Consider the following 123,031-nt stretch of genomic DNA (forward strand, 5'->3'; position numbering starts at 1 on the left):
GCTCTTCTCTAAAACAGCAATAATGATAATTATTAAGCCATATGTAAATAACAAAATAGCTTTACAACTTAAAGCAAAATTGGGAAACGTAAAGTTCGAAACAAGTCTCTATATTAAGGGCCATCAGTCAAACAATATTTTTTGGTCTGGATCTAAACAGAGCACGTTGTGTGTGACGTGCTGCTTTAAGAGTTCACACTAGAGTGCGTTTGCTGTCACATTTTATTTGTAGTGTGAACAAGCAGACAAAAAAATTGGATTTGATCAAAAAATTGGAATTGAGCATTAAGACCTGCAGTGTGAACGTAGCCTTTCTTGTGTTTTTGAGAATATCGACTGAGAACATGCCATTTTCACGCTGCCAAAAAGTGATTGTGGCCTATAACTTGTCACTGAAACAATTTTTATGCTTCAGACTTGCTAGATTTCATTCAGAAGGGTTATATGTGACACATTATACTGCAAACTTCAAGCTAGCCTTCATTGGACAGTGCATAGAAACTCAAATGTCCAAAACCTTGTAGTTCAGAAAATAATCAAAAAAGGAGTAATGGCCTGATGTAAACAGGTGGTAAGAAGCTAGACTTTCTGCTGAAAAGTTCTCTTATGATCCTCTATAGCCTTGGTGGTGGGACCTTCCGTGTGCTGCGATTATTTATGCACCCATGGTTTGAGCTGCACCATAGTATGAGTAAATGGGTGACGGTGAGCTGCACATATCAGTTGATATCAGTGATTTTCTGGGCCTGGACTTAGTACATCCATACAATTCCTGTGAAATGGTCAGAATCTGTTCTGGATTGTCTTTTCCACTTAAGGCTGATACTCAGTGGCAACTAGTAGTGATATATATGAGTGAGAGAAAGTGAGACATTTCACAATTTTGTCAGATAAATGCTTCAAATCTACAATCCATTGTTAGGTCCAAGCTGCGTCTCCTCCAAAAAGCAGACATTGGAAACAGTAAAGGGAATGCCTACTTACACTTGCCATTAGCCAGTCCTTTCATGAAAACACGCAACACAAAATTTACGATTCAGTCATTTTTCCCCCACTGTGCTATTTGAACATCATTTGTTCAAATAAGGATGGGTAGGGCTTAGCCAATTTCATACCAGCCACCTCTGCTGATACTTATTCTCTTCCCTAGGCTCCCTGTCTAGATGGTCATAAATAAAAAGCGCTTGTTCAGCTGGCGAAAGATGTCGTGCCCTTAACAAGTCTGAACCCTTATCCACCCACTCAACAATACTTACAGCAGTCTTACCCGTGAACTGCCTGCATTTCACCTTGCATGCTCTCCTGTCACACCAGCCCTCTACATGTCCTCGTTCACTACCTTTATCCTCATAATAGATCACCCAGTTGAAAAGGTCTCTTATGTTCTTTGATTTTGAGCATTTCAAAAACTTTTCCAGCCTTCTTGATGCATCTGTAGACACTTTAGAAACTTGATAGCATTAAATTCAATCTTGTCATTTTTTTTAATTTCAACATTTGATTAGTTGTTTTGTACTATTTTACATCCAAAAACAACTTGTCCTTCCATATGCTGCTCCCATCTTGTTCTCAGGTTAGCCAGTCTTCTCAGTCTCAATATTTTACTAGTCGCCAGGGTTGGCCCACTGCTCACTTTAACAGTTATAGTATCGGATGGAAATTTGTTGATACAGTTGGCCTAGCATACAAGTAGCCATACTAGTAAGGATTGTAACACTGAATGTATGAGATAATAAAAATACAAATGTCTAACATCTAACATTTGGCAGTTTTAATACACAATACAAACAACTGAAAAGAGGCAGCAGAATTGTATTTACAAGATATCCGAGGTAACAGATGCAGACTTTTTAATACGAAAACACTACTGTGTCTGGAAAAAAAAGAGTGTGTATGTGATTTACATCTCATATGAGATTATTTTTCATAACAGAATGCAGAGTCAGGATTTTTAAAACTCATTTACTCAGGTAACTCCGTCGCCACTTAATCTGTGCTATTTTACAATAAATCAAAAAAAATGACACAATAATTATGTACATGTTGACTTGCAAGTACCCACAAGCATTCACAAAATTTACAAATTCAGCCCTTTAAGTGCATGTTTGCATTAATGTGGTGCACTGAATCTGATTGACACTGTAGATTTATTTGATTTCCAAGTTGAGATATATTAAATCCAGTTACTGTCAAAAACAAAAAGTATTCAAAATTTTTCTGTTCTCTTCTGAATTCACAGGACATTTGTGAAAAAACAAAACAAAAACTATATATCAACTGCCAGTGTGTGCAGACACTGTTTACTTGTTTGTTTTCACCAAATGGATCAAATCAGAAAGCTTCGAGGATCAGTGGAAACTGGAATTTGAGGGTTTTTTTCTTTTGTTTTCAACATTTTTTCTTTTACTTTTCAGTAAAAAGAAAGAAAGAAAGAAAGAAAGAAAGACGAACAAAACAACCTGTGCAGATCGTACAATCTGCTGAAGTAAACAGAATTCCCTTGTTGACTCACACTACGGACGTCTCTGTCAATGGCAACACAGAAGACAAACAAGTAATAATTTAATTGAGGATAAACAGTGTGCTGCAGACGACGTCAGAACTAATCGTGAATATTTAGTAAAACTGAAAACAAAAACTGAATCCCGTCAAAAAGGGGAAAATGCATAACTTCAACTGCACAAGTACAGCTGACACATTGTGCAACATATAAACGTTGCCCCATTAAAGACACTTGCATTATTGCCTATTCAAGCCACATGAACACATTTTCTGAATGTGTAAACAGCACAGGTTTTAACAGCAATGACCAAATCAAGTGGGCTTTCTCAAAATTATGACTAAACCTTAAGAGTCCTCCTCCCTCCTGCTCTCCATAGGAGTGCAACATCACAAAGGGTCACTCTGAATGAGCTCATATATCCACGTCATCTGAATCATAGGAGCTGGATGACTTTGACTCCTCCTGGGAATCTCCCCAAACAAATCTGTAGTTGTTCTCCAACTCCTGCTGCCTTTTCTCCTCTTTATAAACCTCTTCAGTGCCTCCAGTCTGGTGGTGGTGGGAGGGGGGGGGGGAGTAAAAACAGGAATGGGTTAAAAACTAAAACAACAAATCTAATCCACTTTGCTGCTAGAAGATTCATCAAATCTTGTGCTAACACTCAGCTGCCAATCAAAATTCAGCAAGGTGATTCCTACAGAGCAGGATGAAAAATATAAAAGTCCTCTACTGTCTAATTTACCATGAAGATAATAAGAATAAGACCAAAAAAATGAAATTGCACATTTGAGAGTGTAGGATCTTCTGTTACATAAAGATGACATAGAAATCTGTACCATGAAGTTCAAACATGTAACCACAGTGCTCGTGGAAGCTTATAAGAGCACCTTTCCTGAGCCCTCAGTCACACAGGTCTAGAGACCAGTTGGCAACTACTGTATCTGGCAATAACTGGTCGCAAAGGAAACTGTACCTACCAACGAATTGAGTAACTAGCCAGCAGCTCTTAATAGTGATGGAAATAGTTGCTTTTGGGTAGTGTGGCAGGAAATTGCACACACTATATTGCAAAGACAGAGGGGGGACGGGAATTCACTTAACATAAACAAATCTGTACTTAGAGTGCAGCCAGTAAAAGAAGCAGAAGTGAAAGCTGGCTCCACTTCAACATACACCAGGAAAAAGAGACGATGTAGCAGTCATGAGGGTCTGCTGTGAAAGTGACATTGACCTTTTCACCTGGTGACAAGGACATTTTGTTCCTTCTTTTCTTTAATACTGCGTCCACAAATTCTGTTGAATTGTGCTTACTGACATCTCAACTGATGCCCCCAGCCTGAATAAACTTTAAATGTGTCATAACTACAATCCAATGAGCTTTTGGTTTCTGTAATTAATTTCTGTGAAAGCAGACAAACACACAAGAACAGCAGGCCACTCTGTTCTTTCTTGCAGACAGGAAAACACTCAGCAAACTGTACAGCGCTTCCGTCAGACACAGTCCAAGCCTGCAAGCAACAGCTAGAAGCATTCAAAGGAACCCAATAGAAGTACTACTTCAGTTACCAGGAGATTAATGAGTAGCTCCCTGAAGGACTTTGTATCTTCCTCAGTCAGCCACTGATCACCTGCCTCTTCTGCGTTTTTTCGTGTCAAGATCTTCACTTCGATTTTTCCTAACAACAAAGAAAAACAGACGGAAGACAAAAAAGGTTCAGCAGTTACGCCTAACACATCCAAATGGCGTAAGAAAACTGCTGAACAAGTCAACAATGACAACGGGATGATTGACATGAATGACACAAACATATGAGTGGAAAAACACAGCACACCTGGCTGAGATATGTTCTTTGATTAAGGTGAGCTTTAAGCTTGCTATTATTTTTTTCCTTACATGAAAACAGATTTTTCAAAATCTTCTCTTTTTAACTCATTAGACAGGTTTTTATTTTACATAGGATACGAAGAGAAATACAGTGCTGTACACTGAAGATAACAGATGGAAGAGAGAAAAGGCCGTGAGTGTTTCGGGCACTCTCCCTTCATACCTTCGGCCTTCAGTCCTGCCTTCTCTAGCTGTTCTTTAACCACGTCCTTTATGTGCTGCCACTGCGGGTCTCCTTCGCCCACCTCCTGAACTTTCACCTCCCCATCAGGGTTGATACCCGTCTTATACTTAGTTATTTTGATCTTAACATGGTCGTCAGCTGCTTGGTCTAGGGTGACGAGACAAAAGAGGGACAAACAAGACAGTTCACCTCAAAACCCACCAGTAGGGCCACGAGATGAAGGAGGCAAGAGCCTCGCATAGCATTGTGTTATGAACATAGATTAAAATACTGTGTCTGATTTCAGAAATTTTAATTTAGATTTAGGTTAATGCAATCAAAAGTCACCCACGGTGACATTAATGGCTGGAGAAGAAAGACTGCAACTGACCGAAAGTGATCTGATAACATAAATTCTCTGAATTCTTCAAATTCCATGTGTGGATCTTTCCTGAGATGGAGGATGTCATAACACACATCTACTGCACAGACTGATGAATTATGAAGATGATTATACACAGAGGGTGTGGACATGCACATGACTACAAAAGGGTCAAGCCCCCTGGTTACCTGGGTGCTTCGGAGCCAGGCTGGGGCTCCCCCGGGCTGGGTCGCTGGCTCTTTGGCCTCCGGACGTTTTCTGCTCTGGGTCCTGAACGTCTTTCTCCTCCAAATGATCGAGTATCTTATCCAGCGTCGTCTCCAGTGTCTGTGTTGCCTGAGTGCGGTCAAACTCCCCTTTCAGACCCTCTGTCTCGAGTTCCTGTTGAGCCTACAACACAGATAGAGCCAAGCAACGCCTAAAGTTAGTATTTAGTTTGGTCTTTTCCTTGTTACGTATCTGTCTAATCAAATTTTAGGTATTTTAGGTATCAACTTATATATATATAGTCTTAAACCTCGTTTATGATGTTGTCAAACTCCTTCTGCATTTCCTCCTTTATCTCTTCGATTTTATCCGAAGGCACAGAGAGGTCAGCCATCTCATCCTCAAACTCCTGTAGCACGGGGTCCTCTTCATCTTTCTCCTCCTCGTCAAGTTTCTCCGTTACTCTGTTGTGTCGTGCTGTCTCTTCTCTACTTTTGGCTTGATCTTGTGCTTTCTAAAAATAAAAACAAAACAGAAAAGGATTGGAAAGCCTATGCACTGCCAAGAGAAAAAAGGCAGTCATTTGCTGTCACTAACAACAGCAAATACTGACCTTCCTGTTACTCTCCTTAAGGTGCTGGACAAATTTCATCAGGTCTGCTGGGTCAGTGATGATTTTAAAGTTGAATTTTTCTACTAAAAAAGAAGAATATCAGAGAAGAAAAAGCTCCAGCTTGTATTTGCTTTGTTTTCTTTCTTTTTTTTTTTTAAATAAGCTGTGCACTAAAACAGCACTATCTTTCTCAGTACCTTCATCACCATCATCTATGATTTCATTGTCTGCATGTGAGGTATGGCCACCATCTGCTGCCTGTCAGAAAGAGGAAAAATCAGGTTAGAGGGAGGAAATGGTGACAGAAAGCATCTGACTGCCCCCTCTAGTGGTTAAAAAAGCCAGATCGCACTGTCAAAAATACCTGGAAATTCAGTATTATACGATATACACAGTACTACATTTAATAATAATCAAAAGTGTAAGTAACAGTAGAATGATAATCAGAAGATGTCAAAACTGTACCAAAATGAACATGTCATTGGACCTTGCAGAGCCAATTACAAATGTATTTTTATGGCTACATTTCAATTTGAGTTACTCACTGTTGTGTGTTTCTACCAAGAAGACAGACTGTTGCATCCAGAATTGAATTCAAAATCCTGCTCCTCACATACAAGGTCTTAAATAATCAGGCCCCATCTTATCTTAATGACCTTGTAGTACCATATCACCCTATTAGAGCACTTCGCTCTCGCTCTGCAGGCCTACTTGTTGTTCCTAGAGTATTTAAAAGTAGAATGGGAGGGAGAGCCTTCAGGCCCCTCTTCTGTGGAACCAGCTTCCAGTTTGGATTCGGGAGACAGACACTATCTCTACTTTAAAGATTAGGCTTAAAACTTTCCTTTTTGGTAAAGCATATAGTTAAGGCTGGACCAGGTGACCCTGAATCCTCCCTTAGTTATGCTGCAATAGACGTAGGCTGCCGGGGATTCCCATGATGCATTGAGTTTTTCCTTTCCAGTCACCTTTCTCACTCACTATGTATTAACAGACCTCTCTGCATTGAATCATATCTGTTATTAACCTCTGTCTCTCTTCCACAGCATGTCTTTTATCCTGTCTTCCTTCTCTCATCCCAACCGGTCGCAGCAGATGGCCGCTCCTCCCTGAGCCTGGTTCTGCCGGAGGTTTCTTCCTGTTAAAAAGGAGTTTTTCCTTCCCACTGTTGCCAAAGTGCTTGCTCATGGGGGGTCATATGATTGTTGGGCTTTTCTCTGTATCTACTGTACAATGTAAAGCGCCTTGAGGCGACTTTTGTTGTGATTTGGCGCTATTCAAATAAAATTGAATTGAATTGCACTTGCTATACCTGATTCTCCTGTTGGAAAGTAGATGTTCTTGAACTTGCTGGCTTTGTCACTCCCTCCCAGAAGTCAGAGTCTTCTGCCTCATCTGACTCTCCATCTTTTGATACATCAGCAGGACCTGTTTCAAAACCAGAAATAGACACTCGTGTTAGAATCAGAATTAATACACAAACGCCCATTATGGATGGATCGGCACTTTATTATTAGGTGCACTGACAAGTTACTACTGCGGGGTCGTTTGCCTCATAAGCATCAAAAAAACTCACCTTTTCTACGACTGCTAGGCGATGTCTCCTCTGCTGTTACCTTTACTGCACCATCTCCTCCTTCATTACCAGCTAACATCTCATCAAGACTCCTCAATTCCTCCGAGATCTGCTCCACTTTACGTTTTGTGTCCGCTGGGAACGGAAACAGGATGATTGGCAGAGGAATCAACCACAAGACAAAGGAGAGAGCAAGCTTGAAGTTTGAAAGCCAAGTTAGCTTCTTAGCTGGTATTTTTATTAAAAAGACCACAATCTGTTTTAAAATGCGAAAAATAAAAAAAAATCAAGAGGCCTCCAAGATGCATTGCTTTGCCCTTCAATGTTTTTTTATTCACTCACAGACTTGTGCCTTGACGTAATCCATGTACTGTTGGGCACTTAGTGCTGGCTGGCACACAATGCCCTGAGGCTTGGCAGTGGATGGTGGCCGCAGGAATGGGTGCTGGCAGGTGCGACTGGTGTGAATTGTCAGCACATATCGACATGACTGAGGTTCATCTACTCGCGCAATGTAGTCACCTGAGCCTTCTTCACATACAAACTGGAAACAAAACAGAGCAAAAGTATGCAAACTACTTTGAGCTGAATTAAATGCCCAACTGTTTGGGCGCTGCTGGGTTGCAACATATTTGGTTCTTTTTTCTTTTCTTTTTTTTAGGTGAAAATGTTTAAATACAGTAAATAAACAGGGAATTCATCAACTGTTACAAATGCCAAAACACAGACAGATCAGTATAACCAACAGTGGCCAATCTCTGCTTTATTCATGTCTTAACAAGTGCTTACGACTGCCAATACCTTGGTGACTGAGAATTTACAGAGAACCTTTTTCCTGTTTGTGAAATGTTTCCTGTGTGACTAACACACACAACTGACAACTCAAATACTTTGACTCTACTCTCTTAAGGTTTCCTTCTGATCACTCTTCCACAGACCCCGATCATTTTCAGATCTTTAGTGAGTTCCTAAGAGGATTCCAGAGTTATTAAGTTTCACTACAACATCTGTGTAATCAGAGAATCATCATCTTCTGATAAACTTAATCTCCTGTAGAAGGGCTAAAGAGTCGACTAACGCCGTATCTCTAAACAAACAGCTGTATATGAATATCTGGGGACCGGGAAGCTTTCTGGATTTTATTTCTTCTCCTCTTTTAGTTCTTGTTCTAATAATCAGTCTCATCTGAGTGTGCAGTTAAGTCCCCATGTGAACAAAGCACTTGCCTAAATTAATCTCAAAACCATTAGTTTTCAGATGGCAATTTGTCTTAATTAGTTTGGGGGTTTAGGGTTGTTTAGCACTAAAAAACTGGCTGCTCCATGAGATTAAGACAGCTGACTAGATGACGGGTTCCTTCATTTAATAAGGTCAAACAGGTTTAGTTTTTGGACCCAATAAAGTATCAGGATGAGCAAAATACTTCACATGCCAAACTTTGCGTTTGGCATGTGAAGTATTTTTAGCTCTTTTAAGTACACAAAAAAGCATGCTGTCATAATCTGAACTAATGTCTAAGTCACAGTTTTAATTTTTCCAGAAAAACTAGCCAGCGTCTCCCACCTGACCTCCCTCAAAACTATTCATAAATATTTCTACACAGAAGGAATCGCAAAGATGACTCTGGCATTAAAGTGGAGGTAAAAATGGAGACAGTTAAGATGCTATAACTTGTTTTGACTAGACTACACTACAACAAAGAACAATAATAATTTCTTTAAAAATTAAAACTCAGCTGAGTCTTTTAAGCAAAGCAAACATAAAACATATTCATGTTCAAAATGTCTGCTGCTTGGGATATATTTAAAAGTGAAAGGCTTATAAACCTGCACAGGCATTTTGCATATGAGTGTTTGGATAAGCAAGGAGACAGTCAAAAATCAAAAAGAAAAAAAAAGTGAAACACACAAATCATCTCAAGCAGGATGTGTTCCAAATGTAAATATCTCACCCGGACTTCAGTCTCTCTGGGATTTCCATTTAGGTCACACTTAGAGCCATTTACATAGGTCTGGCTGTGGTACCGCTTTAGCCTGTGCTGTTTGGAGGCCTGAGAGAAAAAACACAATGGATGCACCCACGATTGTTTGGTTCATATTGTACAGTCATGCAAATCAGCCACAACATAGAGGCAACTTTACCTTTGCTGTTTCATTGCTCCAATCAAATTCTGACTCATAATAACCCAGGAAGAGAATGTCTCCTTTGATCTCTGTGTCTAAGGACAAAAGAACAAAATTTGTCAAAAACAATAACTGAAAGCCTCTTGTAGGTTAAAAAAAACAAAAACAAAAAAACAGAGAAGTGGCCTCTCACCTTCAAGGTGGTATTGTCTGATATGCTGGCCATGGCAGAACTCGTACGTCCACCAGTCCTTCGTCTGCAGGACAGGTATTTCTGTTAGACTTTGACACAGTGCCTAAGCCTGAAACGGTCCCACGCATATATTTGTAAATAGGGCTGCCACAAACTATTATTTTTGCGATTAGTCGACTAATCAGATCATGCATCCATTGGACATACAGCGTACAGCTTATTGCACCAGCATGCATCTGCTCTTATATAACTATCATTAGCTTAAAGCTTTAAGTGTTTAAGGTATGTGCTAACTAAAAATTAAGACAAGATGATAGTTTATTAAATTTTAATGAAATTTGCAGGTTGTTTCGGTGAAGGTTAATAAACTCCTTGCTATCTAAAATATAACAGGACACCGGAGTATATTCTCGAGCATCTCACACTTCTGATAATCAGCTGTCTGCTTGACGTTTATTCAGCTGTGTAAAAACTATAACTTTAATCTCAGCCAAACCGATTTACTCAGGAAAAAATAAAATACTAAAAAAAAGCCAAACAATAACATTTTTAAGTTATCTAAGTGACTTATGTATGTTTAATCTGAGTAGCGAAAGACCGCGGTGGGTTTGAAAATGATTTGCCGGGAGTCCAGTGTTCTCACAGGCTCTAGTGAGCCTTGCCCCCGGCTAGCTATCGAGCTAGTGGGTAACAGACGTCTCCGAAAACGCCGGAGCGCTTTTGAAAATATGTGGTGTCTTGATAAACTGAGCAGATATTTGAGGTTTACACAGCTACATTCTCGCCTAAAAATATGTTAAACGTTTATTTTGTGACCCAGAAAGAATAATAAGAGTAATATTAAAACTAACTAGCTGCCGCTATTGTTGGAAACTGAGCTGGGCTGCGCTATGAATTCTGGGAGAGAGCTACTTCTTCGGGGTTTAACGGCAGCTGGCATCCTTGTACATGCAGTGCTGCCATCTTCTGTTTCAGTCCGTTATTACACTCTTAAATACTACTACTTATTCCTGCGTCTTTTGGGATCTTACAAAGCTTCAAACAACGCGTAATCGTGACTAGTCGACTAATCCTGGCAGCCCTATAAATGAGGACTATTTTTCAGGAAGTCTTGTGGTTTAATCAGATGTAACTTTGAAAATCTAAGTCAGACTCCCATGTTGTTTTTAGAGAATATGCTCTTTTCTTCTGGCAGCCCTTCCAAACAAGTCATACTTGTTCAGTCTTTTTCTAACTGTACTGTTGTAAACTTTGGGGTGGCTGTAGCTCAGGTGGCAGAGCAGGTCAGCCACTAATCAGAAGATTGGTGGTTTGATCCCAGGCTGCCTCCTGGCTGCATGCCAAATATCCTTGGGCAAGATACTAACCCCATGTTTGCCTACTGGTGGTGGTCAGAGGGCCCGGTGGCGCCAGTGTCCGGCAGCCTCGCCTCTGTCAGTGCGCCCCAGGGCAGCTGTGGCTACAACGTAGCTTACCATTGCCAGTGTGTGAATGTGTGTGTGAATGGGTGAATGACTGAATGTAGTGTAAAGCGCTTTGGGGTCCTTAGAGACTGAGTAAAGTGCTATACAAATGCAGGCCATTTACCATTTTAACATTTAACATTCTAACTGCGGCCTGTGGAGTTTGAGCTAGTCTCTTGGGTATTTTCCCAGTTTCTCTGAGGACTGCACAGGCTGACCTTGGGTTTTACTGGGACATCAACTCCTGGGAATATTGGCGGCTGTCTCAAATGTTGGGAAAAATTCTTACTGTAGAATGATGGAGTTCATTTTGAAGGCAATAGCTTTATAACTCATCAAGACTGATGGGCAGAAACAACTGATTCTTTGAGATCTTTGGTATTGTTTTTCCTCGTTGGTACTGTGCTAACACACCTGAATGCTCCAGAGCACATGATCAATTAATCAAGCACATTTGATTAACAGCACCAGGCTGTGACTTAACCTCTTTATGCCTATGGAAGCGGAAAGTGTGACAAACTTTCTTTGTCTCATGACTATACAAAAAACACATTGTAAGGAGCAGTGTTGGGGAGTAACGGAATACATGTACCGCCGTTACGTATTTAAAATACAAAATATGAGTAACTGTATTCAGTTACAGTTACCGTTTAAAAAGGTGGTATTCAGAATACAGTTACTTTGTTGAAATAAATGGAATACACTGGGGTACTTTCCTGTTTCATTTTGTCGCGGGTCAGGACTGTTTGGGTTTTGTTTGACAGCTACGTTCTTTTGTTCCAGGCGGCAGCGTTACGGTTGCCATGGTTACAGGGCGACGCTCTCTCTCTCTGCGACTGTGTGTTTCCTGGGTGAGAGAGCGCCTTTTCGTTGTTGTTGTTGTGCTAAGCTAACAGGCAGAATGCTACAAGCATAGCTCTAAAGAATGTAGCATCATGTTCAGTGTAGTCCGTGTTGCAGGGAGAATGGACTGCCATACACGTTATGGGTCTGTGAGCGCGAGGAGGGAGAAAAAGGGGAGTGGAAAGGTACGAGTTGTCATCGAGGAAAAACGGGAGCTGGAAGCATGTAAATATAATAATAACCACTGCAGCCAAGAAGAGTGCCTGACGAGCCCAGTTGTAAGTAAGCTATTAAGACTCGACTGTACACTGTGTTCGTGTTTTCCTCCGAAAACAATAAGTTCCGTTGGAGCAGACTTTCAACGCCTCTCTCTGTCTCTCGCAAGAAAAGTTGACCCACACAACAAAGTAAAGCTATTTTTCGGCTACGAGCCCGCCAGGGACCCCGCCGTATTAGTCAGAGGTCCCTTTACTACAGTTCGGAGTCGCGGACCTTCAGTAATAGTAATAAATCACACAGCAATAGTACATTCACGTTGTTGTAAAAAGCACGATAATATATTAAGTAATCCAAAGTATTCAGAATACGTTACTGTCATTGAGTAACGTAACGGAATACGTTACAGAATACATTTTGGGGCATGTATTCTGTAATCTGTAATGGAATACATTTTAAAAGTAACCTTCCCAACACTGGTAAGGAGATACATGGATAAGATGCACTGTGAGCAAGAAGATAGTGATAAAGTACTTGTGAGCTTTTGGGTAAACCTTAACACATAAGCTGAACAATTGAAAACACAGGTACATTAACAGATGTGTGTCTCTTAGATATACTGCTTTTGTACCCAGTCACTGATGCAGACGAGCAACCTTTAATCCAATGAATACTGAATCAAGAGCCTCCCAGTGTTGTTTTTGGCAAGCTTCTGGGGCATCCATGTGCGTTTTAAAAATGGTTTACTTAAGCTGGCAAATATACACACGCTTTCGGTGTGTTTTGCTCTTGTGTTCTTATTGTTGTATTATTATTGTAGTCACACCACTGTGTAAACAGCTTAAGCATTTCTCTGTTGGATTACACAGATAAGTAGTTAAGGACCAACCTTGAGTAGACATGGGGCATTGTGCATGGGCTTGAGCAGGTCTGGGATATCTGGCCCAGTGTAACCCTCCGAGTCAGGCTCAGTGGCGGGATCCTGATGAAAACGCACAGCCTGGGCTGGAAGTCGACACTCATAGAGCTGTTTGTACTTACTGGACACCATCATAACCTCCTCTGTCTTAGTCTACAAACGTAAGACAGACATGGAAAAGGGGGTGAATTTAATGTTGACACACATGTTCACACATTACCAACGCATCAGGTGAATGCAAACAGATAAAAACATGGTTTGCGGCTTTACTTTTAGCTAGTTATAGACATGTGGCAATGAACATAACAGCTGTCACAGCATGCTGTGACGTACTTCACCTGAGAATTACTCGTCTTCATGTAACTCTATAAGATTTATTTTAACATGTTTTGTGCTTTTATGACATCAGGTCTCACGCTTTGTGAATTATTTGACACTATTAATAGTAAATAAATACCGCTAGCTCATATTTAAGCTAACAAGCTATATCCGTTAGCATTTTCTGACTCACCTGCCCCAGGATGACAGGATCGGGAAGAATCTGAATCCCATATTTCATGTCATTAAGCTCCTCCAAATTCAAGAAGCCCGGGACACAGAGGGGACATGTCAACAAGAAAACGTACAGTCTCTTTAACAACCAAACCAAGGAAGCAGCCATCATTGACTATCGCCTCTTACCCCTGTCTGACAGCAACAACACACAATGCCTGACATGGTAGCAGCGGATTGGTCGAGCTGAAAAGCCCTGCTTTGTCATTGGCCAATTTCCAAGTCAATCAAAGTTTTTCCCGAGTTCTGAGGTGCGTTTGGTTTTTATACCAGCGGAGAGTCAATGAACGGCGTGTTTGTGCTATATTTAGCACGCTAATGAATAACAGCACATCTCCGCTGTCACCGCCTGTCTTGCGATGAAATAGGCTCACACATAAGCACGAAGACAAGGCGGGCTGTCGCATGGTAAAATGTTTGGTGGGGGGTGTCTTCGTTTGTTTCATTTTGTTTTGATGCAAAGCAGTTCCAAGTAACTGATTTTAAAGGTTTACAATAACAATTAGGTAAAATAATGACAAAACAATAAAACGATTCATATGATACCCAAAAAGTACACACCGAGCTGAGCGAAAAGTGCAGTCAAACTACTGGGTTTAAATATCTGGTGAGGAAAAAATCAAAAGTTCCTTGAAGAAAAAAAGCATTCCTTAACAGAATACCAGAGAGGAGGGGAAGTACAGAGGGTGAGATACTATAAAAGCTGAAAAAGCAGTACACATATATATCGACTGTGTGCACAGACGCCCACACACACACCAATCTAAACATGTATGTAGACATAAATCTTATTGTTTGATCATAATTCTCCTTTTTTTTTTTTTTGAGAAATCGTGCAGTCAGTTCAGTGTTATCCTCTCCTCTATGTCTGTGTGTGTGCGTGCTCAGCTGACTGACCGCTGATGAGTCTGGTGTAGCGGCGATATCGGTGCGCTCACCGCTGCGCTGCAGCCGCTGTTGCTGCAGGGGGAGCATCCGTCCAACAGCCTGCAGTGCTGCGATGCGCGGCAGCTCCTCTCTGCGCCTCTTCCCCCCGCATAATCGTTTTCAAGACCTCCGAGGAACAGATTCGTGAGAGAGGGGCGAGCTCCGTGCAGCAGGGAGGTGAAAGAGTCTGTAGTGTGTGCGTCTTAACTGAGGTGAGCTTTGGGGTTATTTGATTTTTTTCTACAGTGGGGTGCTGCTTTAAAGGCCCGTGTCCCCGTCTTCGGCAGGGGATTTTTTTCTGGGGTTGTTGTTTTTCAGCTCTGACTGAACGTTTGACAGCTTCTTTGATAGACAAAGAGGGGATAGGCGTGAGATTTTTTTTTAAATTTTTGACATTAACATGGTGGTAAAATAACTAAATGCACAGTATGTCTTTATTCTGGAGATGTTTTTCAGCATATTAGAAGTGCTGTTTAAAGATAATTTCGGATGCATGGGTTTTCTTGCGCTCTCACTCAGAATAAGGAGGGCTAATAGGCCTGTGTTTAGCCGGGTATTTATATTCGTGGCTCAAGAGTTGGGAGGTCGCCTTGTAATCGGAAGGTTGCCGGTTCGAGCCCCGGCTTGGACAGTCTCGGTCGTTGTGTCCTTGGGCAAGACACTTCACCCGTTGCCTACTGGTGGTGGTCAGAGGGCCCGGTGGCGCCAGTGTCCGGCAGCCTCGCCTCTGTCAGTGCGCCCCAGGGTGGCTGTGGCTACAATGTAGCTTGCCATCACCAGTGTGTGAATGTGTGCGTGAATGGGTGGATGACTGGATATGTAAAGCGCTTTGGGGTCCTTAGGGACTAGTAAAGCGCTATATAAATACAGGCCATTTACCATTTTACCATTTATATTCGCTACCTCGGATTTGTGTACACACATTCGCATTATTTTTTTCCATATTTTCCTCATGTTTCACAGTACGAAGGAAGGTGTGCTAATTTTGTGCTAATTATCCCAAATAGTCCGAAACATGCGAGCAAATCTTTGGTAGGAACCCACGGACTATATGCATGCCCATAGCATGTTCACCGCGGCACTCCCTACCATAGGCTCGTTTTTAGGTTAATGACAACAGCGTGCAGCACACAGCTATGCTATGTTCTGATTGGCTTAGATTATCTGTTATGTCTTAGGGCTGTTCCACTATCGCTGCTAATTATCATTCAGACGGGGAGATCAAATCTGGGAGGCCTGCAGTAATGCAAAGCAATGTTTTGCATTACTGCAGGCATATCTTCACAGATATGCATCATGTCATGTTGTCTTACCTTACAATCTCTGTTGAAATACAGTACTATGCAAAAAGTCGAGACCAACCCCTCATTTTTTATATTTTGATTCCAGGAAGCCAGATTTGTAATTATTTAAAAAGTAGACATCCTGAAGGTCTTAAACATTTTTCTTTCAAAGTCGTTGGCTGCTTATTGACCTAGTTTCAGTCTGGTCCTTGTACCTGAGCAATCTCACAGGAATGTTTTTGTTATTGCTGTTTTGTAAGCCACTGATCTATAAACAGTTCAAACATAATCAGGGGATGACCTGTGTGGTGTCCACATTTAGTTAATAACTTGGCAAAGAACCAATTCTAAATTGTATTTTTTTTTTTAACATAATGAAAACTGCAAGAAAACTCTGAGGTATAGCAGATTACCGATTATTCAAGAACTAGACTGAAAGGTACGACAGTGAGTGGCCAAAGCCATCTGTAAGCCATCTGCTGATTTAGAGGAACATTGCTAGTTCTGATCCTATTAATCTTTCCCCTGTATTGATTTAGTTTTTCCCCTCCAGCCCTTTGTAAAATGTGGAGATACAGAAATTCTTTTATTTCTGCCATATAACCTGCATCATTATAATTGCATTAATAACATTCTACAGCATTATTCCATTTAATAATATTTCTCACAGTATTGATATTGCATTAAAGTTGTTTATTGAAGATGTTAATTTAAGGATCCTTTCATTATGTTAACTTTTATTACAGATACAGCCAGGAGTATTTCATACACATTGCATAATATTTGTGCTCATTTAGAGTTATTGCATTAGTCTACAAGAAGGTCTTAAGCTTTATGAAGCGCGAGTCTTCACAATCTATTGTGAAAAGGACTAAAGCATAGAAGGATAATTGCATGCATGCTTACAATAGTCAAAGGAGCTTGCAAAGAAAAGCGTCTGGACTTCTTTAAGTTGCTTAAAGACGTTTCACCTCTCATCCGAGAAGCTTCTTCAGTTCTAAGGTCAAATGGTGGAGAGTCCCAGATATAAACCTAGTGGGAGTAACCCCCCACAGAGGGACAAAAGGACCCCCTGATGATCCTCTAATCGCCTGAGCCAAGGTGTGAAACTGGGTGTGGGTCCCAATCAGCCAGAGTTTCGGGTGAGTTCATTGTGAAAACTGGATGAGAGTTGAAACGTCTTCAAGCAACTTAAAGAAGTCCAGACGCTTTTCTTTGCAAGCTCCTTTGACTACGATGACCTGGATGACTGAGAACCTTCACAGACATGCTTACAATACATATAATCTAGGAATGTGTCAGGCCTGAGGCCTTAACTCATTTAGCTTCCAACTGCATTTTAGCCTACTTGGTAACAGATGACCGGAGTCGACAACCAGCCCTCAGAGACCTCGAAGGCTTGAAGTTATTACCTTGTTTGGAAGATGTTATAGGAATGAGAAGTTCTATGTCTGTTTATAGCCATCTAAAATGTACCATTTACTGTAACTGACGTCTTTAACCTATTTTTACGCCATGGGGGGGCGGATACCTCACTGCTTTAAAAGTGTTCTCAACATGTATTTTTGTCAGAAGACATATGCTGATGTTTTCTCCTGGGTGTTAATAAACTCACCGTTTGATTGCACTTTCCTGGGGCCTCCGTGGTTTGTGACACTGCTCTACATTGATTGATTTCGTGACAAAAACTAATTTCCCCCGGCAGCTGTGGTACCATGCAGTCACTTAATGACACTACATGGTCACTTACCTCATGATAATATAAGTTTATATGCACTTCAGGTTTCTTAAGAGTACATTCTGTTATATTATTATTAGTTGTTATCCACTTTTTCAGTCTGTACTCTTTGAGTTGTTTTTTTGTTCTTTCCAGATGGAGAAGGCGCTTGCTCATTTCCACGAATGTTTACATGGTTTCTGGAGATGCAGGTGTCAACAGAGGTTTTCCTTTCAATGACTGGATAGAGGCAGTGAGGTATATATTCCTATAAATACTTTTTAAACTGCTAGAAATGAAAGTCTGTCTGCTAAATGGTTACAGAATGTTTAATTTAATGTCTTATCTCCTCCATTTGTGGCAGTGAATTTTGTCATTGTAAGCAAGCCTACACACACACACACACACACACACACACACACACACACACACACACACACACACACACACACACATACAAGAGACAGAGTCTTGATTCCATCACTTCAAAGGTTTTCTACATTATTTCTAACACTAGACTTTTCCTACTCTGGACATAAACAAAGTCGTCATCATTAGATGTAAGCATTTATGTCTTTAACAAGAAGGCTGGATTCCTACTTTGTAGCTGTGTATAATATTTACGTTCCCACAATATGAGCAATCCATTTACAAGAATACCATCTCGCCCACACCCAAGTGCATGCAGAATCAGAAATGGAGTTTTTGTTTCTCACAGCTGGAGGAGAAAGAAGTAATTGTGTGCTGGCAAGTTTCTAGAAGAATTTTCTAGAAGAATCGAGGAGAAAAAATATGGGAGGGGAATGAGGGATCGGAAGGCATTCATGATTTCATTATGCTGATCCTTTCAGCAGATATATAGATCTCTTTTAATGGCTCCACTGTGAGTGCAACCACAAAAATGCGAATAATTTTCCATCGATCTGTAGCTGTGGTGACGACTTAGAAAATCTTCTGAGACTATAATTAAACAACTGCGATTAAACAACTTCCTGTGGGCTGTTTTTGGGGTTGAGCTGAAGTGGAAGGGGTGGTGCAGGGGGATGACATAACCTTTTAACTTTAGCAAAACCTCACAAAGTTGTCACACAAAACAGAGACTGTTGATTTTGTTCCCGTCACTTAAATCGCATTCCTGTTCGGAAATATCGTCAGAGTATAATTATAGAAACCAGAGCGTCATCCAGCATTCTAATCTCTGACAGGTTCCAGGATGCGGTCCATGAGGAAGACGGTGTTGCTAGTCATCTTGGTGTCTGTGGTGCTAGTACTGGCTCTCCTCCATTCGTGGCCCACTCGGGGTTATACCACAGTGGATGTTTGGCAGCGACCAGCGTTTATAGTAGAGAGGCATCTGGAAGAGAGGGTCCCTGAGTCAGACCATCGATTGAGCAATATTCCCTTCCATGTAAGGGATAATGTGGCGAGGTAAGTAATGCTATTTTGAACCAAAGCGGACGGACCTGAGCTTAAATCTGATCACACGTGTCTTATAATCTGTCCAGTTTGCTGGCACGTAATGGATGCATATGTGAGGGCGAAAGTGGGGGGGTAAACCTACCGTTCGCACAACTCTTGTTCCCGCGGGTGTCAGCTCACCCGCTGCACACTGCCTTCGAGGCTTCAGAGCTGGAGGAGATGAAGAGGAGACGGGCTAAAGAGTACAGCAGCTTTCAGACGAGGTAAGGAGTACTTAAGAGATGTTTCACATTTTTTTATCTGTGTGGCTAAAATATTATTATGTGGCCTGATGTGTTGTTTTATTTAAATTAAATAATGATGTAACAAAATGTGTTACTTGAAATAATCCATCTGTCTCAGTGCACGCTACAGGAAATTGTTTTTTAGACTTATCTATCTCTAACATGGAAAATCATCCATGATCTCACATCACTATCTGCTGATCTGCTTCGCTTTGTGGTTTGTTACTACGCGGTTTGAATATACATGCATTAGAACATATATAAACACAGACCTTGCTTTTTGCTTGCTTCCTGTACACAACTGGCAGCCTTAAAACCTCCCCGCATCTCTGTGGATCGTGCAGGAGTTGTGCATTAGTAAGGCTACATAGACGGGTATTTTTGAAAATGCAGCTTTTTCTATTTGTTCGGGCCTTTCGTCCACACGTAAAAGCGTTTTGGATCACTGAAAATAGAGGTTTTTTAAAAACTCAAGTTTTGCGTTTACGTCTGTACAAAGAAAACAGAGATTTAGCCACGCAACGTCAAAGGTGAGCGCCTTTTTTTGACGTCAAGCTGTGCGTCACGTTATTGTTTACATGAGATGAATTTTGTACAATGGCAAGTATAGATAAAATACTGTTGCTTTTAATCTTACTATCTGCAGTTTTTACACGCTTACATACACACACACAGTTACTGTCCCTCCATTTAGAAACACAGAGGCATCATAGTGAACATCGACGCGGCTTCTACATGCAACACAGACGCTGTCACAATCCAAATCCCGACGCCATTATTATGAATCACTCAGACTAAATTTTCAGTTTCTTTATTGAATAAACTCTGGCTGAGAGAGCCAGTGAGACAAAATCCACTGAATACTGACTCTAGTTATTAACATTTGAAATGATGAAGGCAATTAAAAAGTAACACAAAATTAGCCACCTTTCCAGAAAAATTTAAACTTTTCAGAAGTACTGAAATTAATTCCTAATACGACAAAACTTGTTTTTATCAAAAGCTTTGCTCTCCAGTAAGAAACGTGAGGTCATTTTAATGATGATATCCGCGGATAATAGTAATTGTGACTGTTATTTGCGAAGAGCTTCCTGCTTTCTGCTTGCTGTGCTTGTTGATGGAAAAAAAAATCTCATTTCAGGTCAAAGACCCCTGCAGATCTACTCATTATTGCTGAGGCTAACAGCCCCTTGCAGTATCCAACACAGGGGGTGGAAGTACGACCCCTGAAAACAAGCATCATCCCAGGTACGACTTCAGCGAGTGAGCAACTCAGATATTTTTGAAAGTCTCATGGTTTTATCATTTGAAAGTAGTTAAACTGGCCCCTAAACATTAAAAATTAACCTGAACTAGAGGTGGTTTATATACTGGATATTCTTTGTACCTACATATATTGTAAGGTCACCCCTCTGAAAGGCCTTATTTATCCAGCTGGTGCATACAGGAAATGGACTGAAAATCAATCAGTGTTTGTTTCTCCTTTTCCAGGCTTGGCCTTACATGACCTTCCCAGAGATAATTACTCAGTGAGTGCTCAAAAGTGTCTGTCTTTAAATATTTTAGATGCCTGCAGTCCTCTGACCTTGACCGCTATTCTTTCCATCATATGCAGATAAACATCACTGCCACGCTGGGAACTCTAAATGTGGCCGCGGAGGTAGACGAGGTGAAAATCAAAGGTGATGGCGAGATGCACATGACTCTTTCCAGCCGCCTGCTGCCGAACATGAACCGACAGCTGCAGTTCGTCACCTACACGAACACGCTGTTTCATCCCAGCACGGCAGACACAGGTGAGCCCTCGGAAACAATCCACCGTCTTATCAGCTCTGGACTTTGTTCTTCTGTATTTTTCAGCAAATTCCACAAAGGAGAAAGTAAAGATACAGAAAAAGAATCATCTCACACCCTAATTTGAATCTGTGTTTAAATTTAAAGCAATATGTGGATTTTTTTTCACTCTCGGTCATTAGATGAAAACTCTGATACTTTGATCATGCATATACAGTATATACGAAGGTACAGCAGGAGGTGACTGACATGCATGCTTCCATCTCCCGTTTCTGATAGGTGGCAACTCATACTTTTAGACTCTCCTTTTTCTCCCTCCCTCGTGCTCACAGACACATAACGGGTACAGCAGTCCATTCTCCCTGCTGCACGGACTACACTGCCCATGAGGCTACATTCTTTAGGGCTATGCCTGTAACACTCTGCCTATTGCCTTGATATTAAATCATTTTTGGAGTAAAAATTCAAAAAAATATTTCTTCACGTCATTATGCGGCCCGCAAGTAGGGCCGCGAGATTGAGACACAGGCATTAGAGCCTCTTCATGCGCGTTTTGTTTGGGTTTTCACCGGCGTGGAATTACCAAATATAGAGAGGGCATAGCCTAACATATGAAACAGGAAAATACCGCAGTGTAATCCATTTTTTTCAACAAAGTAACTGTAATAGAATACAGTTACTCATATTTTGTATTTTAAATATGCAACGGCGGTACATGTATTCCGTTACTCCCCAGCACTGTCTGTACAACACCAGGATTGTTTTGTTTGTTTGCCATCATCGCATTATCAGACGTGGCTAACCTTCCCGAGTGTCTCCAGCCTTTATACTAAGCTACTCTGTGTACCTTGCTTTTTTTTCCCTTTTCAGTGGCCTCACACCTGCTCTTGTATGGTATTCCTGGCAGAGAAAATTATTTGCAGAGCTGTTTCTCTTGAGCTAGAATTGGGCAACCAAGCAGGATTCAGTCTGATATCAGAGCCTCTTTGTTTCGCACAAAATTAACAATAGTAAGCATGCACAAAACCTGAATGGCTGAAGGCATGTTTGCCCTTGTCTTTTGACTTTCTGCCTGTATAGTATAACCCAGTTTCAAAACAGCTGGGGCACTTTTTAAAATGTAAATAAAAACTGAGTGCAATCGATTTTATTCACAGCAAAACTTAGAAAATACATTGAGTCTTTATAATGAGAGTATGGACCTTTTACAAAAAGGCAGATCAGCATTTTGTCTTCATGACAGAATCATGTCTGTCTTTAATGCACGCGCATCTGAGTGATGTAGGACATTAAATCGAATTTGCCTAACCACAAGTAGGAAAGGCTTTCACAATCTTTCCGCTGAGGATGACAATGTATCTGAACACTTGAACATGACCATAGCTGGACTGGTGCATCAAACCCCGTGTTCCTGTCTCACAAGAAAAAGTAAAACCCACAGTGAAAAACTGTCTTTAAAGCTCTTTTAACAACTTTTTGCCATTTCAACCAACAGAAACAAGACATTGCCTTGTCTTGTCCCTTGCAAAAAGAGATTTATCAAGGTTCTCTGAATCTTTCGATGATATTTTTTTACTGCAGATGACGAGATATTTAAAGTCTTCACAGTTTTACAGTGAGGAACACAATTCTTTCACAATCGGTAGACACTGTTTTATGCAGATTGGTGAACCTCTCCCCTTCTTTACTTCTGAGAAAACTTTTTAAGATGCTTCTTTTTTCCTTAAATGGTCCTCTAGCTATTTCTTTTCTATTTTTAGTAACACTTACTTTTCCAGCATTTCCTGTCTCAATTGGGGACATGTTGCTTCCATCAAATTTAAACTGAACTAATATTTTCCTTAAACTGGCCGTTTAAACACTGGATATGCTTTAATACAGTGATCCCCAACCTCCAGTGTCAAACAATATTTTCACGAACTGGCCTTTAAGGTGTCGCGGATAAATACAACAAAATAAAATGATATGACCAAGACAAAAACCGTGGTAATTTGTAAATATGATAATAAATGCGAATTCACTTTGTAATTGTGTAACTTTATTAGCATTTTCCTCCTGAAAATGTGCCAACAACATTGCGAGTGACATCCTCCTCTCTGCCCCTTAATGCTCTCTGGTCACTATGGTAACATTTAAATATTTCTTTCAAAATAAGACACACAACTACAAAGACCCAGGGAAACCGAGTTGACAATAAAAATGCTGAAAACCATAAATTTCACACCTGAGCTTCAACTCTCGCGTCCCAGTACCGAACGACTCGGCCTGGGGGTTAATATCTGTTAATAACATCTGTCTTTACTTGTCATCCCAACCCTGTAGAGTTTTTATGAAAGGTAAATTAGCCGTAGGAGCTAAAAGTGCTTTGTGTTTTGTTTTTTTGTGTTGTTTTTTTTTACTGGAATTGTCTATAAAATGCTGTAGAGTTTAGCATTTTAACCTGAGGGTCTGAAAAATTGGTTTTGTACAAAGACATGACATTGTTATGTCTACATGCTTTACGAGAACCAGATGAGAGTGAGGCATTCATAGTTTTATCTTAATGATACTCGTGTTTTTTTTGTGTCGGGGGTCTTTTAGTGCAGCTTGAGACAGAGGGACATCAAGCTGTCTTCAGCATCAAGATCCGACACGGAACAACACCTAAACTGTACAACACTGGATCCAAAGGAGGTACAGCACCGGCATGTTGACGGTGTTTGTAACTAAAGTCAGACGTCCTTTCTGAGTCAAACAGCACTTTCTAAAGTCAGTTTTCCTCCATCAACTCTCTGCAGAGTACAACATCAGCGCCCTCGTGACAATAGCCACAAAAACGTTCCTGCGTTACGATAAGCTTAGAGATCTTATCGACAGCATCAGAAGATACTACCCTACTGTTACCATAGTTATAGCTGATGACAGTGAAAATCCCCAAACCATCTCTGGGCCTTACATCGAACATTACATCATGCCCTTTGGAAAGGTAAGGACACACTGAAGTCTTCTCCCTGCTGTCACTGGTGATGCGATCTCAATCTAAACCTCAGCGTTGCGTCTCTTAGGGTTGGTTTGCCGGCCGAAACCTGGCCGTGTCCCAGGTGACCACGAAGTACGTACTGTGGGTGGATGATGACTTCATCTTCACAGCCAACACCAAGCTGGAGAAGCTTGTAGATGTTTTAGAAAGGACCACTCTGGATCTAGTGAGTAGCAGAAGAATATTTTTTTTCTTTTTCTCAGTTAATATTAAAGTTTTGGGGCTCTTGTAGAGACAGTGTATCTATGTGTGTGAACTAGGTGGGTGGTGCAGTGCGGGAGGCCACGGGGTACACCGCCACCTACCGTCAAACCATCTCCATTGAGCCAGGAGAGGAAGATGGTGACTGTTTACACATGAGGAGAGGATTTCATCACGTCATTGAAGGCTTCCCCAACTGCGTTGTGACTGATGGGGTCATCAACTTCTTTTTAGCTCGCACAGACAAAGTCCAGCAGGTCGGCTTTGACCCACGCCTCACCAGGGTCGCTCATCTGGGTGAGTACAGGGCTTCCTTTCATATCAAAGGAGCAAATTTAGCATCATGCCATCTGTTATTTATTCAGTGTTTTGACTGCCGGATGCAAAAATATGCCAAAATTGAAAAGAAAAAAAAATGTTATCATTATTATTATTTACGCATTTATACACAAGTCTTGAGCCACCATTCTTTTTTTTGTAATTGTCTTGGGAAATATTTCTTCAGGCATTCAGAAGCTCTTTGAAAGTTTTTCTTTCTTTGAGTGTCCAGAACCCAGGCCTCAACATTGTTGAAGCAGTGTGGGATCAGAAAACAGAACAAAAGGCAGCAAACACTCAGCTTTGAATGTCCTTTGAGAAGCCTGAAGAACTATTCCTGAAGGCTGCTTCAAGAAATTATAGGAAAGCTAAAGCTCAGGCTGTGTTTAAGGAGAAAGGTGGTAAAACCAAATATTTACTTTCAAGCTTGTTAGAATTGTACAAACACTGTTTTTGATCACCTATTTCCCATTTGTTCTAGAAAAATATATAGAAATGAGGTGTAACTCAAGACTTTTGCACTTTATCGTATATTCATATTCATTGTTTTTCTATCCTCCTGCAGCACTGAGTCAATTTGTGTGCCATATCAAGTTAATTTAATGTTTCCTTAATCATTTAAGAATAAAAGAGAGATGAATATCTCAGATTAAGGTATTGATAGCAACAATATCTTAGCAATTTAAGAAAAAAGATTCATATCTTATTTTACTTACTGAGACGATAACGTGTGCAAGATAATTTTTGCTAGCAAATTATGCTGTGACATTTTCTTATCAGCACACACCACCATGGAGGAGTCGCAGCTCGGCTTTAATTTACCTACATTAAACTGAATGAAATCTGATTTAAATGGAACATTTAGCTCACGCCACCTTCTCCTCACTTTCATACCTGAAATATTTCATCAATTAAAAGTGTTCCTGACCCACTGAGGGATGTTTACCCCTCTCCCTTTTTTTTCTAGAGTTTTTCATCGATGGCCTCGGCTCTCTCCATGTGGGCTCTTGCGATGATGTCATTGTCAATCACGCGACCAAAATCAAACTACCCTGGGTAAGCCAGTCAGAGAGCGACAAGACCTACGCCAAGTTCCGTTACCCATCAGCCTCCTCTGATGCCACGCACACCAAAAACGGCCTCCTGTACTTCAAGAATCGGTTTCAGTGCTTGACTCATAATTAGCTTCCCCTCTCCTCTTTTTCTCGAAGGTTCCTCCGCTCTCCCCGAGTTGCCAAAGAAGTTCTCCTCCCCCACGCCCTGTCAGATAAAATTTTGGTTTGCCTTCTCTTGAGAACCTTGAAATTATTTTTCCAGCTTCAGCCTTTAGAGCAGTTTTAGCATGTTTTATCTGTCAGTGCACAGCTCTGCAGTGAGCTAAAAAGTCCTCTAGCATCTAGAAGCCCAACAGAAAAATTTAGGCTTCCTTTTTGGTGTGAAGACAGGAGAAAATGAGCTGCAGTGCCCAGTAACATCTCGAGTCATAAAGGAATCTTGCTCATACCCTGCACAAAGACCAGGCTTTGGGAGAACCGAACAGGTAGCAGCCAGTGTAACTTCATTGTCATGCTGTTTTGGGTAGATGTGCATGCATTCTCCTTCGATTTGCACTAGCCGAATATAGAATTGAGCTTGGAACAAGGTCTTTCTGTCAGTGACAATAAACCCTATCAGTTAAGTGACAGAGCTGCAGACTCGGAGCTCCAGTGTGACCTCCTTGCCAATGCCACATGAAGAACGTGTTCCAAGTCTTTTCATTTGTCGGGTTCTGGTACTGACTGGCTGTGCCAAAGGTCTGGATGCTGCTAGCTCTTGGGTGCTTTAATCTGTGTGTGCATTATGGTTTTACTGCCCATTACCCAGAATCCTTTTGTGTCACCCATGGAGAGATAAGTAAGATCTGAGGAGGAGAACCTTTTGGTCTCAGTTCATCAGGTGTTACCTGGTTGCGGGAGCAGCTGTAATCGTCGTCTTCTGCTGTTTGTCTGTTTCCCCAACAAGCATCTGAGGAAAACGAGGCGTTTGAGTGCTCGCCACCGGATCTTTACATGTGGCCAAAAGAAACATTGGTTGAACTAAAGTACTTGTAAAATACTCACATCATTATGAAAAGAGGATGGAGAAGGGGGTGGGGGGGGGATGAAGCAAGAATACAGTTTTTATACTGAAACTCCTCTTTGGAGCACTCCTGCATGTCAGAGACTCAAGTGGTGATGCTGTTCTTTTATACCATGGTCTTTAGATGGCACCCTTGTATCACTGTATTTGTTTCCTAAGCAAGTTTTTTAACTTTGTTTTGTTAGCAATAAGGTGCCAGAGATTTATCAACTGTTTTTTTTAATCCCCAAGAGAAATATCGACTTATTTGTAACTATTTTATTTATTAATTTATTAACAATTTGTTTGCCTTTTATTAGATAGAACAGTGAAGAGAGTCAAGTAAGCAGGGGGGTGTCGGGTCAGAAAGCAGCACATCGGAATCGAACCTGATCTGCTCTGAGCTACACCGGCATCTGTTTGTGACTTTTAATTCATTTCTATTTTTCACCAAAATGTGACGTTCGTTCTGTTGATGGAAGAAACTAACAGCAGTGTTCCTGCTGCTTGGTTTGTATGTAGTTGTGTACTGAAGAATTTGTCTCACATTTTAATTTGTAAGTGTTGACAGATGTAGAATTTTTTTTAACAGTGATGTTTATTGTGTGGACACAGAAATCATTTGCTGCCTGCTTCACCCACCCACCCCCACACCCAAAACAAAAAAATATGAGTTGTTTGAGCATTATGAGAGTTTTTACATTCATTTCAAATGTTATAAAAAAATGTGTGTGGGGAAAAAAAACGAAATCTTGTGTTCAATGTTGTGATGTTGGTTCAAAGGATGAAGACGCTGACTTACAATAGATTACAGTCTTTTGATTACAGATTACAGAACTTAATTTATAAGCACATCTTTTATGCTACTGAAGCAAATGAACATGATAGATGAGAGGCAAAAACTGTCAAATAATAGCAAGCATGGTTTATATTTGAGACTAAAAGCCTGCGTCTAAAACCAGGTTTTGAATTTAATGACTAAAGTTGTCGGAGCCTGGAAGCTGAAGGCTCTATCCCTGAGCGTCTGAAACTTGGAGAGAGGAATGTACAGCAACCACATGTCAACACAGGAGGAAGATTTCTCAGGTGGGGCTGGGGGTGTAGAGCTGAAGGAGATCAGAGAGGTACTGAGGGCCATGAACATGAAGGAACATGCAGGTAAGTCTTATTTTTAGCTTCATGTTGCTCGTGCCAGGTTGTGCCCTGTCTTTCTTTCAAAACAGCTTTAATTATTTGTGGCAAAGATTCAACAAGTTGTTAGAAACATTCCTCAGAGATTTTGGTCCACATCAGCGTCACACAGTTGCTGCAGATTTGTCTGCTGCACATCCATGATGAGAATCTGCCGTTCCACCACATCCCGAGTCTGGTCTATTAGATTGAGAGCTGGTGACTGTGGAGGCCATGTGAGTACAGGGAACTCATTGTCATGCTCAAGAAACCAGTCTGAGATAATTTGAGCTTTGTGACGTTGTGCATTATCCTGCTGGAGGCAGTCATCAAAATACCAGTTCGATGTGGTGATAAAGGGTTGAACATGGTCTGCAAGAGTACTCGGATAGGCTGTGGCATTTAAACAATTCTGTGTTGGTATTTAGGGACCCAATCTGTGCCAAGAAAATATCCTCTACACCCTCACACCATCAACAGCAGACTAAACTGTTTATACAAGGCAGCATGGATCTGTGCTTTACTGCTTACCACCAGATTTTGATAGCAAAAGTTCAGTTTAACCCTCGGTTTCCTGTTCTTAGTTGACAGGAGTGATCCTCTGTGTGGTATTCTGCTGCCGTAGCCCAGCTGCTTCAAGGTTCTGCTTCTTCACACCTTGGTTGTAACAAGTGGTTATTTAAGTTACCGTTGCCTTCCTATCAGCTCAACGCAGTCTGGTCAGTTTCACCCAGAAAAACTGCATAATGGATGTTCCCTTAAAATTCCGCCAAGCACAAAAATAAAAAACAAAAGCCTTCGTATTAATTACAAGGTTTCGTCTTCATTTTCAGTAGCAATATTAAGATGTTAAACAAGCAGACAAACATGTAAAAGATGAGGCAGTGTGAGTCTATGCAATGCAAATGAACAACGAGACCACTAGGATGTTGTGTGTCACATAGTCAGATGACTGAAGGACAAATGGCCTCTGTGTGATGCAGAAATTTCAGGCAGTCTTTTGCTTGGAGTACTGAAATTTTTTATGTTCAGAAGTGTAGAGCAGGTGCCAGCAGCACGAGTTTATGCCTTTTCATGATTTTGCTTACTGTATAAAAATTCTGTTTATATGTATGTGTATAGACCCAGCTGCAATTTTTAATATAAAAATATAATAATTAATTAGTTAGACCATATAATTAATCATAATATAAAATATTTGACTTGTAAACTGGTAAATTAAAGAGCTCACATTGTGACTCACTCTTTAATTCATAATGATGAGCATTTCCCTCCACTAGAGGGTGCTAAGCACCATCTGGTTCCCTGCTTTGTAGACCAGAGATCAGATTGTGTGCAGCTTCGATGTTTCGTTTGGATTTTCTTTTTAAATAATCTTATAAAAACAAGACAAAACAACCTGATTATTACACATTTGGGAACATAAATCTTCTGGATAGCGACCAAAGGCATCCATTAAGTTATACACTGCACATTATAATGAGGCTAGGAAGGGGTCCTCTGGCCTGTATTAGGAAAACTAATTCATGGAAAAGACAATAAATGACAGGAAATAGCTGCTGACTTACACTCTGACTGATCGATTGCAGACTGTTGGTTTAAGATGGAAATAATTCATATTTCCCAGCAACTATGCTTTAATGGGTCATTTATATTTAAAATAGACGGGAAACATGGAAGGATAAATGAACTGACCTATCAGCCTTGAGACCTCATAGGCACAAGGGCCAAAGCAAATATCGAGAACAAGTTACTCAATGGGTCCAAATAACAAGAGACACACAACAGTCAGGAGACGCTAAAAGAGACACATGAAGTGAAAAACTAAAAATGATGATAACAAATATCTGAACAACTTCTTTAATTCCACGAGTGTATCAGGACAGCACGAGATTCACCGATATGATCCAACACAAAATTATTTACATTCAAGACGACAATGACGAATGAGCACCTCGGTTTTATCTGTGTTCCCTTTTTCCTCTCTCTGCTTGGTTATGACAAGCTTTGTGTAAGTCCACAAACATGTTTAGTTCAGATAAGACTGACAATGGCAGGGTTAAAACAGGCCACCAGACAGAAAGCACAGCTATTCGCTAATCTCCAGGGACTGCAGGGATACACATAACTCGTGTGGATTGAGATCCTGGACTATAACTGGGATTTACAGTCACTTGGCAATTTCATGGATACAGTTATTTGAGGAGGGATTTAAGATCTCAGTTCTCTGTGGGAATAAAGTGGAATTGGTCTCCTGTGAAAATATTACGCATTATGCAAAGATCCATCAAAGAATTTTCAAAGGAAACAGGAAGAAATGAATACATAAACACCGTGAAGCACAGTCTCTGTGGTGACACAGATATATACACTTCATGTACACACACACACATATATATATATATATGTATATATATATATATATATATATATATCTGGAAACTGGCGGGCACACCCTGAGAGGAAATATATGCCTGCATTTACACCAATCAGCCAAAACATTAAAATAACCTGCTTAGTGAAATGACCTCTTTGGAGAAAGGGTGTCAAACATAAGGCCTGGGGGCCAGAATCTTCCTGACACAGACACCAATCTGGTCTACTGGATAATGTGAAAGAGGGCGTAGTCTCGACTTTTAACTCTATTTTGGTATATTTAACAGCTTTTTCTGCTGATAAGGACTGCCCTCCTGCATTCATGCTACACTAAAGTATTAACAATTAGAAAAAAACAGAATTTTTGTTTGCCCCCATTTTTTTTTACTCTTAAATGTCTACTCTTAAAACATTTCTTGTTTGTTTGTTTTATAATGGGTCCACATTAAAAACAATAATAATAAAATAATTCTAAAAATGTGAATTAACAACAATGTTCTGTTTTATAATTACAGGACAGTCAAGGAAATGAGGTACCAGAACTTTTTCTGTAATTTTACACAATTATTTCTTACAATTTAACCCCAAAGTCATCCTGATAAAATTAGTTCATGTCTTATGGCAACATTTTTTTTAATCAAGCAGAAAAACTGAGACAAAATTTTGAAATTGCACTTTTTTCTTATATTAAGATATCACAGGCATTAAATGTGTAGATAAACCTAACCCACTTGAAATCAAAGTGGGCTATATGTGCCCCCTCAATGTAAAACAAATTTGGCATCCCAGCTTTGGAGGCATGGATGCAGGTTCACTGAGTCTGTGGAAAACTTTGTGTTCTGTGGAATGGACGTGTTGCCTGTGGACGGGGCTTTCTCGTGCCTTCGTGCAGATCCTCAGTCAGAATGGGTAAAGTTTGGAGGCCAAGTCAACAAATCTGACTTTACGTCCAGTTTTTGCAGTGCGTATTGTGCACTGTCCAGCTGGAAGAGGCTGCTTCGCTAATAAGGTGGAAGAAACATCCAGATGAATGGCAGCACCTAAGGCTTCGCAGCAGGTTTTTGCATTGCAAGAGATGATCGGAATTGTTCGGTTCATCTTGTTTTTAATGTTATAGCTGATTGGTAATGTATATGTAGATGCACTCAAATGAATACAGTCACACCAAAGTAACTTCACTAGAATAGTCCCCACATCATAAGCCTAAAGGAAATATGAGACAATATGTGAAAACAGAGACGCGCAGACTCGGACAGCTTGTGTACATGAGTGGAACAAAGTGTCCTGGCAGTCAGACCTAGTCGAGGTACTCCAGCTCCAGAAGGGTAAACTGAGTTCATGTGACACTGCAGCGCATTATTGCTCGCTCTCCTTGAGCTGATCCAAGTTATTTAGTTGATGCGCTGAATAAGTCCCAGCGTCCTTAAATGTGATCGTCTGGAAACTGGCGGGCACACCCTGAGAGGAAATAGGCAATTTTTACACTGGCATTTGAAGCAAAGACACACTGCAGATTTTCAAAGGCTTCCTGTTAATCAGGTGATTGATTCTGGCATCAGTGTAATTTAGTACATTTGCAAAATAAGACTGAAAAGGCAAACTTTAAAAATAACACGGAGATAAAAGAATTGTGCTGTTAAGGCTGTAATATTAGCATTTGCAGAATAAAGTGATTTGTTTTCACCACTTGAGGTAAATTTGAGGTAATTTAAACAAAAATTGTTAAATTATTTAATACAGTATGCACAAAAAAAACTATAAACATACATTTTAAAAATAGAAACTTTAATCAATTAAAGTAATACGAGAAGTAAATAAGGCTATGCTTGCATAATAAAAAGCCAGGAAACCCTGCTCAAGTAGAACTCAAAGCAAGCAAGAACAAATAGGGGTTTTTTAGTCATTAGGTAAATCATATGTGAAAAGGTCAGTTGTTGCACCGATTATGAAGGCCCTGTCACCTCTGCTCTTTTAGCCTGGATCTAGGAGAATAGGGCTGCAAAAGTTATGTGCAGTTACTTCATCAGTAATGAAAAATGAACCGGTACTCAGTGACTTTCTTTACATAAATGTAATTAAGAAGCTGTTACATAAAAATGGCACGGAGTCAGGAATCATGCATGACATGTGTGATAAAGGCTGTGTGAAAAGGTAGATAGGAAACTTTTATTTTATTTTCTTGTGCATTTAAAGCACAATAGAAATACAGCTGATCCAAAACACAAAGAGCAAGCCAAGAGGACAAGAACAACTTTGTGGAATCAGGCCAGATCAGCACGTCTAATAAGTATTGTAATCAAACTGCTTCCTCCTCTTGGTGGAAGTCTGAATGAATGAGATAAAAGAGCAGGTCAACGGGTTTTCCATAAACTGGCTGCAGGTTAGGTCAACCAGGTTTGTAAATCCATGCAGTAACAACAACAGGATATTTTCACAAAGGCATACAGAGAGTCATTTCCCATCACCATCAGTGATCGCCACAACAAACAGCCTCAGTCCACGCACACAGACCAGCTTCACAGAGCTGATCTACATCACTTTATTTTATTTAGAAATGCTGACTGCATTGAATTATATCACATTCTGCAGCCGACTGCAACTAGTGTTGACTAAATGGCTGCCCAGAGCTTGATGGTTGTGCACATTCACCATCCCTTTGATGACAGGGCAATTGTCCAGACGACTGATTGGATCTTTCTGCAAACAGTTGCAGTCTGACTTGGACGGACTGCAATCACTCTTAGAGACATTGTTGAAATTTTGCAAAAAAAACCTGCTAATTTATAAATGCAGACAGACTTGTGACATTTTGCCATCAGTCTGAATGAGTCTTTGACCAATGACCACAGCTCAAAGGGACCCGACTCAATTGGCTGCCTGCAAATGTAATCGTTAAATGTGAATTTCTACCTATACAGATAATTTGGGTTCAAATAGACACTTTAAATGTTCATTGATGACACCAGTGCATAACTATAGACCGTAAACAACTTTTACTGTATTTTCTTTCAGGAAGAATAAATTATCAGCATGGCAGATGCCTCATCTGTTAAATAACTGAGGTCAGTCAGTGTTGTGTATTATTTACCTGCAGGCTGTGATAGCTGCAGGGAGCCAGGCCATTGGATGTGCCACAGTCACGTCTCACCTCTGAGCACAGACTGAGCTGCATGGGGGAGGAAAGTGAGGGATGAGCTGCACAAACTGTTACCACGCAAGGGTTAGACACCTTAAAGAGACAAAGAAGTCAAAGTTAAATCGTGAGAAAAATACAGATGCATGTTTGTGCATAAATATGATGGTGAGCACTGCTGTTTCACACGCACCGTTTGCGAGGCCGGGCTGTGCTGGGATGAATGCATAGAGGGCAAGGAGGTGTTATAAGACAGAAAACAGGGCTGCTGACGCCTGTCCACGGATGCTGAGGAGTGAGGCCACAGGCCAGATGCTGATGTAGATGGAGACTTTGTGTTCCTGCCCAGGCTGTTTGACTTACTTTCCCTCCGTTGGTATTCTATCGGAGATTGAAGAGCTGCAGCAGACAGGAAGATATGTTGCATTATTCAGACAGACCAAACTCTTAAATCAACAGTCGTATAGAAGAAAGACTGAGCTCCGGTACCATTAAGGAAGTTCCTCTGAGTCTCTAATATCTGGACCACATCACTGTGCCAAGCCTGCTGTATATCCGGAGATGATGCCTGCATGATGAAGCGCGTCACACTGCCGTCAGTGCCTCGAGAAGTCAGGACCAGACAGCAGGGATCTTCTTCAGAGTGCTCCTCCACACCAAGGCAGCTTACCTGCAAAACACAACATGCTCATTTTGAACATTAACAAAAGCACTCAACACTCAGCACTCAAATATAATCTCACCTTGATGCTGTTTCTAAAGGTGTACCCCGGCAAAGGGAAACCCTTTTTCTTATCAATTGGCTCACTGAAGATGACCAGCTGCTCAAACAGGAAGACCCGCCTCTCCCTCGCTTTGGACAGGAAGCCACTTTCCTGCTCGCTGACGGAGAAGGTATCCTGCTGGAGCAGCTTCCCCTGAGCCGTGATTTTCCCCTGAGCAGTACATATATCATATACCATTGTCAAAGAACACAAGTCATCCCGGATATGCGTCTTATTTTTTAAGAACACATTAAAAAACGGCAGATCTTACCTCAAAACCTTGGAGCCTTCCCACATTCATCATATCATTACATCGTTTTGGCACAAAACACATAACCTCCACTGCTCTCTGAGTCAGATGGATAGCAGTGAAAACATAATTTTAGTGTGCGATTGAAATGATAAAGCATTTTATTGGAGTTTCCATTTCATAATGAGCTCGTACCTGCAGCTCCTCCACATCCTTCCCAGCTTTGCTGTAATACTTCAAGAAGTCCTGAAGGTGCCAGTCAATAAGAGATTTATTTTAATTTTCATAAAATAAACTGAAACAACTTGAATAGAAAACTGTAACATAAAGTAAGGAAATAAGGACTTATAATGGTGCAGTATAATAAAAACCTCCTTGTGACTAGGATCAAAATCAGTGGCTGAATTTAATTTTTCATATTTGGCAACCGGTTGCAAAAAACTGGGTGACAGCTGTTTGCAACCAGTTGCCGAACCTTTTGCATTCACTTTGCACAGGTCACCTGGACCTGTGCAAAGTGAACGCACAGGTCACCTGGATTGAAGGAAACTGTCTCAAAATAATCTTAATCTCCCTCTGCAACCACTCTCAGACAGATTGGAGAAGGTTTTTAAATAGCTGCCCTCTAATTTATAAAAGCAAATGGATTTTCAATAAGTTGCAATCAGCATGAGCCTGAGTACAACTCGTTCGCAAGACATCTTTCTGCAATAGAGAACGTGACTCAACTGGTTACCCGCTAGTTGTATGCAAGGTTGCTGAGAGCCTACTCACAATTTTCAGTTGTGAACGTTTTAATTTAAGTAAATTAACCCTTTTACTATTTAATATTTTGATCATTTTGATGTTTCCTGAATCAAACGAATGACAGATTATTTTAATATTAACATGTAGCAGGTGCCATGCAAGTGAATAGGTCATCTTTTTAAGTAGCAAACCTTCAACAGTAGCTGATACTTCATGATCCTCTGAACAGGTTTGATAAGCAGGTCATTGAGCTGCAGCCTGTGACCCAGCTGTTGTCTGAGATCCTGTCAGAAGACAAAAATGGAAAGAAATGTGAAAAACAAGGGTTTTTTAGGCTGAAAAAGTCATCTCTGCGGACAGAGACCATTGGGCTCTCACCTCAAAGTATGTCTCGATGTATTCAGAGACAATGTGCTCGGACTTGGGTTTGTTCTGACAGTAAACCACATACATGTGAAGACGCCGCTCCTGGAAGTGGAAGAGGGATAATGGAAATTATTACAAATAAGTGTGGAGCAATGAGCAGGGTAAGAATTACACCTTAGTGTCCAAAGCTGAATTAGACATGCTGCAGAAACTTAAAGAAATAAAGATGTTTGGATCGAAAATCAAATCAAAATTATGAGTTTATTCTGTTTATATTCCTGCTGTAGCACAGCGATACGGATGCTCGACTGTAAAGTGCCAATAATCGTTTTCCACACCCTTCCAGTTTCTCCACATTTTGATGTTTTACATCAAAACACAAAATAAAAGTTGCTTTCTTTGTGTTTAATGTTGCCGTTTGCAATGATGATCATCAAATCTTCTGAAGTTTAGAGTAAAAACAACAAAAAAATTTAATAGAGCTCAGAGAGGTGTAGATTCAGCTCCTTTTTACAAACAGCAGGGTCTCAGTGGAAGCGTCTTCGACACTGATTGCTGCCTGTTATTTACCAGCTGCACCTGCAGTCAGCTGATCTACAAAAAGAAAACACATCTGCACAGCAGCAGGCCGAGGCATTACATCACTGGGGACTGTGATGACTAAATGTTCAGACTGAGAAAAAAAAAGGACACTAGTCTCTCACTGATCTTTAGGCTCACATGTTTGATGAAGAGCCGGGCCAGGCTGTCTGGATCACCCACACATTTCTCCAGCTCTCCCAGGAAATAACTGTGTGACACGAAGCACAGAAGGTCAGGCAAAAGCAGCCAACCAGCCAAACACACACACACGTACTCAGAGGCAGGAAACAAACAGCAGCAGGGGGTATGACACATGCTTAACAGCTATGAAACATGAGAAGTTTAGGGGGAAAACTTGTTAAACATAAGAGATGTTCATATTCAGAGGAACTCAGGGGGGAGACATTCTGACTCACTCCTTATGCCAGTCATAGATCTGGTGGATATTTCCAAACACAATCCTGTCCTTTCCTCTCAAGTCCTCAGGAACGCCCTGATTACCCATGGTGGCCATGTAACCCTGTATAAACACAAACATGTATCTAAGTTGCTTATTTCTATACGGGAAATAAACTCCTTTGCTTTTGGTACAAATTAAGCAATGTCAGGTGTTTCTTATATAAATACAAATAAGTAGATCATTTGAGGTGAGGCATACCTGCACTATAAGTCCAAGATCTTCAACATATAGCCTTTCTGTCTCTATCAGCTCTGTTAGCACGTATCTGAAAGACAAACATTAAAAAACATGATGATGATCTCAGGGCTCTGTGCGAAATATCAATCATAGTTAGTCACAGTTCTCTCAGCATAAAGGCATGAAACAAGGGCAAACACATAGCCTTTATCTATAAAAGGGAAAAATGATAAAAGAGCAAGGGGATCATTCCACAATTTGGGGGCAATAATTGAAATCGGACAATTGCCCGTGGTTTTCAAAGGGGCTTTTGGGACTGCCAGGAGCAGCTGGTCCATGGACCTCAGCAATCCTGAGGGGATAAAGAAGTTAGAGAAGTTACAGTATTTGGTATAATGCTTTAGACTTACATGCTCTTCTCTAAAGCAATGTTTCTCTCTTCTTCACTGTCCACTGTACCAGAACACTGGCTGGTTGAGTCATCGGTTACAGTACAGCTGTCCTCCCGTTGCAGAGTGTTGATGCTTTGACTCTAAAACACAAAAGGAAAACATTACATCTTTTGGCATTTCTGTAACATACAGTATTACATTCAATCAGAGAGGTCAGTTGGTTAAAGAGCTCTGGATGACTGTGAAATAAAGAGTAGAAAAGTAACTCTAGGTACTTTTATTCAAGTAGTATTGTAGATACAGCAGTATTTTAATCTGTATGCTAGTTAAAAATTCTGTTACTTCTTCCCCCACTGCAACACAGTGCTGTGGAGCAATCCATTCACACACACTAAAATCATTAGGCTTCATGCACGGCACATCCAAGGCAAGTTTATTTGTATAGCAGTTAGTAATCGCCGCGGGAAACACATCAGTGGGGCAATTTTGAGTAACCTGAGAATAATAAGCACATTTTCTGTGCTGCTGAGGAGAGTGTTGGGCAGACAGCAAGGTTAATAATGAGCAGTTTGTCAAGTCATATACTGTAACTGAGAGCCTGCTAACTGAAAAATGCACAGAAAGCTGTTAAGTAACAAACATCACTCTTCACCTAAAAGCACTGTAATCTAATGTGAATTTAACTGGAATCCTAATTTTTATCTTTTGCCTCAGTGAACAAGAGCCTATTGCAGAATCAGAACATGTTGTCAAGTAGATCAAATGTACATTTTATATTTGGAGAATGATTCAAATGTGTGGAGCTCAACTGGTTTGCAGGGATGCTCTGTTCTGCAATGACTTGCTGTTGTGCTGTCAGATAACTGGTAATGCTCTGAGATCAGGGAGCAGCTCAGCAGCTTCTCCAGCAAACAGTTTAATTTTCTAATTTATTCAAATTACTGAAAGAAAAAGCAGCAAGTACAAGTAGCACATGTACAAAGCACTACTACTTTAGACAATGTATTACACAACATCCCAACTTTCCATAGTATCCTGGCCCGATTCACCTGACAGTGTCCAGACTTTTTGCGTGCAAACAAATTTATGGAGCTGCTCATACATGCTGGTGATTAGTGGTTGTTACTAGTCTCTGCGCCAGGCTAACTGCCTTTTGGATGTTTGTTATACTGACCATACAAACCATGTATCCAATATATTTTCCAAACTATTAAACTACTCTTTTAAAGGGACAGTAAGACTGTTTATAGTAACCCAGGCAGCAGCAGAGTAAACAGTTAATAACTGAAAATAAATATGAAGCTACAGGTATCTAAGCAATGACATTTTTCTGCAGGGCCATGAGTTAAAAAAAGGCTAAAAGTGAGAGCAATCATTTATTAAGAAAAATAATGTGCTTTATGAGTTAAAGGATTAATTTAATCATTTAAAAATTCCTCTTATCACCTTTGCAAAGCTTACAAAACTTTACTCTGTCATCTTTGGAGAACTGTCCAACATCCACAGACCTGTTTCTCACCTTGCCTTTGAGGCTCTTCTTCTAATTTTGGCATGCACTCCGCCCTCAACCCTAACCCTGTTAAAGGCTGTTTTCTTTACTTAATTACTTCCAGATGCGATCAACGAAAGCCCACAGGATTCAATCTACTCCACTCCCTCTCAAAGATTACTCAGTACAGTGTAGGGTTTCTGAGAAATATTGTCGGTGCTTTTATATATTTATTTGTGTGTGAGCGTGCACATGAAAAATGCAGCAAAATTGAGTCATAATGCACAAAGGTCAGGTGGTGTATATGAATAGGAGTGCTTTTATATGGGCAGGATGTAGATGGAGACATGTGCAGTGTAAGTGTAATTATGCTTTAAGTTATTCATTATCTGCTACAAGCTCTGCATTACATTATCAGAAGATTTAATAACAAGAGACACTCCATGGAAAATCTGTGGGAAAGTGCAGAGGACTTTGCTGTTTTTTGTGTTTTTAAAATATATTCTTAACCAACAAATTGCCCAATTAATTGTTTAATTCACAAATCAAACATTTGCCTTAAAATCTGTCTAATAAAATGTTTTTTATGGCCCAGAAGAGGCAGCGGAGTTTCTATTGATTTGATTTTGCATGATAGAGCTTTAAACTGAATCCATCCATGGCAAGTCAGATTGTGTTCACAGACAATGTTTTCTAGAAGTGTTCCTGACCCATGCAGTAATTTCCATGACAGAATCATGCCTATCTTTCATATAGTACACACAATTCTGATTTGTCCCGTGACCCTTTGATGATATTATGGACTGTAGACGATGACATATTTCATCTCTTTACAATAAGTCTTTACAATTTTACATTGAGGAACATTATTCTGAAATTTTTCCACACGTTTTTGCAAATTGGTGACCCACTGCGTCTTTAAGATGCTATTTTTATACCCAGCTATGTTACAGGTCTGTTGATGCTTAATCTAGGTAGTTTTTTTTTTTTTTTTTTTGCTTGTTTTTTCTTTTGATTGTCAAATTGCAGTCCGAGAGTCAAAATACTTTAATTAGTAACATACACAGAGGAAAAAGAATAAACGAAGGGCTCTTGGAGTGTGCATATGAGTGTGTGTTTCTCAAGAATCTTTCATCTGATCTTCTTAACACTTGGCAGGTGTACTCCTGTTGTTCAGTTCTCATATTCTGGCTAAAAGCTGTTTTCTGTTAGGCTTTCTCAACAGTCTGACACACAGCCTGAGAGCAGGAAAGAGAGGCACATGCAGAGTCTCTAACAGAGGAGAACCATTACTTTAAGAACTTACATTTTAATCAGGGAGCTAACATAAGATAAATCTGAATGATACTCTATAGAGCTATGTCTAGCCCCCCACTACAGACTGGTGGCATGTCAAGGGTGTATTCCAGCTTTTAATTGAATTTCAATTCAACTTTTGTATAGTGCCAAATCACAACAACAGTTGCTTCAAGGCATTGCATGTTGTAAGGTAAACACCCTACAGCAGTACAAAGAAATAAGAGAAAACCCCAACAATCATATGACCCCCTATGAGCAAGCACTTTGGCGACAGTGGGAAGGAAAAACTCCCTTTTAACAGGAAGAAACCTCCGGCAGAACCAGGCTGAGAAAGGGGCAGCCATCTGATGCAACTGGTTGGCGTGAGTAAATGATGACAGGACAAAGACATGCTGTGGAAAAGGGCCAGAGATTAATAATAACAAAAAAAAAAATAGATGAAGAGAGGTGTATAAACATAGTGAGTGAAAAAGGTGACTGAAGAAGACTCAATGCATCATGGGAATCCCCCAGCAGCCTAGACCTATTGCAGCGTAACTAAAGGAGGATTCAGGGTCACCGGATCCAGCCCTAACTATATACTTTATTAAAAAGAAAAATTTTAAGCCTAATCTTAAAAGTAGAGAGTGTGTCTATCTCCTGAATCCAAACTGGAAGCCGGTTCCACAGAAGAGAGGCCCGAAAACTGAAGGCTCTGCCTCCCATTCGGCTTTTAAATTATTTAGGAGCCACAAGTAAACCTGCAGTCTGAAGGAGATATCCTGGTCAGAAATGACTCCAAGATTCCCCACAATGTTGCTGGAGGCCAGGGTAATGCCATCCTGAGTAAGTATCTGAGTAGAAACAGCATTTCTAGGATTTTCAGGGCCGAGTACAATAACCTCAGTTTTATCTGAATTTAGAAGCAGAACATTTGAGGCCATCCAGGTCTTTATGTCTTTAAGACATAGGTGTCAAACTCTGACCCGTGGGCCAAATTTGGCCTGCAGCCTAATTACATTTGGCCCGCGAAGCCATACCAAATTACTATTAGAGCTGGCCTACTGGTATTATACAGCTAATATATATATTGTTTAGTATTAAGCTTTGCATGTTCCATATTCAGTTTTACAGCAAAACGTGTTTGAGTCCATAAGAAAAGATTCATTCTTATATCTGGAGGATTAAATATATTTCAATAAATATTAACGTTAGCCCGCGACTTTGTTTCAGTTTTGAATTTTGGCCCACTGTGTATTTGAGTTTGACACCCCTGCTTTAAGACATTTCTGCAGTTTAACTAATTGGTGTGTGTCATCTGCGTAGCAGTGAAAATGTATGCTATGCCTTCTGATGATACTGCCTAAGGGAAGCATGTATAATGTAAACAGAACTGGTCCTAGCACTGAACCCTGTGGAACTCCGTAATTAACGTCAGTGTATGAAGAGGACTCTCCATTTACATGAACAAATTGGAATCTGTTAGATAGATATGATACAAACAACTGCAGTGCAGTAACCGTAATACCTACAGCATCTTCTGAGAGCTAACGGGGCTAAGCTACCTGCAAAAAAAACTGCAAAGAGGCTACATTTATTACAAGTATCATTATTACTAAAGGACACCGAGGAGTAACTAAACATCTGACACACAGAAGGAAGGTGCAAGAGGGCCATGCAGCTACCAAGTTGGCTACAAGCTAAGTTAGCGAATCCCTTAAGAAATAGTGAGTGAATACTGTGAATATAATTAGCAGCAACAGAGAGTGTGCTGTAGACTGTAAATGAGTAATTAAAACTTGTTGTGACAATTAAACAAGACTATTTTTTAAATTGCATTGTCACATTATTTTAGTAAGGACTCGTTAACAACAAAAATGTAAAAATGTATATATATTTTACACCAGATACCTTTCCTGTTGCAATCCCCAAGGAAAATAAGAGTTTATGTCTACTTCCGGGGTCTTTTGCTTGTTCTGCAAATACATAAACCACTACAATATAGAGCCACCATGTTAAAGAAATGAGCTCATTGTTTTTTATGTATGAAAGATTCAAAAATATTGACTGATACTTCCGATTTTTAAATCACCAAATATGGGTTGGAATACAAAGCTCTTCATGCACACATGTATGTTTGTGTGTGAATTCAATTATACCTCTAACGTAGTCATCATTTAATGTGTTATGTTGTGGATCAATGTTCAGTCCTTAACTGCCCACAAGTGACACAGATCATTTAGATGACGATGATGGGCTGATAACTCGTGGAATAATAAATGAATTAGTATTGTCATGTTTTGGCATTCCTGCTGTGCTTACTGTGTGAGTTATTTCCTGTTTTATTTTGTTATCCTTGGTTACGACCTCTCAGTTGTACTTCCAACCTTTGTTCTGTTTTTTTCTGGACAACCTGCATTCAATTAGTCAGTCAGTCCCCTGAGAATATATGCCATCAGCTGTCCACGTTTCACTTACCAGACTGACTTGTCTGGATAATAGTCAAGCTTTTGTGCGCATGTTTGTTCCTAGATTTCTCAGTGTATCACTTTTGGGATTTTTTTCCTTTTTTCTGCCCATTTCAGGATTTGTTTTCTTGGATTTTGAGTTTTCCCTGTGTCTTGTGTGTCCTATGTTTGGGTCTTGCTTCTTCTGAGAACCATCATAACTACCCTTTCAAGTATTTATTGCACAAATACACAACAAAATTGTTAGTTGTTTTTTTCTTCATGTGCATCAATGTACCAGGTTGTATTCATAGCATGCAAAAGAAACATTTACTGCCTGTGTCTGATATGGATGAATTTTAAAAGTGTGCTTCTAGCAGAGTTACTTTTATGACTTCTATGAGACCTATTTATGGTGTTTAACTGCTGAGAAAGAAAGAGGCTTTGAATCAGTTGCATTTATAGGTGTGTAAAGACAGGTTAGGCGTAACATCATTACTAGACTCTGTGCGTTTCTGCCTTGCAGGAGGTCCGATAAGTAGCTCGGAGAAGCTGGATGTAAAGGAGAATGAACTGCTGGATTCAACAGGCCATCTTTCCACTCCTGGCAACAAAAATAAACTGTAATTAGGAATAAATATATCATTATACTAATATAGCATATCTCAGTACCGTAAATGAGTTTATATGTCTGTCTTAAATACTAACTGTGTCTCCAGAGGTGAGGATGGTGTAGTTATTGTGCACTTCCATAGGCCTTTGCTGAGTTTCAGTGTGGGAAAGGATCAACATTGGTTGCCTCCCATCTGACCCAAACATCTGCTTCTCGCCTTTCCCCGCTCCACTTCTGGCATCAGAGCTCAGCTTGCGGACGGGATTGGTAAGCCATTTCTTCAGAGTGGTGACAGGGTGCCGTGAGCCTCCAGACGAGGAGTGCGAGCAGGGACTGGAGCCGCCTGAGGCCTGGTGAGGCACAGAGCCCACTGAGGGAGTGATACTGCCATCACTGCCTGCCACAGAGTACGACTCTGCTGCAAAAGGAGCAAGAAAGAAGGGGGGGAAGAGAACATGAATAAAGTCCAGGAGCTAATTGCAGGGTATATCCTCATAGGTCAAATGTTGCAGACAGAATTCTGCACAAAAATGTTCAATTTCCTGTCTTTATCCCACACTGTAACTTCAGTAGCTGCAGCTACTGTACCTACGGGCACTAAATGATTTTAAATACCAGAGCTGGTCTGTTCTCACAAGGAAAGGCTAAATAAATTCAACTGGAAATGTTATAGTAAAAGTTGATTTGCGTGCATTTGTTGTGCAAATTCACAGGAAAATGTAGTTAAAGCAATACTTTTGTAAAATAATAATCATTTTTTTAAAAGATCTCTCCTATTTTAACATTCTTTTACTCAACACTATATAATTTGATTTATTTTGTTATGCATTAAAGGAAATACAAACCCAGCACCAGAAAACATTTGGAGCACTGTGTAAAATGTCAAATAAAAGTAAGCTGCCAAACCATGGATACTATCAGAAGCTTTTCATGGTCTTGCTCTCTTCTGTTTCATGTTTTCCAAGCAGAATTTCAAATTTTGATTTGTCTGACCACAGAACAGTTTCCACCCTGTAGCCTCAGGCAATTTTAAGCGAACTTCGGCCCAGAAAAGCCAGCAATGTTCCTGGATCATATTCACATGTGACTTCTTCTTTGCATCACAGAGCTTTAATCTGCATTTGTGGATGGCACGGTGATTTGTGGAAGTGTTCCTGAGCCCATGCAGTGATTTCCATGACAGAATCATGCCTGTTTTTAAAGCAGTGCTGCCCAAGAACAAAATACACAACATCCAATACTGATTTTCTGCCTTGTCTCTTGCACACAAAGATTTCTCCAAACCCTCTGAATCTTTTAATGATATTACGTACTGTTTACAGTTTACATTGAGGAGCATTATTTTGAAATTGTTCATCCATTTGTAGATTGCAGTTTTTTGCTGATTGGTGAATCTCTGCCCATCTTTACTTCCGAGGAACTCTGCCTCTCTAAGATGCTCTTGTTACACCCAGTCCCAAAACTGATCTGTTGCCAGTTGTTGTGAGCTGTTTGAGGGCCACTAACTTTTCCAGCCTTTTGTTGCTCCTGTCCCAACTTCTTTAAGATGCGCTGCTTCCATCAAATTCGAAAAAATGTTTTATTGTGAATAAAATATCCACTTATGAGATTTACAAATGATTGCATTTTTTTTTCTCAAATTTGGGGAATTGGGGATGTAGTAGTGTAGTAGTATTCACATCATTTAGTTAAAAAAGTAGGTATAAAAAGTTAAAGTTGGCATTATGAAGCAAATGAACTTGTTTATATATCGTGTTATATTATTTATTGTTAGTTAAATATTTTCATGGAAAACTAATGTTTTAGCTTGTCATTGTAGAGCATTTTCTTTAAAAAAAAAAATAATAAAAAAATAAAGTGGCAACTATGTCAGAACTCTTCTGGTAAATATAGCTAGTGACCCCCGGATATATATCATGTTCATAGGATCAAACCTTTCTGATAACACAAATTAAAGCATTTTAAAATAGTCACAACTGAGATCATCATGTTTGCACTGAATGTTCTCAGTCAGCAGCTCAGCCTGGACCAGTACCAGAGATGACACCGTTTAACACCACAGCTGGATCTTGTTTCCAGCTTTAAGTCTCTCCACTGTGGAAACTGGTATCAAATCGTGAACCACACGGTTTTAATCAAGAGCTGCAACCTTAAAATTTCACTCTGTTTTGCTGATCATAGCAAAATGAAATCTTTCAGGAGCCCCATTTTGTCATTTTGGATTCTTCCCAGAAGCCACTCTTCCCTGTCAGCACATTTATGTAAGCTGTAATCATAATAACAAGCTTTCTAGAAGCCAGTGGAAAACTGGGTCAGCCATTTGCCAAAACTGCCTGATGCAGCCATTAAACAAGACACCATACTGACAATAAAATACTAAATCATGTGGGATTTTTTTTTCCTGTTCCATTTTAACTCCTTTTATTTTAAAAAAGACTGGAAAAAAACTGTTCCCCGTGTACAAAAACAGACAAATATTAAATGCACTATTCATGATATTTGCACGATTAGTGATACCGACTGATGCTTTCAGCCGGCATGAAGATATCCTACAAAACAAAACAATACATTTAATGGAGGCTGCATTCAAGTAAGATTATATACTAAAACAATTGTCTGCTGCTTTATTCGTGCAGTGAATAACACAAGCCGATTTCTGTAATGGGATGATTTAGACAGAGGGGAGGTGTTTGTGTCTGTTTAGAGTTTGGGATTGTTGACACGTTCAGAGATGAACTTGTCAACAGCTTGCTTATATTCTAAATGAACATGCTGACCAAAAATAATGGAAGAGTCTGGAAATGTAAAAGAAATAATGGTGAATCCAAAACAAGATGAATTTAGAGGATGAAGAACACAGAAAATAGATGCATGAGAAGGTGAGAACAAGAAGTAAAACAGCTAGAAGACATTATCCAGTACTAACAATTAGGTTTATAACGTTCTTCTCTTTATGTTAAAAACAAACAAACAAACTGTGGAACAGCGGTAAGCAAGCAAGTTCAGGGTTCAAATCTGACTGACGCTTGCATATTTTCACTGTGCCTTCATGGGTTGGATGCTTTTCTGTGTCCCTTTCTCATCAGTACTGTCGCAGATGTCGACCCTGTCCGGGTGTACCATGCATGTTGCCCACTGTCAGCTGGAAACTACTAAGATGACAAGTTAGGATAACGAATGCATATATTAGTTCTCTGGACCACAGCAGAGTCACATCACTGGTGAGTGCTACAGCCAAAATCACGCACAGTATAAAATGATGTTTTTTTTCAGTTAATTTTTTTTATTTTCAAAGCAGATGTTTCAATCAGTTAAGTGACTGCAGCATCTTTATCAGCATCTCAACAACTATGTGATCCAAATAAGTACAGAACAAATTCAAACGAGTCACTACAAACAACCCCGAGCAGAGACTGCCATCTGGTCTCCTTTTTTTTTTTAAATAAAAAAAAAAACAACTATCAAGGTCATTCATGAATGCTGTCAACCACCCCAACATCTGTTAAAATGAGGTATGTACAAATCACTGCTCGTTTTTCTGCAAATACACTAACATTTACCCTGAAATGACTCTTAGTATTCATAGTGGCTTCTCTGACACCCAGATCAGCGCTGAGCTGAGCAACTCAGCCGGTCATGTTTGTTTAAAATTGTTATGTAAGGTGTCATTTTCCAACAGAGCAACAGCTGGACCACCATCAGGACTTAAGGGAGTGTTTGAAGTGCATGCAAGGATGCATGCTGCTAATGCATCCACGCATTCAGACATTACAGACATAAGATTTTTATTTTAAATACATAGTTTTATATTCAGTTTAAAACCTGTTGATTTAAACTGTAACATTAGCAACTATTTTCAGGTGGTTTCACAACATAAATGCTCAACAACATACAGATCCATGGATAGATGAGAGTTTGGAAGAGGATAATTTTCTCTGCATCCATGCCCAGATGGAAGGAGATGACAGTAAATGAGACCAAAACATTAAGGAGGGGTCACTCACTCCAACAGTAATCCTTTCTGGTGCATTTTACTACAGTATGGAGTTTGATATGTGAGGGCAGAAACTGACTCACTGAACTGGAGTAGACCATCTGGGTAGTTGTGGATTATTTCTAAAGCTTCTAGTGAGTCAGCAAATCTTACCCCAGTTGGAATCACATCGAGAGTCATTCATAGTCAGTTATCAAGGAAAAAAGGAGGCCAATTGACCTTTTTTGAGCATTTAACTTGCTACTTTGATGTTTTTCCACTTTAAAGAAGTGTAGGTCCTCCCATTCTCTAGTTTTATAGTTAGTCTCCTGACCAGTGTCAGCACTGACCACATTTCCTTGATGTGTGCACAGAAAGAATAACTGAATAACTTTTGCAACTGAGTGTTCAAATAACTCACTTAAATATTTTGAATTAGTACCATGTCTGGCTCACAGTGAGTGACAGCAATCGGTACATATTATCTAATTCTAATTTTCTAATGCTTTAAAAATTATGTTAAACATTTTGCAACATAACTGAACGCTTAATTACAGTTAAAGTTACAGTTAACATCATAAAGTATTATCCATCCAGGAAATTAAATTGATTGTATAATTTGATAGAAAATCTCTCTTAATAATCAGATGCCAACATGCGCTTTCATTTATTTAATTTATTTCAGTGTTTTCATCTCATTAAGCGTCATGTGAGGGAGCTGATTATTCATCTGTGCGTCACATTATCTTCCTGCTGATGGAAGAAATGATGATCACTGCAGTCTCAGTTTATACTTCTTCTGTCATTAAAAATACAAATCAAGCAAGGTGTATGTTTTCTGTGTACACCCACAGAAGTATATATCCAGTGCAATACACAGAGAGGAATATGTCTGTTTATATGCCAATGAGTGTTTTTACTCCTTAGCCACAAAGACGACTTATCATGTAGGCATGAAGTTATAATTATTCCAGTAAAATAGATTTAAACAGGATCTGATCGAGACCTACCTGTGCACAAAATACACACCTGTTTAGACATGAGCCGCAACTTAAAGCCCTGTTTATTTAATTCATAAAGACCTCATAGTACCATATTATACAAACTGATCACTTTGCTCTCAGACTGCTGGTTTACTTGTGGTTCCTAGAGTTTCTAAAAGTTGATGGGAGCCGGAGCCTTCAGCGATCAGGGCCCTTTCCTGTGGAACAAGCTCCCAGTTTGGATTCAGGAAACAGACATCCAGGAAACAGGATCAGGTGACCATAGGCCATCCTTTAGTTATCCTGCTCTTATAGGCTCAGACTGCTGCAGGTCCTCTTAGCACTTCTTCTCCACTCACCATTTTCCCTCCCTATGTGTTAATACACCACAGCAGCGAGTCACTACATGCATTTTTCCCCCACAAGGTTTGTTTTGTCCCGTCTCCCTCTGCTCTCTCTCTCTCTGCTGTTTTCTTTCCTGTCACCCCTCCAACCAACCACAGCAAACAGCTGCCCCTCCCTGAGTCTGCCAGAAGTCTCTTAAAAGGGAGATGTTCCTTCCCACTGTCACTTGCTCATAAAGGGTGGTCTGACTGTTGGTAACACTGTAGGGTCTTTGCCTTACAGTAAAAAGCACCTCATGGATTGCTACAAAATAAACTTGAATTGAACTGAATTTTGAATTACATTAATTTTACATGAGTGTAAATTAATTCTGCATGGGAAGTTCACTACAATATCAAACCATGAAAGATCCACAGTGGAACAAAACAGTGTGTCAGCAGCACGTACACAACTTCCTGCATAAAGTCTTACAGCAAGATATTAACTTATTGTACACATGAAGTGCAATAAGTGATGATTTAAGACACAGACTGTGGGTTCCCCTCAGTGCTTGGATTACCTAAGAATAAAAAATAACTTTGAACTAACCCGCTTTTACTCATACTGGTTACTTACACACACTGTTCCTGCTAACGTCTATTGCTAAATACACGAGCTACACAGCGTACGCCATCTTGCCTCATTGTAGGTAAGGTTAAGGACAGAGTTTAGAGTGAAAAGATAAAAAGTAAGCATCACATTGACCATTGAGCACATACCAGAAGCACACATTATTGTTTGCATCGTGTAGCTAATGGTTCCCAACAAACACTGATGTAGAAATATATCACAACCGTGTTTCCTGTTCCATGATTTTAGGGCATTGTTTGTGTAAAATATGCACTATAAATAAAACTGCTTTGTCTTAGAGAAGACTGAAACCTTCCCTTGCTGCAGGTACTGTTTAACTTTATGCTGTGATGTAAATCTGGTTAAAATCAGACATTTAGTTCAGCAGGAAACATACCATTACCCAAAAAAGTGTAAGATGGCTAAGTGAGTGTGTAAACTCCTGTATATGGAGGTGATCTGTGAAACTAGACACTTTCATGCTTGTTACTCATCGGGTTTACTTCTACACATGCTGGCAAGGATGATGTCACACACACTGGCTAATTGGCTATTAATCAAGGCAGTTTCTGCGCCACAGTGAAAGAATGTCTGGTGACACACCGAAAACTGTAGATTTCCAAGCAAGTTACCCAAAAATACTTTAACTGGAAGTGTTTCTCTGTCTTTATAAATAGCACTTGGACATTGTGCCAAATGAAATGAGCAATCAGTGAGTAGGATCACAGAGTGAAGGAGAAGAAGGAGGTCCAAACAAGATAAACACTATAAAATGAGAAGAAAAAAAATGCTGAATAAATAAAAGGCATGAGCAAAAAGATGTTAAAAAGCAGTTAGTGTTTTAGTGTCATCTATGACTAATCCACAAATAGAAAACAGATATTTTTAGAAATGTCTAGAGGGGGGTGGCGGGGGAGGGGGGGGGGGGGGGGGGGGAATCACATCACTAAGAAGATGAGTATCCCAAAGGAAATCAGGAGGTGAGAAAGTGAGGCAACGCAACGCTGCTTTCATTTTCACATTTTACATGCCTGTTTGCAGGGTCTGCCACAGTGCGGAGAGCTGCCCTGTAATCACTTCCTGAAACAACTGGAACAACAGAGGATTTAAGGGTTGCAGTTGTGGGACATGGCTCTGTGTCTATGCATGTGCCTTTGTGTGTGCATGTCTTAATATGTGTGTATTTACAGCCGCATTAGCTATGAGGCAGTGTCACAGTATTAGGGGAATGATTTTTTCTACATAGAACAGCACTCAAAAATGCATCCAACGTGAGAAACAACCAGATGAGAATTTTTTTTCTTTTCTAGCCATGGCTATGGGCATATCCACCTAATCTCAGTAAACTAATCCTTAATCAAACAAATAAGGAAATCCAGTGAAATGCAGTTTGTTTGTCAAAGGCTTTTTGTGGAAGTGATTCATTATTTGAGCCAACGAGAAAACAAGGGAATTTCTACAGCAACCCACACAACACAGGTATGTCATAATGAAATAAGGACTTAGTCAGAACCCCTTGGCATCAAATTTTAATGCATCGAGTACCCTTACGTGTTATTGTTCAGTGTGCAAGGTTAATGTTGCAAATGTTCCAATGATGCAAAGGGCCATATTTTAACACAAACCACAATGCTTTCTTAAATCTAACCAAGTCACCTTCATCCCTAAATCAAGCCATGGACTAGTAAATGACATAGTGGGGGTATTCTGAGAACATGGCCCTGATCCAGGAGCTCACACCTCACACCACAGCAAGGCTGGGCCCAGCAGACGTCATTTACTAACAGTGCACTCGGACAATATTTAAGACAAAATGTAAACAGCTGTTATTAGTAGCAGTAGTAATCGTAGTAGTTATAGTGGTAGTAGTTTTAAAGACTTCCTAAATATACTAGGACAGCCAGACCTTGATCATTTTTTCATGCGCATGGTCACAGTATGAAAAACTGGATAAGATATGCCCTGACATCCTCAAGCATCTCGATGTATCTGCTGCAATACTGCATGGAGTTCTGAAATAGTGCCAATGGTTAGCAGACCGAAGAGGTGGTCCCCCTTTTTAAGCGAGGGTGCTGCAGAGTATGTTCCAGCTTCAGGGGATCACAGTCCTCAGCCTAGGAAGGTTTTTACCATGTTACTGGATAGAGGAGTCTGTTAACTGAACCTTTGAGTCAGAAGGTTTAAAGTTTAAACTTATTGATTTGGAGAAGGCATATCTCTGTGCTATTTGGTCCATGAATAACTGTTGTGAGAGCTTGGTCCAGATTCCAAGGATTAAGACTAGCTCCCAGTTGTGTAGGACTTTAAATGCTTTCCCTTTGTCAGAGATTCTGTTCATAATTTGTATGGACATGACATTTTAGGGGCAAAGGGTTTACCCTATGGTCATGTTAGCTTCACTGACCAATGACCTCCAGCTCACACTGGGGTGTATGTACTGTATGTGTGAAGAGGCTGGGATGGGAATTAGGACTTCCCAGACAGAGGGCATGGTTCTCAGTGAGAATGAGTTGCTACCCCCAGTGGAGGAGTTAGAGTATCTTGTGGTCACAAGTGAGGGAATCGTTGTGGTGAAGAGACAGCTGAGTGTGAAGTGAAAGCTGCTTATTAACTGATTGATCTACAGTCCTGCCCTGACCTTTGGATAACAAACTGTTGGTAGTCACCAAAAGAATAAGACCGTGGATACAAGCAGCAGAAATGAGTATCCTTCGAAGGGCATCTGGGCTCTTCCAAGGTCAGGAGATAGCTTAGGAACTCAATCATTCCGGAGGAGCTCAGCTCAATCAAAATGAACCAGTTAAGGTGGTTTGGGCATCTGGCTAGGGTGCCTCCTAGGGAGATGTTTCAGGTTCCACCCCAGGGTGGACCAAGGACACGCTAACGAGATTATGTCTCTCAACTGATTTTGGAATGTCTCAGTATCCCAAAAGCAGGTAACATTCAGATAATTTTTTTGAAAAACATCCTTCTTGGCAGTTTACCTCCATCCATAGGATTATGATGATCTTCTAACAGGTGAAGTCGAGGGAAGAGATTTTTGGTTGAAAAGTTTGCATAACTTTTCACCTGAAACTTTCCTGTTTCCTGTTTTCCCGTACAATGAAATGGAAAATATTAATAATTACCCGAAACCGAACAGATGAAAGATACATGCAAATAATTAAAAGATTAAAAATCAAAAGTAAATGAGGAAGGATCGATGGTCTTTATTATATTGTATAACTGAATAAAAGCTCTTACTTTGCAGTGAAACTACAGAGTCTGAATGCATCTCCTCATATTACAAAATATGAACACTCTGCAACATCTTGCAGACACCGCAACAACAGATGAATAAACCTGCAGTAAAACTTCTACGTACCTCTGGCTTTGACAAAGCAGCAGCCACATTTGCTGAGTAGTTTTCTAAACAGGTGCTGACACCCACACCCTCGGTGATGGTGACTCCCTCTCATGGTGATGCACTTCTGCCGGTCCATTCAACACCATCAGAAATAGGCATAGTGCTGAGCACACACACACACACAGAAGCACATGCACACATGCACACACACTATTTCTGTGGTAATCCCCGCAGGAGAGAGGAAAAGTGTACACAGAGCTTCACAGCCATATTCCAAATTCGAGCAACAACACCTGATGGGGAAAAAAACTCCACCACTATCCCATGATTTGATGGCAAATCGCAGGAAAACCAGAGAGGCTGTTGAGGGCTTCGGCTTATGAGCCTCTCTGCGCTGGGAGATAGTGGGCAAAGATTATGAGAGGGACCAAAAGTAAGTGAGGGAGCGACAGAGGGGCAGGGAAGGGGAGGGGCCCTGATGAGGGAGGGATGGTAGCGAGCATGCTGTGCTGCTGCACCAGCATCTGTTTTCCAGTCCCTCCTCTCAGCCTCTCCCCTCCCCTCCTGATCCACTCTCGCTTCACACCTCCTTCATCAGCTTCTATTATCAGTGTTTGCTCTCTGCTTACCATTAGCAGGCATGAATAACAACGAGCATGAACTTTTCCACTGAACAGGCAAACAGTCATTTTCATTAGGCAATGCCTGCCTGTTGACTGGTCCACGTTTGGTCTGGGCTGGGTTAGCAAGAAAGAAAGTACACTATAAATCATGTTTTTCAAAGGAAGAAGTGCTTATTTGAATAATTTTGATGTTGACAACTATTTGCTACAAATTTGTTACCAATTAATCTCAGGTGTTCCCCACTTCCAGATTACAAAAACTATTCTACTTCTACTATTCAACACCACTTGACTCCAAAGGTTGCAGACCGTGGACTCTTAGTTAAAACAAATCACTCAGCTAAAGTAATAAAAGCTGAGAACACATTGTGTGCCATCACAACCTACTAAGAGACAACAAGCTGCAGATTTGGAAACACATCAACGACCCACATTTGTGTATTTCAGGAGTAGAGGGGAAAAAGTGAGAAAGTGTGAAAAGAAATACCACAAGCAGTCATAATTTCGTTTAAAGTCTATAAAAAAAAAAGCACCCCCAGTTACTCAAATGGGCCCGCACTCTGAGCTTAATCTACGATTTATGTTTTCAAAACTTTTAACTAAACCATTCTCTCAAATCAGTATGACAGCCTACTCTTCCCCGCTCGCCACCCGTCGATACCAAAGCACTGCCGTGGAAAAGCCAACATATGAAAATATCCTGCACACAGCCCACCGAGGTAGCTAGATGGAGGCGGACCGATTTAATCTCAAAGCCAAGATTAAGTATTCTTGACGAGATGATCTTACGAGCACAGCTGTCCGTGCTCGCAGCGGTGACTCAAGAAGATTTACGGGTAAACTCGCATGATCCCAAATGTGGACAAAGTCAATGAAGAAGGGGGAGAAAAAAGGAATAGAAGAATTTGACACAGCTTCATTTTTTACTATATGCAAACTGCAGTTTCACACACACATGCAAACCAACATTCACACATGACCAGTGCAAATGATGACATCTCAGTCCACAGAGGGGGAAATTACGGCTGCAAAAATGTCAAAATGCTCTCGTTCTGCCGGCCGTCGAGTTAAGCTTTTAAAAACTCTGCTGAGACGATGATCCCTCTGAGCTGAACTGCACTAATCCCGCCACAATTTAGGATTACAGTCCGTGCGTGCATGTGTATGTCAGCTTGCGCATGCCTAATCAGTCAATAACTAATCACCAGAATAACATAATGTGGGGTTGCATTCGGTGTTTATTTTGGTGTGTCAATTCTAACTCTTGTGCATGCGTTGCTTTTCTGTCAAACAGCTCCCCACTATGGGTGATGTAAGAGTTGCACCCAGCAGCAAACAGTGTGTGCAAATCACTCACTACTCACTTTATAGCAAGTATTGACTATATAGACATTTTATAGCACTTTCACTACACTACCTGAATTCAAAGTATCCCACAATTCCTCGTTAAATGCCGTGTACAACCAGTGGTCACTCCCCAACCACTGTATAGTATCATGGATCAAAAATGGCAGACAGATGAGAGGAAAGAAAGGAGCACATGACACTACTAACTTTGTGTATTAATTTTGGAAAAAATATGTTCTGTGTTTAATACAATACTGTGTGTCAGTATTTATGTCATTATTTAACCTTTTTTTCTTTTGCCACCTTCTGACTATGTAACAGCAATGGTGCATTTAATGGTGCAGAGAAAATTACTCATAGAACTCAGTAAACATGGAGCAGGGAGTCATGCATGAGTGAATGATTATCACTGGTCCAAACCGTGAACCTATCTTAAGCCAAAACAAGTTGTATTTGGTGCCGAAATCTAACCAGCAAGTAAACTTTAAAGTAAAAAGCAAGTGAAGATGAAATGAATCAGTCAGTAAAAACTAAGTAAAACATAGCCTGCTTTCCTGGCTGATAAACTCTGAGTTACTTCAGACTCTGCAGCACTTTAAAAGAGGACCATTATCACTAGGTGTACAGTAATGATGCAGGTGGTGGATTGTGAAACAACAGTGCAGGATAGCATGTGTTTAATATGGAAAACTAGTGAGATTTGACAACCAGGTGACATGACATCCTGGGATACGAATCGATGCATACACTCACTGCGGTACCTTTGCAACCTGCGGTCACAGGTGACTTCCCGGCCCACTTCTCCCGAGTCCATATGTCCCGGCTATGACCATGCAACAACATTTTCTCCCTGCTGGTGTCTGAAATCTTATACATGGAAAAGACAAGCGAGTGATCAGTGAAGGGAATTGGATTTGTATTTTGATACATATATATGTGATAGATCAGGGGGGTAGGTAGATCCTACCAGACAGAGCTAATTATACCAGGCTAACATTCTGTTTCACCTCTCCTCCACCCCCTGTCTCTCTTATTTTTGCTTCAGCTTAAGTGGGTTCTTATCTTATCTGTGGAATTTCTCTTAGAGAACAAAAACGATCAGGAGAGTGGATGGTATCACAGCCTGGGGTCAATGATGTTCACTCAAGTTAAGCCAGGGTAATTGAATCTTAATAGTCAGCTTCTAGCCTACAAAACAAAAATGCAGAATGCAGCTAGATTTGCTGATCACCACCCCAACAAGTCTTACTGCATGACATGTGAGAAAGATCACATGCAGCTTATTTCATTTGAATAGATTTTTTTAAGGAAACCACACTGCTCTGCATGTTGTTGTCTTTGCATTTATGAGAAATTCGAACGTGTGGCCATAAAAACAGCAAGAAGCGCATGTCTGCATGCTGGCTAAATGACTAAGGCTCAGGATTTGGTTTTCCATAACAGATGACGAATTAAATTAAACTGAAATGAGCCCTATTTTAGGGCAAAATAGTAATAATAATTTTAATAATAATGTTAATTTGTTTGCACTCATATTAGCAAGAATGGAATCACTTTTAATGGATTTTGGAAGAAATTACATTTATGTGATTCTTTGCATTAGAAATCTAAAGACTACATGGCAAAGAGAACAAGATTTGAAAACAAAAAATATATAATTTGAATCAAATAATAGTTGCACAGTTTTTGAAAAATTACTTATTTTCCTGTATTGAGATGTCTTCTTGTGTTATGTAATTCAACATCCATTATACTGGATAATATTTGACATAAATTAATACCTAATTAAACATTTGTTCAAAAATATGCTGATATATACATAAGATTTTATATGAGACCATTTCCTTTTATGTCACACGGGTACTCACTTTATCAAGCTTGTATTCCAGAAGTTCTTCATTCCTCCCTTTTTCCAAAGTCTTCATTTTTCTTCCTCTTGAGCTTCTTCTATCATTGCATCATCTTTCTTCACTTGGTGCTGTACTCTTTCCCCTCATTAAATCATCCGTGCGCCAAGTTTTGGACTTTAATCAAAGGTAGAAAACAAGTTAAGCTTAGGCTTCAGAGAAACATCCAACTCATCCTGCCTGACAAAAAGACAAAAGCAGACAGCTTAAACTTTGCAGCGGGTCTCCTGCGGGAAGATGAGGACAGCTGGTCAATTTCAGTGGGATTTCTCCTTAGGCCGCTCTGGATTAGAGAGGGTCAAGCCATCCAGACAGGTCCTGCCATGTCCAGCAGATTCCTTGGGCTAATTTCAGACTGTTACTGCATTCCCAGAACAAAAAAATATACTCAGAATAGTTTATTAAAAACCTCAACTGTCTTATTATTATAATTATTATGATAAAGAAACACAGACTTACTGCCTTTTCTTTTAAACCAGATTTGATTTAACACTTTTATTCCAGTTTGTGCTCTGAGGTAATTCCTGGAATGTAAACAATCCACAGATTTAAATCATGCCAATGAAGTTTGTATATCCCATACACTTCTATCACAGATGTAGGATGTCATCACTTTCACTCTGCTGTGACCAACCAAAAAGGTAAATTTGAGAAATACCATCCCTGAACTGCAGCTGTTTGGGAATTTCTTTGTTTTGGAGTCTGTCCCATCTATTCCGAACACACTGGTCATGCCTAATGGGATTTGACTTTCTGCTAGTTAGTCTTAACAAATTAATTAGATTCCTTGGATTAAAGCAGCTTACTGTTAACATTTTATACTCGTAAATGAATTAAAGATGTCCACCAATAAAAATAATTTTGAAGACTGAAAAAACTTTTATATGGTAGTAGCTACTTATTTCCAGATTTTTATAAGGTGGTCAAAAAGAGGAGTGTATTCCTGTAAGCTACATCGACCTCTAGGTGACCCTGTAGAGATTGCTCTTTTTTTTCTCCTTCATAATTTGAAATATGAAGAAGAAGAAAGCTATAATCTTTTATTTCACAGAAACATTATGAAGGATTATATTTGTTTGTCCACAGCTACTCATGCACATGTTTATCTTCATTCTTATGACCGATCAGGGGTAAAGCAGCTCATCTACTAATGGGAAGGTTGGTGGTTCAATCCCTCGCTGCTCCAGACTGCATACCAAATATGTTTGGGAAACATACCGAACCCTGAGTTGCTTCCAATGCAATCATTCAAGTGTCAATGTGTGTGAATGTGAGACAGAAAGCACTTAGGCATAGAAAATGGGTGAATGAGTCATGCTGTATAAAGTGTTCTTCTACTCAAGTTGAGTAGAAGAACCAGTCCATTTACCATGTGAAATGTGTGATTTTAATATGTCGATGTCTGTCTCAGTTTTTTTTTGTACACAGGTCTCTTGTGAAAAAGAGATTTCAATCTCAGTGAGACTTTGTGTTTAAATAAATACTTCAATAATAATAATAACAACTGCATAGATAAATAGTCCTCAAAATTCAGAATGGTATGGCTGAATATTAGTCTAAACCTGCTACTTTGTAGCTTAGCATAAGGCCTTTTTAAACTGTTTAAGAGCAGTCCACTGCAACAGAGGAGTCGGAGCGTCAATCTGCATATTCATAAATCGGCAGTAAAAGTCGTAAAAGCTATTTTATTAAACAAGGGTATTATTTATGAAAAGTAAAAATCCAGATGTGGAGCTGAGGTGCTTTTTGAGGTTTGCATCAATGCTAGCAGTGGAACTTGAATAATTTGTAGAAGGAGAAAACTTAGTTCATCCAGCTAAGACATACTTAGCTTTTAACTGCTATTAAAAGATGAAGAGAGCAACAGGTAATCCCCTCTATAAAGCTGTTACAAGTGGGATGAGCTAAGCATAGGAGATGAGCACACAGTGCCTCAGTGAAGACTCAACGAAGACTCCTCCTCTTAGTTTTATGTCATGATGACAACATGTGGGATGGAAATGGGTAAAGTATCTCTGTTCACAGGCCTGGGAGGAAACGGCTCCTCTGCAAACAAAGCAGGAGGGCTGAAATCAGAAGTCATTTAGCACGAGTCACAGACAAATGCTGACAGGTTCATGCTACTTATGGTAAGTGTATGTATTTCCTGTTCATGTCTATGAGTGTCTCATAGTTTGACAGTCATGGTATTATTATTTATTACATAATGATGAATGACAGTCAATGCAGCAGATGCGCCTCTGAATTTTTATTTCTTTACTTCTGTTTTATGAACTGTGGCTTCACAGTTATGTACTGATATAAAATACTTGAGAAGTCTATACTGAGCGAATAAAAAAATGTACAGTTCAGCCATAACAGGTCATGGCTGTACCATCAAAACACCTGTCAGTGATGTTCTTTTTAGATAGATCTTTAAATCATATATTTGCAGTTTTGATTTCAGCGTAAAAATATGTAAACTTAACTTTTTGCTGTGCGGAGTAAAAATTATACAAGTCAAAAAGCAGAAGTGATTACTTTCAATACCTATGTTGGCTTCAGATTGAAGCAAGCAGGTTCACATGTGACCAAGATTACTCTGAGGTGGGTTGTTCCTCATTTAGCCGTGTTGTGTGTTCAGCAGGGCATTTAGATTCTTATCCAGTTAACAGTGAGGCAGCGCTGAGCTCGGACTCATGTCACACTTCATCTGTCACCAAGTGAACCTTTGATCTTCCTGAAGCCTGATATATAGCATGTTGTGATGAAACAACAGCTTTATGCTTAGAATAAGTGGACAGATTGTAAAACAATAGCTTGCTTTCCAGGAAGCCAAAAAAACATACATCTGACAGGAGGTTTCTGCCTGACCAGTTTCTTTTTTTGATATTGTTTTAGATGTAGACAAAGGCATTTGGGCCCATTTCACCTGTTCTGCTGGAAGATGGCCACTGCAGCGGAGGACCCCCACCTGGGATCAGGCCCTGACGATAGCGAAGTGTCTCCATCCGGGAGAGAGTCAGACTCAGATAGCATTCTTTCGGATGACTCGGTGCTTCCAGACTACACGCCAGAGAGAAGAAATGGGAGTGCAGCATCAACACTGTATCAAGCGTGCGCCCGTAATGAACCGGTCTCTCTGCAGACAGTGCTTGAGAGGGGGGTCACAAAAGAAGAGGCGATGGAGCTGGACATCAATGGCTGGGTGAGAGTCTCATCCATAATGAACTCATGATCTCTATGACTAGCAGTGAGCAACATATTGCAACATCGCTGATCTTAACTGTTAACTTCAAACCAACAGAATGGTTTAATGGTGGCGTGCTGTAAAGGTTTCCTAGAGATCGTACATGGACTTCATACCTGTCCATATGTTGACATAAATCACCAGGACAATGAAGGCAACACAGCACTGATGATTGCATCCCAAGCAGGTATGTTTTACCAACTTATTACAACTGGGGTGCTCACGAAAAAGTTAATTTGATGCAAGTGACATGTTTGCTATAAAATCTGTTTCAGTAAAGATGGGGATGGGTTCCCCACTCACTCTGACTGCATGGACAAACAGTTCAGGAAAGAGATAACTAAATGCATTCCTTAAATGCTGGTTAAAGCTTTATCAAGCAAAAAAGAAGCCATGTAAATGGACTAAAGCTCATTCAAAATGAACTGAGACAAAGTAGAAAATGGTACTTTGGTCAGACGTATCAAAACATTTGACATTCTTTTTGGAAAACATGGACAACAGCTGTGTCCTTCCAACTGACCATCCAACTTCTAAATCTTTCATCAGCTGAAAACATCTGGAACAACATGAAATTAAAAATATGTCAAAGGAGACCCAGGACTGTTGAGCAGCTAGAATCCTGTATCAGACAAGAACAGGAAAACAGTCTTCTCCCAAAAGTCCAGCAGGTGGTCTCCCCCGTTTCCAGATGTTTATGGACTGTTGTTAAAAGAAGCGGGGATGCTAGACAGTGGCAAACTGCCCCAACTGAGAGTTATTGGTGCCAGTAATCTCAAAGTGAGCTAATATTTTTGTATGTATGTTTTTGTTTGAACCTTTGATATGGTTTATGTGTTCTATTGTGAACAAAATCTGGGTTTATTAGGTTTGTAATTATTCCATTTTGTTTTTATATTTTACACAGATTCCTGAGAACTTCTTTGGGATTGGGATTGCAAATAGCTTGAGCTTGATTTAATCGGAGATTTAACCAGTTGCAAATATGCACTCAACTCGTGTTTTCTGATGCACTGTTGTATAAATTCTGTGTTTTTACAGGTCACATCATGACAGTGACGTATCTCCTGAACTATTATCCTGGAATAGACACAGAAATAAGGGATTGTAGAGGTTTCACAGCTCTCATCAAAGCTGCAATGACTGGCCGCACTGACGTTGTGGCAGCCCTTGTTATGGCTGGTATGTAAGAGTAGAGTGCAAAAGCACACTTTATTTCACTGGATCATTACCTATACATTTCAGCTACCGGTATAAAAACAAAGGTATGGTATATTCTCTGTTTCTTAATGCTTTGGGAAATAGCAAATATGAATAAATATCCATCATTAATTGAGACTAGACTCTTATAGAAATATGTAGCACGCCCCTGCGGGCGGTTTATCCTTCAAGCTCGGGTCCTCTACCAGAGGCCTGGGAGCTTGAGGGTCCTGCGCAGTATCTTAGCTGTTCCCAGGACTGCGCTCTTCTGGACAGAGATCTCCGATGTTATTCCCGGGATCTGCTGGAGCCACTCGCCTAGCTTGGGAGTCACCGCACCTAGTGCTCCGATTACCACGGGGACCACCGTTACCTTCACCCTCCACATCCTCTCGAGCTCTTCTCTGAGCCCTTGGTATTTCTCCAGCTTCTCGTGTTCCTTCTTCCTGATATTGCTGTCATTCGTAACCGCTACATCGATCACTACGGCCGTCTTCTTCTGTTTGTCTACCACCACTATGTCCGGTTGGTTAGCCACCACCATTTTGTCCGTCTGTATCTGGAAGTCCCACAGGATCTTAGCTCGGTCATTCTCCACCACCCTTGGGGGCATCTCCCATTTTGACCTCGGGACTTCCAGGTTATACTCGGCACAGATGTTCCTGTACACTATGCCGGCCACTTGGTTATGGCGTTCCATGTATGCCTTGCCTGCTAGCATCTTGCACCCTGCTGATTGTCTCTGGGGCATCTTTACACAGCCTGCACCTGGGGTCTTGCCTGGAGTGATAGACCCCAGCCTCTATGGATCTTGTGCTCAGAGCTTGTTCTTGTGCTGCCATGATTAGTGCCTCTGTGCTGTCTTTCAGTCCAGCTTTGTCCAGCCACTGGTAGGATTTCTGGATATCAGCCACCTCCTCTATCTGCCGGTGGTACATACCGTGCAGGGGCCTGTCCTTCCATGATGGTTCCTCGTCTCCCTCCTCCATGGTGGATGGAACCATATATATATATATATATATATATATATATATTAGGGGTGCAACGATACTCGTATCGATATTGAACCGTTCGATACAGTGCTTTCGGTTCGGTACGCATATGTATCGAACAATACAAAATTTGTAATTTATTTTATCAACTTTCCTTCTGACGATGCTGTCTGTGTTGAGCGCTCAGTAAATCTGCGTTCGACTACTCAGCCTAGGCTGCACTGTCGAGCGCAGGTCCACTGAGCGCTCAACACAGACAGCATCATCAGAAGGACGAGCGCAGGGCAAGCTAGCGAGACAGAAGTTAAGCTCTCCTTGCAACATGGCAAATTGAACCTTCCCCACCCTCATTCAGATGTGGCGTTTGGAATTATTTTGGTTTTCATGTGACGTATGACCCTGAAGGTAAGCGCGTCATGGACTAAAGTAAAACAGTATGTTGGATGTGCCACGTAATGCTCAATTACATGGGTGGGAACTAGTGTGTTAGCGAGCAGTTAGCTCGTTAAAGTGTTAGCCGTCTAGCCCCACGCAGGGGTAGCTCGATAACGGAGCACTAGTGGGAACACAACGAATATGACTGCACATTTACGCCGACATCATCCTAGTGCAAAGACAAGTGGAAGCAGACAAAAACAACAAGCATGCATGTTACAAACTTTACCCGAGTCATTTAGACAGCCGTTAGCACATGATTCTCCTTATGGGGACCTGATATGTTTAATATTGTGGCGAGCTCAGACAAGGAGGAGACGGAGGTGTCGTTTGGTCTTGCTTACCGTGAGCTAGCCAGGGAGCACAGCCGTTTATTGACATCTGCAGAAGAACACTGCCGCTAGCTAACTCCTCAGCGCGGCAACCGCACAGCAACAACAACACACAGAGCGCCCTCTGACCCCGGAAGGACACACCGTCGCAGCGAGAAGGCGTCACCCGTCACTATGGCAACATAAACAAAACATAACTGTACAAACAGAACCCTGAACAGCCCTGACCCGCTACATAGCCCCCGCCTAAGGGGTCAGTCGTCCCCGACGACCCCATTGCCCCACACAAAGTCCTGCAAATGTCCAGGTGCCTTCTTTTGGCGCACCGGCCGGTCACGACCGGCGGGGGAAAAGTCACTCGGGTCAGAACAGAACATGGGGTGCCACCATCATCCCACTTCTGACACTAATGTGGCGAGCTCAGACAACGAGGAGACGGAGGTGTCGTTTGGTCTTGCTTCCCGTGAGCTAGCCAGGGAGCACAGCCGTTTATTGACATCTGCAGAAGAACACTGCCGCTAGCTAACTGCTCAGCGCGGCAACCGCACAGCAACAACAACAACAACACACAGGGCGCCCTCTGACCCCGGAAGGACACACCGTCGCAGCGAGAGGGCGTCACCCGTCACTATGGCAACATAAACAAAACATAACTGTACAAACAGAACCCCGAACAGCCCTGACCCGCTACAATATGCTGCTGAGAATATAGCCCAGAAGAAGCGTATAGTATAGCTTTTATTTTGGAAAGAGCCTTTTCTCTGTAATAAACTCTCTTTTCCAAAGATGAGTGACTCCTCAATCAGATACAGGTGTTACCGCGCCAGATCCGCGGCCCCGAACCGTAGTAAGGAAACCTCTGGCAGTTACTTGAAGGTTCCGAAACTGACTCGTAGCCGGCAACAGCTTACTATACAGGTCAACTCCGCTAGCAAAAAGATCGAAGGAGGCGTAGGAAACTGCTTCACCGAACTTTATTTCTTCTCTAAGGCACGAACACAGCGTACAGTGGGCTGAAACAGTTTACTCACAGCGAGCATCGCCGACACAACTCTGGCTGTCGAGGGAGTTATTATATTCCTTTTATTTATTTTCTTTCCGTCTCTTCTGTAGCTAACCGTTACTTTTTCCCCTTCTCCGCTCTCTCTCTTCACACACACACACACACACACACACCAGGCAGTCCCGCTACACACATCCCGAATACATTTCCCATCAGGCTTCATCCTTAAAGGGCCATGCCTGTAACACAGGGCTTGCAAAATCGGGCTAGCGATTTTTCCAGTCGGGCTACCAAAATCTATCTCTGCCCTGCCCGTCGGGCTATTGTAGGAAGGAAAAATATATGTCAATGCTTTTGCATTCTTTCGGAAATGTAGCTGGGTAATTATGTCATTGGCATCGGTGAGCCACTGTCAATATGTGACATATTGAAATCGCGTTTGAATTTGCGCTTGTTTTTTGCTTTCACTTTGCAAATATCCAGGTGCCTTCTTTTGGCGCACCGCCGGTCACGACAGGCGGGGGAAAAGTCACTCAGGTCAGAACATGGGGTGCCACCATCATCCCACTTCTGACACCAATGTGGCGAGCTCAGACAACGAGGAGACGGAGGTGTTGTTTGGTCTTGCTTCCCGTGAGCTAGCCAGGGAGCACAGCCGTTTATTGACATCTGCAGAAGAACACTGCCGCTAGCTAACTGCTCAGCGCGGCAACCGCACAGCAACAACAACAACAACACACAGGGCGCCCTCTGACCCGGAAGGACACACCGTCGCAGCAAGAGGGCGTCACCCGTCACTATGGCAACATAAACAAAACATAACTGTACAAACAGAACCCTGAACAGCCCTGACCCGCTACAATATGCTGCTGAGAATATAGCCCAGAAGAAGCGTATAGTATAGCTTTTATTTTGGAAAGAGCCTTTTCTCTGTAATAAACTCGCTTTTCCAAAGATGAGTGATTCCTCAATCAGATATATTTATTTTTTTAATTATTTTTGTTTCAGCAACATTAAATTTAAAAACTGTACTTTTGAGTTAAAATATATATTTATAATTTTAATAAATGACAAATTAAAAAGGCATGAACATTTTTTTTGTATCGAAAAAATATCGAACCGTGACACCAAAGTATCGAACCGAACCGTGAATTTTGTGTATCGTTGCACCCCTTATATATATATATATATATATATATATATATATATATATATATATATATATATAAAAACAACAGATTAGTCACTTACACATATGAGCTACTCAGCTAGCTCTTTTTGCTACAATTCAAACTATACTGATGTTCCATTAAAAGAACTTTTTACAGTTTGAACATACAAATGCTAGCCCCAACTGATATCACTGGATCGTTTCTGAAACTCTAACATCAGCTCTTTAACTCTGTCTTTCACTGCTCTAAATAAAGACTAAGAGCACTGCTAGTGAGAACGGCTGACTACATGGTTTATCTGACCGTATTTGAACCCGGCTAACTCTGCGCATATGTCAACGTGTCGGTGACGTGAGACTGGTTTAAAGGATCAGTCTGAGGACATTATCACATCTTAACAGATACTGACTCTGTAATCTTTACCTTACTAGACTTGCGGGCTGGTCGCAGATTAGTCGTTTCCTTATTTTTGGACTGCACGTTTCCTCAAATCTCTGCCAGGAGTAACACTTAGTCCAACATTAATATCATACAATAAACTGCCCTCATAATGAAATCCATAAAGATGGATTTCTGAAAGAGACTGTGGGAAAGTCAGCTGAACTTTACAAACCCCTGCCTGCTTTATTCTACCGCATTTAGACAGCATATCACTGTATCAGAAAATTTAAGTTAGTAAGTCAAATAAAACATTAGTAAACAGGCATTGGCACACAAGTCATTTTCACATTTCACAGTATGACAACCACAGATGTAGATAATTTTAACTGTGCAAAACGGCTCAGGGCTGTGCTGTAACTTAGTTATCTACAAACTGTGAGACAGCAACACGTTTATTGCAAGCCACCATGCGCCTCATGAACCTCGAGAACTCAGGTTTGGCATCAAGTCTGACGTGTGTAGGCTGTATGCGATAAGATTTACTAAAAAGTATTAATACATTATCAAGTCAGACACTTTGATGTTTAACATTTTTTTGTAGGGCAGCCCAAAACAGCACTTTAACAAGTTATTAATATGAACTTATTATTAATGAGTTATTATTAATCAGTTCTTGTGTTTGTTTTTCCTCGTGGTATTTCTTTTCAGGGGCTGACATACATGCAGTAGATTCCACCAGAGGAAGATGTGCTCGGGACTGGGCCTTTAAGACAGGTCGCTACGAGACCTTGCACCGTCTCCGTCGCCTCAATATGCGTCCAAGAGCTGAGCAGTTCTGTGAGGGTTATGTCCCTGAGTGGCCTGAGCTCAAGGAGAGAGTAGCCAAGGCCGTATCTCAGAAAATTCCCAGGGAAAAAATTGCCCAGCAGATCAAAGACACCTTTGGATTCAGATTACCTCGTGACCCCGAGGACAACGGGGTGTTGGACCACATGGTGCGCATGACCACCAGTGTCTACAGTCCTCTGATTTCAACTGGATGTCACCCACTCTGCCCCACGAGCCCTCCAGAGATTGGCAAGAAGCGTCTGGCCGTACAAGAGCTGGTCAGCAAACATACAAAAAAGGACCTTGAGGAAAGCTCAGTGTGCCACAGTAATGGCTCAGTGTCGCACATTATCCCCACAATCCACTCTGCGGAGTCGATTGCTACGACATGCTGTGCCGACACCGAGCGGCGAGGCAGTATGCTCTCCACCAAAGCTGCCACAACTTTTATTTCCCGGAGTATGGGGAGGCGGAACAGCGTGTTCCCCTCTGGCTGCATCCCAAAGATCAATGTAGACAGGCCAACAGAAGCAACGCCAAAGAAAGAAAAGAAGAAGAAGAGGGAAAAGGGCTATCTGGAACCACCCAAGTGGAAGTACAAGGAGATCAAGGATGAGAAAAAAAAGGACAAGAAGAAGGCTGAAAAAGAAAAGTAAGAAAAGGAGAAAAAGAAGAAAGAAAAGGACAGCAAGAAGGCCAAAAAATAAGGTTTTAAAAAAGAAAGGGCTGTACAAAATATCCTTTGTGAGAAAAGTGAGTGCCTTTCAACTCAGGGCTTAAAATGTTCAAACCAAAGAGCATTCAAGTGAATACTAAACTTAAATCTGAAAGGGAGTGACAGAGGAAGAGAACTGTAAAGACTCTTCAGAGAAGGTTTGAAGCATCTACGCTAAAAGCAGTACCTATATTTGGAGTTAATGTGAAAAATAAGTCTATTATTCTATTAGGGATTAAAAGACTTTAAAGAACTTCTTAAAAAAAAGAAGAATATGGCACAGTGCACAAAATCCATATTTACTGGCTCATTCTTACCGGTGCTAAAGCATCCATGATGTCTACCTCATTATTCAAATAAATCACAGCCACAGTACGAGTAGACCTGCCTCCATTTATAACATGAGATGTAAACCTAGAAGCATATATGCTACAGCTAATTTGTATTATTAAGTAGTATGTATAATATTTATACATAAGAAGAGTTTATGGATGAAAACATGAACTGAAAATACTGTATAGTGTTTAGACAACAAGCATCAAAACTCAGGATCTGTTTAATCTTCTAGGTTTATTGCCACTTTGTGATATTGCCAATAATGTTTATGTAATCTTTGAATACCGTGCACACAGTCATGAAAAAGGAAGTTTGCACATGACTCCGTACAGTTATGTACAAAATCATGTACACCCTTACTGAAGGGTAGCCGATCAAATGCACTTGATTAACTGATCATCAGCAGGTGTGAGTTTCTATACAGATGCGGAAGTTTTGGCAGTTTGCTGATCTGGAGCATTCAGGTGTCTGTAAACACAATGCCACAGTCTTCCCAGGAGAGGATGTCCCAGGAGATTCAGCCCTAGGTCAGAGCGTGCAATCCTCAAAATAAGCTGCAAAAAAAAAAACTCCAAGAGCTACATCTGAGACTCTACAGGCCTCAGCTAGAATGTTAAATGTTAAAATTAATTAGAGAACAATTAGAAAAGTGAGGCTTGTTTGCTTATCTTTGCAAAAGTTGCATTTGAACAGACCACAAGACTTTTGGAACATAGATCCAAAGAGGAGATGTCTGGTGGCGGCACATTTGGCGAAAACCAAACAGAGCATATCTGCACAAACACCTCATACCAACTGTCTAGCACGGTGGTGAGGCCATCTGCGAAATCTTGGCTGAAACTGGGTCATGCATCAGTACAACAATCTCAAACTCAGCAGCAAATCTGCAAACGCATGTCTGAAAAAGAATCAACGTGTTGCAATGACTCAGTCAAAGTTCGGACCTTAACCTGACTTAAATATTGTGGTGGAACCATAGATGAATGCCTGCAAACCTCAATAAAATGAGGCATTGCTTGAAAGAAGAGTGGGCTGTTAAGATGTGAAAGACTGATAAAGTCCTAATGCAAAAGACTGCAAAAGACTGGGTCAAATCATTGCTGCTAAAGGTGGCTCTTTATGCAGGACTTCATAGAGTCCAGTGAAAACTTCCTTTTTCACATGACTGTAGATGGATTTCAGCTGTTTGAAATTATAAAAATAAATGAATAAATAAAGGACAGTGAAGATCTATTAGTAGATTTGTTGGGTCTTAAAAGCACAGTGGTTAGTAATTTTATATCAACCAATTTGTAAATATAGCAATTTATAAATATTGTACCAGAGTATTGAAGGCACAGGATGTAACTGCGCAGTCTGCGTGTCTCCATTAAACATCTATCTATAGTTAATCTATAGATAGATAGATGTTACCTCCTCGCTGTCTGCGTGTGTCACTGCCTGCTGCTGGTGGAGCCTCTACACTACTTGCGCTGTCTCACTGTCTACATGACGGCTCACCAGATCCTTGGTTAACAACGTGTTAATGCGATGAACCTGGAATGCATTGATTATGGCTGACCTACGGATGTCACTCGCTGTCCTGGTTGTTCACACTGTCCTATACACAGCCTGCCAGGGTGAGTAACTTACTGTTTGTTTTGTCTGAGGACTGTCGCTACCGCTGTGGAGCCGACGCTCCGCGAAGTTAGCTGCTAGCTAGCGCTAAACTAACCATCATTAACCAGAAAAAAACAGGTCAAACCTCCTGCTGTCGATACGGGGAGCCTTTCACTGCATGTTTATAAATCATGTTATGTTATCTGTCTATCTATGTTATCTCGTCCACGTCGAGGTTTGTTAGGTGAGTCTGATACAGCAGGTAAAATAGGAGCTCAGGTAGCAGTCTGTTTATACTGAGAGCTACCTTAAACACCAGTTCCTGTATGCGTCCTTTAAAAGCATCCAGGTATCAGGCACCTTTGAAAAAATGGCTTAAAGTGTTGATGCAGAATCGATTTAATGAAATTACTCGTGGGTAGGAGTGATGCGTTGATGAAACTCTGCTAATCTTCTAGCTACAAAGGTAGTAATGTGTGCATTATAGCCTATTGGAGTAATGCTGGACAGTAGGGATTAAATCATGATCATGGGAGCGATTTTGCAATTACTTTATATGGCGCTATTGATGATGTGTATCATAATATGATATAGCCCAACTGGCATTTAATTGTCCTTAGATGAGATGGTCACATGGGGCATGTCTGCTTTGTGCATTCATCTGAAAATGCTGCTTCACGATGAAGTCTGATGTTCATAATATATTTTCCCTCACATATTGTGTTTCTGCAAAAGTTTATTTTTAATTTATTAGTTTTTAGTATATTGAAATGCTCTAGACAGCAAACTAATGCTAGTTATTGATGTTATTACATTAGAAAATAGTTCCAAAAACTTGGCGGACATTTTTTTCTTGTTTTTTCTTTAACTTGTTGAAAGCTTTCAGTGTGGTTGAAAACAGGAAAATTAAAGTGAACAAAGTCGGTGGCTCAGCCTGCCAAATTCCTGTGCTGATTATGAAGGCTTGTGTCACTGAAAAAAGCAAAGTAGCATGCTTCCATTGTAAATTACTTTACCCACTTGAAAAGTTTTATAGGTAGCCATCTTTGCTTTTGCATTTCTATTTTATTTAATTTTTTTGTCAGACACGGTAGCTTTGTGCCGCTTGACATCTTTGTGGTTTCAAACACAACAATGTATATTAAAATTGTGACATTTCTAGCTTTGGAAAATCTGAAATGTCAGTCTTGTTTAGTCAGCGTTTATCTTCCTTTTTTCTTCTGTGGTTCTTCTATTTCTTGCGTCCAGTATGTGTGGGCATCGTGTGAGTCAGCACTACAAAATACATTGTAGCCCATTATATTTCCCCCTTTATCTCCTGGATGTGTGGCTTTCTTGTTGTTGTTGTTTTTATCAATCCCATCCGGCACACAGGCTGTTGAAAGGTCATTTTCCCACTGAGAATTCCCTGGCAGCTCTTTGAGAATAACTGGAATGCCACATCCCATTCTTGCCTAAATAGCATTACTCCATTTCAGATGAACCCAGTCTCTTGGTTGCCTAATTATACTAAGTGAGTTATTAAAAAAAAAAGAAAAAACACTCTCCTGCACCTAATGCAATGACTGCACTTTTAACACTTCCTCTACTTCATATTTTTAGCACTTTGCATTGAGATATTTAGTTATGCGGTATATTTTGGTTCGCCATCCTTGGCAGGAAGTAGCCTTAAACAGATCCCCCCACAAACCAGTAAGAAGCCAAAAAGGGAAATAGCTGCATGTTAAACAGCAAAGCTGATCATTTAAAAATATTTAGGCTTTATTTATGGCTTTATAAGTTGTAGTAGATAGTAAAGCTGTATGCCAAATTACCAATACCAATATCAGTTCTTCACAGGTGTACTACATGTACCAAATCATCAAAATCTTCATTACTTTAAGCTCACAGGAAATATAACCACACAGTAACATGTGCTTTCAATCAAACTGCAGCTTTAAAAAGGTGAAAAACAGACCTTTTTTGAATGATTTAAAGTAGTATGTATGTTTCTGAGATTTTCCTGAAGCTGCCTCACCACCCTCTCAAAGCACATTTCCATCATGCAATGTATTTTAGGAGAAGAGTGTGCTTATTTACAGGGCACAGTACCTCCTTTGAGGTGTTTTAATGTCTCCTGACATGCTAAAACCAGCCTACAATCCTCACATATTTGTGTGAGGTTTTGGGACACAGCGGTAAGTCTTCAGGCTGTTGCTGCCCCCTGCTGTGTATTATAGGAGCTGTAAAATTCTCTCTAACTCTTCAGTACTTAAACAGTTTTGTGCCAGCGGGTCACAGTTCGCTTGACTTCATGCAAGCTAATGGTCTTGCAAATGTTTTGCTATGTCTCTTCAGCTCTGTGGTGTAACTGCACCACTCCTCTGTGTAAGAAGTCTGACTTCCAGTGTGAGACCGATGGGGCCTGCACGGCTTCCACCATCTTCAGCAATGGAAAACAGCAGCACAGCCGCGGCTGTATCCCACAGGAAGATCTCGTGCCCCCTGGAAAACCGATCTACTGCCTCGGTGTAGAAGGCTACCTATACACGCAGTGCTGCTACACCGACTACTGCAACAGCATTGACCTCAGAGTACCCACTGGTGAGATTCACATTTAGTTACCTGTACTGTTTATATCACCAATGTCTGTGAAAGTCTGCTGTGCTAAATTAAAATTACATAGTGTTAAATGTCCTGCCTGTTCAGTGATCCCTCCAAAAGAAATCCACATAATATTCCACATTGGGAATCACCAGTAAAATTTAAATCAAAGCTGTGGGAAGTAGGGGGACAGGTTCTAGTCAGCTGTTTGCATATAGCCTTATTGTATTTCTGACTGTCTTAAAAGACTTTGTAGTTGCAATGAATGCAACTCATTTACTCACATGCGTCTCTACAGAGGTTTAATTATTCTGGTGTCTTGGAGTTAAAATATAGTGTGTATATTTTTCCCAGCTGTGCGGATGAGTTCACTGAAGTTTTGGCTGTTTACCAAACAAAACAGAATAATTTGGATATTTTAAAGAAAATGAGCCTTTACAGGATTAATTTGCAATTACTCTAATTCAATATTTTTGTGATGCTTTTTCTTCCATTCCATTGTGACTCCATCAGAAATCGGGGGAGGCTACGGCCCGGGTGGGACATGGAGGCTCGTGGAACTGGTTGCTGTGATCGCAGGGCCGCTGTTCCTGCTGTGTCTGCTACTGTTGGTGGGTGCGTTCATATATCATTATCACCGGAGGGGCTACAACCACAGGCAAAGGCTGGAGGTGGAGGATCCGTCCTGTGACCATCTCTACCTGGCCAAAGACAGATCCCTGGAGGATCTCCTTTGCAATCTATCCACGTCTGGTTCAGGCTCTGGTCAGTACGCAGTTTGGTGGTGGAACTGCAGCCTGACAGTCATGTTGTGGATCTTCATCAGCTGGTATCTAGTAATCTTTTTCTATTGTCATTTTTTTTTCTGGGCAGGTCTCCCTCTCTTTGTCCAGCGGACTGTAGCCAGAACAATCGTCCTGCAGGAGATCATTGGTAAGGGGCGTTTCGGGGAGGTGTGGCGAGGACGCTGGAGGGGTGGCGACGTGGCTGTGAAGATTTTCTCATCCAGGGAAGAGCGCTCCTGGTTCCGTGAGGCTGAAATCTACCAGACGATCATGCTTCGCCATGAAAACATCTTGGGCTTTATAGCTGCTGACAACAAAGGTGCAACCCAGTTATATGCAATATTTAATTTATTTAGTCAAAGAAACACAGTTCATCTTTTCAGCAGTTTACAAGACCTTATTATGCATTTTTGTTTCACTGTGCTGTATAATAACTAGTTATCCTAAAGTAAAATGATCATTTCTCGAGTATCTTCATTTATATGTCTCTCCCTTAGACAACGGGACGTGGACTCAGCTGTGGTTGGTGTCAGATTACCACGAGTACGGCTCTCTGTTTGACTACCTAAACCGCTACTCCGTCACTACCGAGGAAACGATCAAACTGGCACTATCAGCTGCGAACGGCCTCGCACATCTGCACATGGAGATTCTTGGAACGCAAGGTAGTGTTTGTTATTCTATTGTGTAATCATGTTAATTCTATTTATGTGTCCTAGATTACACTTTCAGTAAATATGCAGTTTTTTACGTATGTTTCAGGTACTACATGTAAACTTCTGCCTTGAGTAAATAGCCTTCCTTGTTCTTCTGTATTGTGGCTGTGTTTGGAGTCTTTGTCATAAGATGATCAAGACACCTCCCTGATAGTATTGTTTTAGATAAAGAGTCTCTTTCCTGTACAGCCACAGTCACAGTAATGACGCAGTAACACAGAGGCAGGTCAAGTTTACTTTCTCATTTATACTCACCAGCCAGGCAAACCTGTTCAGGTGTTCCATATCTCCATATCTAATCAGCCAATTACATGGCTCGACTGCATGCATTTAGGCATGTAGACATGCTGAAGTTCAAAGTCTTTTAACATGGCATGGTCAGATGGGCTGGTCTGAGTATTTCAGAAACTGCTGACCTGCTGGGGATTTCCCACACAAACATCTCTATAGTTTACAGAGAATGGTGTGAAAAAAGAGAAACAATACAGTGAGCAAGACATTTGGAAGAAAATGTCTGGTTGATGCTGGAGGACCGAGGAGAATGGCCAGACTGCTCTCAGCTAATAGGAAGGAAAAAGTAATTCAAATAATCATGTATTACAGCCAATGTGTGCAACTTTCAATGCACAACGCGTCAAACATTAAAGCAGGAAACTGAGGCCACATTACACACTGGCTCAACAAAATTGCACAATAGAAAAACAGGAGATTAATTTCATGAATGTGCAGCAACTGTGTGATCATGTGATCTGTCATATCAGTATGGACAAACATTTCTGAGGAGTGTTTTACTGCACCTTGTTGAATCTGTCACACAAAGAATTAAGGAAGTTCTGAAAGTAAAAGGGCCAACCCAGGACTAGGAAGGTGTACCTAATAATTTGTCTGGTAAATGTATTCATGTAGAAACGACTGGCAGTTCAGAACATCAGTTTTCTGACTTATGTTTAAACTGGTATGCTGTAATTCAGTTTCATAAGCCAGTGAATTTAAGCATTGCTTGTGTGCACCTCCCTTACACTCTGTGCATATCTGCGTTATCAAAAAGTGCTTTGATCAACACCTTTTATCACTTCCACAGTAGTTTTAACTTTGCCTCCCCCAGCCACAGACAGGAAAAAGGCATCGGGCGTTGACAGCTGGACTTTTCCGTTTTTTGCAAGACTCTGACGTAACTGGCTTGAGTCAACAGACTATGTCACAACCTGATATTTAAATGTTACTCACAGAGATTGTGCACTGACAAAGGCGACTGTGATATTTTGTAATGTTTTGCATATTTTGGTTAATCAAAGAACAATGTTTTTTTTGTTGAATGGGCGTGTAAGCCGTGTTAAGTTACAAAACAGCTGCTTTTCAGTGATTTATGTTCCATTTTTTTAAGGCTTGGTCTCACCTATACTTATCTTTGAACATTTTTCTCTGTTGAGTCTGCTTGATCATAAATTGTTGCAAAAGTGGAGGAGTAATTCTAACTTGTAGTAAATGAAAGTTTAAAAAAATGGTACTTGCACGAACAGGCTCTATTTTCATGTTGACAAAACAATTAGATGCAGAAGAAAGTATTAACAAGTGACTGTTTTCCTTCATGTCATGATAGGAAAGCCAGGCATCTCCCATAGAGACTTGAAGTCCAAGAACATCCTGGTGAAGAAGAACTGCACCTGTGCCATTGCCGACCTGGGCTTGGCTGTCCGTCACGACTCTGCCACGGATACGATCGACATCGCGCCCAATCAGAGAGTGGGAACCAACAGGTCTTTCTCATCTGCTGACTTAACGCTGACCATCGTTTCTCACAGATATCTTCTGACATCTTTCCCAGAATATCCCTTTATCCTTTACGCCAGCACAAACCAGGACTGTGTTTATGTTCCCCAGGTACATGGCCCCAGAGGTTCTCGATGAGACCATAAACACAAGACACTTCGAATCATTCAAATGTGCTGACATCTACGCTTTAGGCCTGGTCTACTGGGAAATTGCACGCCGCTGTAACAGTGGAGGTTGGACTCTCTTTGTTTTCTCTTCGGATACTTGAACTGCCTTGTTTGTTGTTGTTATTTTTTTCCTCTCGTTGGATATGCCAGAGACGGCACTGATCTGACCTCACACTATTCTGTGTTATCAGGTATCCATCAAGAATACCAGCTGCCCTACTATGATCTGGTACCGTCTGACCCGTCCATAGAGGAGATGAGAAAAGTGGTGTGTGACCAAAAGCTTCGACCCAATATTCCAAATTGGTGGCAGAATTACGAGGTATGAAAATTAAGTTCAAATCGAACTAAAATCTGCACTTACATCAGAAAGATCTTACTTTTGCAGTTTGGGCCTTTATTTATATTTCTAATTATAACATTGCATTCATCATCTTAAACTAACAGTGTAACCTCCACTTAGGTTCTTTGCTTGTGGTGTTTCTGAACTACACTGTTGGCTTTGTTACAGCTAGGACAACACATAATAGAGTTCATTCATTTCCAAGATTCACTAGTTTGTGAGTCTTTTAGTAATTTCTGTGCAGCTCCATGTGTAGCGTGATAAAGCATAGTTTCCCCCACCAGAGAGCAATGATTACTTTAGTTTGTTAGACTGAGGCCACACCTCTTTATCTTTAAATACACACATTTGTGAAAGAGGTAAAGAGAGCTCACTAAATTCCAGTGTGGTACTGTAACAGGATGCTAACAGTCAATTCATGAAATCAGCTGTAAGTGGTATCATAGCAAAGTGGATGCATTTAGGAACTACAGCAGCTCAGCCGCAGAGTGGCAGACCATGTAGAGTTACAGAGCAGGGTCACCAAGAGCTCTTCAGCAGAAAAACTGTGCATTAGGGGCTTCGTGGCATGGGTTTGCATGGCTAAGCAGAACGTGTGGAGGCACTCTGGTATTTTTGTTTGCATACATTGCAAATCTTGATCACAGTTCCCAAAAAATCCACATTTGTTGAGATTTTTTTTTAAGCCAATCATGAAAACTTTTTAAGTTTAAATGATATTTTTCACAATGATCTTATGTTTTTGTTTCAGTTTGTTATATATATTTCCGTGTTGCCTTTTCCGTAATGTGTACAGATCATTGGTGATCTGCATTCATGCTGAATCTGATAGCCCAAACTACAAAAATAAGACCCAGAATGAAATAAACCGGGTTATTATTAAAACTGCTTTTCTACATTGTTTTGATTCTTATTAGTGTTTTATGTGAATGAATTAGGGTAATCTGATACTTGTATTCTTCAGTATAAAGTAGCACTCAAATGCTGTTCATAGAGTGTCTGAACTACTTTGTGTCATCACCACCATTATTTATATTGCAATACAAGCTCTTAAGCCTTACTGCTGTTTTCCTTGTGCTTATCAGGCCTTGCGGATCATGGGTAAAATCATGAGGGAGTGTTGGTATGCTAACGGAGCTGCACGCCTGACGGCCTTGCGCATAAAAAAGACGCTGTCCCAGCTCAGCATTCAGGAGGACATTAAAATCTGAGCATGTGTGAGACAGCAGAGCACTGAAGAGGACCCGGCCCCTCCATCCAGACTGAGAGGAAGGGGTCGGGCCTTCTAAAGAGATGGCACAATGAAGAGTGGCACTTTGTAAAATTTTACCGCACAGACACTTCTGTCAGGTTTGAAACCACTTTATTTCTGACAAACCCTACCTCGCTTTACCCAGCCAAAACATACAGGAACACCTTCCCTGTCTCATCCTTAGCTCCCGCTGCCAAACCTCGCCCTCTTTCCTCACCCTGTACGCTGCACTAACAGTTTCCTGAATTTCTTGTGTATGCAGTCATTAACAGCACATGTACTTAACCAAGTTACATTTTAAAAATCAGTTGCTGGTGTTTTATTGTTTCAAAGTGTGTTGACAGTAATTATTAGTTAGTAAACAGCATTTGCTTGTTTTGTCTTAGCAGAAGAGCATTAACTCATTTATACTGATTCTGTTATATCAGTAATTGAACACTGTGCGGGAGCTTGTGGGCTATCTGTGTAGGTTAATTCCTGCCATACCTGCAGCATTCAAAGGAAGATTTTATTGATACCAGTGTCATAGAGATCAGGACTCCTGGTACCCTTCAGCCCAGGAGAAATGAGGCCTGCACAGTTTTTACTGTTTCATTCTCTCAGAGTCTGAACACAGTGCAGAAACAAATAGAAAAAAGACTGTGGGGGACTCCTTTGTGAGTTTGTTATGAGATTGAAATGATTGCTAATAGGAACAGATAAGCTGTGAGTAATATTTACATTTCCTGATTCCTGACATATTGCATTGCTTAGAAATCCTTTAGCACAAATAATTCACCTGATTTTAGTCTGTTCACATTTAGAAAAGTACATATTTAGGAATTATTAAACATCACTAGGATGAAGAGCAGCAGCTACTGCTGACTTTGATCTTCATTAACTTCAGACCACTCACGTAAAATACAAGATGCATGCAGATCCATGTGTTGTATGTTAGTATCATAGTCTCCTGTTATGAATGCATAACCTCAGATAAGCTTGTATACACAACATTCAGATATTACACTGCCCCTTCAGTGCAGTCCAGAATCCATGTTTAAGCTCATATTTTATACTCTTACAGCATGTCAGAGGTTTTTTTTTCCCCCCAGGGCACTTTCCTCCTGATCAAGTATATTTACTGCACTGCACATACACTAGCCTTTTAAGGTGATACTTCAGTTTAGGTCTGAGTGTGTTTTTAGATGACTTTTTTAGCCTTTTTTTTTTTTTTTTTGTAAAGACAAATATTTACCAAATTACTTTGACCTGTGAAGTAACATCATTGTAGTTGTCAGGTGACCTGCTTATAGTACTTTATTACTGCCAAGCAGTATAAGTTAAATTCATATTTCTTTCTGTGCCCCCGTACCCCCATCATGCTATACCTCCTTAATGTGCATATTTTGCCTTATGTATATCACTTCACTCTTAACATTGTCAGAAATCACTGCATTTTTTTTATGTATTCAGGAAAAATGTGCACTTTCTGTCTTGAGCTGTATGCAGATTCTGCAGGTACTGTTTGCATGTATTCATGTGAAGTCTGACAGACCAATTGTGCACTACTACTGACCTCGCTGCATTAACACCAACCTTTTCTCAGAATCATCTCCGGCCACGGCCTCCAGTGTTTAAAATCACGCCACTGAAAACGAGAATGTTTACACAAATCATGCCAGTCAGATGACCTACCTTTCTGACTGAAAATTGTAAAGATAATTTTGCTTTTCTTTAATCTCTGGGAGAAAGAAGTGTTGAAACTAAATACTGCTGAAATGCCTTCGTGTTAGCTCACATTTTTTTCCCAACCTGTGTTGTTTTTTTTAAAAAGACCGGGGAGCTCTACTGAATGTGAAGCATATTTATACTTTCTTTGTTTGCCTTACAACTTAAAAGTGAATATTGCGTTCAGTGTTTTTAATACTTCGGTGTCTGTATCCCTTTGAAGGAACGCTGGAGTGAGAGTCAAAACAAAACAAATAACAAAAAAAATATATATATATATATATATATAGGTATTATATTACATGTTGTAAAACTCTGTTTATGTTATTGAAATTATTCTACTTAAAAAAAATCCTTCAGGACAATTATCATGTAACATTCAACACAAATGTAATAAATTCAGTCATTTTCCTATGTGGTGTCCTATTTCATTTTTGTCACCCTCCCCACTCAAAGAAATATTTTTATACTCAAAGGGGGTCGAGGATTGTATTCATGTGAGAAATTAGCCACTGAAAAAGTTAGAATAAATACAAGCACTCTTAAAGAACCTTTATTGCTCATTGTTTAAATTATAATATCACTGTAGATTAGTACAAAAACTGTGCAGTTACATAGTTGTACACAATCCATTTCACATATCCTAAAACAGGAAGTGTGACATGTTCCTCACTTTATCTTCTTTAGAAAATAGAAAACGCTGGTATGTAGTGATTTTGATAAAGTCAGTCCTCTAAACGCAAAAAACCCCATAAAAACTACATAAACCTATAACAGCCGATGTTCTGACACAGTAAATAAATCACATCAACACAACACAGAACAAAGAAAACAAAAGTAGAATAACTGAAAGTAATGGTCAAATTAACAAAGTAGGACTGTTTTTTTAACAGAATGAGATTTTGGAGCACTGAAGCCATAAGCAGATCCCTTTACGACTAATAATGACACCGGGGTGTGTGTGTGTGTGGGGGGGGGGGGGGTCTCTTGAGTAAAGTATAGAATCCATTACACATGCAGTTATAAGACAACACACTAAAATGGCAAAATATAACACCTATAAATATCCGGAGACAAGCACTCAAAGAGGATACAGCACAGTTAATGGTTGTCTTCAACAGCAAATTCATTTTAGACTTCACTCTAAGTGCTCTTCCAGGTTTGCTTCGTGGCTGTCTGGCTACACAACAGATTGAACTCTGAGGCCTTGGATTCTTTACAGAAACCTCATTCAGGTGTTTTGGGGGAAACTTATCAGGCCAAATAATGGTTCATTCTTAACTGAAAGGTACTGAGTGGCTGTTTTCCAGTGACTCAAAATTTGGCTCAATTTACAGGAGGTTCTGTATAAGCTGTAGAACCAAAAAAATATTTTATATAGTTTAAAATTCACAATATTTTGGTTTCTGTAGACAAATAGAATTATTCATGGGTAAATTACAAAAAAAACAAAACAAACAAAAATTATTGATAGAACTTCCATTTGCTGTCATAATTCCCCTCTTACAGGCTTGGTTATCTCCTCTCCTATGCTCTGGTGTCACCTTTAAAATGTGCAGCCTTTCATTTTTTTGAGTAACTTTTCCAATTTGTCCCTGTAGGCAGAAAAATCAAATAATCACTTCAAGTTTATGTTCAGTGAATCCCCCTTATATAAAAAAAATAAAAAATAGGTAGGCTTCAGTACAGAAGTGTACGTACTCTATTCTCTATCTGTAAGCACTAAGGCTTGGAGGATATCCGAAAGGGAGACGATTCCCTTCACCACCTCGTGCTCATCCACTACCACCAGCCTGTGCACCTGCAGGGAACACAAGAACATCGTTGGTGTTACACTTATCTCAGCAAGGTACCATTTTTACATAAGGAACGTGGAGAGAAACTGGTGTAAGACAAACTGTACACAGACAGCAGCTTTGATAGCAGAAGTAACAAAGAGTTGTTTTTTTTTAATATGATTTCAAATTATGTTTTGAAACAATTATGACAAGAGGTGTGCACACAAATACCACACAAAAAGGCCCCGGCATGGATTCAAATGCAGGATGTTCTTGCTGTGAGGCAAACGGGGGTGTGCTATTATTTATTATGGTGCTGATTTTTTTTAATGTATACTTAGTTCTTTAACTGAGTAGTTTGGAATAAATCACAAATTTAACAATACCTATTTTGTCCATCTACATGGCCTTGCTGCAAACCCTCGGTTTATCCTCTTTTTGAAACAATGTAGTAATATGCTAATTAGACATGTGGTAATACTGATTATAATCCTAATCCTCATTCATCTCATAGTGAGCCTTGATACAGCCTCTGAATTTCTCCTCTGCCTGAAACAAACAGCTTTAGCATCTTTCCCTTTAAGGCCACCCTCTCTTTAGCCAGCCTTCTCCTGATTTGCTGCACCTCTCAAACAGAATGTTTGAACAGCAGGTGGGTGAGGCTTCTATAGTCACAGGCAGAGCTGTGTTCCTACAATGACCATCACAGGGATATCACCTCTCACTGAAATCATACAGACCTAACAATGGGGGGGGGGACTCTGAAACAGAGCATGAGAGAATACTTTTACCTAAACTGACCTCAATATTTTAAACTTTTATATTATATAGATGGAAAGAGAACATAATGAAAGGCATAATAAGTCCCCTTTTAATGAATATTTAATTTTTCCTACAGCTGCAGTGACAAAACACTGAAAGTTAAAGCTCAAAATCTGCTACTCAGATTATGCATGATAAGGAGCTTAAATAGTGGATGATTGACACATGCAGTAGATAATGTGAACAAATAATGTGTACATCCTCTTCTCACCTCAGCCTCCACCAGTCTGTTGATAATGGCCTCGAGGGTGTCATGCCTGTTGCATGTCAGCACTCCTTCAAAGTACTGTGAGCGATGCTGCAAGGCTTTGGTCACCGTCACATCCAGGTTGTTGTACGTCTTCTCTGCTGCTAGATTCTGTAAAAAGACATGCTCTTATATGATGCTTCTAATGCATTGTTCATGATTTACTGTCATCATAAAAGTGCATTTATGGTGTCACAGACAGCACAATGTGCCCTGTCAGATGGTGGTGAGACACCTAAACAGCATGCAGTGAGTGCTTATAACTTACTATAACATCAAATTTTGAGTAAATGTCCACCACTCGACCTGCGAGACAGACACAGCACAATGGAGCATAAAATTCAAGATTTCTGAGATGGTTAATGGAAAACCAACAGGGGCATCATTTCAGTCAGTCCTCATACCTTTGTCATCAACAACAGGGAGCGCTGACACTCTCTGCTCAACAAAAATACCCAGAGCTGTGTAGAGCGGTGTGTCTGCACGGACCACTGCTATGTTCTTGAAAGTCCCGATATTCAGTTCTTCTAAAGTTTGCCTCAAGAACGAGGGTTTTGGCATCTCTGCTATCTGAAAACATAACAAGCATTTTAGATAACTGAATAAAAACTGTGGGTGTTTTAGTTAAGGAAATGAGATATTCCCAGACTACTTAACTGCAGACTCTTCTCTATTCAAAACAAAAATGAAGATGGCAGATGATTTAAAGTACTTAATGCGGCTGCAGTGTGGTGAGGAGGTGAGGAGCCCCGGGGGACTTACAAAAAGCTTCAAGAACTTGAGAATCCTCTTGTGTGTGAGAATATAGAGCGTGTTCCCCGTCAGCGGGTCAATTACAGGCAATCTGTGAATCTTGTTCTTCAGCAGAGATGACACAGCATCGTACAAACTGTAACACAGAAAGTTAGTTAAAGTTATTTAGTCTGCTAAATGAGACAGAAAACGACTGAATAAAATATTATGAAGAGACACATTGATGAGCAACTTTATTAGTTACACCTGTTCAGCTGCTCATTAATGCAATTATCTAGTCAGCCAATCACATGGCAGCAGCTCAATGCATGTAGACAGATTTTACTCTGAACACTGCATGTTTGTTAGCATTTCAGAAACTGGTTATCTAATGGGATTTTCCTGCACAGACATATCTAGGGTTTTTTAATAATTAAAAAAAAAACAAAAAAAAAAACACAACACTAAAAAGGTGAAAAATGCCTCGGTGATGCCAGAGGTCAGAGGAGAATGGCCAGACTGCCTCAAGCTGATAGGAAGGTAAGAGTAACTCAAACAAACACTTTCTGCATACCAACCAAAGTATGCAGAAGAAAATCCCTGAACACACAACACACTGAAGCTTAAAGCAGAAAACACTGAAAACATCTGGAGCATCGAGAGATGAAAAATATAACAAAGATCGTCCATGACTGCCGAACAGCTAGAATCCAATATCAGACAAGAATGAGACAACATTCCTCTTCTAAAAGTCCAGCAGCTTGTCTCCTCTGTTTCCAAACTGTTGTGAAAATGAGAGGCAATGATGCAACAATGGTGTTATATAGCCCTTTAAACCACCAATCATGTGTTTTATTGTGAATCTCAGCCCATCACCACTTGCCCTATTTTTTGTTGTTGTCGGTTTTTTGGGGGGTGAAGGGGGGTGGAGGGGTTACTTTATTTTTTAGTTATTTGATTTGTATGCGAGTGTTGTGTTTATATGATTATTTGTGCAAAATGTGAATACAAAGAAGAAAAGACACACTTTTTCAAAAAAAAAAAAAAAAAAAAAAAAAAAAAAAAAGGACGCTACACATAGCTAAATATGGCCATGTCCCAACATTTGAGATGCGTTGTTGACATCGAATTCAAAATTATTGTGGGTGGGTTTGCCATGTTTGGCAAACACGCATTTCATTCGTTTTTATTTAGATTTCAACACAGGATCCCAAGGTTTGGGGGAATTGAGGTTGTATACTCTAGCCTTTCCTTCTCAATAGTATATCTCTGCAAAGTGATTCTGGTCAACAAACTAACATCCAAAGGGACTTTTCAGAGTTTAATATTATAGTGCAAATAAGCATTCACAAACTTAAAATAGCACATTCTGTTACTTACCTTGCATTAGGAGATATGCTAACCAGGGGCTTGAAAGAGTCTTGAAGATACACCTCTATTGGAAATAAGAAAAGACAAATATGAATTTTCCCTTTAAGATATTACAAGTACATTATGTTACATATTAATAAAGGATTTTCACCTCTCCAGGTTTCAATTTTGTGCTCTTCCAACTCATATATCTGAACCTGAAAATTTACAATAAGTGAATGGAGGGATCAAGTAATGCAGAAACGAAGAGAAAGTGCATGTTTGACCAAAAATAAGGTAAAATATACATAACTAAAACAACCGTGGATGGAGTTTAAGTTTGAGATTTAATTGGTTACATCTATTCAGTGTCTACATCTTACCAATGGAGATTTGTAATAGCGATGAAGAATGTTAATGAAGTCTGTGATGGTTAGCATACCTGCAGAGCAGAAACAGGAGTCCATTATTATTCAACTTCTTTCTTTCTTTTTTTTTTAATTTTTAGTGCAACAGAGCCAAATGAAAGTTACTCTTACCAACGAAACACTGCTTCTTGCTATCCCATAAAGGCGCAGCTCGCACCCCGTTAGAAACAAGAGCAAAAAAGGCCTTTTTCACCTGAGGATGAATTGCACAACAGATTAAAGCTATACTAGATCATGAAAAATATATGTATTTAATTTAGGGCTTTTGTTTTACCTGAAGTGATGTATCAAACACAACTAATTTGGAGCTGGTGGGCACAAGGTCATAACAACGATGGGACTTCATAAACCTGGTGTAAACATTGTGTTCTGGATCTACAGGAATGAGAATCAGCTGTCACTATTTTCTAAAAATAACTTTCCCAGCATGACAGACTGTGTTGCAAGCCCCTTACCTTCAATGACTGGGTCCTTCTTGCTCTCAAGATCATCAATAGTTACTGGAATCTGAAAGATAACGTTTATATCACCAAATGAAGTAATATTTTTTGGTTGCGTTCTATTATATCACACCAATATTGCTCTGACGCTACAACACTTTATTTTATACATTTTAATATTTACAATTTTTGGGGCACAAAAGAGATACATCCATACAAAGCATTTCTAGAAATAACCTGATATTTCTAGAAGTGGTTATTTCTAGAAAAATGGTTGTGTTTATGTAAAGTTTCACAACCTGATATATTGGGTAAGATGTGGGAATGTCTGTTTTTGACATGCACGGCAAAGTCAGATCTGAAGTTTATTGTTTGTTTTAAAGAAGTTTATCGTAGCTGATGTCGGTAGAAAGTTTAAAGACCGTGAGAAGTACAGCCCAATGAGTCCTCTGATAAACATGTATTCACTGGAAGTGTCGCTGACAGGTCAGCTGTTTCCAGAGGAGTCATGAAAACCACGAAAATGTGAACAGTTTCATTGTTTATGACTTGACTCTGAGACGTGGGTAACTGTACTTTAACACCGAGCCATAGACTGCACTTAAGCAGCTGGCTAAACATCAAACAGTATAACTTTGCAGTCAAATAAGATCCTCTGTAATTAGTGAGATAATTTTGTGATTTCTAGGTGTCCAAAAAGACTCGGTTACACTGACAAGTAACGAAACTTTGGAAAATAAATAAATAAATACTATAACAGAAAGGTTAGCGGAGTATTACCTAGCCTGTCAGTCAGTTGACATTACTGAGCCTGTCGAGGTGACTTTCTATTTACGCTAAGGCTCTTAAGCTGCGTCAATATGTCGCGTATTGTTACATTTGACTGGTAATTGTGACAGGTACCGGGACTGATAATTATATCCGTTTTCCTGACAACTGACTAAGCGCAATAATAAGCGGGTTGGCCCCAACGACCACTCCACCAAGAATTTGCTCGCTAGCTAGCTTGTACCGTTAGCATGCTTCAAAAAGTCGGGTAAGTTCATTTGGTTTAAACGTGAGAAAGCTGGGTGGAAAACCTCTCTGTATATGCAAGCTACTAACTTACACACTCCATGTTCCATTCGCTGATTCGCTTCTCTGTAGCCGGTTTCGTGTGCAGCTCTCCAAACCTCGAAGGTCTTCCGCTAACTAACTAACAACGATCAGCATGAATGGTTGTGTTGTCTCTGCCGTAATTGCCGTAATATTGCCGCACTCCAGGGATGTCATTTTAGCTCTGAAGCAGGTAGCGCTCAGGAGTAAAGAATTTGTAGTTTGTTTTATTATTGTGTAAATAAAAAAGCGTTTAGGAGTCCTATGGAATATTACTTTTAAGGAAAACTGAAAAATTCCCCAACTATTTAGAGTTACTCTGTTGTCTTGGAACTCTTGCATTCAGATGCTACGTAAAGTTTGGTTGAACAAAAAAAAGTTAACGCTTAAGAAAATCTTCTCTAGTGCTTTTTGGCTCAGACAACTTCAAAAAAATAAAAAAAGGTTTTGGTTGATAAGGTATATTCAGGTATATACAGTAATATGTGGGACTCAGCCACTATTGAGCAGGATCAAGATGGGAAATTGGGGACATTGGTAAATATTGAAAAAACTGGCTGAGAAAATATGTGAGTCTTCTCAGTTTCAGAGCAGAATAATTAGAAGCAGCATAACCTCTAACATATAACAATAATACTATATAATAAAAGAAGAAAGTAGACTATACACGTCACAAGCATCTCTCTCTCACACACACACACACGTACAGGATGGGCCATTTATATGGATACACTGTAATAAAACGGGAATGGTTGGTGATATTAAAGTCCTGTTTGTGGCACATTAGTATATGTGAGGGGGCAAACTCATCAAGATGGGTGGTGACCATGGTGGCCATTTAGAAGTCGGCCATCTTGGATACAACTTTTGTTTTTTTTTTCAATAGGAAGAGGGCCATGTGACACATCAGACTTATTGGTAATGTCACAAGAAAAACAATGGTGTGCTTGGTTTCATCCAGTATCCGTAGTTTCAGGTGCTGTACATCTCGTATCTTCACACTATAGACAATTGCCTTCAGATGACCCCAAAGATAAAAGTCTAAGGGGGTCAGATCGGGAGACCTTGGGGGCCATTCAACTGGCCCACGACGACCAATCCACTTTCCAGGAAACTGTTCATCTAGGAATGCTCGGACCTGGCACCCATAATGTGGTGGTGCGCCATCTTCTGGAAAAACTCAGGGAACGTGCCAGCTTCAGTGCATAAAGAGGGAAACACATCATCATGTAGCAATTTCAAATATCCAGTGGCCTTGAGGTTTCCATTGATGAAGAATGGACCCACTATTGTTGTACCCCATATACCAAACCATCACTTTTGTTGTTCCAACAGTCTTGGAGGGATCCATCCAATGTGGGTTAGTGTCAGACCAATAGCGGTGGTTTTGTTTGTTAACTTCACCGTTCACATAAAAGTTTGCCTAATCACTGAACAAAATCTTCTGCATGAACTGAGGGTCCTGTTCCAATTTTTTGTTTTGCCCATTCTGCAAATTCTGTGTGCCGATCTGGGTCATCCTTGTTGAGATGCTGCAGCAGCTGGAGTTTGTAAGGGTGCCATTTGTGAGTAGCTAATATCCGCCGAAGGATGTTCGACTAATGCCACTCTCCAGCGACATGCGACAAGTGCTACGCTGTGGGCTCTTGCTGAATGAAGCTAGGACAGCCACTGATGTTTCTTCATTAGTGACAGTTTTCTTGTGTCCACATTTTGGCAAATCAAACACGGAACCAGTTTCACGAAACTTAGCAAGCAGTTTGCTGACTGTAGCATGGGAGTTGAGTGGTCTCGTAGGGTGTCTTGCATTGAAATCTGCTGCAGTGACCCAGTTGTGTGTGTATATATATATATATATATATATATATATATATATATATATATATATATATATATATATATATGCACAATTTTACACCTGATAACTGTTTTGCAGAGCAGTAGAAGCATCTCCCTTTATGAATATTATCAGAAATACCACCAGTATCTCTTTTATAAGGCAAAAACATTGTGACTTAATTGCAGTTTTTGGAAAAATACAATTTTGGTTTGACTCTAATATAATGCCAGTACTAACTACCAGTACCATTTATTTTCAAATAATATAAATATGGCTATTTTACAGGACACTGAAAACCCAAATCACACCTCTAAATTTCTAAAAAAAACAAAAGAAAAAAAAACCTTTACTACACCGAACTCAATATATTTCCTTACTCCTTCTCTTTGTATTTTCCACAGTGATTTATTTCTTCCTCATTAATAGCTGAACTTTTATCTGGTGAGACTTCTGCACTGTATCTGCATCATCTGTATCACATAAACAAAGAACTACACGCAACTTAAATCCCATAGCTTTATTATTATTTGTGATTTTTTTTTGTAAAGAAAGTATGTCAATATGAATATTTAACATGATTTCAAAACTGAAAAAGAACCCCTTTTTATGCATTTAGTTTAAGTAGCTTTGGGAATCACTATAGAACAACAAAAAAACCCCAATTTGAATCATCTGCTAACAGCAAAAATTTTTCATCACATATATCACCAATATAATCAATATTCACAATATAAGGATGCTCTAATATATTGGTATCTGCATATAATTGTCCTATTGACCATCATTGGCCTGTTAAATAATACTAGATGGACTGATGTCAGCAGTTATAGTTTCTCTATTGAGTAACATCAAATTTGAATGGGTAGAGTACTCAAAGCTTGTAGTAAAGGGCAATAAAACTTAAAATTAAAAAATAAAATAAAATTCTTGTACAAAAAGCAGATTTAATAAAACTAATTTCACAAGCTAAGTTCCAAAAAGGAACGGGGGGAGGGGGGGGCAAAGTCATCAGGCACATCAGATGAGTAACAGATTTATTTATATACAAAACTGTTTACAGCAAGATTTCTGAATCAACATTGACCCATAGGAAAATATTGGTGTTCAGGTGTACGACACCTACACCCAAGGTGTCAAGTTAACAGAAGGGGGGAAAAATACTTTTAAGAGCACCTTGAGTCATGAAAGGAAGCAGATGAGGGAGTTTGAACAACAGTAAGGCACAAGACACAGCATCACCAGCTTCTGTTCAACCATCGTCATCAATTTGCAGCTATTCATTCAGCACAGCACTTGATAAAAAGTTACAATTAACCACTAAAGGTACAACATCGGGATTATGGGGAGAAGCTCCACAGTTTGTCACATATTCATAAGGCTACAGATTCTATGAGGAAAAACAAAAAACACATCATCATTAAGGACCTCAAGTATCTGACTGCAACCATGCAAGTCCACAGTTTGAATTCAGTGGACTGCATACCATACTGACTTGGCTTTATCGAACCCACAGGAACCATCAAATCAAAACCACCAGATCAAAAAAGATAATAATAAATTCTAAGCTAACTCAGGCATTTTGCCACTTAACCTTACACAATGTTAAAAAGTATTTAAAAAAAAAACCCTCAATGTTCATAATTAACAATGCACATATATGCATAAACTCTACTTAGGATATTTAAGAGAGCAAAACTGCATCACTCAAGAGATAACCAATGATACCAAAAACCAATTTCTAAGATTAAATTTTTATTTTTATTTTTTTTTTTAAAAAGGCCATAAGTGGTAAATAGCAAAGATCTACTCAAATCTATCCTAAATCTCTCTGAGTGCTGTCCATAACATCTTTATTACAGTTAATCAGAAATTAAAATGTAGAAACAATGACAGTCTGTTTATCAGAACCTAAGATGTGAGTTGTCAAATATTTGAATATATAACAGACTTCTCTTGTCATAAAGACACAGCCCCACAGTTCATTAGTGAAAGGTACCTGAAGATGAGGAGACAAAGTTATTACAGTGAGGACCGTGAAACCACAGTGGGATATCTAATGTACAATGTCAGTATAGGCTATCCAAGGAAACCCACCATTTGTAAGAAACAATGACACTTTAACACCACATTTAAAGCAATGTGAACTGCGACTCTGCATCGATGCCAAAAAAGACCAGCTGAAGTAATACACCAGTCCTCGGAAAGACCATTAACCAGCCATCACTGGAGAGTAATAAGGCATATGCCAGTGATTTCTCAAAGATTAGGGGGGGAAATGATGCAATCAACATGAAGCAACAAATCTGAATGTCTAATTTTTTTCCGAGGATTTTGTTCAACTCAAAAAAATAAAAAAATAAAAAAATAAATCAAGATTATGCCCAGACGTAGCTTACATTTCAATATTGGAAGGTGGTGTTCATCGAAGATGCTGCTTTGTTTAAAACAGAGTTTAATCCTTGTTTTAGAAACTTCTGTCTCAGTTTATCAACTGTCTGAGCAGTTGCTTTGCTATGTAAATTAATCTAACATCACAATGAAGCAGAAAAGTTCCACCGCTGTGTCTTGGTGTCGGTGAGGTCACGATTGGCAAGCTGGTGAAGTTGTGCCTCCTGTCTTCAGTAAGTTAGCTTACTGATGTGTTGGATACACTTTCACATCACAATGCACTTCTTCTCCTCTGGGGGAGCATTGCCATCAGCTTTCTCCATCTCCAAAATGATCCGCTTGAAAACCTCCACAGCAGTCTGCATCGCAAGAATTTTGCCATTAGAGTGTTAATGTTCTCAGAAATTAATGTGGACTCGCTAGCATTCAGAGTTAGCATTCAATAAGATATTTCTCACTACCTCGTTTTCCTTGGCTGAGGACTCCATGAATGCAGCACCCCAGGAATCAGCAAGTTTTTTTCCCTCCTCTGGCTTGATAACCCTGAAAGGAAAAAAAAAAACAAGCAAAAAAAACAAACAAACAAAAATAAATACATAAATATTAGAATATTAAAAACAAAAAGGTGCCATTGGTACAGTTACCATTCTACTAAGATATATTTTTACACTTTCCGAAATCTGGATTACCTTTCCATATGGAGATCTTTTTTGTTCCCTACAAGAACAGTTGGGACCCTAAAAAGACAAAAGCCTGATTGTATTAAACATAACTTAAAGAGAAAAAAAAAAGAAAAGAAAAGAAAAGGGAACAAAAAGACAACATAGAAAATATTGAAATTTAAAGAACCAGCTAAACTTACTGAATCTTCCCAACCATGTCTAGCAGTTTATCATGTAGAACCTGCACAACTTCAAAACTGAACAGAAAGATATTTCAGCATGTGAGACACTGATCAGACAGTAGATTTAACATACATCTTATGTATCTATAATTTATCACGATAAACATTTTGTACAAAAAAAAACCTAAAAAAAAAACAAAAAAAAACTACAGCCTGGAAAATTATAATAAAGTGGATTTGATTGAAAAACACTTTATGACAGTAAGAAAAAAGAGAATATAACATGACTGCAAAAAATAAGGGTAAAAAAAAGACTACACTTGTGTTTTCTGATTAGTGTATTATCAGCTTCCCTCGGAGGCTATATCTGAAAATATGTCAAATCACAGTGTTGGTATGATTTTCTAGAAACATAAAGCATGGCAGTTGTAGTACAAAGAGTCTGGAAACCTGTGCTAGTGTATCCAAAATTAGTCCCAATCATCAACTCACCTCTTCATGGAAGTCACTGAATAGACAAGGACATAGCCATGGATGTCCATTGAGTGGGATTGTGGAAAAATTGAGTACTCATCCTGCAGACAAGGGCAAATAAGACATCTGAGCACATGTTATGACATGGGCAAATTATCGACTGAAAACAAATGCTCGGCGTTAGTTTACATATTAACATAAACTACTTACTTGTCCAGCTGTATCAACTAGCTGAAGATTGAAGTCTTGACCATTCACACTGACCATTTTGTTAAAGGCTTTGTTAAAGGAAAGAAAGGTGAACTAGTTTTACAATTCGCTATATGCAATCAAACAGGAAAAAATGTCTTTGTTGTAACACTGTACCAAAAAAGAAAAAACTAATGGCAAACTTACTGTTTTCAATGGTGGGGTCATAGGAATCGACAAACTGCCCTTCCACAAACTGTATTGTAAGGGATGACTTTCCTGAGCGTTAAAAAATAAAATAAAAACATAAACAAACATTATGCAGTTAGTTACAATTATTCTGAGACATGATTTAAAGATCTTGTGCTTGTTGTTGATTTCTTGATCGTTTAAGCCTTTATACTGTAGATAAGTAATTTTAACGCACTACAAATCCTACAAATTCTGTAACCTGGTCAGGAATTTAAGATGTATTGCCACAGATGTATTGCCACAGTAAATGTTTCACATAGTTATTTTAATGTCCAATTATAGTCCCCCTGTGGTATCTAGATAAGCTAACATATTTTAAAAGTTAGGTAATGAAAGCAAAGGATGGCTGGCAAAAAGTGGAGGACTGTTCTTCTGATAGGCAACTGCCTCGAGTGCCAGTGTCCTGCAGGTTTTAGATATCACCCTTTGTCAACGTACCTGAATCAAATGATTAGTTTATTACCAGGCCTCTGGAGAACTTCAGCACATGTTGGGGAGGTAATTTAGCCATTTGAATCAGCTGTGTTGGATCAAGAACACATCTAAAACCTGCAGGACACCGGCACTTGAGACCTTGAGTTGCCTACCCCTGTAGACGTATCTGCTATACAACCATAAAATGCTGACATGTAGCATTCCTATGGGGTTATGTTCTGTTACAGCTATAAACGTTTTATGAGTATATACAAATTTTATGTAGGCATGTAAATGAATTTAGAATTATAATTTATCTAAGTAATGATGTGATAAAAGTTTTCACAGTGACAAAAAAAACCCTGATATTTCTCTGTAAAACACCTGCACATATTATAGTACAGTTTCTGAATCAGAACTGTAGATTATTTAATTATGGACATACAGAAAGAGAAACGTTTTTAAGTGCTATTTCAAAAGAACACAGTTTTAAAGGAAGTACTGTACAAAGTCCTAAATCTTAAAGATACTAACAATTAAGTTAAATTACATGTATGTTTCTTTAAATACCAGAATTTTTACTTTTTAAAAAAAATTTCTAATTAGGTAATTAGGTTTAGTTTTCAGTTAGTGGGTTTGTTCATTTCAGTTTGGTTTTTATTATTTTAGTTTCATTTTTAGTTTCTGTGACAAATACTGATATTTCTCTGTAAAACACATGCACCTATTACTATACCGATGCTGATTCAAAACTGTAGTTGATTTATTTGTAGACTTTTAGAAAGAAACTCTCTTTCAAGAGTTTTGTTTTGTTTTTTAAAACAACAGATTTTAAAAGGACATACTTTACACTCTCCTTTTTAATACAGACGCCGACACTTGTGTAAACAAAAAGTCACTAGGCCAGAACAACAAATTATGGCGCTTCATTGGTCACACAATGAGGTTTCATAATTTAAACTAATTTAAATAATACAATAAGAGGTTTATTCTTGTTGCAGATTGAGTTTCTTAAAATCTGGACGTTATGATTGACCTGCTAAGCTAGAAGTTTGGAGCACACATTACTTGGCACTCCACCAGGGTATCCCCGGCTAAGTTTATTTTCACCGGTCACCTTTCATCTAGAAACGTGTGGATACAACTGTACAGCAACACTGGTTGACTTGAAGGTGCTTTAGTAGTTAATGTAGAAGAGAAAAAAAGAGCCCTGAGAAACAAAGGTAAGCTAGCGTTACTGTTGTACTTCGGATACGCTCACAAGGAAAACAAAGCCAGGACGTTAGCCTGTTACCCAAGCTAGCTGTGCAAGAGCTCGAACCTGTACTCACCTACAGACCGGTAACCTATAACGGCGATCTTTCTGTATTTCGGTTGAGGCATTGTAGTGAAAAACGGTGTTGAGTAGGTCTTTGAAAAATGTAGTACACCACCTATATTTACTATCTAAGCAAACTTTTATCGCCACATTCGTCTCGCGTCACGTGACAACAACAAACTTTTTCGAGCCGCTGCTCGAGTTCTCCGCTGGGCCTCAAACTGGAACTGCAGAGTTTAGCTACCGTAAATACAGCTTATAGTCGTATAAAATTAAGCCCCTGCCTTCATCCAGTACATCATCGATTCTGGTGGGTATTCTGAAAGGATGTAACTGTCGTTCCAACCCAAAGTGGAAACGGGGAGGGGGGAGGAAAAAAAAAAAGCTGGTTCAACGCGGTCGCTACTATCTGCAAGTCAAACTGACGGAAACTGTCATTGTGTAAGCACACCGTCGTAAAATCAGCCCACACGTCAGAGCGGCACGGGCCGTTTGCACAGCAGAGGTCACTCTTTGTACGTCCCAGCGTGTGCGTGACCACCATACTTACTTTTTTTTAGACTTTTCCAGACCGACCTTCAATGCACAGTACTCGGAGAAATGTCAGATAAAGCAGTGTTGATTTTCCAAGTTTCAGTGCAGACATGATTTTTTTAGACTTAGGGGGCATTCTACAATTGGGGGACAATTTACTTAAAAAATAATAATAAGCAATAAGTCAAAGGTAAACGTTTTATGATATATATTATTTGTTGTGTGCTATGCAATTTTAAAGATATTGTGTGGAGAGAGATTTGTAAGTAATTTTGGACCCGCTGAAGTCTAAAAGAAATTACTGTATCTCTGGCAAATACATACTCAGGACTGTTTAATAATATTTCATATGTTTTTAATAAATGTTTGTAATGTTTGTTTTATATGTATAGTACCAGAGTTGCATATCTGTGCTAGTTTTAGCGTTTTCTTGGAAAAAGATGTCAGCTGCAGAATGTGATGTAGTGTGAAAGTCGAGAATGAATTTGGGTAACATGTTAAAATGACACTCAGAAAAGATTAAGGAAAAATAAAAAATATGCCAAAGAGGACTGACTTTTGGTCTAGCCATGGTATTAGCACATGTCAACTCCTTTTTGTCATGTTGCTTACTTTTTTGTCTCTTCCTTTTCCAGGCCAAGTAGGTTTCAGGAAGTTGATTGCACACACGCTGTGGGAAACAATTTGCAGAATATAATTGTTGTTCTTTAAAATATGTTGATGTTGAATAAATGGTTTAAAAAATATAAGGGACATATATGGATGAACAGAAATTGTGGATTTATATCTTATTTTAACTGTTATATTTGACATGGTTACCAAGAAGCTGGGATGAGAGAGGAGGAGTTATAGGTTTGGACTATTTAATTAGTTTTTAGGGAGGTTTTTTTTTTTAACTTTTTTTAAAATTATTATTCTTAATTCAGTTTAGTTTCAGTTAGTTTCATAGCAGGTTTGACCATTTGAGTTTTTGTTGTTTGAAAATGTTCAGATTTTTTATTTATTTATTTAGTTAGTCAGTTTCAGTCTTTGTAAGTATTGTTTGGAGGGCATATGTGAGACGCACGATTTAGGAAAACTAGTATAACGTTCAGTCTTGTAGAAATCCAAGGTCTCAATAAACACATCCACCAAAGTGTCATCATAAGGAAGATTGTTTCCACCACTAATTAATTTTTTTTCCTGTAAGTTGATCAGGCTATCTAACGTGAAAATTGGAGATAATAACTTGACATTTTTCACTTGCTTCTTTTTGTTGTCATTTTTCTTCAGTGGCAGAAACAAGCCTTAATATCACCACACATGTTGTAATAACAAATTTTACCAAACCAACAAATACTAAAACAACATTTCCTCTAAATGTTTTATTTCCTTTTGGTTTTTTCACAAAATAATTTCAGTTATTTTTAGTTTTTTAAATCTTTTTAAAATGCATTTCATCAGCTTATAATGTATTTATTCAAAATATGAATCTCAAAGATAACCGCTAAAGGATATCATTTTAATACACTGGAAAAAACCACACAATTTACCTTTTGTAAACACAGTAGAGTATGTGGCAGGAAGAGAAAAGTACCCAGCTCTGATCCACAGCAGTAGTGGGAAAAGTATTATGATTCCTTGCTGAGTACAATTATCTGTATATTGATGCAAAACACTTTTAAAAACAGTCTGATGGGAAGAGGAATCACTCATTGCTGGATCAGTGACTAAAACCTTTGCCCAGGTCTTTAAAACCTGTATGAGCACCACCGGGAAAATGTGCAAAAAAATTAGTGCTAGTGCCAGCTGCCACAAACATATATACTAAAACTGAAATAAAAAGAAACGTGTATTTAATTATTTATTTAGGCTGGGTTAAACAATGCCGCAGCGGAATACATTTATTTGAGTGACTTGTTTATATGTTCAGCTGAAGTCATAATCATGTTTTAAAAAAAACGTATTCTCTAACAGTGAAGATGCATACCTCACCATTTAGTTATTTCGTTTAAGACAAGACATACTGGGAATTGATCAGGAGCTGTAAAGAAATCTCTCTCCAGAAGAATGCAGTCCTAGGAACAGAAAGCATACTGCATAGAACCCACAGGCTTGGGATCTTAGCATCTGTTGTGTGTTAACACAATGCCATAATCTTCCCAGGAGTGGATGTGCTAGCAAATTCACGCCAAGGTCAAACCATGCAGTGCTCAGAAAAAATGCCAAAAAAACCCCAAGACTCACATCTTGGACTCCATATTCCTCAGTTAGCATGTAAATGATAAAGTTCATGACAGTACAATTAGAAAATGACTGAACAAGTATGACTTGTTTTTAAAGGGTTGCCATGAGAAACAATCTTCTCTCTTAAAAGAATATAGCAGCACAGCTAAGGTTTGCAAGGTTACTTTTGAAGAAACCATTAACAAAGAAATCTTGGACTATGAGCCGGGTGATGGTTGTGCAGTTAACCAGAGCTCTGGGAAACGGGTAGCTGTTGCTGCGTTGGAGATGTAACCCGGAAATTATTTGAAGCTGGAGGTAAACCCTGCCAGGAAATGCTGCTGTCATAATCAAACAGATGAAAATACGGAATAAGCTCACTGAAACGGCCCTTACAGGGAAAGGTAATTTAGTAGTTACTGGACAACTGGGCAGCTTTAAAACTACTGCTTCTGTGGTGTTGTTTTATACAAGTCAGCTTTAAAGCTGCTAGGGGAGCAGGCCAACAGCTAGCGGGCAAGCTGTAGCATTGTGGCTGGCTGTGGGTGCCATAGCAACCGTTTAGGAAACACTGGCAGTAGTGGCTAGCTCGTTAGGCTAGCGTTGGTTTGTTATGCTAGCGTTAAACACGACGCCGAGGAGTGTCCAAGTCAGCCCTAGTTAATTATTGTCACAAGTCAGCGCTATCTACTCGCATCGCCGCGCATGTTACTTAATTCCAACTTTGCTCCGTGCTTTCTAGCAAGCTGTCGGTGATGGCACACCGCCGTAACGTTAAAGTGTTAAGTTTAGCTAACTTGGCCAACGGTAATTTCCATCACATGCAGTAGGCTAACGTTAGCCGCCAAGGCCGTAAACTTAGGTTACCTCAACGCCACCGTTATGTAAACGTTTGCACCGTTTTTTGTCGTTTATTGTCTCAATTTCCGATTTAATCTTTCTCATGTTAGATTAGCGCAACTTTAAGTCACTTTAGCAGCGTTGTCATCGCTCACCTCAATTGTTAGGGAGTCTTATCTGGGGTTGGTAAGGTTAGGTATGATGCTGAGATTAGCTGCTAGTTAATTATTTTTTTTGATTGATCTTATTGATAGCAACAGACACGGATTTGATTTGATTTTTTTAAATTGTTGTTGTTATAAATGAATGGCCGTTCTTGCGCCGCAACAACAAATTAACGATATTACGTCTTAGTTAGAAAATTAAATGTAAGCGTTTATTTAGTTTTTTATCCCTTTGTTAATTGAAAGGGGTGTAGTCTAACGTGCTGTTTACAATCTAAGCCACACCACAATTACTTGATTTCAGAAAATGTCACGTTCCGACCTCAACCTGCAATAATTCATGTTTAAAGAATTAAGCGATTGTAGACAAATGGTTAGGTTTGTGTGCGTGAAAGAGAATTTATGTTTGTCACAAATGTCATTTCAGTATTCAGTCTGAACTAGTATGGATGTTGATGACTGCAATGGACGGTCTTACATATCAGGTGCAGCTCTGATTTATTTAGTCACCCATATATACTTACCTTCTAAATTAGGCATGTTTTTTTTTTTAAAATGATATATCTTATTTTGGTTCTTTTCTTGGCAGCAGGTAGTGGAGACTCTTCATTGGAAAGAGAGTTTTCTGGAGCTCTTGGAGGTCCAACAGTGAGCACCCCAAACAGCAAGGAAAACTCTCCCAGTCGCTCCCTCAGTGGTCAGTGAGAACTTATAGCATCTTCATTAGTTCCATCTATATGAAGCTTTTTATTCTCTCAGTGTGATTGTCAAATTTTTATTTTCTAATCTAGATAAATATTTTTATAATCTTCTTCTCATAATCAGATTATGTTTATACATTAATAATATGAATTTTAAATTAACTTACTGGAGCAGCACTATTCACCCTACAGTGCTGGGGAAAGTATTTTACAGCATTGTGAACTACATCCCATGATTTCCCACTTACATGTTTAAGATCACCGAACAAAATTTAAATATAGTCCAAGCAAATACATTATATAACATATATAACTGCAATCAAGCATTTGTGATAACTAGCAGTGATTCTTTCACATTGCTGTGGAGGAATTTTGGCTCACACATCTTTGGAGAATTGTTTTCAAAATGTTTTGAAAACACTGTTGGGTTTTCAAACATAAATGACCTGTTTAAGCTCATGCCAAAGCATCTCAATCTGATTTAAGTCCGGATACTGACTAGGCCACTCCAAAATCTTTTTTTATTTTATTTTATTTTTTTTAATTTTTAGCCAGTCTGAAGTAGGCTTGCTGGTGTGTTTCCAATTATTGTTTTGCTGTATAACACAAATGCGCTTGTACTTCTGTAGCCAACTCCATTAAAGTGGAGTTGTATAGTGATGAAGACCCAGGTCGGAGTACTGAAGATGAGCGAGGAGAGCGGGTGGAGGAAGGAGGTCCAGAGCAAGGTTCTGAGGCTGTCACAAGCTATAGAGAGCTCACCAATTCTGAAACTATGCCAAGTGGAGCCACCAGACTGCCAAATGGAAAGCTCAAGTGTGACATCTGTGGAATGATCTGCATTGGGCCTAATGTGCTTATGGTGCACAAACGTAGCCACACAGGTGATCAGTCAGTTGAGTTTGGATAAATATAGAGATGGTATCTTTGCTTGTTATTAATGAAACTAGGTCAGATGAGGGGGGGGACGACATCTTGGAATTTTATAGAAAATCAGCATTGTATACAATTGATGTACTATATTGACTTTAAAAAAACCCTTTGAGGTATAGTTGCAACTAACTCAAATTTTTTGAAATATAAATTATGCTTAAGAGGTTGAGTTACCAAGTTTAAGTTTTCTACAGGTGAGCGACCATTTCAGTGTAATCAGTGTGGCGCGTCCTTCACTCAAAAGGGAAACCTACTCCGCCACATCAAGCTGCACTCAGGGGAGAAGCCCTTTAAATGTCCCTTCTGCAGCTATGCCTGTCGAAGACGGGATGCACTTACCGGCCATCTTCGCACTCATGCAGGTAGGACAGATTCAAGCCCGGTAGGTGTTTGTGTGTTGTTTGCTTCAGTTTTGTTTTTTCCATTGTAGTGTACAATAACAGTGAAAATGCTGTATTTCCACTTGTTTTACCAGTGTCTTCTCCAACTGTTGGGAAGCCGTATAAGTGCAGCTATTGTGGCCGTAGTTACAAGCAGCAAAGCACTCTGGAGGAGCACCGTGAGCGCTGTCATAGCTATTTACAGAGTCTGGATTTCCAGCAGCCAACCAGTGCACCAAATTCAGGTATGTGTTCATAGATATAACTTGCACAGTATGGTGTTAAAGAAATACCAGCCTCCTAAAGGGAGTGTAGTAGCATCTAATGTAGACATGTAGTTTGCCAGCTTAGCAAGTTAACGCTTAGAACCCACTTTATCCAAACCGGAATTTAGGCAAACACAAATAGAAAATCCTAAAATAAAAGTAATAATAGTTTGTTTATACTCTGTACAGGAGAGGAAATGAGAGAGCTAGAGTTTATACCAGATCCTCTACTGCAGCCATCCTCAGACAAGATGGCATTTATCGATCGGCTCGCCAACAGCATCACCAAACGCAAGAGATCCACGCCACAAAAATTTGTAGGTGAGCATTTGGTCTCAGTGTGGACGGTTTCAGGAAACTCAGAAAGCAATAATCATTACTTGAATTGGAATACAGCATGAAGTAAGACAGAAATCTTTTGTTGTGCTTATATTACCAGCCACTATAATTTTAGATATCCAATTAGCACACAGTATTTATTTGGTTAGGAAAGGTCTGAAAGCTGCTCTCAGTATAGCAATCTAACTGAAAAAAGAAACACACAAAGAAAAAACTAAGTTTTCAGCATCTTGTAAAATTAGGAAAATAACCAGCATCATCGTAAAATAGAGAATGTATCCAAAATGCTGACTGTCATTGTACTGTATTATAAAGTCATATCTTTCTGTGTTGCAGGGCAGAAGCACATACGCCTCAACCTTGCAGATACACCTTACAAGCTCACTGCTAGTTTGGATAAAGATGGAGACATGCACCCAGTGGACCTTGATGCCCCACACTTTACTGGTCTGGGAGGAGAATATGTAGGTGTTGCAGGTACTGGAAGAGGAGGGGTATCAGACACACTCAGATCCTTGCACCTTCCCACCAGTCACTCTTCAAGTTTATCAGAACTCAGGCCGATTCACAGCTTCAGTCATGCTCCTGTTCCCCTTGGGCCAAGGTTAGATTGCACAGGGGCAGGAGCTGGCCTGGGAGCTGTGGGTGTTGGGAGCAGGGAGGCAGCAGAGGGTCACGAAGACCTGCCTCCGGGTCGAAATCACGCCCCTTCTCCTAGCAATGGCTGCCAGGATTCTACGGACACAGAAAGCATGGCAGATGAGCCTTACAACAGCTGTGCTCCGACTCCGACTTTGTACAGTAACAACGGCCATCACCTCCTCCACTCTAACAACCATAACCCAGCACCTCCACCCATCGCACACCACAGGAGTCGGGGCAGACACAGCCCCAGTCATGCCAAAGACCGGGAGATGAAAAGAGAGGATGGAGGCCATTCTGCTCTCCCTCCTCCCACACATGCTCCAACACCGAGCTCACCTACGGCACCCTCTTCTACCTCCAAGGAGACTTTTCGGGTTGTAGACGGGGAGGGGCGAGCTGTACGCTCTTTCCGCTGCGAGCACTGCCGCGTGCTTTTCCTGGACCATGTTATGTTTACAATCCACATGGGTTGCCATGGTTTTCGGCAGCCTTTTGAGTGCAACATCTGTGGCCATCGCAGCCAGGATCGCTATGAATTTTCTTCGCACATTGTCCGTGGAGAGCACATCTTTGACTGAGAATAAAAGGACAGCCTGCTGCCCTTAGTTTTTTTTTTAATTTTTTTATTTTACACTGAGAATGGGAACTGGTTGAGTTTGGTCTGCACAAAAGCGAAAGGCATCTGTGATGATGTGAAACTGATGTTCCTAACGACACCGACACAGTTGGCATTAGTGGAAAGCTCGTGTATATGTTTAAAGAATTAGAGTAGTAGTTGCTTTCTGTCCACTTTTAACAAGAAATCTATATTAAATTATTAAAGTAGATGAAGAGCCAACACTTTTTCATCCACAGATGTGCCTTGCTCTAAAATTCAGAATTTTAGCTCTGCTGCACACATTATTGTAGACAAATCTGACTTTTGTTGCTGAAATCTTTCACCCCTTGCACAATTTAGCAGAGATGAAAGAAAATGCTAAATATAAAGTTTGTAGGCTTGCAATCCCTACAGAATTTTTTTGACACCTTCTAAAAGCACTTTTTCCAATTAAGTGATTCTCAAACAGACTTTAGGTTCGGCCAGGTTTTTTCCTAGCCCGGGGTTGATTCTGTACAAGTTTTATAATGCAAAGTAAAGTGCAGACCAAACTTAAAAACCAAGTCCAAGTCATGTAGACTTTAATGTTTGAGGGTTTGTCATTGGAATAGAAATGCACTTTGGTTTCAGTGTGAATGGAGTGAACAGAGTGTGTGTGTGTCTGAGAGAAAGGAAAGCTGCAAGATTGTGTGTGATTGTTTTTGAAAGTAAATTTAAAACGTAAAATGGAAAATGAAGGCCTTTATTCCTGTGAGTGAATGCCGTGTTGGAAGTGTATGAATTGTTTTCCTTTTCTATAACTGCTTTTGTTGCACTGATACCTGCCAGAATACAATGACTATATTAAACTATTTTATAGAATACATTAATGACCTGCACATTTCTCTGAAAATGTGAGGGAAGAACAGGTGGAATGTTTTTCTCACTAGGAACAGGATTCGAGCATCACTGCCACAACTTGAGAGATTACCGAAGGAGGTTAAGGTGTTCGTTTTCTCCCCGTACAAAAACTCCCTCATACGGCAAACCAACAATAATAATCAACAAATCTGCTTATGCTGTATTTAAACATGATTTTGGTGTTGCGTCATTGTCCCGTGCCTTTCTACACGTTTCTGACCAGACTGAAGGATGTGAGATATAAAATCATTTCTGTCTTGTAGTTGACTGTAGCTTTTTAATCTATCTAACAGAAGTCTGGCTCCCCCCACCACCTCCAACAGTTTTATCAGCAAAGATCAATTCTGATGCCTGAGCAATGTTGATGATGATGAAATGTGCATGGCTTTTGAAACATGCTGCTATGACATGGGTGTGCAGTAAATCAGTAGCACTTCACTACCGTCCTCATGGGTTAGAAACAAAGACTTTTATTTACATTTTTTTCCTGTTAGGACATTTTAAACCAGTCGCTTGAGTTACAATAGAACGAAATGTCTTGGTCATTTGTGTGGAAATGAAATGTGAAGAGAAATGTGTCAGCTTTTGGTTCTATTTATTTTCATGTTGAAACAGCAGAGATGGTTGTTGTAATCTCTGTGAGTAATTAGTTTAACACAAGCACAATACGTTTACTGTTGAGAAGGATGCTTTGAATTCTAAATTGAAGACTTGTGCACAAAAATTAAAACTTAATTGATGTTGACTGTAGCTAGGGTTTCTTTTCACATCCTCAACAACAACAAAGATCAATCTGGGACATGGTGACAGATTTACCAAAGATACACAGATATTTGCAGAGAAGACTGGAAAAACAGTGACTCTAGTCAAATTCATCAAGTAACTTGATCCCATTAGTTTTTTTTTTTAAGTTCAGACAGTGTCTTATTGAGTAAAGTTTCCCTTGTAGTTATAACTGGTATTTCCTATTTTCATAATAGATGCCCAAGAAATATTACTTCCTGTAGAACCTTCACAGTCAGATCTAAGCATATTTTGGGTCATGTCAGTGTTTGAGAATACTGAACTTTATCTTCACTTATATTTAAACAGCTTTCTGGATGTTTTGTTCTACAAAGAGAAATAAAACAGTAATCATTTTTAAACTGTTTTTAAGATCAGCAGTACCGTGGTTCTCTATAAGCACCAAATAATTTCCCCAATGCTGAGCCAAAGAACCACTGTTTCCTACTGTTAAGCACTTTTCCCTACTACAGTGGCAAAAAAATGAAAACATAAAGTAAATAATATTTGTACATAAAGTATAAGTTACAAGAAAACCTCAAGGTGTTCTTGTTCTTTTAATAACGCTGTTATTAAAGCCTTGATATATTCAAATTTTTTTCTCTTTGCAGAAGATCTTTGAAAAGACATGACATAATGTTCAGCTTGTTTCATTTGATGGTGGATTAATTGTTACAAGTGGATCTACATTTGTTTGGTTATTGTTTCAGTCCTTTATTGTCAAAGTGCAGTAAGGTGATCTGGTTGCCACTCTAGTAACACAACCTAAACACATTTTAAATTTTTGTTTCTCATCAGGTTACGGTACTTTAATATTCTAATCATCTTGCCTTAATTTGTGAGCAGACTGTTAAATTAAGTTGGGACTGACATTAGTTTGCAAATCAGAATCTGAAAGTTTCTTGGGAGTCTAAAAATCTACAAAACATTTGCAGTAACACCAAAGCTAGCAGTGTCACTTCATATCATCTTACACTGTGTATATTCTCATTTAGGCCCACGTGACTTTTCTCCAGTTGGTGTGACGTGCGTGAATTGGGTTGTTGCTGCTGTGCCTTCCGCTGGAGGTCTTAAATGTGTTTTATGTCTAAACGGTTCAAATTTATTTTCAGTGTGAAACTTTATGCTGTGTTAGTGCAAGAGGCTCCATGTTTTGAGTATACCTCAACCCACCACTCAGTGACCCTGCCCAAAACTACTTTTTTTTTTTTTACCAACAATCCATTAAATACTAATTCATCAAAAGGACTTGGGTAATGCTACTTAGGAGCCAAAGAAAAATACTGAAATAACTTAATATTTGATGTATCCAGTTTTGTTGACCTTCAGTGAAATATTGTACAAAAACATTCAAAGTAAAAAGGTTTTACTCTATTCAATGGTTCAGTTCTTTGACAGAATTTGGATATTTAATTAACAAGTTCTGCATTATTAGTGGAGCAAATTCACCATTAATTCATGTGTGCTACAATGGTAATGTGCTTTTAAACCTGATGCATGTGGTACCAATGCTGTTTGCTCCTCAGCTTACACCCAGCCACCTTTGTTTTAATCTTAAAGACAACCAAATAAACAGTCTACTCCAGTTTTAGCCTATACTTACAAAAATAAACTCCAGCTTTGTGGTATTCCGTGTTTTTAAACTTTCCTTGTTGCACTTTGTTCTTTTCAGTTTTTCTAACCTGCATTTCCCTGCTCTCCAAGTGGTCTGATATCGCTTTAAGTAACCGCAGAGCGTTTTTAAATGTATCATATGTAATTTTGCATTTGCATAATTTGATCTTAAGCTACTGTTAGTTTTGTACTGTAAAAAAAGTTATTCCAAATAAAATATTTGAGCAGTTTGTCTTTCCTATGAGTAAACATCGTTCAATTAATGAGCTTCACACGTTCATGTTTTTGTGAAGATTTCTCCATTTATTTGTCAGGTTTACAGCATTTTCAATTTCTGCTTTACACGGGCTTCGGAGGAGCTCTTGGTGCACCAGCCTGTAAAAGAGAAACATTCTTAGATTAAACAGGTGTAACCACGGATGGAACTTTGCCCAAGTTATACTTTTGTGTTCCTGTTATTAGTAATGAGATTATCTACCTAATTAAGGTGCTATACAAAAATAATTCTAAACACTTAATGGAGCTACACAACAGGAGGTAAGAACTGTGTTTAAATAGTACTTACAGCAGGCCTAAACCTGGGTGGTGGGGTGCGGTCTTTCCTGGCCTCACAGGAGCGGTTCCTCACCACCTTGCTGTGGATGGCACAGCTGACACAGTAGTGCAGCTTCACATAGAGCTTGGGCAGAATATATGCTGCAGAGTGGACAAAGGTACAGATGAGTCAAATCATCGGGATGAAAAGGGGGTTTTATGAAATTAAGTACAATACAATACACTCACAGTCGAAGACGCTGGCCTCTGAGATGTCTCTCACGGCTGCCGCCTCCACGATATTCCTGATCACAAACTTCTTGATGGCCTTGTCCTTGGGGACACAACGGGCACAGTTGGTGCAGCGAATGGGCTGCACATGCCCACGGCCCTTCTTAGCACGACCGTTGTTCCTCCTCTTCTTGGTCTGCCAAAATACATTAAGGGTTACCAATGACAAAGTAAACCTGAGTAAAATGTTAAAACAGAACTACATTAGGCAGTCTCAAAAATTCAGCTGTGTTAAGGTGGAAACAATTAACAATCACAAGAATATATCTGCTTTCCCCTTGAAATCCCACATCAGCACTGGTTTCAAAACCTTTTCACCACCACCCAGCCACACCAGTTATTAACACTGGCCACAAAGCAGTCGCTTCAAACTGACGGTCTAGTTTACTATAACGTCTCAACGTTAGTGGGAATCAGAATACTTTATTGATCCCTGGGGGAAATTATTTTTTTGTTACAGTGCTCCATTATAAACCAAGGGAATTATAAACCATCCCTTAAACTGATGCACGTGCAATCTAGTTCCACATACACGTATGAACTAATGCCATCAATCACGAGACATTTAATCATTATTGAGTTTTGTACAATCATCTATCACTCTTACACGGTATGACTGACTCAAGTCACGGTTGGGGCTTACTGAAAAACACATTTTTAACCATGAACTGTTATATTTTATCGGTTGCTTTGTCAATCGCTGTGATGTGGCTTTTCTTTTTAGCCGCATCTCTTAGCTATGTTACAGCCCAAACCTGCACCGTCGTTATCCTTTGCTAGCACACGGAACACATGCACAAAATGGCTAGCGTGCTAACGGCTAGCATTAGGCCCAAACTCATTTTTAATCGTCCAGGATGAGAGTTAATATCAATTCTCAGTTTTGTGACTTACACGTGGGATTAAAATACCCAAAGAAATGTAATTATGTGCCACTAGTCGACTAAAACATAGGTTTATTCTGTTTTCACGATTCGGCCATCAGTGAAACACACTCACCATGTTGCACGGGAAGCTGGAAAGAGGACCGGAAGAGGTTGCACCGTGAGAAGTAGTGCGGATGCTCCGCCCTCTAAATGTTACGAACAAAACGACAAAGTCCATTGATGTCTTGCTTTACTTTTCAATATTTGCAAAAGAATTGTGGCTATTGTGCACTAGGCTGAAACAAAAGCAAAAATATTGATTTTTTTTATGGGAAATAACAAAAACAACAACATTAAATTCGCGGAGGGATATCAAAACGCGCTTAAAACTCCACGCGTCTCCCGAGTGAGCGGAGTTAACAGTTAAGGCAATGCTGGAACGGCAAAGGCGGTGTCATCGGCCTAACCGGTTATTAAAACAAGCTCACCTGCGACTAAAGCCCGTTAAAAACTGGATTTGTCTAGCTAAACAACAGGTTCTAATTGTTATTGAAATGAGAGTCAAATAAATTAATCACATTATCTCTCTATATATATACATATGTATGAATATATAAAACTTGGGGTTCACAGCAAAATGGCCTTTAAGTTCACTATATAAATATCAGTATGGATAATAACACCAGTACCTGAAGATATTTTCTTAATCTGACAGCAGAATTGTATTAAATTACTATATTACATCATCATTATTATTATATTGTATTGTATTATTATACTGGCACACTCTTTCTTTTCCAGGAAACAGTGTTTAACTAGACCAAAATTGGCTGTGTAGTTGCAATAAAGCTACAAGACATTATGAGTCACTGTGCTTAAAGGACAGTGTAGTGCTCAAAAGAAAAGCAGGTGAAATGCTGATAATACCACATTAGAATAATTTTTCATGACTGTATTCTGATTAAGGTCCACATGACTCTTTTTACAACTTGATCTTGGGGTTTCATGCGAGTTATCTTCAAAAAGGAAAAATGGTCCAATTTATTTATGGACTTATTAGGTGATGATCAGTACCGCAGAGAATATCTCTTAGTGGCACACCACAATTTGGCTTTTAATTAATGTGTCTTTAAACATAAGCCTATTCAGTGGACATCTTTCAAAGCTTCCTGTCCTTTCTCTGTACACGAATGAGCAGGTCCTTACAAAAGAGAGTCTTTAAAATATTTTCAAACAAAAGGCCCAAATAAAAAAAGGTGGTTTAAACTCGCTGTTGTTACATGAGGATGTGAAGCAGGTGCTTCTAAACAGTCCCTTTATGCTTCTTCTGGTGAAATAACTTTTAACAAATGAGGGGGTTTTTTGTAATAAATAAACATCTAAAAGTCTGCTGTTCCATTGGTTTACAGCTTACCAGTTGCCCAAATTAGTATTGCTATAAAGTAAATGTGATCTTTCTTTTCAGTGACTGAACTGTAGGAAATTTATCAGGATTATGACAGCCAACTCCCTGGATGATGATATGATGTGTGTCTGGACACATCCCACTAGATACTAATATTTGACCTGTGAGTCTTTGCTGTTGAACTTCAAAATTAAAATACCTTTCTTATTAATCCTACCCACACACTCCACTTTTCTATGTCACTGTATTTGCTGTTCTCTGCTCTCTCAATTGCTCCCAAGATGATTTCCACCTGTCAGATCAATGCAGGACAGTGCTTCTGTATGTATGTTTGAAGCTGGCATGCTGCATGGACTAAATATACATTTGATTTGAGATCTGAATACAGTGTGAGCCTAACCTCCTAGAAAGAGCCTGTTCAGATACAAGCACTGTCAGTTTCAGGTTCTTCACCTGCAATTTTCTGTTTGTCCTGAGAGGACACTTAGCACATAACAGCCTTTAAAGTCTTGGCATACTACCAATGGACAAGGACCTACTCTAAATCCATCTCATCTCAATTCAACACAAACATAAAGAACAAGTTCAATTAAAAAAACATTTATTTAAATAGTTCAGTGATTTGTCCTTATTTCTTCTTGATCTTCTTATCCTTGGCCTTCTTTTTGCTAGCCTTCTGGGCACTGGCCTTTTTGTAGAGGTAAAGTCCCACCAAGCCCAGCAGAGTGGGCACCAGGGCCAAACACACCAGGGGGAACACATCGTTGACCATCCTCTGCCACTGCGTCTGCTGCGAGAGTGAAATCACCTCCACCTCGAACTCCAGAGCAGCATTACCTAGGACAGATCCATATCACAGTCACTATTCTGCAAAAAGTTCTTAAAGGTTATATCTATTGTTTATGATTATATGTTACATGAGTCAGAAAATAAAGGGGAAAAACATATAAAAGTTAACTGGAGAAACAAAAACAATGTAATGAAATGCTTCCACGCAACGCAGTGCCTCTCTGCATATATTTTCAGAAATTAACTCGGAAGAATCAAATCAGGACACATCAGAAGATATCGTTTCCCCCATGTAGCAGAAAGGCTTAGACAGGGGGGTGCAGCTCATCCTGAGGGCATGATCAGACTCTCTCAGGCAAGGCAAGTTTATTTGTATAGCACAATTCAACAACAAGGTGATTCAAAGTGCTTTACAGAGACATTAAAAAACAAAAACAAATAAAAAGCATGATTTAAAATAGATTTTTTTTAAAAAACAGTCAGTAAAATCAGAACAGTAGATAAAATCAGTAGTTAAAATGTAAGTTTTGAAATTTAAGCTTAAACGTGTGGATTTGGTGTTTTATTCAAATGCAGCTGAGAACAGGTGAGTCTTCAACCTGGATTTAAATAAACTGACTGTTTCAGCTGATCTGAGGCTTTCTGGGAGTTTGTTCCAGATATAAGGAGCATAAAAGCTGAATGCAGCTTCTCCGTGTCTGGTTCTGACTCTGGGAACTGATAAAAAACCGGATCCAGATGACCTGAGGGATCTGGAAGGTTCATACTGGGTCAAGAGGTCACTGATGTATTTTGGTCCTAAACCATTCAGAGCTTTATAGGCCAGCATCAGAACTTTAAAGTCTATCCTCTGACGGACAGGCAGCCAGTGTAAAGACCTCAGAGCTGGACTGATGTGGTCCACTTTTTTGGTCTTAGTGAGGACTCGAGCAGCAGAGTTCTAAATGAGCTGTAGTTGTCTGACTGATTTTTTAGGTAGACCTGTAAAGATGCTGTTACAGTAATCAAGCCTACTAAAGATGAATGCATGGACTAGTTTTTCCAGGTCCTGTTGAGACATCAGATCTTTTATCCTTGATATATTCTTGAGGTGATAGTAAGCTGAAAGAAAAGCCACGAGTGATCGCCTTTATCTTATGGTAAAACACTTCTACTGATGATGAAGGCCTTCAGTTACTAAACCTCACTGAAACAGACCACTGATGGTCAGTTCATGAGTGACCTTAGAACTGAAGAAGCTTCTCGGATGAGAGGTGAAACGTCTTCAAGTAACTTAAAGAAGTCCAGATGCTTTTCTTTGCAAGCTCCTTTGACTTCATGAGTTATGGCATTCACAAATTTAGCTGCCCAACAGTGTGACGACTATACCCCATCAGCCTATTATGGCTGATGGGTAATAAAAGTACATCTTAGAAACCTGGTATTCAGATGTGTGGTGGAACAGCAGCTTACTAAGATGCCTCCTATACTTTTTTTCCTTTAATTTGTCAAGTGTTTATCTACATATATTTTACTGGACAAATGATCTCTTTTTATGGTGTTTTGATGATGGTGCCAGAGAGTGTGGGCACGTCGCTGCAGAAATGTGATTCCTGTAAATCATTAATTCTTTAACCAAACTTTGTATGACCTGTCATCTTGTCGTCATAACTATGTATAAACTTTTAAATACGGGTCGGTATATATTTAATGTTTAAATACTGTATTTTGTATTTATATTTCTGTCAGAAGTTTTTGCATCACGTGAGGGAGTATTGTCTTAATTTTGTTATGCTTGCATAATTATAATAAAGACTCTTGAATCTCCGTCATGGAAACAGTTGCTTTTGCTGTTTTTGTCGTTCATCTGTCATCCACTCAGCATTTTTTTTAACAGATCACCTAAAGCTGTAGTCCTGGAACAGACTTCGCTGGATTTGACACCCATAGGGTTTTCCAAATTTGCCTTTATATTATATATACATATGGAAATATGATATTGATTTTATATTTGTCACGCTGCCATGTGCTGTAGGATATTTCTAGTCTAGTACCTGGAATTGTTGGAGGGTAACCTTTCTTTCCATATGCGAGGTGAGAGGGAATAGTGGCTTTGATTTTCTGCCTGAATGAGAGAACAGAAACATACAGGAAGCATTCCTCAGATTCACTTCAAAACTATCCACTTTGGTATTTCTGATTTGTGACGGCATGCATCGTGAATTAACTGGTTTGCTATTCACTTACCCTTCACAGATGCCAATCAAGCTTTGCTCCAGACCTGATATGAAATTTGTACAGAGACATTCGATCAGTATAAAAAGCACGCCCACCACTAATTATGTAATATAAGCTAATCAGTCTGACAGAGCTGCTCTTAAGGATTGTCATTCGATAACTTACCAGCGATGACTGTCCTCTTCCCCAGCTCGACAACAAGAGGATCCCGGGATAGAGATGTGTCAATCACCTTTCCATCCATCAGTTTACCCTGAAAACATTCAACAGGAAGAGTGAGGTGGTGCCGAGAATTTTTAAAAAATGCTGAGAGATTTCAGTGGGTGCATATTTTACAGAGGCAGGTTTGAGCTTAAAGAAGCGTGAAACACTGTCTTTTTAACCACAAAACACATTTATTGCTTTAAAGATAAATGCAAGAAGTCATTCAATATATATATATATATATATATATATATATATATATATATATATATATATATATATATATATATATATATATATATATATATATATATACATACGAACGAACATCCAAGAATACATTGGGAAGATGGCCCCAACTGACCGAGTGCTCAGTGAATACCTCAGGCAGCAGAAACCCAAGAAAGAGGAGGGAGACGAGGAACCATCATGGAAGGACAGGCCCCTGCACGGTATGTACCACCGGCAGATAGAGGAGGTGGCTGATATCCAGAAATCCTACCAGTGGCTGGACAAAGCTGGACTGAAAGACAGCACAGAGGCACTAATCATGGCAGCACAAGAACAAGCTCTGAGCACAAGATCCATAGAGGCTGGGGTCTATCACACCAGGCAAGACCCCAGGTGCAGGCTGTGTAAAGATGCCCCAGAGACAATCCAGCACATAACAGCAGGGTGCAAGATGCTAGCAGGCAAGGCATACATGGAACGCCATAACCAAGTGGCCGGCATAGTGTACAGGAACATCTGTGCCGAGTATAACCTGGAAGTCCCGAGGTCAAAATGGGAGATGCCCCCAAGGGTGGTGGAGAATGACCGAGCTAAGATCCTGTGGGACTTCCAGATACAGACGGACAAAATGGTGGTGGCTAACCAACCAGACATAGTGGTGGTAGACAAACAGAAGAAGACAGCCGTAGTGATCGATGTAGCGGTTCCGAATGACAGCAATATCAGGAAGAAGGAACACGAGAAGCTGGAGAAATACCAAGGGCTCAGAGAAGAGCTCGAGAGGATGTGGAGGGTGAAGGTAACGGTGGTCCCCGTGGTAATCGGAGCACTAGGTGCGGTGACTCCCAAGCTAGGCGAGTGGCTCCAGCAGATCCCGGGAATAACATCGGAGATCTCTGTCCAGAAGAGCGCAGTCCTGGGAACAGCTAAGATACTGCGCAGGACCCTCAAGGTCCCAGGCCTCTGGTAGAGGACCCGAGCTTGAAGGATAAACCGCCCGCAGGGGCGTGCTGGGTGTTATATATATATATATTAGGGGTGCAACGATACACAAAATTCACGGTTCGGTTCGGTTCGATACTTTGGTGTCATGGTTCGATATTTTTTCGATACAAAAAAAATGTTCATGCCTTTTTAATTTGTCATTTATTAAAATTATAAATATATATTTTAACTCAAAAGTACAGTTTTTAAATTTAACCCTAACCCTTGTGCGTGTTTTTTATTTTGACAGCGAATGCGCACCTGCGGACCACTTATGTGCAGCCCTGGTTATTTAGCTCGTCATATTGCAGCCACAGAAATTCTTTTGTCCATGAAACCATAAAGCTGCACTTTCTTTTTTTTGCCTTATAGTCTGATTTGTCATAACTTTTCCGTTTTGTGGTAAGCTTTTCTTTGGCTGTCACTTCTTCACCCTGACCTGTCTTATTTGGCTCAGCAGAACTAAAATATAAATCCTGCTGCTTTTACACACACACTCACATAAGCTCAGCGATTCTCTGCGCGATCAACCTCTCACATGTTTAAGCTTGCTGCGGGAGATTTCACTTGTCATGTTTGCATAGTAAGCTAACGATTAATAAGACGATGTCAGAGGAATTGGTGCACAAATTATCATCACTCACAGATCAGTGCTGTCGCTCTCTATACACAGTTCGCACGATTGCAAAGTGAAAGCAAAAAAACAAGCGCAAATTCAAACGCGACTTCAATATGTCACATATTGACAGTGGCTCACCGATGCCAATGACATAATTACCCAGCTACATTTCTGAAAGAATGCAAAAGCATTGACATATATTTTTCCTTCCTACAATAGCCCGACGGGCAGGGAAGAGATAGATTTTGGTAGCCCGACTGAAAAAAATCGCTAGCCCCAGGACGTCGGGCTAGCGATATTGCGAGCCCTGTATCTGATTGAGGAATCACTCATCTTTGGAAAAGAGAGTTTATTACAGAGAAATGTCTCTTTCCAAAATAAAAGCTATACTATCCGCTTCTTCTGGGCTATATTCTCAGCAGCATATTAAACAGCTGTCTAAATGACTCGGCTAAAGTTAGTAGCATGCTTGCTTGTTTTTGTCTGCTTCCACTTGTCTTTGCACTAGGATGATGTCGGCGTAAATGTGCAGTCATATTCGTTGTGTTCCCACTAGTACTTTCAGGTTAATCTCGTTGAAATGACCTTAACGCCACAACACGGCAAATCTCCGTTAACGAGCTACTGCCGATCGCCCCGTGCATGGGGCTAGACAGCCAACACGTTAACGAGCTAACTGCGCTAACACACTAGTTCCCACCCATGTAATTGAGCATTGCATGGCACATCCAACATACTGTTTTACTTTAGTCCAGGGGTGCCCAATCCCGGTCCTCGAGAGCTACCGTCCTGCAGCTTTTAGATGCATCCTTGTTCCCACACACCTGAATCAAATGAATGGCTTGTTATCAGGCCTTTGCCAAACATGATGGCATGCTGAAGAGATCAAACCATTTGATTCAGCTGTGTTGGAGTAGGGATGCATCTAAAAGCTGCAGGATAGTAGCTCTCGAGGACTGGGATTGGGCAGGCCTGCTTTAGTCCATGACTCGCTTACCTTCAGGGTCATACGTCACATGAAAACCAAAATAATTCCAAACACCAGATCTGAATGAGGGTGGGGGAGGTCCATGTTTCAAGGAGAGCTTAACTTCTGTCTCGCTAGCTTGCCCTGCGCTCTTCCTTCTGACGATGCTGTCTGTGTTGAGCGCTCAGTGGATCTGCGCTCGACAGTGCAGCCTAGGCGGAGTAGTCGAACGCAGATTCACTGAGCGCTCAACACAGACAGCATCGTCAGAAGGAAAGTTGATAAAATAAATTACAAATTTTGTATTGTTCGATACATATGCGTACCGAACCGAAAGCACTGTATCGAACGGTTCAATATCGATACGAATATCGTTGCACCCCTAATATATATATATATATATATATATATATATATATATATATATATATATATATATATATATTTATTTATATATATATATATATATATATATATATTGTAGATCAGCTTGTTACAAGCTGATCTACAATACGGCAGCAGTGATCAGTGAGATGCTTGGCTACAAGTTGAACAGCCACAAGGGGCAGTACCCTCCATGGAGAAGGAGGCTAGAGGGCAAGATCAAAGTAGCACAGAGGGAGGTTAGCCAACTAACGGAGTTGCAGCAAGGTGCGACAAATAAGGTGCCTAAGAAATACAGCAAGCTGTCCATACCTGAGGCCTTGGAAACTGCCAAGCAAAGACTCACAGCCTTGGCCAGCCGCTTGAGGAGGTACACCAGAGAGATAGAAGGCAGGAGAATAAACCAGCTGTTCTCCACAGAACCAGCAAAGGTGTACTCTCAGTGGCAAGGGAACAATAAGAGAACAGCACCACCAAGGCTGGAGACGGAGCAATACTGGCAGAGCATATGGGAGAAGGATGCAACCCATAACGGCAATGCTCAGTGGCTAGAGGATCTGAGGGCAGACCACAGCGACCTCCCTGAACAGGGTCCAGTAACCATCACAGTGGCAGATATCCAAGAAAGGGTCTCCAGTATGAAGAGTTGGACAGCACCAGGACCCGACATGGTTCACGTCTACTGGCTGAAGAAGCTGACTGCACTCCACGAGCGTCTGGCAGCACAAATGAACCAGCTGCTAGTTAACGAGAGACACCCGGAATGGCTAACTGAAGGCCGGACGGTCCTAATCCCCAAGGACCCCAAGAAGGGACCGGTCCCCTCCAACTACCGACCAATAACCTGCCTCAGTACCACATGGAAGCTCCTGTCAGGCATCATATCGGCTAAGATGAACAGGCACATGGGTCAATACATGAGCGGGACACAGAAAGGAATTGGCAAAAATACCAGAGGCGCAAAACACCAGCTACTGGTAGACAGAACAGTCAGCCGAGACTGCAAGACCAGACTGACCAACCTGTGCACTGCCTGGATTGATTACAAGAAGGCCTATGACTCAATGCCCCACAGCTGGATACTGGAATGCTTAGAATTGTACAAGATCAATGGGACCCTAAGAGCCTTCATCAGGAACTCAATGGGGATGTGGCGTAAAACACTAGAGGCCAACTCCAAGCCCATAGCACAAGTCACCATCAAGTGCGGGATCTACCAAGGAGATGCTCTGTCCCCACTGCTGTTCTGCATAGGCCTGAACCCCCTCAGTGAGATCATTAACAAGACTGGCTACGGATACCGACTACGGGACGGAGCAGTTGTCAGCCACCTCCTGTACATGGATGACATCAAGCTGTATGCCAAGAGTGAACGAGACATCGATTCACTGATCCACACTACCAGGCTATACAGCAATGACATTGGAATGTCGTTCGGACTGGAGAAGTGTAGTCGGATGGTATCAAAGAGAGGGAAGGTAGTCAGAACTGAGGGAATTGAACTACCAGAAGGCAACATTGCAGACATAGAGGACAGTTACAAGTACCTGGGGATCCCGCAGGCAAATGGGAACCATGAAGAGGCCGCTAGAAAGGCTGCAACCACCAAGTACCTGCAGAGGGTCAGGCAAGTCCTGAGGAGTCAGCTGAATGGTAAGAACAAGATCCGGGCCATCAACACGTACGCCCTGCCCGTGATCAGGTACCCTGCTGGGGTAATAGGCTGGCCAAAGGAGGAGATAGAAGCCACTGACATAAAGACAAGAAAGCTCCTTACCATGCATGAAGGGTTTCACCCCAAGTCCAGCACCCTGAGGCTGTACGCTAAGCGGAAGGAAGGGGGCCGGGGACTGGTGAGTGTCAGCACCACAGTCCAGGATGAGACAAGGAACATCCAAGAATACATTGGGAAGATGGCCCCAACTGACCGAGTGCTCAGTGAATACCTCAGGCAGCAGAAACCCAAGAAAGAGGAGGGAGACGAGGAACCATCATGGAAGGACAGGCCCCTGCACGGTATGTACCACTGGCAGATAGAGGAGGTGGCTGATATCCAGAAATCCTACCAGTGGCTGGACAAAGCTGGACTGAAAGACAGCACAGAGGCACTAATCATGGCAGCACAAGAACAAGCTCTGAGCACAAGATCCATAGAGGCTGGGGTCTATCACACCAGGCAAGACCCCAGGTGCAGGCTGTGTAAAGATGCCCCAGAGACAATCCAGCACATAACAGCAGGGTGCAAGATGCTAGCAGGCAAGGCATACATGGAACGCCATAACCAAGTGGCCGGCATAGTGTACAGGAACATCTGTGCCGAGTATAACCTGGAAGTCCCGAGGTCAAAATGGGAGATGCCCCCAAGGGTGGTGGAGAATGACCGAGCTAAGATCCTGTGGGACTTCCAGATACAGACGGACAAAATGGTGGTGGCTAACCAACCGGACATAGTGGTGGTAGACAAACAGAAGAAGACGGCCGTAGTGATCGATGTAGCGGTTCCGAATGACAGCAATATCAGGAAGAAGGAACACGAGAAGCTGGAGAAATACCAAGGGCTCAGAGAAGAGCTCGAGAGGATGTGGAGGGTGAAGGTAACGGTGGTCCCCGTGGTAATCGGAGCACTAGGTGCGGTGACTCCCAAGCTAGGCGAGTGGCTCCAGCAGATCCCGGGAATAACATCGGAGATCTCTGTCCAGAAGAGCGCAGTCCTGGGAACAGCTAAGATACTGCGCAGGACCCTCAAGCTCCCAGGCCTCTGGTAGAGGACCCGAGCTTGAAGGATAAACCGCCCGCAGGGGCGTGCTGGGTGTTATATATATATATATGTGTGTGTGTGTGTGTGTGTGTGTGTGTGTGTGTGTGTGTGTGTGTGTGTGTGTGTGTGTGTGTGTGTGTGTGTGTGTGTGAGAGAGAGTTATTGATGCAATAAGAAGACAGACTCACTTGGTGAGTTTCTCAGATGTGGATTAAGTCTATGCCAACCCTGAAAAGATTAGTAATTAACTTCTCTATTGCAAAAAGTTCTTCGTCTAGGACTCGTCTTAATCCATGTCTGGGAAAATAAGCCACAGTGCTTACACCTTAAAGGAAGGTCCTGACAGTTTTGTAATTCACTGTCTTGCTAAGAGTTAGATGAAAAGACTGATTGCCAGGCATGTCTGTGGTTGGATTACCTTGGCACTAAGACGGGAACCAGGAGGGAGCTAACGGAACAAAATCTGCTTTCCAGCTTTCTACACATCCACAACACATCACTTACAGATGTTAGAAACAAATTTTGTTACTTGTGACAAAACAAACTAGCTCTTATTTCTGTTTTCAGCTAAGCAAAGCTACTGTAGCTCCAGTTGGTTATCTAATAAATATATAAAGCTTTTATGCAACTTTCTGCAAAAAAAAATTCACCATATATCAGTTTTTATAATATAAATGTTGGTAAACGACCCTGCGACAGACTGGCGACCTGTCCAGGGTGTACCCCGCCTTTCGCCCTATGACAGCTGGGATAGGCTCCAGCGCCCCCCGCGACCCTGAAAAGGATAAGCGGAAGCGAATGGATGGATGGATGGATGTTGGTAAACGAATGACCAAATATGAGTCAGATATGAGCAAAATATTTCCCTGTAGCAGATTCTTTGAACACACTTTCATTTAAGCAATCCTGTGCCATCTGTGTCACTTGAGTCCACAAAGAGCTAAATCATGAAGCGTTAATTAACAATTAAAAAGCACTCAGAGTCTAATTGAACCCTTAATGAATGTCTTTTTAACACCAGGTGAACTAGAGAGGTGCAAAAACAAAATGTAAGTTTAAAGATTCATAATAAATAAACATGTTTTTCATTTTCCTAAACTGAGTAACCAGGGTGTAACAGCGTAGCAAATGTTTTATTCTCTATTCAAACTGTCTAATTTCTTGTTGTATACAGTTTTACTTTTATGGGTATAACAGTGATGCTTACAGTTTTCTAGTTTTTTGTCTTTTTCGACGTTTGTTGTGAGTTGTTGCCACCTTTGAAGCACAAGATTTTTTTTTGTATTTGTATTTTTTATTATCTGTTCATCCATTTCTTCCACTTATCTAATTCAAGATGGCAGGGAGGGCTGAACGCACCTTGGATAGGTTGGCAGTCTATCACAGAGCTAATACAGAGAGACAGATGACCATTCACATTCACACCGAGGGGCCAGTTTAAAGTCACCACTTGACCAACTGCTGCCGTAAGATGGACCCGTGTTGGAGGAGCAGAGGACAGTGATCTCAGAGATAGAAGTAATGGGATTTTGATAAACTGACACAAAGTCAAGACCATGTAAGGTTTATTGCAGCCATGTGTCCCACTGCGGATATTATGCATCAGCACTGGTAGCACTAATTAACACGTTTGCCTGTGGACTGTGGGAAGTTTGAGTACACAGAGAGAAAATGCAAATGCCACACACACTGGATGTGAACCCAGAATTCCCTGTGAGGCATCAGCAAACTAACTAATTTTTATATTAATTATTACTCCAGGTGAAAAAAAGAATTGCAGCAGTTAAATTTGGACTTCTGGGTTGTAATGGCAAAATTATGTACTTTAAAAAGCCAATTTTACATAGTTTTTAGCCACTTGAAATCTATATAATTAATCAGTAAGTTTCTATATTCAGGTTGAGTGGCAAAACTACGAGCTGTGGTCTTGGTACTGCTACTGCTGACGTGTTGCACCGCCCCATCGTTACACAGTAAAATCAGAGTGGATCTCCACATAAAACCACATTTAAAGCACACAGTGAAGCACTGGCTGACGATCAGAGCCGTTCAGTCGCGGCAAAGCCTTTGTTTTATTCACGTGTGTACGAAAATGCACAAACACAGCGCAGGTCCACATGGTTCACGCACACGGTGCCACATAGACAAGAACCGCGCACGCACTCAGCTCCTCGCAAATCTCAGTGAAGCGATACACATCAGCAGCCGTGGACTCACCGTGTAGTGGATCTGCAGCGTGTCTCCCATTCTGGAAAGCATGGAGCAAGTTTCGGGTTTCACCTTTGGTCAGAAGAGTTAGCTGTTAATACTCATGCATCTTTGTGGCTGCAGTTGTGTTAGAGCTGCTGCTATTGCATTGTAATACTCACCAAGGTCTCCACCTGCAGCTCCTCGGGGGCGTCATCGTGGTCTACCTGCGCGAGTCCACAGGTGAAGACTGCGAGAAGGAGCAGAAAGACGCCCGTCCTCATTGTGAACTTCTGGGAAAGAGATGCCATCCGACAACAACAACTTCCGTGTAGGAGTCTTCTCCACTCATCAGCAGAGCGAAAGAGAGTGAGAGAGCCGTGCCCGTCGACCTCTGCGTCCAAAGTGGCTCAGCGCCAGGTAATGCTGATGTGTTGTAACACTGTAGCGATAAGCCCTAATAGCTGCTGGACGCCGTCCCAACACCTGGGTCCTCCAAAAGAGCCCGCCTCAAACATTCCGCATGCATCCCATCAGGCTGCCGTGGGTGTCAAGCGGAAACTCTGCAGAGGCGCTGGGGGGCGGTGCTGCGCAGCTTCTGCAGGCTTTCCTCCTTCACTGTGTGGCTGCTCCATGCTGGAGAAAGTCGGCGTGCTGAGGAGCAAACACCCCTCCGCTACAGACGCCACGTCTCCCTATGCCCTCCGGTTTAGACTGCAGGAAACGTAAAGGTGATGGGTAGTACCCAGCTTTAGTCCGGAAGTGATGTAAAATAATGTATCGTATTAGAAATATTCTAGAAAGTCTTTGTTTTGTTGTTTTTCTGAAGAACAGCATTATATTTGATTTCTCAACCAATGGTCAACTGATCATCAGTTTTCTTTTTTTCTAAGATGCCCCGCTCTTAAAGGTACAGTAAGTAATTTTTAGGTTATTTAATAGAAAAGCAATCAATGTTGTAGTCATAAACACACACTGATGTGTGTAATTACGTCTTCCAGCAAATTGAAATTACACATGGGAGCGGGAACTAGGTTGTGAAAGCCGCCATGTTGCTTTGCCATCTTGAATACAAGATGGACATCCATGTTCTGCTTAATGTTTTATATATGTGGCTAAAGACCGGCCATGTACTAGTTCATTCTGTTCATCTGGACGTAGCGTTTTTAGTGGGAGAAGAAGTGTTAGGTCATTCATCCAAGTGACTCCTTCAGTATCAGCTGACTGCACATTTCCCCAACCTTATAAACAATACATTTACATATTGAATGAAACTAGCAACACTAACGAACAATGGGCTGTGAAGTCAGTTTCTTGATCAATAATATCCATATTGTCATGACCATTGCATTGATCAGTGATCACTGACAAATGGCTATGAGTACCGTTCAAAAAGTTGGGGAATGTCTGCAATCACAACACTGTAAGATGGTGAAATATGTACCCTCAGGCCCCCTCGATTCAGAAATGGTCTTTCCCTTTTCACGTGGCCTCCTTGACTCCCCACTCAAACCAGCATTCCTCCCTGTCCAGGATGTGTACATCCTCATCATTGAGTGTCTACTGGCCTGTAGGTGTAAATAGACTGCGGAGTTTTGGCCTGACGAGTTAGCTCTTGTGTGTTGTGCCATCCGCTTAGCCAGAGGTTGTTTGGTTTCCCCCATGTATAAATCACGGCAACCCTCGTGGCACTTAACAGCTTACGCTATATTACTCTGTTTGTCCTGGGGGACCCGATCCTTGGGGTGGACCAGTTTTTGGCACAGCTTGTTTTGGGGTTTGAAAACCACAGAGATGCTGTGTTTAGAAAAAATGCGTCTCCACTGTTTCAATACTCCTGACACATTAGCGAAAACCCTGCCAGCAGCCTCATCCAGATGAACAGAGTCACCTTTGTAATTTAAAGATCATAAATTGATCTTTCAAGCTACATATAACCATTTAACATTTGTACATGTGTTTTTTCATAATCTCTTTTTTATTGTGTCTCCCCTCCCTCATCTCCACCACCTCTCCTCCTCAAGCCTCATTTCCTGAAAATATGTACGAACATGCTTGTCAGCAGCAGACATGTGACCCCACCCTCTAAGGACAGCTGACAGCGAGCCGACCAAACAACAGCAATAGTTGCATATAAGATAAAATTATGCCAACTAATGTTAGACTCAAGTGTCCTAAGAATCACACTTTCCTTCTGATAAACAGTTTCATTACATTCTCACATTGTATGAGAGTTTATTTGGTGTTTCAGAGTCCAACAATGTTATCTCCACTTCAAAGTAAGTTTCACTAACGCTATCTAACAGCAGCTAACAGCAGCTAACAGCAGCTAACAGCAACACTTTCTGATTAAAAAAAAGTGTTAAAATAATATCCTTAAGAATTCACCTCTGTATCACTGTCATCAGACAGAAATGAGCTTTACTGACTCATCAATCATGTTAAACTTCTTTCATAAAGTTTTACAGCCTCCTCCAGCGTAAATAGACGTGGACGCTTTTCACCCAGCGTATTGACAGCTGAGGTAAACAGGCTGGCAATATACAGTCACTAGAATTATTTGTAGTACAGCACCTAGTGTAGCTACCATCATGCACTTGAAGTGGGAGGGGCAAGAAAACCAAAATTATTTGACTGCAGTCTACTGACATCCACTGGTGAGATTTTACACACTGTAACTTTAAAGGGGACAGAAAATCACGTGCAGTAAAATACAAATGAATGAATAGACAAATATCCAGAAATGCTGTACTGGGCTGTGAAACATAATGACATCTTTAACGTAAAGAAAATGTGAAATGGTATAAATTCAGGTACAACTGGTCAAAACATCCAACATTTTAATTATGTCAGTCTCTCTGTGCCACCCCATATAGTCACAGTCATGCATGCCAAATTGATTATTTGTATCGCAAATCTGTTGTGTTTCATTTCATTTGTATTTTTATGTCTTCCTTAAATGCTGCCAGTTCTCAAAGCAAATTTTAAAGAAATGGCCTTCAGTCTATACACATTTAACTCAGGTTCTCTGCAAGAACACTGTCCCAGATTGCAGTATTTGTGCCACATGCTCATGTGTTAGACAAAGGATAGTTTTTCGTGCAGAGGAGTTAATTATAGTATTTAGCTCTGGTGTTAACTAAAACAAACATATAGTCTTGCTTGCTATGTGATTCTTCCAACACCACATGAAGCACCATGTGGCTTAGTCATATCCAGAGACCAAAATCTAATTATTTGACTGAACTACAATGATGGTGATAATATTCTGATTTGCCATTATGCGTCGTGGTACAGTTCGTATCTACATGATAAATCAGGTTGATTTATGCTAAACTACTTCCTCTCGTTTATGCAGTCCAGAATGATCATTTGCCATGTTACTGTTACGCAACAAATGCTTTACTTTGTTCCCCATCTGTGCAGGGAAGTATTGCACAAGTGTTACTAAGTTCTGAAAAACAATTTCAACCATTTCCTGAAAACCAAGTAATTTTGCACATAACAGAAGTTTTATGTAACATTGTGTCGGGCACAGTGGCACTTGGATTTCTTTCATTTACAGTTGCACCCATGCTGAAGCTGATGGTGATTGACTCATTCAAAATAATTGAAGTAAATCTGTAGCTTTTAGTTGTCTCTGGGTGAACCTGCTGAGCTGGTTTAAGAAGTTGTTTTCTCAGCACTTGTTATTGTGACTGTTGTTTGAACCTGTCCTAAAAATGCTCTAGCTCCATTAAAACAATTGCATGTGCTACATTACATGTTTAATTTTTTGCTTGTGCATTAGTGTAATGCAACATATTATTCACAATTTCAGTGTTGTCATAAGCAAGAATACTTCTATGTGTTATGTAGTACCATCAGGGAGCAGTCTGATTGGTCACAAATTCTTTCTACAGTATGTCAATGACTTTCAGCATACAGCCTGTTGTAAAAAGTTGTCTTCATGAAAAAGAACCATGAGTTCTGCAAAAGACAGTCCCAACATCATGAACTCAGTCTGGTCTCAACAACACAACGGTGGAGGCCCATAAATATACTATAAACTTATTCATGCAAACTTTTTATTGAATTCTACTGATCATTGAACTCCAAAAGTCAGCAGAAAATGCCACATGTCTGCTTAATCAACCACACTGGCTGCCTGTACCACAACAAATGAACTATGAAATACTCATGATAACATTTAAAGCTCTTCATAGTCTCTGCCCTGCATATTTTACTGATCTCCTCCAGTTTTGCACTCCTCCCCCACTCCCTGTTGTCTCTAGGTGCTAGATTGTCCTCTTATGCTACAATAAAACGTTCTAACTCTACTGTTCAGGAACTGATTTGTTTTCATATTGTACTTTGCAAAATCAAGATAAACTAAAATAGTAAGAAGAGAACATCTACTTAACCCCAATCAAGATTGTTTTAATTGAGTTAAAAACAGGTTTGTTATTTCATTAAAGATTATACATCCATAGTTTATGTAATTGAATGCATTTATGCTTAATAGGATCTCCACAAACTAAACCACTTTAAAAGAGTATTCCCTGAACTGGGGCAATGGTGGGTTTTGTGGCATCTGGGAAATGTTTAGAAATTCCCATGTGTTACAGCACACTGTGATGTGGGTGTCTGAGAAACTGTGCAGCTGATAGGCCCTCGAGGCACTGGTGATAAAATGAAGAGCACAGGTGTAATTAATAACACTGAGACCCTAAAAATGTTAAACCTAAACTGACTGTGACTGCTGTTGGTGTTAGTGCAGTTTTCCTGCTCTGACATGTCAGAATTTTGCATTTAATCCTAATAAGGACCCCAACTTTTGGACTTTTTCATACATGGAGCAGCTGGTTGTTTTTCCATGGTGTGCAGTGTAAATTTATATGTCTCATTCATGTTTCAGACTATTTACATGACTTAAGATTTCAAAGATCCAAAAGATTGCCCATTGATTTAAAAGCACTGCATATCTATACAGTTGTTTTCCCATAAACTGGCTCATTTAAATGAGTGACCTCATTTAACCAACTCAACCAAGCATGAGGTAAGGTAGAATGCTATGTGTAATAAGTATTCTTATTTTATTTCACCCCCTGCAAAAGACTGGAGGCTCCAAGCAGCTCCTTAAGCAGCATGCTGTTACTGTGTGTGTGTGTGTGTGTGTGTGTGTGTGTGTGTGTGTGTGTGTGTGTGTGTGTGTGTGAGATAGAGAGAAGGGGAGTGTCAATGAGTGCTTGTCATGAAACATACTTGAAAATGAGGGTGAGAGACTGCAAAAACTCCCCCCACCGAGAGCCAGAGGTGGACAGAGAGACACACAGGAGACCCTGGCTGTCCACAGCCCACTGAATAATGCTCAAGACCCAAGGTTTTTATTGTTTCTAAAATATATCTTATTCACTTTTTCTTTCTGACCCTTGTACTGTTGTAAGAAGTGAATTTCCCCAGTGTGGCGTTAATAAAGTC

At 40.2% G+C, this 123,031-nt stretch overlaps 10 protein-coding genes across 23 annotated transcripts; 4 read left to right on the forward strand and 6 right to left on the reverse strand.

Moving 5' to 3' along the window:
• Nucleotides 1-1,749: 1,749 nt before the first annotated feature.
• Nucleotides 1,750-13,794, reverse strand: os9 (OS9 endoplasmic reticulum lectin). Of its 3 annotated transcripts, none has more exons than XM_024802482.2 (15): nt 13,598-13,793; nt 13,057-13,239; nt 9,646-9,709; nt 9,471-9,547; nt 9,281-9,379; nt 7,672-7,873; nt 7,330-7,464; nt 7,066-7,181; nt 5,951-6,011; nt 5,754-5,833; nt 5,451-5,654; nt 5,122-5,323; nt 4,552-4,719; nt 4,070-4,179; nt 1,750-3,052 (listed from the first exon to the last, which is right to left on the reverse strand). In XM_024802482.2, exons 1-15 carry the CDS (start codon nt 13,748-13,750, stop codon nt 2,915-2,917), a joined length of 1,992 nt encoding a protein of 663 aa, XP_024658250.2. In that variant the 5' UTR covers nt 13,751-13,793; the 3' UTR covers nt 1,750-2,914. The 3 variants fall into 3 exon arrangements, with proteins under 3 accessions (XP_024658250.2, XP_024658249.2, XP_024658251.2); XM_024802481.2 differs by having other exon boundaries at nt 5,754-5,836; XM_024802483.2 differs by lacking the exon at nt 4,552-4,719 and having other exon boundaries at nt 5,754-5,836; nt 13,598-13,794.
• Nucleotides 13,795-14,537: 743 nt separating this feature from the next.
• Nucleotides 14,538-27,459, forward strand: b4galnt1b (beta-1,4-N-acetyl-galactosaminyl transferase 1b). Its single transcript, XM_004544898.5, has 12 exons — nt 14,538-14,777; nt 17,722-17,823; nt 18,771-18,993; nt 19,071-19,247; nt 20,410-20,516; nt 20,760-20,797; nt 20,884-21,064; nt 23,643-23,735; nt 23,840-24,027; nt 24,107-24,247; nt 24,342-24,579; nt 25,568-27,459. The coding sequence occupies exons 3-12, from the start codon at nt 18,779-18,781 to the stop codon at nt 25,783-25,785; spliced, it is 1,596 nt and encodes a 531-aa protein (XP_004544955.1). The 5' UTR covers nt 14,538-14,777; nt 17,722-17,823; nt 18,771-18,778; the 3' UTR covers nt 25,786-27,459.
• Nucleotides 27,460-29,713: 2,254 nt separating this feature from the next.
• arhgef25b (Rho guanine nucleotide exchange factor (GEF) 25b) lies at nt 29,714-59,120 on the reverse strand. Of its 5 annotated transcripts, none has more exons than XM_076883986.1 (18): nt 58,986-59,120; nt 56,036-56,191; nt 54,929-55,034; nt 43,037-43,359; nt 42,828-42,932; nt 37,133-37,254; nt 36,744-36,810; nt 36,502-36,605; nt 36,224-36,293; nt 35,516-35,605; nt 35,329-35,421; nt 34,586-34,636; nt 34,412-34,489; nt 34,120-34,311; nt 33,866-34,046; nt 33,570-33,775; nt 33,332-33,472; nt 29,714-31,701 (listed from the first exon to the last, which is right to left on the reverse strand). In XM_076883986.1, the coding sequence occupies exons 2-18, from the start codon at nt 56,090-56,092 to the stop codon at nt 31,600-31,602; spliced, it is 2,088 nt and encodes a 695-aa protein (XP_076740101.1). In that variant the 5' UTR covers nt 56,093-56,191; nt 58,986-59,120; the 3' UTR covers nt 29,714-31,599. The 5 variants fall into 5 exon arrangements, with proteins under 5 accessions (XP_076740101.1, XP_076740102.1, XP_076740100.1 ...); XM_076883987.1 differs by lacking the exon at nt 58,986-59,120 and adding an exon at nt 56,534-58,029 and having other exon boundaries at nt 43,037-43,356; nt 56,036-56,435; XM_076883985.1 differs by lacking the exon at nt 58,986-59,120 and adding an exon at nt 56,534-58,029 and having other exon boundaries at nt 56,036-56,435.
• ankrd33ab (ankyrin repeat domain 33Ab) lies at nt 59,001-66,302 on the forward strand. The gene is made up of 4 exons (XM_004544897.3): nt 59,001-59,261; nt 59,361-59,490; nt 60,345-60,485; nt 65,527-66,302. The coding sequence occupies exons 1-4, from the start codon at nt 59,001-59,003 to the stop codon at nt 66,300-66,302; spliced, it is 1,308 nt and encodes a 435-aa protein (XP_004544954.1).
• A 1,875-nt stretch (nt 66,303-68,177) lies between these two features.
• On the forward strand, nt 68,178-78,036 carry LOC101476960 (activin receptor type-1B). The gene is made up of 9 exons (XM_004544893.3): nt 68,178-68,316; nt 70,634-70,879; nt 71,393-71,644; nt 71,753-71,983; nt 72,162-72,329; nt 73,981-74,137; nt 74,262-74,386; nt 74,512-74,642; nt 75,749-78,036. Exons 1-9 carry the CDS (start codon nt 68,250-68,252, stop codon nt 75,872-75,874), a joined length of 1,503 nt encoding a protein of 500 aa, XP_004544950.1. The 5' UTR covers nt 68,178-68,249; the 3' UTR covers nt 75,875-78,036.
• A 123-nt stretch (nt 78,037-78,159) lies between these two features.
• Nucleotides 78,160-84,685, reverse strand: prkag1 (protein kinase, AMP-activated, gamma 1 non-catalytic subunit). Its single transcript, XM_004544892.3, has 13 exons — nt 84,528-84,685; nt 83,435-83,486; nt 83,254-83,354; nt 83,091-83,172; nt 82,935-82,993; nt 82,724-82,769; nt 82,582-82,636; nt 81,232-81,358; nt 80,874-81,039; nt 80,738-80,775; nt 80,434-80,580; nt 79,324-79,423; nt 78,160-79,217 (listed from the first exon to the last, which is right to left on the reverse strand). The coding sequence occupies exons 1-12, from the start codon at nt 84,534-84,536 to the stop codon at nt 79,325-79,327; spliced, it is 981 nt and encodes a 326-aa protein (XP_004544949.1). The 5' UTR covers nt 84,537-84,685; the 3' UTR covers nt 78,160-79,217; nt 79,324.
• A 2,689-nt stretch (nt 84,686-87,374) lies between these two features.
• Nucleotides 87,375-92,702, reverse strand: rhebl1 (Ras homolog, mTORC1 binding like 1). The gene is made up of 8 exons (XM_004544891.3): nt 92,247-92,702; nt 90,457-90,528; nt 90,271-90,338; nt 90,079-90,161; nt 89,605-89,661; nt 89,432-89,479; nt 89,204-89,285; nt 87,375-89,101 (listed from the first exon to the last, which is right to left on the reverse strand). The coding sequence occupies exons 1-8, from the start codon at nt 92,296-92,298 to the stop codon at nt 89,009-89,011; spliced, it is 555 nt and encodes a 184-aa protein (XP_004544948.1). The 5' UTR covers nt 92,299-92,702; the 3' UTR covers nt 87,375-89,008.
• On the forward strand, nt 91,808-103,365 carry LOC101476096 (zinc finger protein Eos). 8 transcript variants are annotated; one of them, XM_014408931.4, is made up of 8 exons: nt 91,808-92,138; nt 96,404-96,461; nt 96,566-96,673; nt 97,307-97,561; nt 97,805-97,972; nt 98,086-98,235; nt 98,446-98,577; nt 98,932-103,365. In XM_014408931.4, the coding sequence occupies exons 2-8, from the start codon at nt 96,422-96,424 to the stop codon at nt 99,816-99,818; spliced, it is 1,740 nt and encodes a 579-aa protein (XP_014264417.1). In that variant the 5' UTR covers nt 91,808-92,138; nt 96,404-96,421; the 3' UTR covers nt 99,819-103,365. The 8 variants fall into 8 exon arrangements, with proteins under 8 accessions (XP_014264417.1, XP_023008746.1, XP_014264418.1 ...); XM_023152978.2 differs by lacking the exon at nt 91,808-92,138 and adding an exon at nt 95,109-95,376; XM_014408932.2 differs by lacking the exon at nt 91,808-92,138 and adding an exon at nt 95,109-95,376 and having other exon boundaries at nt 96,569-96,673.
• A 50-nt stretch (nt 103,366-103,415) lies between these two features.
• LOC101470573 (small ribosomal subunit protein eS26) lies at nt 103,416-105,102 on the reverse strand. Its single transcript, XM_014408936.4, has 4 exons — nt 104,960-105,102; nt 103,919-104,096; nt 103,701-103,831; nt 103,416-103,510 (listed from the first exon to the last, which is right to left on the reverse strand). Exons 1-4 carry the CDS (start codon nt 105,062-105,064, stop codon nt 103,475-103,477), a joined length of 450 nt encoding a protein of 149 aa, XP_014264422.2. The 5' UTR covers nt 105,065-105,102; the 3' UTR covers nt 103,416-103,474.
• Nucleotides 105,103-106,815: 1,713 nt separating this feature from the next.
• On the reverse strand, nt 106,816-118,087 carry fkbp11 (FKBP prolyl isomerase 11). The gene is made up of 6 exons (XM_004544890.4): nt 117,754-118,087; nt 117,602-117,664; nt 109,403-109,490; nt 109,247-109,280; nt 109,054-109,124; nt 106,816-107,068 (listed from the first exon to the last, which is right to left on the reverse strand). Exons 1-6 carry the CDS (start codon nt 117,880-117,882, stop codon nt 106,860-106,862), a joined length of 594 nt encoding a protein of 197 aa, XP_004544947.1. The 5' UTR covers nt 117,883-118,087; the 3' UTR covers nt 106,816-106,859.
• Between the last annotated feature and the right edge of the window lie 4,944 nt (nt 118,088-123,031).

Source organism: Maylandia zebra, linkage group LG5, assembly GCF_041146795.1.
Source record: "Maylandia zebra isolate NMK-2024a linkage group LG5, Mzebra_GT3a, whole genome shotgun sequence".
NCBI classification, from domain to species: Eukaryota; Metazoa; Chordata; class Actinopteri; order Cichliformes; family Cichlidae; genus Maylandia; species Maylandia zebra.

Bases quoted from the DNA above. Each gene is read 5' to 3' on its own strand.
- LOC101476960 (XM_004544893.3), top strand. From the start codon at position 68,250: ATGGCTGACCTACGGATGTCACTCGCTGTCCTGGTTGTTCACACTGTC. The intron at 74,138-74,261 runs GTCTTTCTCATC...TATGTTCCCCAG, and splicing joins CAGAGAGTGGGAACCAACAG to GTACATGGCCCCAGAGGTTC. The intron at 74,643-75,748 runs GTATGAAAATTA...TGTGCTTATCAG, and splicing joins ATTGGTGGCAGAATTACGAG to GCCTTGCGGATCATGGGTAA.
- LOC101476096 (XM_076883988.1), top strand. From the start codon at position 95,331: ATGAAAATACGGAATAAGCTCACTGAAACGGCCCTTACAGGGAAAG. The intron at 97,562-97,804 runs GTGATCAGTCAG...AGTTTTCTACAG, and splicing joins GCACAAACGTAGCCACACAG to GTGAGCGACCATTTCAGTGT. The intron at 98,236-98,445 runs GTATGTGTTCAT...TACTCTGTACAG, and splicing joins AACCAGTGCACCAAATTCAG to GAGAGGAAATGAGAGAGCTA.
- b4galnt1b (XM_004544898.5), top strand. From the start codon at position 18,779: ATGCGGTCCATGAGGAAGACGGTGTTGCTAGTCATCTTGGTGTCTGTG. The intron at 20,798-20,883 runs GTGAGTGCTCAA...CATCATATGCAG, and splicing joins TTCCCAGAGATAATTACTCA to ATAAACATCACTGCCACGCT. The intron at 24,580-25,567 runs GTGAGTACAGGG...TTTTTTTTCTAG, and splicing joins CACCAGGGTCGCTCATCTGG to AGTTTTTCATCGATGGCCTC.
- LOC101470573 (XM_014408936.4), bottom strand. From the start codon at position 105,064: ATGGACTTTGTCGTTTTGTTCGTAACATTTAGAGGGCGGAGCATCCGC. The intron at 104,097-104,959 runs GTGAGTGTGTTT...GTATTTTGGCAG, and splicing joins CCAGCTTCCCGTGCAACATG to ACCAAGAAGAGGAGGAACAA. The intron at 103,832-103,918 runs GTGAGTGTATTG...TCCACTCTGCAG, and splicing joins AGAGGCCAGCGTCTTCGACT to CATATATTCTGCCCAAGCTC.
- rhebl1 (XM_004544891.3), bottom strand. From the start codon at position 92,298: ATGCCTCAACCGAAATACAGAAAGATCGCCGTTATAGGTTACCGGTCT. The intron at 89,286-89,431 runs GTAATCCAGATT...TTTTCCTTTCAG, and splicing joins AAAGATCTCCATATGGAAAG to GGTTATCAAGCCAGAGGAGG. The intron at 89,102-89,203 runs GTAGTGAGAAAT...CTTGCGATGCAG, and splicing joins CCTCAGCCAAGGAAAACGAG to ACTGCTGTGGAGGTTTTCAA.
- os9 (XM_024802481.2), bottom strand. From the start codon at position 13,750: ATGATGGCTGCTTCCTTGGTTTGGTTGTTAAAGAGACTGTACGTTTTC. The intron at 6,012-7,065 runs GTATAGCAAGTG...TCTTTCTGACAG, and splicing joins CTTTCCAACAGGAGAATCAG to GCAGCAGATGGTGGCCATAC. The intron at 4,720-5,121 runs GTAACCAGGGGG...TCGTCACCCTAG, and splicing joins CCTGGCTCCGAAGCACCCAG to ACCAAGCAGCTGACGACCAT.
- arhgef25b (XM_076883986.1), bottom strand. From the start codon at position 56,092: ATGAAGACTTTGGAAAAAGGGAGGAATGAAGAACTTCTGGAATACAAG. The intron at 43,360-54,928 runs GTACCGCAGTGA...CTCCTTTTGCAG, and splicing joins TGTGACCGCAGGTTGCAAAG to CAGAGTCGTACTCTGTGGCA. The intron at 36,606-36,743 runs GTATGCCTCACC...GTGTTTATACAG, and splicing joins ATCTTGGACTTATAGTGCAG to GGTTACATGGCCACCATGGG.
- ankrd33ab (XM_004544897.3), top strand. From the start codon at position 59,001: ATGGCCACTGCAGCGGAGGACCCCCACCTGGGATCAGGCCCTGACGAT. The intron at 59,262-59,360 runs GTGAGAGTCTCA...TCAAACCAACAG, and splicing joins AGCTGGACATCAATGGCTGG to AATGGTTTAATGGTGGCGTG. The intron at 60,486-65,526 runs GTATGTAAGAGT...ATTTCTTTTCAG, and splicing joins GGCAGCCCTTGTTATGGCTG to GGGCTGACATACATGCAGTA.
- fkbp11 (XM_004544890.4), bottom strand. From the start codon at position 117,882: ATGGCATCTCTTTCCCAGAAGTTCACAATGAGGACGGGCGTCTTTCTG. The intron at 117,665-117,753 runs GTGAGTATTACA...TTCTGACCAAAG, and splicing joins AGCTGCAGGTGGAGACCTTG to GTGAAACCCGAAACTTGCTC. The intron at 107,069-109,053 runs GTACTAGACTAG...GATCTGTCCTAG, and splicing joins TTACCCTCCAACAATTCCAG to GTAATGCTGCTCTGGAGTTC.
- prkag1 (XM_004544892.3), bottom strand. The intron at 82,637-82,723 runs GTGAAAATCCTT...TATTTCCAATAG, and splicing joins CAAAATTGAAACCTGGAGAG to AGGTGTATCTTCAAGACTCT. The intron at 79,424-80,433 runs GTGAGAAGAGGA...TGTTCCCTGCAG, and splicing joins ACAGACTGGTGGAGGCTGAG to GTGCACAGGCTGGTGGTAGT.